General features: G+C 39.8%; 1 protein-coding gene and 2 non-coding genes across 4 annotated transcripts; 1 reads left to right on the forward strand and 2 right to left on the reverse strand.

Moving 5' to 3' along the window:
- Window positions 1–12,681: 12,681 nt before the first annotated feature.
- Window positions 12,682–12,754, reverse strand: trnaf-gaa (transfer RNA phenylalanine (anticodon GAA)). The gene has a single exon. It is a non-coding gene; the product is annotated as a tRNA-Phe (tRNA).
- A 13,708-nt stretch (window positions 12,755–26,462) lies between these two features.
- trnaf-gaa (transfer RNA phenylalanine (anticodon GAA)) lies at window positions 26,463–26,535 on the forward strand. The gene has a single exon. It is a non-coding gene; the product is annotated as a tRNA-Phe (tRNA).
- Window positions 26,536–31,578: 5,043 nt separating this feature from the next.
- Window positions 31,579–104,038, reverse strand: tmem164 (transmembrane protein 164). Of its 2 annotated transcripts, XM_076302400.1 has the most exons (6): window positions 103,010–104,036; window positions 92,310–92,359; window positions 91,446–91,512; window positions 65,759–65,837; window positions 60,833–60,933; window positions 31,579–32,525 (listed from the first exon to the last, which is right to left on the reverse strand). In XM_076302400.1, the coding sequence occupies exons 1-6, from the start codon at window positions 103,442–103,444 to the stop codon at window positions 32,319–32,321; spliced, it is 939 nt and encodes a 312-aa protein (XP_076158515.1). In that variant the 5' UTR covers window positions 103,445–104,036; the 3' UTR covers window positions 31,579–32,318. The 2 variants fall into 2 exon arrangements, with proteins under 2 accessions (XP_076158515.1, XP_076158516.1); XM_076302401.1 differs by lacking the exons at window positions 60,833–60,933; window positions 65,759–65,837 and having other exon boundaries at window positions 103,010–104,038.
- Between the last annotated feature and the right edge of the window lie 40,141 nt (window positions 104,039–144,179).

Consider the following 144,179-nt stretch of genomic DNA (forward strand, 5'->3'; position numbering starts at 1 on the left):
TTCCAGCTAACGAGTTTTGACTAAAAACGGTAACATCGAACTTTCTTAAAACACATCCGAATGACATGATTTGGATGTCAACTCAACGTATGTACTCCCAATCATCCGTAAATTGATCTAAGGTGCATTTTACTCCGGATAATTCCTTTAAGCCATACCCAAGTAGCCTAAATCGAGGTAATGTTTAATTATGCATGATTTATTTTGTTATTGAATTCGTAGACTGGGATTCCTCTCGGCAACAATTAGCCTATGTTTAACGGTAGCCTCCCACTGAGCAAAGAGACGTTGATACGACGTCTTTTCTAAGTCATTTTTGGACGTCACCTGGACGTGCAGACTGTTACTCCAGGCCACGTCTTTTTTCAACGTCTATTGAACGTCCATTTATGACGTCCACAGTACGTCCGTATAGGAGCTATTTCTAGTCCAAATGTGGTCTTCATGGACATTTTTTCGACGTCATTTTGTGGACGGTTTTTGACGTCATCTTTGTGGACGTCTTTTCGACGTCAAATTCAGACTCATTTTAGACATTGATTTTATACTGTACTGCTTATAGTTTCTATGCATAACTGTAGTCCTGTCACGGCCCTTTTACTACTGCAGATAAACGGTAATTCCCCAGACTCACAAAACACATGAGGCTCAAGAACAGTTTACGCTTTTATTGCACAGTTACTAAAATTTACATAGAGGACTCACAGCAGCCCAGCTATAAACATTGCAGTCCCGTCGCAAGCACCCCCAACTGGCAAGCAGAAACAGATTAATAATGCAGGTAAATAAGTTATCTAGGTGAATATACATTCAAAATACTGAGAGGGCACAGCAATTCATAATTAAACCCACACACAAAGATCAGATCACTGTCGGCGCCAGGTCATCCACAAGTCCAAATCAGGGCGGATCCTTCCCTGAATGTACTTTGGTTGTTCAGCAGACACAGTCAACGTAACATCCGGTGGTGTTCATTGGCACTTCCAGCATTCCCCCAGATTGCGTTGTTGCTCGGCTGATGTAAACCTGAGCTGCAACGGACAACAAACATTTATGAGCCACCAGCCACTTTGTCTACCAACTTACTGATGCATAGCAAGTAGGGCTACAGAAATATAACTTCCCTTAAAGGAACACGCCACCCAATGTCAGTAGTAATATATGTTCTTACCTTAACTTTCACGAGTTGAGTCATACCTCTCCCGTGTCCGTACGTGCACTCAAACGCTCTGGTGCGCGGCTGGACTGTGTTAGCATGTTGCTATGCTAGCGGGCTTTGACGGCAACTAAGCGTAGAAGTAATCAAAAACATCCACGTTTTACCGACTTAAATACAGTTGCACGAGTAGTTGATAGAAATGCTACGGCCACGCAACGTGAAACGTGGCGATTTTCCAAGCGAATAAACCGGAGAACTACAATGTGTGGCGCAATAGCACTTGGGAGTACTTCGACCTAGCGTAGTAGTATTGTTAACACCTAATTGTAGATCCTATCCACCACAGAGTTTAGAATCCATGCTGGATCGACCCTCAGCCTCTCCCTCCCCTCTGAGCGAGAGGCACACACACTAGAGATGCGCTGATGGGCTATTATTTCAACCATAACTGCATAGCAAAACTTATCATCCATCAGCCATCCATCAACACCAAAGTTTTTTGACCAATTTTCGAAACGGCACCCGCCGACCATCCGCTGGTTGTTTTAATGTAGGCTATATGGGTGATACAGCGCTGCTGACGTGAGGCTAGAAAGCCCTTGCCTGTTCTAGGAAGACTGATCCAATGCAGCAAATATATTAAAAGGCTAAAGTCGTACATTGGCTATGTTGTAGCCTATCCCCAGAATATCAGCAGCAAACTCAGTCTCTGTCTCGCAAAACAGTCTCCAAATAAAACGCACATCGGCCTGTTGCCTTTTCTGCCAGCTTGTGAAAATATATCGTCCAAAATGCTTGATTGCATTGCATTCTCCACATTTTTAGCTACATTTTCATGTACCACATCAGCATTTTTGTTCAGTGAATCTTTTGTAAATTGCTTTACAATTACCGTCGGGCCTATAGGCCTATTGCCTGGCTTGCCTCAGCTTCGGTCACGTCCTTTTACAATTTTATCATTGTAATAAAAAACGCAATTTGCCACATAATTTCAACATGCTCCTGGCCTACTAATTAATGCCTATTGTACTTTATTTTTTGCAAAAAGAAAGAAATCCTTGATAAAATAACAAGTCATTCACATTATAGGCTACTTTACACACTGTTATGTCAGGGTGACTGAAAGCCTGTTCTGAAGACTCCCATTCATTTTGACTGCACGAGCGCATCTTTTTCAGACAGACAGCGCAATTCATTTTAAAGCAATTTACAAAAGATTCACTGAACAAAAATGCTGATGTGGTACATGAAAATGTAGCTTAAAATGTGGAGAATGCAATGCAATCAAGCATTTTGGACGATATATTGTCACAAGCTGGCAGTATAGGCAACAGGCCGATGTGCGTTTTATTTGGAGACTGTTTTGCGAGACAGAGACTGAGTTTGCTGCTGATATTCTGGGGATAGGCTACAACATAGCCAATGTACGACTTTAGCCTTTTAATATATTTGCTGCATTGGATCAGTCTTCCTAGAACAGGCAAGGGCTTTCTAGCCTCACGTCAGCAGCGCTGTATCACCCATATAGCCTATATTAAAACAACCAGCGGATGGTCGGCGGGTGCCGTTTCGAAAATGGGTCAAAAAACTTTGGTGTTGATGGATGGCTGATGGATGATAAGTTTTGCTATGCAGTTATGGTTGAAATAATAGCCCATCAGCGCATCTCTAGTGTGTGTGCCTCTCTCTCGCTCAGAGGGGAGGGAGAGGCTGAGGGTCGATCCAGCATGGATTCTAAACTCTGTGGTGGATAGGATCTACAATTAGGTGTTAACAATACTACTATGCTAGGTCGAAGTACTCCCAAGTGCTATTGCGCCACACATTGTAGTTCTCCGGTTTATTCGCTTGGAAAATCGCCACGTTTCACGTTGCGTGGCCGTAGCATTTCTATCAACTACTTGTGCAACTGTATTTAAGTCGGTAAAACGTGGATGTTTTTGATTACTTCTACGCTTAGTTGCCGTCAAAGCCCGCTAGCATAGCAACATGCTAACACAGTCCAGCCGCGCACCAGAGCGTTTGAGTGCACGTACGGACACGGGAGAGGTATGACTCAACTCGTGAAAGTTAAGGTAAGAACATATATTACTACTGACATTGGGTGGCGTGTTCCTTTAACAGGGTACTTAGCTTGCGTTGATGGTGGGCTCTCTGCCGTTGTGCCAGTTGCTGTCGCATCTCCCTCTCAAGGCCCCCTCCTGCCAGTCACCTCGCAAGCTCATATAAAGCACCAGGCCAGGTGAAAGCAAGTGGTTAATCAACCATTGTGATTGAACCCCTCCCCCTTCACAGGTGCACAAAATCAGTCTATTACATATTACTATATTACTATACCCCATCAGTCCTCTCCAGGTGTCCCTAGTCAGTCCAATACACAGCCACTCAAGGAGTCCATTAACCCAAATGTTAAAATACACAGCAGGTAACGGCAAAAACAGTGCAACATGCATAGCAATAAGCTGCCCATACACCATGCATACACGACAGTCCCATTTCAGAAGGTGGCATGCTGTTCCAGTTAATTTTCCTATAGCTTTATTTGACTTTCTCACCAGCAGATGGTAACTGGAAATGCATACCAAGACATACATTTCCACTTCAAATCTGCTGCCGAGCCAAATGAAGCTTCAGTAAAATTAACTGGAACAGGTTCCTACCTTCTGGACACCTTACAGTCAGATTAACAATAAATCACAATCCAATCCCGACTGTTGTTTCCCCCATCTTTACTGCAAACATGACCAGATTATTGCAAACATGACCAGATTCACCTAATGAAAATAAAAACTAATTCTGGGCTCTTTTTTTTTACACATATGCACTCAGCGTTCTAAGGGCAGCAGTCCTCACATCATAACGCCTGCAAACAGAGGGAACAGAGGGAGACTAAAATTAATAAGTTGCAAAACACGCAAAACACAAAAACACCATCACTGAAGCACTACTACTGAGGCACAAGTCAGGTACATCAAACAAGGGGCAAATAAGGGCTATGAAATGAAGAACATGAAGCCAAACACTACTTCACAACTTAAAGTGTATCATACCCCCAATTCCCATGTATAATTGCCCCCATTCGCATCCACTACTACATTCATTTGTTTTACTGGTCCTCTTTTGTATTTAAATATCAACACTACATGCATATTAAATGTAAATAATGTTGTCTACCTAGTCCTATGTCTCATGGAAATTATCTAACGTTAACAACTCTCATCTGTGTCTGTAAGTTAGAAGCTAAGTTGATATTAGCCTGCATGGAGACACTTTAAATAACAGTTAACTTACTTGCGCCTGATATTTCATTCAAACTAAAACTACATTCACAATGACATCTTACACAGATGTATTTTTGGATATGATATTAACTACTATTCCAAATATCCAACATAATGGTGAAGTTAGCTATTGGAAAAGTTAACATTAACTCCGTCAACGTTAGCGATTCTTAGCTCGCTAACGTTAGCTAATTGCTAGCTAGTTCTAACATGACTTAGTTCGGTTTTGGTTAAAGGAGAATTCCGGTGTGATATTGACCTAAAGTGTGTTGAAACATGATACCGAGTGTGAACGTATGTCTCATAGCCCATCTCGGCTTGTCCCCTGCACTCCAAAATCTGGTGCTAGTTAGCCGATGCTACCAACAGCTTGTTCAATGGTGGTGCTTCGGCATCGGGCTAGCCGTGCAAATAAATCACTGTTTTACACCATTTACGAGGCTCAATGTATCTCCACACTTCATTGGTATACTACCGAAGGCCCTGACATTTAAAACGAGACATTGAGAACTTTGAAAAAGCACTGGTAGTTTACTTACAAGACGATTTATACAGACAGTATCTTCACAAAGTTTAGCGTTTGCAGCCATCTTGAATTTAGTCACGATAAGTCGAGCGACGAGTAAGAATGAACAGGTATGATAAGGGATCAGATTCCAAAAAGAATTCAGTGGAAATGCATGGATTCTAGTTGCTGCTACTGGAAGAAACTGGAATCCATGCATTTCCACTGAATTCTTTTTGGAATCTGATCCCTTATCATACCTGTTCATTCTTACTCGTCGCTCGACTTATCGTGACAAAATTCAAGATGGCTGCAAACGCTAAACTTCGTGAAGATACTATCTGTATAAATCGTCTTGTAAGTAAACTACCAGTGCTTTTTCAAAGTTCTCAATGTCTCGTTTTAAATGTCAGGGCCTTCGGTAGTATACCAATGAAGTGTGGAGATACATTGAGCCTCGTAAATGGTGTAAAACAGTGATTTATTTGCACGGCTAGCCCGATGCCGAAGCACCACCATTGAACAAGCTGTTGGTAGCATCGGCTAACTAGCACCAGATTTTGGAGTGCAGGGGACAAGCCGAGATGGGCTATGAGACATACGTTCACACTCGGTATCATGTTTCAACACACTTTAGGTCAATATCACACCGGAATTCTCCTTTAACATTACACTTTGAAACCAATATATTTATAATAAATTCGCGTTTTCAATTGGCATATGCAGAAGTACTGTAATTCTTACCTTTGATATGATGATGGCAGAGTTTGGACAGCTCACACAAGCAGAAAAGTAATAGTTGAAGTTACTGGATTTGAAAACTGAGGCAGGGGATGAACGTTAGAAATCGCCCCACAATGCTGTGCGGTTCAAGTGCAATTCAAATTGCTGTCAGAGGGTTAAAAGCAGAGCAAGACTGAGAGGCTAACATTTAACAACTTGTTGAAAGTGTCTTTTTTATCAGCAATCACCAAATGAAAGCTAGACAAAGCCAAAACGATTTCTTTGCAACTAGTAGACACAGGAGTTGCATAGCCTACACATGCTCATTCCTTATGGTATTTAACTCTCAAAGAATTTGTTGCAGTTCGCAATTTTCAGTAAAAAAGTGACTTAATGTGCCTGACATTTTTATTGTAGTCTACTCTTGAGATGTTGACCTTAAAATACTCAGTAAATTAACCCATTACTTAGGCTACCAGTGACCCAGACAGTGGGTAGAATACCATGTTGGAGATTGAGTTCCAAACCACCAACCCTGTGGCTGGATTATGGAAAATAACCCAGCATGGGCTAACATAACCCAATAAATGGTCAAACTGCCACAACCCAGTAATTGGGTGCAGAAATAACCCAGCATTTTTTAGAGTGTACAAGGCCTATTACTAACTACTAATAATAATAATGATCACATTCATCATGTTGGTAAGAACAATGTTGGTATTTTACATTTATTTTGTATTACTACTAGCCTACTGCTACTAGGCTACTACTACTAGCCTACTAATAATAATAAATTACTTTAAATCATGTTAATTCCCTGCACCTGTTTTAGACGTCCAAAAAAGTGACCTACACCGACGTCCAAATGGTCAACTACATATTGACGTACAAATGGGTTCATTATTAGACGTCCAAATAGTGGACCTAGTTTGCACGTCGTTCTAAAGTTCAGAATTGGTCATGGACCGACGGACGCAATATAGACATCATCTCAACGTCCATACGATGTCCAATGTTTAGTGGGCTCCTGCTTTTTCAGAAGGGGTGGTAGTCAGGCTACTGACAGAGCGATGTACAGTGGCAGAGCGACGCACAGTGGCTGAAAGTGGTACTAAAGTTTCACGCAGCTTCACGCCGCGTAATGCGCGACTGAAGTGGCCATTTGAAAGCGACGCTCACTGTAACTCAAAGCGTCGCCGAGATGTTGGTCCACTTCCTGTTTGGCGGCTTCGTCGCCATATTTGATTGTCACAGGCAAACAAACTTGAAATTGAAAAATCTGGCAAGTATCGTTTGTGCGGCTCGGTGTGAAGATCATCTCTACCAAGTTCCGTGGAAAGGAGGTCCAATATGGCGGAAAGTGACGTAATAGGGGTCATTGAACTCAAGTCAGTCCAGGTGCCAGATTTGTAAAAATCGGACGCACCGTTCAAAGGTCACATGCGTGAATGCAAGTCCAGTTTCGACCTATTGGTGGTGTTAGAGTGTTGGGCATAGAGTTCTGTAAATTGGTGAGAGTGATCATGGGACGGTCCTGAATCAGTGCGCCGAATTTCATAACTTTAGACCCAGCGGTTCAGTTTTCGGCCAAATTTTGACCCATTGGTGGCACTAACTAGACTGGGTTTAGAGGTCTGTAAATGAGTGTGAGTGGTCAGTAGTGTGTCCCGAAACTTTCTGCCAAAAATCAGCACTTTTTAGCCAGGCGTTCTATGGGTTGCCATAGACTCCAATGGCAGAATAATAATAGGAAAAACTAGTAAAACAATGGGTGCCTTCGCAGCTTCGCTGCTAGGCCCCCAATAATAGGAAAAGCTAGTAACTCAATGGGTGCCTGCAGCTTCGCTGCTAGACCCCCAATGATCACCATATGTGATCAGGCATAGCAAAACCAGGCTCAAGTCGCAGAGACGCAAGTCTAAAAAAACGACTTTGAAGTTTTTTTTTTCAAAATTAGTGATTTTCGTTTTTTTGCAGAATGTGCAAGTTGAATCCTAAAGAAGCAATTCCATGTTTCAGATAACAGCATTGGTTGCTTTAAAAGTGTATATTTTGTCTTTGAAAATGGTTAAATTTCAGCAAGTAAACCAGCGTTTGAATTGGGCGTGACTATTAGTGCTCTTTTGTTCTGTCGGCCAATCAGCTGTATGCTAGAAGTAACCTCATGGCTACTTACTGAACCAGCATGCTGTTTGTTTACAATTGGAATTGAGTGAGACATCATTGGATAGCTTTGAAACTACACTTTCAGAATCTGTGAATAACTCAAAATGTCTCTTGGGAGACATGTGCCTGGTTTTCCCATGCCTGGTCACATATGTCGTCAGAGGAAGGAAATATGATGAATTGAAGTAGTGGCTTATTATTATAGTAATGTTGTCAAATAAGCCACTACTTCAATTCATCGTGTTTCCTTACTCGCTGACAACATATGGTGATCATTTTTGGAATGGTTACATTTTATTTTCCATATATTTCCTACATACTGGTCTGAAGAACAATAGTGGGCTTGCTGGATCAAACTAGCCTGGCCTTACCTTCCTACGTACTTCCACTCGATTTTCATCTCCCTCCACGACTCCGTCTGGGATTCCGGCCATTGGCCTTGCTTGCAACGAACAATTCGACCCCGAGCCAATCAGCGAGCAGGAGGCGGGAGTTGTGAGAGACGACGTCGAGATTCTGCGCTGTGTTTGAATTGAAGTCCTCGAGGAGTTGGCAATGGCGGAAGTCAATGAAGCAATTCAGTCCGTACTGGCTACGCTTCCAAATATTCAGGAATTGAAGTCCGAACAAAAGGAGTGTTTAAGACATTTTATTTCGGGCAAAGATGTCGAGGCCCTAGGGCCTACTCCCTACGGGATTTGGGAAAAGTTTGATTTGTATCCCGCAGTAGCCTCGATATTAAATTACAGCATGTGCGGCAGACCCAGTAGCCTATGAACGAAGCGGCGTGTTTTTAATGATCACATCTAGCTTTGACAATTGTAATATTGTAGCGCCGAGGCTATTTGCCCCCGTGTTGGGCTTTCCTGTGTCTTCTGTTTTCCCGGCGTTTGCGCGCATGTGTTTGTGCCTCCCTCTCCCTCCTTGTACATAGAATGTGTCAATGAGTTCTGATGTGTTTTGATTGGGGGGAGGTGTCCGGGAGGGAATATTTAGGGGTTCAGATAGGTTAGCGATTGATAAGGGGAGGGAATAGAATAGGGGGTTCTAAGACGTCTAGTAAGTTTAGTCAGAGTAGAAGTGGATTACGTGCGAGTGAGTTGTGTTGCGTGTTGTTGGCCGATGAGTGTGAATGACGAGTGATTGAGACCGTGATTTATCAGCGATCAGTTTTGTTGTTTTGTAGTGGACACCTCCTGTTGCCCGTGCACTAGCCTGTACATCTATAGGAAATAAATTACTGGAGTTTTGGAACGATATATCAGCCTCCCCGTCTCCTAACTTCTTACAGCGTTAGGCCTACAATATGTTATCTTCAACCTTACTGTCGAATAGTAATCTGCTATTTGCTATTCTTCCACTAACTCTTAAATTTGTATCGCAAAGCCGGCATCGGTCATTTACATCCATCTTGTTCGCTCTGGTGGGGAATGGTTGTTGTATACAGCAGCGCACGGAATTTCTGGTGAGCGTTGTAGTGTAGCTTACTTCACGATCGAGCTGGCGCATAACATACGTCAAGGCCAAACGTTAGCGATTGGGTGAAATCAGATCCAATCGTTTTAAACTTCTACAGAGTCCACGCATCCAGCTTGCAAACGTTCGTCAATAGCCGAGATCCCAGACCCTTGTAGAAGCTTGCTGGATCAAACCCACTAATGAGAAAATTTAAGAAGAACAATAGTGGGCTTGCTCTGCAAGCCCGGCTTGCTGGATAAAACCCACTTATAAGAAGAAAACATACAAACACAATGGGGTCCTGCAGCTTCGCTGCTAGGCCCCCAATAAATAAATATATTTGCTAGGGACAATGAATGGGGTCCAATCACTTTTAGAGCATGGAGATACTGGGTGTTTGGGCATTGAGATTATAGAATTGTGGAAAAACTGAGGAAGAATTGAAATCGCAGAATGTACAAAGCCTACATATATAAATAGGTACCGGTAATGACTAAACTTTTTATTTGGCTTGGTAGATCTTGGGACACTGTCAACTTTAAAAGGAGATTTTGGGTCAAAAAAGGTTGGGTACCCCTGGACTATATCGTCCAGTACTTTTCAAGGAAACCAATATTGGGGAGATTGGGGTTTATAACTTTATGAGATATGATATATGACATAATAACAATGATTATGTTAGACTCATGGTATAAAATAACAACACATTACAGAAATAACAGTAATACAGTAATCAAAATAGCATCTAAAAAAAGTCAAGACATTAAGAATCTGTGTGGGTGAGTGCCCAGGTAACTTCAATGGGGACAATGCCTTTGTCCTAAGTCTCTAACTAATAGAATGTCATTAAACATATTAGTGCAGGGCGATATGTAGCAAAAAAAGGTGTTTGGAACATTTCATATAGATTTTTGCAAATTATGTTTTTTCACTTCTTCAGACCCTATAGTTGGCAAAACTACCTGTTTCCAATTTTTTCCTGGACTGCACAGGTCCAAAATCCAAGATGGCGGATATATCACCAAAAATGGCAAATAATCGCCTTTTTAAACATTTTAAATGGATATATATAGGTATTATCATTATATACATACATTTTCTAATAAAATTGAATGACTTAGGTAATAAATATGACCATGGGTGACATGAGATGTCATGATTATCAACCAGTGATGGGTGTAACCACCATTATTCTATTTATTGGCATACACAGAAAAACACATTGACTGATTAAAAGTTTCCTTCACATAACCTAATAATCATTTGAATTAAAGTAATGTTCTGCACTCACCCCATTAGATTAGATTAGAGTATATTAGATTCAACTTTATTGTCATTGTAGAGTATAAGTATGAAGACAACTAAATGTGGTTTGTGTCTAACCAGAAGTGCAAAAAAGGAGAAAAGTGCAATGTGATATACAAAGTATAGACAGGTGGTGCATAGACAGGTCAAGAAATATAGTGCAGTGTAGACAGTAGTATACAGTTGATTTATATAAGGTAGAGGTTTAGAGTAATATACATATGTGCAGTGTATTAGCAGTTACCTTATAAGAGCAGAATAAATATGGCTATGTAATGTGAACAATATATGAACAACATACATTGTGTGTGTGGGGGGGTCTGCCTCCTTGTTGTCCCTATCAAGGTTGCCATGGTCGTGGACACCTCAACAGGCACAGGCAAGGAGGCATTGGGCGGGGGTGGGGGCTGGGGGTCTTAGTTGGTTGGTTGTCACTGGGATGGAGAGCTAGACTTCAGCTGCAGGAAAGAAGCTTCCTCTGAACCTGCTGTGCGCCTTATGCAAGCATCACTTGCCATGGATGGCCTCAATGGAGGGGAGTGAGGAATGCGTTGGGCAGTTTTCACCATCCTCTGCAGTGCTTTACGGTCGTAGGCAGAGCAGTTGCCATACCAAACTGTGACACAGTTGGTAAGGATACGCTTGATGGTGCAGGGGTAGAAGTTCACCAGGATCTGAGGAGGCCGGTGGACCTTCTTTAGCCTCCTCAGATAGAAGAGATGCTGGTAAGCCTTCTTGATCAGGGTAGAGGTGTTGAGGGTCCAGGAGAGGTCCTCAGAGATGTGGACACCCAGAAATCTGAAGCTGGTGATACACTCCACTTCAGTCCCATTGATGAGAATGTGTGTGTGTGCTAGCTTTAGACTTCCTGAAGTCCACAATGAGCTCTTTGGTCTTCAATAATTCTGTTAACAGGGCTTGCAGGAAATTGTGGGAACATATGAATTTGTTGATTATATGCAAGCCTAATGCTGCCCACTACATGCCTTCATCCATGAATTGTGACTGGTTTCAGAAACAGCATCCTCTGAACAATCTACAGAGAGTAGCTCAGTGCAATTAACACAAACATTGGATAGCATCTTAATAGATGGCATGGCTGTTGTGGTTGTCAGGAAAAGTGACATAAACTGTTGCCAAGATCTGGCAGAATGCTTCTTTGAAAATGTTGAAAGTAAGGCACGAGGCTACAATGACATATACTTATTATTTAACAACTATGCCATCACAAACTCCATGAAAGACAGGACGAGACAGGTCCATACAATGGGAAAAGCACATGATAAGGGATACAAAATACAAGACTCTACACCAATCAAAGACTTTCAAGCTTTCCTGGGATCGAAGGAAACCGAAGCCAACCTCATCCTCTACCTTGCTCATAAAGCTGTGGAACTATGCAAACTTCACACACACAAAGGTGGCAGTAGCAGTAAGTAATTTTGGCAAAACCCCACATATCTACACGTCACACAGATGTCTTGGTGCTTGCCCTTCGCAGGGTACCAGACATCGACAAAGACAGTCTCATTATCATTGGCACTGGAGAAGGTCGACAAAAGATACATCTCAGCTTAGAAATCTTGACGCACCCTAGCGGCAGCAAATGTAATTTGCAGCCAGGGTAGTCTAGCAACTCTCAGTAGTCCTTATCCTGAACTATCTGTCAAAAATAAGCCCCGCCCCCTGAAACGTCATAAATCACGTGTTAGCCACGCCTCTTTTTATGCAAATTAGCCATGTGGTTTTCGCCACGTGTTGTTTGTTATTGTTATTGTTTTGTGAGTCATGTGGCAGTCATGTGACTGGTGTCATACCCCTGGGCGGCCATATTGGATGTAATGTCATGTGACAGTCATGTGTCTGGTGTCAAACAATGCCACGCCCCCCTTGGCATCCATATTGGATGTAGTGTCATGTGACAGTCATGTGACTGATGTCAAACCCCTGGGGGCCATATTGGCCCCCAAACCCCCATGTGTGTTTTGTGGATAATGGGTGGATCAGATAAACTTTGTAATAGTTGTATTATGTTTTGTGGTAAATGGGTATAAATACAAAAAAAAAAAAAAAGAAAATGGTGTTGCCGGAACCCGGATTCGAACCAGGGGCCTCTAGATCTTCAATCTAACGCTCTCCCAACTGAGCTATTTCGGCTGACGGGCTTCAATGGTATGCAATGTAATATAACCCTTATAAGCGAATTCATGGTGGTCGTAGGTGACCGGGATGTATGTCTATGACCCCCCCCCCCCCCCCCCCCCCTTAGGGGTGGTGTTTGCCTTAGGGGTGGTGTTTTGTCCGGGCTTGTCACTGAGTGTAATGTTTGTGAACCCTTTCATGCGGGGGGTCGGCCTACTACCTACGTACACTAGTGTTGATAACATTGTAAATGAGCTGTTTATGAGTAGTGACGTCTGTATGCAGACATCTGGCTATCTATAAACCCTTTTGTAGTGGGTGTGTTTTGCCCCGGCCTGTCTCTAGGATTGAGATTATAAAAGCTGTGTGCGATGTATAGCTATCATTGCTAGCAGTGGTTTTGAACAGAACTTACCATGGCAGACATGATTGAATCGGGAAAATCAAAAAGACGGATTACGCTCACGCCTGTTAGCGCCAAGCTATCGAATCCTGAAATGACTTATGCACCGCAGAGGAGGAGACCTGAAACTTTTGTTAATTTTCTGAGTAAACCTAATGATGGCGTGGAATACCAATGGTTGCTGAATGATGGTCGCATAGGAGGCTATGTTTTTGACAAGGAAGATCGCAGTGTGAAGCTATACGCTTTGGCATCTCCGGATTTGGTGTTTTCAGACGATATGTCACACATTTCATTTTGTGATGCCGATTGGGTGATGTTTAGGGACTCTTGGATGGATATTGTACAGCCTACTATGGACAGTCGGTACACAACAACCTGGAATAGTCCAGCCTATGTCAAGTCTTACCATGTGTGTGCTGACTGCCAGCAGGATCTCATTCGCCTGTCTAGCGGCGCATTCAGAAGACCCTCATACTATAACGAAGAAGAATTGCGTGAATGCGTATATACACCTAAAGTGGAGTATCTTTGGAGAGACCGACATGTTCTAAGTGATGTTTTCAGAAAGGTTGATAGATTGTTCAAATGGAGTGCAGGTTTGGATAGATACCAGGACGTCAAGGCGTGTCTTTTCCAGACGAACCAAGATGATCTGGAACTGGCCAACCAATGTAAAGAAGCAGCTCCGGAATCAGCGCCCCCTCGTTCATGAAGCTTAAAAAGAGGTGTTCATACAAAGGGTTCCTTTACTCTCAGAGCTGTTGTGAACATCATACAATGTCTCTATATGTGGATGAAGTTGAAATGGCGGAAGCGTATGTAGGGCCTGATGGTGCGGATCAAAGTTCAAGAAGTATGTTTTTTCAAGAGGACACAGTAATTTGCGATGCTAACTTTGGCGGATGATAAAGAGGATGTTAGAAAATGTGATCTTGAGGTTGATGACACACCTGTGGGTGTAACTCCTACCGGTAACAAAAACGGCTCTGAAGATAAAGGAGAAGTCCCACATGATTGGGTAGTGGAGAAGGCTCAGCCCTCCAGACTACACCCATTGAATGGTTAGTGTCTGTATACGATCACACCAACCCGGATCATCGAGACGTTCAGAACTGTCGTGATGCCTGCAACAGATGTTAAGATGACTGATACGTATGTATACCTTCAAAATACCTGTGGTGGGGTGGAAATGATGGATTGTTCAGAAGACTTAGAGATTGGTGTGTCATTAAACCCTGTATCATCAGCAGATGGAACCGGGACTTCTAAAGCTACTGGTGAAGACCTTGTTGGTTGTTTGGCAGAGCTACCTCTTGGACTTATCAAGGCCTGTGTGTGTATGACGCTACAACACCTCATCACCCAGAAGTTACAGGAGGACTGTTTTGGATGTCAAGTAAACCACCCCAGCCAGATTCAACATTCTTGCCTCTTTGAACCGGATGCGTACTATTTTCAAACAAATGTTGCGGATATAAAACGACGGCTATACAAAAGACCACTGCTACAAAGCGTGAATCATCTACTGGGACATTACGGCTATCAGACCCATCCTCAAAAAATTTGGGGGTCAGTAGAAGCCATCGTCTACGAATTAACAGGAGAGCCATACATCTGTGGGTATTTACACACTTTTAAGGAAAATCACATACAGGATTGTGATACAAACATTATTCTTGAAACTCTGACGTATTGGGACATTTAGCGGTAATGGGGAATTGGTGCTGTGGTTCAGGCCCACCAAAAGAGCGTGTGAAATATGAGCTAACAGCCTTACTGTGTAATGTCATAGCAGACGTATCTACATGTTATGCTACTGATATTGCTGTACCATACCATCATTTTAAAGCCTTAAAAAATCAAATGATGCTTGCTAGATCATTGTCTGAAGAATGGTCCGATCTGCTGAATATGGGATCCTCCATTAACAAGGCGTATCATGTAACAGTGCATGAAATTTTAGAGAACATGTGTATGATTCAGCAGGGATTTTTCAAGATCGGGCATATCATAGCTCTCTGTACATATGTAACTGATGTATGTGTCATCAAACAAAGCAAAAATGAGTCTGTGGATGTCTATGCGGTTGTGAATAGCCTAGTGGAATTTCTGGTTGCTAAGGACTTTGATGTGTGTGTTAAATTTTTAAACTACCTTGATTCTCTACCCATGTTGGATATGTAAGTCTGCTTGTGAAATAAAAGATTGTGAACGCACATCATGGTCTGTCATTAGTTGTATGGCAGGAGTCATGGAGGAGGTTCTAAATACAATCTACTACACACCTTCAAGCGAGGGTTCATATGGGGGTATAACTAGATTAAAAGAAGCGGCCTTTAAAAAAACAGGGGTACATCTGTCCGATAAGGACGTTGCTGAATGGTTATCAGGGGAGGATGCCTATACGCTTCATAAACCTGTGCGTGTCAACTACAAAAGGAATAGGGTGATTGTGTATGGTATCAACAGACAATTTCAAGCGGATCTGGTTGACATGTCCATATACTCCAGGGAGAATGACCATGCTAAATATATGTTGACGTGTATAGATGTCTTTAGCAAATACGCCTGGGTGCGTATTTTAAAAAACAAAACAGGGATGGCGGTTGCCGCTGCTTTTGAATCAATCATAGAAGAGGGTCGTATACCCCAAAAGTTGCAAACTGACCGTGGGAAAGAATTTTTTAATCAGCATTTCCAGAGGATTGTGAATAAAAACAACATTCATCATTTCGCCACCGGGAGTGAATGAAAAGCTAGCGTCGTGGAGCGATTCAACAGAACTATTAAATCAAGAATGTGGCGTTATCTAACAGCCGCCAACTCTAAACGCTACTGTGACATCTTACCTGATATGGTATCATCTTATAATAACAGCCATCATCGCAGTATCAAAATGAGACCTGTGGATGTGACAAAAGAAAATGAAAATGTGGTCTTTAAAAACCTGTATGGTGTAAAGACGGGAGCTGCCAAAAAATCTATGTTCAAATACAAAATAGGAGAGCTTGTTAGAGTATCTAAGGTCAGAGGCGCATTCACAAAGGGGTATGAGGAAAACTACACACGTGAGTTTTTCACCATAGCAGAATGTGTACATCGAAACCCTCCTGTTTACAGGTTGAAAGACTATGATGGAGACATGTTAGAAGGGTCCTTTTATGAAGTGGAGTTACAAAAAATACTTATAAACAGGGATAAGGCCTTCAAAGTGGAAAAGATTTTGGAAAGCAAAAGAGTGGGTAGGACGCGTATGGTATTGGTAAAATGGTTAGGTTGGCCATCAAAATTTAACTCATGGGTCCCCGCAAAAGATGTGGTTGATGCTTAAAAAATATCTTTTAAATCACAACACAACATACGTGTCCTTATTCACACCGGCGACATCATGGAGGACGAAGGGTTTTATGTGACTTTACCAAGCAATGCGTGCCGCGATATTTATCCCGACAATAGAATATCCAGCTACAGAACTAAGCTGGCAAAAACACTAACACTAAGGGGGGCTTGGGAGGTCGCTTTAATTGAGTTCATGTATCCCAAAACATGGGTTCCATTTCACAAAAAACATTCAAAATTCACAATTACCGATACAGCTACTAACATCCTTATTGTTGGTGAACTTCGTGAAGCTTTCTACAATAGCATTGCTGATATCATAGCAGAAATCAATAGTGTCGGGTCTCATATACAGTTTACCTATGATGAACTACTTCACAAAGTCCATGTGACATCATCCGAAAGTGATGTTTCGCTAACATTCCGAGGGAAGCTAGCCAGGATTCTAGGTTTTGAAGATATGACTCCATTCGCGGTACCCCCCGGGAGCGTCGGTAGATACGCCCCCCACATTGCTGATTTGTATGGCGGGGAATATACGTTGTTTGTCTATACAGACATTATAGACCACCAAGTTGTAGGTGACTATTATGTACCACTCCTGCGATGTGTAGAAATAACGGGTGAGTCCAAAAATATAGTCACAATTGGTTACGACAAACCACACTACGCACGTGTGTCTAAATCACACATCGACGACATTACCATAGAGGTGAAAAGTGATCAGAACTACAACGTGTCATTCAAGTACGGCAAAGTGATTACAAAACTGCATTTCAGACCAGTAAAACAACTTCCAAGAATTTAAAAATGAAAGAATTTAATCCCTACGTGGACCCACATCGTTATGTTACATATTATCAAAACCAGGCGGGTGGACATATTGACGGGTTCGCTGGGGGCCCTGTCATGTATGGAGGATTCGGCTTGGGGTCGCTCCTAAAAGGTCTGTACAGAATGGCTATGCCTCTATTGCGTAGAGGTATTGGAATCGCTAAACCGCATTTAAAAGCGGCTGCTAAAAATATTGTCGGTGATGTGGTGAGCAACGTCATGCAGGCCCACAACAGTCAAGAGGGGTCAGGGGTGTTAGTAATGCAGCGTAGACACACGAAACGTCCACCAGGTGTGAGAAGAGGAAGATACACAAAGAAAAACAATGTAAAGGCTAAGAAAAGATCAGTGTCGAAAAGGAAGGCGCAGAGTAAACAACGGGGGAGTAGACCTGCTAAAAAGAGGCGTAAATACATATTCTAACCATGGCTCTGATACACGGCATGTCGGCGGAGTGTGTCAAATCTGAGTTGGATCTTTTTACAGTGCCTATGACTCAAACGGCTATAGAGAAAAACACCTATGTTGAGATACCTCCCATATCAGCTCTGTCAGACACAGGACCCCTGGAGTTTTTTGTCGGTGGCAGCGGTCAGGATTACATCGATTTGAATAATTCCTTATTGTATACAAGGTTAAAAATCACCTTACCCAACGGAGCGGACCTACCAGCGGGGGCGCCTGTAGGTTTGATTAACTACCCTGGCGGCTCAATCTTCTCTCAGGTCGACATAACACTGGGGGATCGACTCATATCACAGAGCTCAAACACCTATCCATACCGCTGTATTATAGATTGTCTATTGAATTATGACCGTGAGGCCCTGGAGTCCATTTTCTCTGCGGGGCTGTTTTACAAAGATACAGCTGGTCATATGGATGTCGGGGATCCTGCAGGGGCCAACGAGGGGCTCACAAAGAGAGCTGCATTCTCTGAAGAGAGTAATGTTGTAGAATTGTTAGCTCCAATCCACAGTGAAATCTTTTTTCAAGAAAAATTGATGTTAAACGGAATTGATATCAAAATAAGATTAACAAGAGCAAAGGATGAATTCTGTTTAATGCGCAGCGACGCTATAGCATACAAAATCAACATTCTTTCAGCAAGTCTTTTTGTGAAGAAAGTTTCTGTATCTCCGGCTGTGAGACTGGGTCATGCGCAAGCATTGCAGTCCGCCACTGCTAAATACCCTATTGATAGAGTATGTCTAAAAAATTTCTCAATACCCGCTGGTACGCGGGTGGCTAATCAGGAAAACCTATTTCTGGGGACATTACCAAAATCCATCATATTAGCGATGTGCGATAATGATGCCCATACTGGATCATACAGTAAAAATCCTTATGCGTTTAAACATTATGATCTGGAATTCCTAGCCGTTTATGTAGATGGACAACAATACCCATCTAAGCCGCTACAGCCGAAATTTAATGAATCGTCTGCCGTACGTGAGTTTTACCAATTGGTGTTATCCACGGGAAGACATCTGAAAAACAAAGCAATGGTTATAAATCGTCATGATTTCTTGGCCGGTTACAGTATTTTTGCTTTTAATTTGACGCCTGACGAGGAGTGTGGTCAGCATCTGTCATTAATAAAGTCAGGCAATATCCGTTTGGAAGCACGGTTCAGACAACCGCTGCCGAATACTATAAATTTGATTGTGTATGCCGTATTTGACAGTATAATCGAGGTGTCTAACCGAAGACAGATTTTAATGGACTACTACTGAAAGATCATGAACACTGTTGAATTATCGACTATTATGGATAATATATCCAGGAATGCACATTTTCTAGGTGTATTGGCTTGTGATCAACTACCTATAACACCCGTGTATCATTTACCAGCCTCTGTGATAATTAATACACATAATTCAGACCAACCTGGTGAACACTGGCTGGCTACGTACATAACTGAAGAAGGTGATGTGTGTTTCTTCGACAGCTTCGGGAACCGTCCAGATAGTGATATATTTCCTCCAAGCATATGCACATTTCTGAAAAACATGGGTAAACGTCTGCTATATTCAAACCAGCAGGTGCAAGACTTTACGTCTATCACATGTGGTCAACATTGTGTTTTCTTTCTGTATCATATGTTGAGAGGGTTATGCTATGAAGATGTGATGCTTAAATATTCTGAAAATTTAAATAGAAATGATAATATGGTGTCATTAATTGTGAAAAAATTACAAGGGTGTAAATACCCATGTAATATATTCACATGTGTACAGCATGCACAGATCAATGATAAGTATCTAAAAAAGTGTTGAAATGACTTAATATCAAATAAACATGTCAAATGATATTTCAGACTTGGATGTTTTTTATTGAAAAACATTAGGTTAGAAACACGCACACACATTATAAGTCATAAATGTATTAAAAGTCATACAACATTATAAAACATTATAAACATAAGAAAAACGAAACAGGAAAAAAAGAAAATGACAATTTACAAATAATACAACATCTGTGTACATTAGACATAAGCAATGCATAGTAATCATTACAAGTTTTCTAAAATTGTAGCCAAGATGATGCATCTAATTGTGGCGTTGAAAAACCAGGGGATTCTGACGCCACATTTACTGGTTCTAAAGCTCTGACCGGTGTATGAGTAGGTCCACTATTTCCCTTCAGAGCTGTGATTGAATCTTTAACGAGTCTATTTGGAATTGTAGAAAGAGGGATGTTTAGTATAGCGATGGCCCTCAGAAATTCATGCCATCCTTGAGGTCGCCTTCTATGACTCGCAGCATGTGTCCCTGTGACACTTTTCACCAGATCAAACACATGAGTACCTGGAATAGTTGTGCCATTAAAAACAAAAGACCCAGAATCGTCCCATGATGCTATGCCTTGAGAGTTGTACATTTTTGCTAATATATACTCTGCATTCCTTTTGCTTCTCGGGGGTACATTTTTTAAAACCTCAGAGACTACCTGATTGTTCTCAAAAGTGGGGGGTGTATGCTGTACAGCTAAACTTTGCGGCACATCATCGGGTGACGACTGCTGTGGTAAACTCAGTGTCAGTGTGTTCGTCTCAAGGTTCCCCTGTTTAACCAGGGCCAAATATCTCTGTAATAATGACGTATAATGTTGGACCTTCTCATGAGGGGTCATATATGTTTTACTCAAAACATCTTTCATAGCTAGTTCCAACTCGTTTTCAACAGACTGGCGCAGCGGGGTAGGAGCGACATCATTTTTTAAACGGTCCAGTTGTCTTCGCGGTACCAGATACATTTTCTCAGCATACTCCATTATTTCTAACTATGTCTTGATGTAAACAGGCTGGTTATGAACGGCAGAGCAACACTCAAGAGGGGTAGCAGAAATCCGCCTTTCTGGTTAATAGTGAGCCTCTTTTTGCGTATGCCAATTTTCTTGTCAGCCAACAACTTTATCAAAATCTTATTTTTACGTAGTTTTCTATATTGTTATGGTTATGGTTATGGTTATGGATTTAGCAGACGCCTTTGTCCAAAGCGACATATAAATACAAAACAACATAATAATATTTAAAAATGAACAGGGAACAGATTAAAATCTAGGTCAAATATAGTAAGGAGAATAGTTGTAGTACACAATAATATCAATTCAATCAATAGCCTAATAAAAAAAGCAATGTAAAAAAGGGGAAAGGCAATAATAAAACAATAATGTCAATTCAATCAATAATATAAAAACAATAACATGCTAAGACTACATTAAGGAGAATCTCAATAATAAACAATAATGTCAAATTAATTAACAGCCCAATTAAAATAAAACAACATTATATAAACCATAACACATAAGCGCTTAAACAACTAAGTATATGTTGAATAGGAATGTCTTTAGACCCCTCTTAAACGACCCAAAACTACCACAGGAACGGAGAGCACTGGGCAGTTCATTCCACCAACATGGAACCACTGAAGAAAAGAGTCTGGAATTAGACCCAGTTTTTATGACTGGTCGACACAACATACGCTCACCAGAAGACCGCAGTGGGCGGTTGGGGATGTAAGGCTTGATTATTGAATTAAAATAACTAGGAGCAGATCTAGTTAGTGTCCTATAGGCCAAAGTGAGAGATTTAAATTTAATTCTGGCTACTATAGGGAGCCAATGGAGAGTAACTAGGAGAGGAGTTACATGTGTCCTCTTTGGCTGATTGAAGACCAGGCGTGCTCCAGCATTTTGAATCAGCTGTAATGATCTTGTTACACAAGCGGGTAAGCCCATATTGTATGGTTGTTAAGGGTATAGTCCCCCTAAGTATATTCAGTGTCACCTCACAGAGAGCTAAGATTAACTCATCTGACGCAGAATGTAAAATGATACGTCTCTGGGGCGGTTTAGCTTTAAGTAAACGTTTTAAAAGAGGTAAATTTCTACCGATTCTCTCAGACATTTCGGTGTCTCAGTTTGTTTTCTTTGGCACGTAGACAGCCTGATGCTCCAAAAGCAAATCTGTTCTGAGACGGTACAAATCTGGGGTTTTTGGTTTATAGTCAATCAACAGATATCCGTAGGGTTTCTCAGTGGCATTTTTAAAAGATTCAAGAAAGAATTTTGTATTACCGGGGTACATCTGTCTCGCTAATACACTGATTTGGTTGTTATCTCTAGGGTTTTTGAAAACAATTAGATAATTAGTGTTCAAACTGATTGTTCTGCTAGATTTCCCCTGAAAGAACAGATTCTGAACCATGTAAATGGCACTAAGATTACGGTGATGTACATACTGTGTGAACACCTTCTCTATTTCTGTATTATTGCTGGCATCTTTCATTACATCATCAATAATTAGCAGGTTAGTTTTTGATATGGGTAATAACTCATCATCATCTAGAGCGTTAGGTATTCCTTGAATAAATTTGACATCTCTCAGCTTTAACAATTCGTCATAAAGTGGCTGCCAACAATCATAAATATACACTATATTTTCAATTGCATCACTAATAAGGGTGTCGATATTGGCTATCAACTGTTTTACAAAAAATGTCTTGCCAGAATTAGAAGGCCCGCTTATCACACAAGAAAATGGATGCTGTAGTCTGAAATCGTATACAGGGGCCTCTTTTAAGCCGGTGTTATATTTATCCATGATAGACATATACCCCATTAGTATCCGTATGGCCTAGTTGTGTAGTCGGGTAGTAGCACCCTCTTGTTGTAAACAACCCTGAACCTCTTCTCACCAGTTTTGTTTTTTAGAATGAGATGTTTCTTGTTACGCACAATGTTATCAGTTCGAGCCCGTATGTGTCGTGTGCTATTTCTGTCAGTCACATAATGATCAACAAGGTCAATGAGGGTGTCCAATCTGATCAGTTTTGAATTCTCTGCATTAAGTGTGACGCCCTTCGCCTTCATACAGGTTTTACCATGGGCTGTGCGATAGCCATAAGTCTTCGGTCCGGCTGAGCAGAATTCTGTGATGTAGTCACCATCATCCAACTCATTTGTGAGATCCCCTAAATAGGGCCCCAGCGGCGGCTCCCAATCGCCATCCTTTGAGACATAAACAGCGCTATCAGTATCTGTGTACAATAAGCGGTCACCCAATTTGTCCATAAGCTCGTACAATTTAAGGCGAGCATGAGCGGTGGTGAATGCACCCACAAACACATTAATGTTTGAGGTCTGTACACAACTCCCCTCAACATGTCGCCATTGGACTAGGGCCACATCATCAGACACAAATGAAAAGTGTGTGACATCATATTCACAACCAAAAATGTATCGGGCAAACTGCTCTGGGTCTTTCACCATTTCGGTGGTGGGCAAATTCTCTCTCATAGAGAAGCGTCCCCAGAGACTGTTGAGCAGCAACTTGTTTATTTGCCTTACGGCAGGGTTCAAACAGATCTTATCAGGATCCAGCCTAATCCCCTCCTTCTCATAATAGTCCTCGATGTAGGCCTCTTTAGCCTCATCAGTCACTGCATGGGCAGGGTAGCCGCTAGCCTCCTGCTTGTATTGGAGAAATGTCTTCACATAGTCTGAAAACAATGTGTCAGATCTCTGAGAAAAATGCCAGACCTCATCAACCTTGGTAACAATGTAGCCCTTTTCAATAGCCTTCATCAGCTCAAGACTAACCCAACACCCCGAAATGGAGCGCTCATCATCACTGTGCTCACAGGGGCTGGTCTGATTCTCTTCTACAGCACAAGTCCTGCAAAGGGGGAACATCAATTTGCCATTGCAGCGGTATGGCAGCACAGGGTGTAGTAAGCCCCTAGGTGGAGAGACTGTAGCTTTGATCAACCCGTAATAATTTTCAAGTGGCTGAAAATCTCCCACTATGATCTGGGGGTTGTGGATGGGGTACTCACACTTGCTCTGACATGCCGGGTATAGGGATGTGAAATCAACGTAGTGAATTTTCTCACCCTCACCAGCTTTGCGGTAAAGATTGTAGGCATCTGTTCTTCCACCGTTAAGAGAATCACGAGGATTTAAACGATCAGGGTGTATGTATGTGGCCATGAATCTCTTAACATCAGGGTCACTCTGCTTAGCCTGGTTCCACTCGCATTCCCACATCACTTCGACCCTAAACCCTTTGGTCTTGGTAAGGTATGTCACCTTATCATCAAAATGACTCCTCACATCACCGTAAGGGATATTTAACAGGGGGTGTATATGGTCTGGATTGTAGCGGCAATCATGGCCGTGATGAAAACAGCCATTAAATTCGAGTGCATGTTTGACACCATCTTTTTCATAATAGCCGTCGAGGTAGTACTGACCTACTTGCACCTCGCCACCTTTCAAAGCATGTTGTACAACCAGATCTCTACTATCATTCACATATTCCAACCATTGGATAGAGGAGTTGGAGTATGCCTTATGTTGGTTAACATAGGCATTGTTGTGTGTGAGTGCTATTGTGTCTCTTTGCAGGAAGCGCGCCTTGTAGACGGCCATGCAGCAGGATGCTAATGTAGTCTGAGTGAAGGGGTCTACACCAGTACAGCCCATGAACGCCTCGCGGTATTTCATGCACGCGTCCCTCAGTAGCACAACATCGTGAGCCCCATAAGATCGTAACTCCTTCTGAAAATCAAATACGCCTTTGGATGCTTCGCTATACCATGTGTCAAAGTCAGCTCTGTCTTTATTGGACATGGTGTCGTACCCATAGTACTCACGGTCTGGATAGGGGCCCCTGTAGCAGTTGTTCACTGCTGTGTTAAATTTGTGTGGGAAGTACCCTTTATCACCGGTTTTCAGATTTAAGGCCGCAGTTGTCTTAGCCAAACGCATGGGGATGAACGAATAGCTGTCAATGAACCGCTGTTTAAAGATCTCATCATACATGAAAATCAATCTGCATCCAGTCATGATTATTTTGGGTGTAACCCCTAGCTTGGTGAAATGCTCCAGTATAATGATATTATCAAACCCTGATGCATTGTGGGCCATCCATGTGTAGCCCTTATATGTAGACCGTCTGAAGTGTCTCAACATCATAAACACACAACTACTACCCTCGGCCTCAAAAGACTGCCCATTGAAAGTCATGGCTGCAGCAAAATTAGCCTGGTGTTTACCATTTTCAAATCGTGTTTCTAAATCGAAAAAGATATACTTGGGCTCTGTCTCTTCCGGCTTGAAGGGTTGAATGAAACAGCCATGGCTATCACCAGGTACCAATTCGGCTTTACAGTGAGGACAACGCATGGCTGAGCATCTGTGGGGGTTTTTCTTATTCATGCTAACATGATATCGTCTGTTACACTTATTGCAGTACTTAGTGACTTCACATGGGGCCACCGTTCTACCTATAACCCCAGTGGGCGCGGGTTGTTTGTGTCTGGAATGGCAATAAGGTGATTTGCAGTACCGCATACAATCACGGCAGTATACTGATGGACCTTTATTTTTGTGGCAATTCACATCGTTGCATACATCACAGCTGTATTTACATGCGTGATCACGTATATTACTGTAGCCACGGTAGCAAAAACCACAAAAGTGACCTTCCCCCAGGAATGTATTGGGGCGCAAAATCCGGTGGTAATGATTGTCATGGAGGTACAGATAAACAGTTTTCTTAGGGTTGGGTGTCACCCTAGTCTGATACGTCAGCAGCTCATGTATGGGGGTTCGGTAAAAGACCACGATTTTAACATCGTACATGTCCTCAAACACGGCCACATCAGCAAAGCCTATTTGCTGCTGGGGTGTAAACCCCGCATGCTCATGCATGTCAGCCCCCAGCTCCAATAATCTATCGGCTGTGGCATCGGGGTTCAAAAAATGAGCCAGACAAATAGCTAAACAGGCATTGTTTGAGTCATTAACAGGTGTGAACAGACAAAATTTTTTCTTCCTGATGACCTCATCATGAGCCAAATCCTTGAGTTTTCTATAAGCACCACCATTTCCACTACGCACTATAGAGACAAAGAGATCCAGACTCTGATCGGCCAAGAGCATCGTGTTACTCTGTAACACTTTCTCAATAGCTTCAATCAACCTGTCCAAAGCATAACCATCTTCATTTGTCAATTTAGCCTGTACATCGGTAGTAAGACTTTCACCCCTTAACACAATGTTGATAACTGCATTTTCCCCACCTAATCTCCTTGAGATATCCACAATATCATTCAAGGTAGCGTAACAGTGTTCTATGTATGAAGCCATGTCAGTATCACGCAATCCCCTAAAATTTAACGGCCTACTTAGTTCCATACTGTTGAAACGGGGCCTGGCTATAACTCTGTAATCACCAACAACACCTCCTTCATTCGCTAAGCGTTCTATGGCATCACGGTCTAAATTGTAATCATGGGCCACGTCATGTCCAACATTGTCGCCTCCACAGGGCTGTACAACAGAACTGCCAGGAGTCACATCCACACACGCCGTGGGTTCGTCTTGTAAAATAGCTGTAGGAGCCCTATCATGCACATCACCACCAGTGCCTGATTGCACCCCAGACCCACCAGGTAACACATCCATGCTTACTGTAGGAGCCCTGTCATGCATATCACCACCAGTGCCTGTTTGCACCCCAGAACCTCCAGCTAACACATCCATGCTTACTGAGGGCTCACCTCGTGCGCTAACTGAACAGGGCGGCACATATGTATCGTTAGCTGCATGCATGTTAGGATTGTCAATGTTAATAGGGCTGAAATAGCTCAGTTGGGAGATCGTTAGATTGAAGATCTAGAGGCCCCTGGTTCGAATCCGGGTTCCGGCAACACCATTTTCTTTTTTTTTTTTTTTTTTTTTTTGTATTTATACCCATTTACCACAAAACATAATACAACTATTACAAAGTTTATCTGATCCACCCATTATCCACAAAACACACATGGGGGTTTGGGGGCCAATATGGCCCCCAGGGGTTTGACATCAGTCACATGACTGTCACATGACACTACATCCAATATGGATGCCAAGGGGGGCGTGGCATTGTTTGACACCAGACACATGACTGTCACATGACATTACATCCAATATGGCCGCCCAGGGGTATGACACCAGTCACATGACTGCCACATGACTCACAAAACAATAACAATAACAAACAACACGTGGCGAAAACCACATGGCTAATTTGCATAAAAAGAGGCGTGGCTAACACGTGATTTATGACGTTTCAGGGGGCGGGGCTTATTTTTGACAGATAGTTCAGGATAAGGACTACTACTCTCCGTTGGCTTGTGAGGTGGAAAAACCAAACTTCGGTCAGGCCAATCACATCATGTATAGAGTCTGTGGACCTATCGGGTATCCTATTGTATCCTATCCTATCAGGAAATTGAAAGTCAACCGTTTGTCCCGCCATTTACCGTTTATCCCGTGGGAAAGGAAAGGTTTCTGTTTCAAGTCAATGAAGTCATGATGGTGTCATTAACACACTTTGTAGGCTTGTAGTAGGTCCTTATCCATCTCCAGACGAAATTTGTGTGTCAGCTCCTCAAAACATGGTTTTCAAACAGCTAAAGCCCTTCGGTGGAACATGTTTAAAACTCTAAAACCCAACCAGGGAGTGGAAAAACTCGGGAACTAGGGAAATCCCATCCCTATGATTGCCCTACCATCGCCTATTGCTGTCCCCATGCTCGGATTCCTGCCCGCGCATCCTAGCGACCCACTATTTGCCCGATGACAACTCCTAATTCCTATGGACAATTCATCCCCTACACTGGACTATTTGAACTTAACACGGATTCATGCATTATCATACTGGTTATGTAACCATCCAACCCCTTTGTAACAATATACCTTAGGTGGCTCCATGTTCTATTCTCTGTATATAGACCTTACTGTCCTGTAACTGACCCCAGGCAGATGGGTCAGGCCCTTGAGTCGTGGATCTGCTTGAGGTTTCATCCTATATGTTTCTCCCATTCTTGGGAGTTTTTCCTCATCCCTGTTACTCATGGGCTCTGTCTGAATGTTAAACACTCTGTTAAGCGCCATGAGACATGTGTAATGTTTTGGCGATCTATAAGTGAAATCAAATTGAAATTCTGAGAGCACACAGGCAAGCAAATGTTTGGGCACAAGATACAGTGCCTGCTCCAAAGATTCTTGACTGACTATCACTGGGATGGAGACAAATTGTTGATGGGCAATGGGCAGGGTTGGGTAGTAACGGATTACATGTAATCTGGATTACGTAATCAGATTACAAAAATCAAGTAACTATAATCAGCCCAGATTACAATACAAAAATGGTGTAATCAGATTACAGTTACATTGTTGGGGATTACCTGATTACATTTTATTATGCAAGCAATGCAACTTTTTAATGATAGCCTACAGTAGTTATCTTTTAATTCGACAAGCTTCCGGCTTGCCGGTTCGATCCCCGACCAGTAGAAAAAATGTGGGCGGGGGAAGTGGTTGAGCACTGCTCTCCCATGCCCACATACGGCTGAAGTGCCCTTGAGTAAGGCACCTAACCCCTCATTGATCCCCGAGCGCCGTTGTAGCAGACAGCTCACTGCTCCGGGTATATGTGTGCTTCACCTCACTGTGTGCTCATTGTGTGCTTCACCTCACTGTGTGTTCACTGTGCTTCACTAATTCGCAGATTGGGAGACCAAATTTCCCTCACGGGATCAAAAGAGTATCTATACTTACTTACTAACTTATTTACTATTGGGGCAGGTCTCTCGGCACACTGCCTGATCTTTTCCTCCTAATCTTAATGTAGCCTCTTTTTTTAGTGTTACCGTTTACTTTGAGAAAGTCACCAGGTCCCCCTGGTTGAAAAACATCCCAAAGGAATAATTTTCTCACCCCCACAATTGAAATGGACATGGTGTCATTCAATCTCAGGCCATGTCCCTGGGTCAAAAAAATCCAGCAAAAGCTAAATTTATTGTCCAGGTGTGCCCTTATAAAGGTTAAGCTGAGTATTGCATGTTTGGAGAATAGTGATCCATGATCACATCCATGATGACTAAGTGATCAATTTTGGGATGGGGAAAATTTCAACCACCAAAATACCACCCCCAAAGTGGAGAATAGCTATAGAAATGTATTAGTTTTGGGTGTTTTTCAGACAATGGGACCTGGTGACCTCAAAGTAAATGGTAACACTAAAACAAGGGGCTACATTAAGATTTTTGGAAGAAAAGATCAGTTAATTCACACAGGAATGCTTTACTCAGAGCAAAGAGATTTCTTAGATGTAATGACTTAGATGTAATGAATAAACAGAAAAATAGAATGAGAATTCTTACCTCAATTCAGTGGTGGTGTCTTTTACTTAAGGGACATATTTATTGAAGTAATCTAAAAGTAATCCTAAAGTAATCAGATTACGTTACATGTTTTTGGTAATCCTGATTACGTTACTGATTACAAAAATTGCCATGTAATTTGTAGTGAGTAATGGATTACATTTCAAAGTAATCTGACCCAACCCTGGCAATTGGCTCCTGTTCTGTCAAAACTTCCACCAGCACCAGAGGCTGTTGTGGAACTTGTGAAGTGTGTTTGTCTTGCCAGCCAATGCAGTAGAAGGTGTTCTTGCAAGAGTAACAACTTACCATTCATGCAACTCTGCAGGTGTGAAGGCTTTGAGGAGATGTACACCAATATTAGAAAGACAGTGACAGTGGTGAGGATAAATACTAGGGATGTAACGGTATGAAAATTTAACCTCACGGTTATAGTGACCAAAATTATCACGGTTTTCGGTATTATCACGGTATTTTTAAAAGTGTGTTCAATATGTTCAGAAAGCACTGATAGGCCTACACAAGCTGAAATAGTTTCAAAAAGTGTCCCATTCAGTTTTTCGTGTTTAATTGGCTATGTGCTTATCGCTTAACTTACCCTACCATGACTTGGAGGTTGCTATTACTGTTATTTGGATCCAATGAGTGAGACCAGGCTTGGAATTTCACCATTCTGGGGGCAAGGCCACTTGGCCTTCAGTTGGGCATATTTGGTGGAGGGCACAAAGGCCACATAGGCTATAAAAAATATCAAAGTTGTATAGCCTATTCACTGCAGTAGACCTGCATCACTGTATGAAACATTACAAAAACATGAAACATGACATATTATATAGAACTGCAAATCATCTGAACATCTAATATTTACAGATATATAGGCTATATTTAACATTTATTTTATACTTGGCCTGTTATGAAATCATGTATTGAACAATTTAAGCACAGTTCAGCTTTAAGAAACTCAAATAGCCTAGATGCATGCTTAGCATTTTGTGATCTACTTTCACAAACTCTTCTGCTGTCCTCTGATTTACCGATATATAGGCGATATTTGTAACATTTATTTTGTATTTGGCCCGTTATGAAATCATGTGGAACAATTTAAACACATTGTAAAACTTCCATGCATGTCGAAATGTACTGCAAATTCAAAAGTGGATTACTCTGGAACGGCTAACTGTACAGGGGACTGCTTTACACCTTAATGTTCGGTAAGGTCTGCTGTTTATTCTGATATATGGTTTGTCTTGTGTTAAACGAAAGGTTCGTGAAGTATTGCACCGAGAGGAATGGGTAGGGAGATGGACGAAAACCTTCAGTAGAATTTATGATTAAATTATATTTTTTTCGTTTCTCGCGAACCGTTCACCACAGCAATTCGCGGCTAACATCGTTTAAAAGCTGAGAAAAAGCTCGTTCATGTGATAATTGTGATGTCTGTGTGATGAGTAGGCTACTTCGCGAGTAGTTCAACTGAGAAGAATAGGTGAATTTAGACGCACTTTCTTTCTTGCGCTGTCACTTTCTCCACTGCGTAAAAGAAATTAATTTGCGCTGTGAATGCTAAGATTATTTTTGACAGGCCATAGGCTAAATAAAATTCGCTATTAGTAGGATGCAAAGCAGAATATTGAAAGAAGGGCACCAAGGGCACCGTGGCCTGTAAACCTCTGATTTTCAAAGGGACATCACGGCCAACGCAAGGGGCAAAAACGTGGCCGCCGTGAAATTCCTACCCTGAGTGAGACCAAAGTAAGTGTTCGAAATAAAACTTTAGGCTACTGTGTTCTTCTGATAACGTGAGTGGAATGGATTTAATGTGCACACGAACATAAAAAGACGCAGAGTGCAAATGATACAGTGCAAGTTTTGCGGTGAAAATGTTCCGCCTTTTAAAATGAGGTGTAGCCTGATCCAATTCGCAGTTAAAACCATCAATTAGACAACAGAATCAGTAGGGTACCAATTTTGCTTCATTGTACCAGGCCTACTGTATGTCAAAAGCAGGCTCGGATGAAGCTGGGAAGGATTAAACACACGGTTTCAACACCGTGATAATCAACCGTGATAATTATGATATTTCAAAAGAAAACGGTAATTGTTATCGTCAACATTTTTATCACGGTTTATCATTATACCGGTAATCGTTACATCCCTAATAAATACTTGAGTGACAATGACAATGTTTTGTTGAACTCTTCAATAATGAAACAAGATGAATATTTTTTTTCTTTTTTTTCATTTTTTCCATTTTTTTGGCAAATGATGCAATACATCTTTTGAAAATAGTCTGTATCTCACTTGTTTACCTTATTAGGTGTATATTTATCAAAAAGTTGACCACTTAAAGCCTTTATATTATTTTCCGCATATATTGTCCGCCATCTTGAATTTTGGCACTGAAAATGAAGAAAAAAATTGGAAACAGGTTGTTTTGTATTCAATGGGGTCCTAGCATGTAAAAAAACACCAGTTGCAAAAATCTATATGAATCGTTCCTAAAATGACACAATTCCCCATACTATATAGAGAAAACCACCAAATTAAACTCTTTAAAAAAAACTTTATTTTTTTCACTGGCCATGGTTATGGTATCATGGTGATGATGGTAGGTGAGAATTTAATCAGCACTCTGATTACCTGATGTACCCAGCTGTAGGTAGTACAGTTCATGGTATAGGCTACTCCAGGTGAATATGCTTATGACATTCACAATAGCATCCAGGTCTCACTTCAAAGAACCCAGTAATCCATTTTTTCATGAATTAAAAAAATAACATTTGAAACTTACTTTTACCTTTACCACAATTTATGTAGGTGCTTGTTATCATGTGCAATGTAAAACAGATACAATTATTTGTTTTCAAAACATTGCTGAAAGTAACAACTGTACATTAGAAAAAAAAGAAAACTTACTTGTGGTTGTAGCCATGACCAGTGAACATAAGGAAGCCACTGGATAAACCTCTGATAGCTATACCATGACTACACTTAATGAACGCATCATTAGGATAAAAGAACAAGAGCCAACAGCGTTCAACAGCGTGAACAGCGTTCACCAAAGTCAAACTTCAGATGTATACATGAAAAAGTATGCATGAAAAAGACAATTTATTTGGCAAGTTTTGCATCATTACTGGTGCACACACACAAACATACAAGAATGAACTACCCATTAAAACTGATATGAGGACATCTAGGAATATATTCCGACTATGGATTAAACGATACATTACATGATTTGGGTACGATGAACATGTACTGATAACAAGAGAATCAGTGCTCAATCAACCTTCTTGCTTCGAAGGCAGGTACTATCCATGAAGTAGCGACACATTGGGATTGTATGTTGAGCAAACAATGTGAGCACTTTGCCGTGAGCCAAAGTTAGAAGGGTCTGATGGCCAGTGGCCCAAACTCTGTACCATTGGCCGTAGAAAGGATCTGACACAGCTGGACACAGCATGTTATTCAAGTTGACTTCCGTCATCTGTGAACAGGGGCAGGGGAAGGTGGTGGAAAAAGGCGAAAGAGATTGTAAAACTGAAATACTGAATAATTATAAAATAATAGTTATAACAATAGTTATTTACTTTTTAATTATTGTCATGGACGTTTAGCATTAAAACTGTAACAAAGGCAAAGGCAGGTGCACTTTGTTAAATGAGAACACACTGGCACTGTTTAAACAAAGAAGGCTGATTGTAGTGTGGATTGTAGTGTTTGTAATACACCTTGCGGTCTCAAGTTACAGCCCATGAGTTTCATTTAGTAGAGTGTTTGTTTAAACTACATTATGTTGTTGACTGTGCCATTAGCCCTATACCTGCCTGGGCTCAAGCCTGTGAACTTGCACCACCTCAGACTGGGAGGCGGGCGTGCTAGCTAGGAGCCTAAAACCCATGTGTGACGATTATCTGAATGCTCTCCTGATGGAGAACCGGACGACAGTGCAAGGTCAATCAGACTTTTTTTAAGGTCAATGTGCTTGCCTACAAATGATAAGTTTGTTGCTTAATCAATATGATTTCTGTAAAACTGTACATGCATCAAATCCATGTAATGTTGCCATATTAGATTAGATTAAACTTTATTATTGAATGTTGCCATATTTACCACTTCAAGTTGTTGCTTCCATTTGTAACTAGCTTGTAACTGTAAATGTCAACTTTGTAAGCAATGAAATATGAATTGAACTGAAATGAATTATGGAATTGTGTCTGGTGAGGATAATTTGTGGCCTACGGCCGATTTAGAGTAAGCATGGGGGAAATTGCAACGTCTATCCGATAGGGATAAACTGCCATTATTTTTTAGTAATTTCAAGCCAAGCGATGAGTAAACGGAAAGCTGCTGAAAAGAAAGATAAAAAGAGCAGGGTGGATGCGTTAACACAAAAAATGTCTAATCTTAAGGATGAGGTGAAATTGCTAAAGATGGTAAAGATTCAAAATGAAACAAAGGTTGCCATGTGAAACACCCAATCCACGAGATTTGGACACAAAGTGAGTGTTTGTGTCAATCAGATTTCACCCGAAGAAACACTGTATCCTTTCAATGAAATATGAGAAGCCGCTCTGAAATGTGTGAAGTGATAAATTCAGCAACAATGCTTATCCATGATGAATGCGAAAATGTTGATGAGAATGTAGATGAGTATGAAAATCTCAGACCTGTGACAACAAGGCAAGCTAATGGAAATGTTTATTTCTATAAAGTCGCTAAACCTCACAAAATCGATCAGTGGTCTAAGGACATGCAGCATTCTCGGAAAGCAGGCATCGAGGCCTGGTCTAAGATTAACCGCTTGCGCAACATCTACCAGTTGCATCCGTTTGATAGCGTGGCTATGTTTGCACTGTGCTGAATACTTCTGAAGCTAGCAGGGTGAGATGTGCTATTGAGACTGGTTTAGGTGAAAATCAAAATTTGTAATGGTTGGGTGGCCCTCCGTGAGTGGATTATGGGCATTACGAATGCAAGTACAAATTGGGCTAAAATATCCGATCGTTAGCAAAAAGTTAATGAAGTTATGGATGTTTTGCACAAAGATTTGTTTTTGAGACATTCTGGCGTGAGTGGTCTGACAACATTGGATGAAGTGGCAATGGCACGCTGAAGGCTAATCTTTTGCAAAACTTGCTTCCAGATTTTAAGCAAGCTGTTAAAATGACCATGCCCACTTGGGAGGACACAACATTCAATCTTAAAATGCTAATCAATGCAGCAAAGAAAGATTTGCAAAGATTTGGAAAAGATTTTTGAAAGACTAGAGTTTCAGATCCTCTCACATCTAAAGACAAGTAAAAGAGTTTTAAGTCACAGACTATGATTTTGCAATGACTAGGGATCTTGCAGGGTCACTATTTACAAGACTCTGCAACTAGATTCCTTTAAATTATTACCCATCGTGCAATAGATATCAACAGGAACTGAAATGACAGCCTACTAAACTCAGTCATATTTTCGTGTTTCTGCAGCATTGTTTCATGTGTGACATCCCTAACCGATATAGAGTTGTTCTGTCACGTGGAAGAGCCGACTAATGATGTATAAGAAACTAAATAACAAATTATCATATTCATGGGTTTCATCAGGTCCCTTGCCACAGCTGTCGCCTACTTTGCCCCTTCCTGTTTGGTGTTGGAGAGAGGTCACTATTGGTTTTTATATTGTTCACGTCACTATTTGCATGAGCCACAACTAGAAAGACTTGCGATAATATCAAACTCCGACTGACTTAAAAAATGTAAGATTGGCACCTTACATTTAACAATCAAGTTGACGGGAGCACGCCGCAATTCCAGTACAACTTTCATGATTTCTGTCCGACTTTGGAAATGTAGTCGCTGACTGTGAAAACAGACCAAAATCTGAGTGTAAGGCCGCCATTAGATGTTGATATATATGGGTCAGAAGATGAACAGGAGTGTTAATTGAGAAATCTAAATACTAATGATCCAGAGAAGGTGCCATCAAGAGAATGATCTATGATGAAACATGCTCCCAAAGAGAAGTCAAAAGACACATGTCACAAATGCAGAATACGAGGTCATTAGGCAAACCAATGCACACTTCGTGGTCATAGCAAGTGTGGGCCCCATAGTTCGAATTACCCCCAAAGAGACAGAAATATCAGTTGTGGGGGTCAGATAATTTTTCTGATATTGTGAAAAAATATCATTACCGTTACAATACAGGTCAACTCCTATTTTCACTGTAGTAACATTTTAATGTAAAGCGATTTCAGACACCCCTATTGTGGACCGTACCATTTTTAAACACTGTGGCGCTAGAAGCAACTGAGATGGAGAACGACTTTCTCAAGCAAGTGTCAAGTTCAACATTGAATGACAAAACGCTAGGTAAATTCCTCCAGTAGGCTAAATTCGGTTTGCTGCTGACGTGCATGGGTAAATGTAAGTTGCTAGCTGACATCTAGCTTGTTGAAAATGTGTTATTTTACAACCTTCATTTATAAACGTGTTTTGTTCTTTCATAGCTCATGTCACGTCTTCATACATTGAATTACTGGCTACTTACCTGCTACTTACCCACTAAGGCTAGTAAAGTGGACCTTGGTTAGTTAGTGCTACCAAGGTTAGTTAGCAAGATAGGCTAATTCTCTATTTAAATCAAGCTTTACATTGTGGTGAGGTAAAATCGATTGTCATTTCCAAGGAGATGAACTCCATAGGTGTCCATTCTCATTTTATCTTGAATACATTATTGTGCCCTTTTGAAATTAGTTTGGCACAGATCCTGTGTTTTTATATTACCGGTAGGCCTATGCACAAGAGGGTCTGATGTAGCTAAGCCTACATAACATCAGTGAAACCTGTGAAAACATAAAAAGACCCAAGTAGCTTAGACTAAATAGTATGTGCTAGTATTTGAATTTGTTTTTAATTGGTTGGTATTGTTTTTACATTCTATTATTTCATATGTTTAGTTTGATAAATGTAGTTTCATCTGAGAACCCTGATACTATCTTAATGAAACTAGGATTTTATTTTATTCAAAGAGACACTATGAGGAAAAGGAAATGGCACACATCAGGCACTTTTTTGGTGCTAAAAGAGTAAGCAGGAAATATTAACACTAAGATCTACAAACAATTACATTAAAAGTGTAGGTGCAGTTAGGTTTTATAGCCTACACTGTTCATATGTGTTAAGGAAAGGGGTGCTCAGCAGACAGGAGAGGCACAGGATGAAAGCCGTGAGCAGGCCGCAGGGAGACAACAGGATATATAAGAACGATGAGATATTCTGTAGCCTACTGTTTGTCGCATGTTTAGACCTTGTATGTGTGTTGCACAACACATGTTGCACTTGGCGATCATGGTGGGGATTGATATTGTAGTGCAGTGTTTTTCAACCTTTTTTGTGCCACGGCACACTTTTGACACTTAAAATGTCCCACGGCACACTAACATCCTGTGTGAAGAAAACATACCATAGCCTAAAATTTCAAATAATACACAGATATGGCCTTATTATGGCTTCTATGCAAGACCTGCTCAATAAAACAAGCGCCCTCTGTTTCATTTGTTGGTGACTATCTAATTTAATTGTTGTTATGAACTGGATATGTGATGATTCTGTGAATACTGGATATGGGGCCCCCGTTGTACAATGCTTGCATACCACAAATAGTGCAATCATACAATCAATGAGAGCATGTGGTTATAAATTCTTTGATGCAACAGTTGCTTTTCTGGACCAGGGAGTGACATTTGGGTAATTTTCTGCGGCACACCTGATGATCTCTCACGGCACACTAGTGTGCCCCGGCACAGTGGTTGAAAAACACTGTGGTAGTGGACCATGATGGTCATAGAAAAAGTGAAGGAGCAGTACCCCCCAATTATGGTGGGGTAATTCGCACTCTGGTGGGCCCCATTCAAATCAGAACACTTAGCACGATAGCGAGAGTGAAAGTATAAGTATAAGTATATATACTTTTGATCCTGTGAGGAAAATTTGGTCTCTGCATTTATCCCAATCCGTGAATTAGTGAAACACACTCAGCACACAGTGAACACACAGTGAGGTGAAGCACACACTAATCCCGGCGCAGTGAGCTGCCTGCAACAACAGCGGCGCTCGGGGAGCAGTGAGGGGTTAGGTGCCTTGCTCAAGGGCACTTCAGCCGTGCCTACTGGTCGGGGTTCAAACCGGCAACCCTCCGGTTACAAGTCCGAAGCGCTAACCAGTAGGCCACGGCTGCCCTAGCGGTGATAACGGTGAAGATAATGATAACCAAACTGACTTGGATACTTGTGCTGAATTGACTGAAACAGTCAAGACATGTCATCAGGTGACAGAGGCGTGTGGATTCACTTGACGAGGGACACTCCCTGGTGCCTGGCCAATGGCCGATGGTTAACGACCCACTCAGAGTAGCCTTTGAAGCTAATTGGGAAGGGCCATGCCAGGTGTCGATAGTCACTGATGCAGAATCATATGATTATGGATAAACGTGAGTCCTGCTGTTGACATTTCATAACTTATACAAATGTGACTCGCCATATGAAAACCAGCAGCAAGTCGGCCTAGACAAAATTGCGCAAAACACAATTTAAGTTTTTTTTCAAATTAGTGATTTTTGTTTTTTTGCAGAATGTGCAAGTTGAAGTCATGAAGAAGCCACTCCATGTTTCAGATAACAATATTGGTTGTCTTAAAAGTATACATTTTGTCGTTGAAATTGGGTATAGTTTTGGCAAATTTCTCTTTCTGCTGGGGCATTTTAGCTAATTTCCATACTGAACTGCAGTTGGGCATTTACGTGCTTTTGTTATTTTTCGGCCAATCCGCTGCACGTTACAAGCGATACACATGGCTACTTAATATACAGCAGAGGAACTGGAGCGTGAGATATCAGACGCTATCTCTACGGTAACATTTGAAGGGGAAAAAGACGAAATGGAGAAAATCCATAACTGTAGCGACAAACTTTCTCCAGAGCTTATGTACAAAATACGGAGTGATTCTATAGCTGCCGAAAGAGAGTGGCAGGACTTGCGAATCATTGGCCATCTTGAGGCAAACAGACAGACAGTAGTTACTTCGGAGATGACTACATCCACCAAAAAACCGCAGACGAAAAGAAAGTCCCCCCGGACCGCGTATTTCATCGGAGGCAATGAAGTCTGCAGGAATACTTTTCAGTTTCTCATGGCATAAGTAGTCCCTGTTACATTGCAATCCCTGCTACATTGCTTGCTAGCTAGCTACATTATTATTAGCTAGCTCAGTACTGTCGTTTAAAGTTATATGCACATCGAAACTAAGCTGTAATGGGAGGTTTTTGGCTAGTAATGTGAGCATCTGCTATTAATTTGAATAATGCTTGAATTGCTTGAATGGACTGATGCTAATGATTTAGCACCTAGCCTACTGGAGGACAGTTTGTATGAATACATCCAGAGTAAGGTGCAAAGGGGCCTGTTAGCATTGCCTGAATTGAATGTGACGCTAATGGTTATTCTAAGTCCAGTGAAGTGCCTAAGGAAATAACACTACATCAATATTAACAACACTACAATTCTTTCTGCCCTGCAGGCTAACAGATTCAGGTGTCACAGTGACACCTGTAGGGGGTAGGGCTACAGATAACAGATGTCACAGTGTGACATCTGTAGAGGAGGGCTTATCTCAATGAGATCCAAATGAGCACAATTGTCTTTCCTTTGACTCAGGTGAGGTGACAATTTGCAAATCTATCAGGCCAGTTTTCTCAGTAAAAGGTTTTCAGAGGGGTACAGAGGGAAAATACAGTGGGTATCGCTTTCAAATGGCCACTTCAGTCGCGCATTACGAGGCGTGAAGCTGCGTGAAGCTTTAGTACCACTTTCAGCCACTGTGCGTCGCTCTGCCACTGTACATCGCTCTGCCTGCCGAAAATCGAAATCGAAATTTGCTGTCTACATTATTGTCAGTGTTGGGGTAACGCAACTACGCAAATCAAAGCAGTGGTGTGATAATTGAGCCAGTAGAGAAATAACTGTTCAGAATTAATCTGTAGCCTTGGGTAGGCTTCTGCAACGTTTTTAACAGGCTACGCTATAGAGGCTTAGACAACTACAGTATGACCCACGTTTTGGTTTCGTAAATTAATTTGCCCTACTTCTTGACTGCAATGTAGTCAATTGACTGTTTGACATGTCATTTTTATTTTTCTGTACAATAAACAAATACATCTGCTTTATGCCGCAGAATTACATTCATATTTGGAACTTATATAGTCCAATGCATCGTTAAACTACGTTAGTGTTTCTTACTGTTTCTCTGTACAAGCCAATAAGGTAAAATTGTGTACCTGACAAGTTTCGGCTACCTTGCCTCTGTAGCCTTCATCAGAGGTGTCACGTGATGTAGGTGTGACGTCGTCTGAGCTGTGTTATATGGAGTTTTCCATCCCACCTGATGTGGTGGGATGGCCGTGTCTGGGGGGGGGGGGGGGGCGCCCTCTGCTGTCTGGTGGTTTTTCATACAGCCGGGGGCGGCCCTGCAGGACTGTGTCCCAGGTGTGGGATAGCTGGTAGACTCCTTCATCCCGGTTCACAGTCTTTGGGGCCCGCTTCCTGATTTCAACCGCCTCTTTGATCCATCGATGGAATTTGTTGCATTCCGTTCTGATGACCTTGGCTGCGTCCCAGTTCATACGATGGTTTTCCCTCTTACAGTGGTCTGAAATGGCAGATTTCAGATTTTCCTGTGTTGCTTTCATTCTTGTTGCACGGGTGAGCGTTCCAGATGTTTCCTTTTCACATTCTTTCTGATGTTCCTTTTTTCGTGTGCTGAATTGCCGGCCTGTCTCTCCTATATACGTTTTATTGCATGTTAGGCAAGGGATCTCGTATATCACATCACACTTTTTCTCAGGGGGAATCTGATCCTTAGGGTGTACTAGGATTTGGCGAAGCTTGATGTGTGGCTTCACTGGTGTGATGATGTGGTTTCCTCATCGCTCGCTGTACGCGTTCTGTGACCCCCCTGACGTATGGGAGGGTGACCATGCCTAGGTTCTCAGGCCTAGAACCTTTTTTCTTTTTCTCCTCCTTGTTATTTCTCTGGACCTCTCTCTTGCCTTTGTTTATGGCCCAGTTTGGGTAGTTGCAAGCTTTGAGTGCCTGTTTTATGTGGTTCTCCTCCTCCTCTCTGTCATGGTTGTCAGTGATGACCTTGGTACGGTCATATAGGGTGCGGACCACAGCTATCCCACACCTGGGACACAGTCCTGCAGGGCCGCCCCCGGCTGTATGAAAAACCACCAGACAGCAGAGGCCGCCCCCCCCGGAGCACCCCAGGGGACACGGAAAACTCCATATAACACAGCTCAGACGATGTCACACCAACATCACGTGACACCTCTGATGAAGGCTACAGAGGCAAAGTAGCCAAAACTTGTCAGGTACACAATTTTACCTTATTGGCTTGTACAGAGAAACAGTAAGAATTAGTAATACAGTAAGCCTAATGAACCTCTTCAATATATTACGTTAGTGTTTCCCAAAACCATAGTAGCAACGAACGTTCGCAACCACTATCGTAAAGTTGTGTAGTTACAACTACACCTCTTAACATGTGGTAGAATGCTAGTAGAAGCATAGTTCCAGGGATCTTCATGTCAAAGACGTCACTGACGCCAGTTATTTGTTTGCAAATTAATAATTATAAATATATTTAGGTTTCTAATTGATATTTACACTTCTAACCACCATACATCCATATTTTAAAATGCCCAAGGCAGAAAATACATAAATTAAAAGTAGGGCCGGGACTTTAACGCGTTAATTAAAATGAATTAATTACACAAAAATGAGCGCGTTAAAAAAAATGACGCATTTTAATCGTATTTATTTTTGCACCGCGGAACGTTTCTCACTGGATGAGTTTCAGATGGACCGATTGTACTGGAGCACCAACTAACGCGCATGAGTTCGGTTCAGACAACAACAAACCACAGTGGCACAGTGAACATGAACAAAGAAGCTGATGTGACCGCCGTTGGTTGGCCCCGTGGATGGGAATTTTTTTTACAAAAAACGAACGGATGGAAGCGTCGATAAGAGCATGGTTGTGTGCAAGCTATGCAACAAGAAATTTGCATATCACCATAGCACATCGAGCCTTAAGTATCACCTCAGTGCAAAACATAGAGCAGTTAGCGTGGACGCTAGTGTGGTAGCTAGCGTGGACTTCTCGCGACTTCTGTCCCTTGCGAAAGACTTTTCTCATTGGCAGGTAACATAGTTCAAAAGAAAAGGGCAGCCTTGAGCTCTGAAAATGTGAACAGGCTAGTTTGTCTTAGCGACTGGCTGAAAGAGAAGTAGAAGAAGTGGCCTAAGCCAAACAGAGAGATTTTATTTTTCATCAGGATATTGGAAGAATAGAAGGGATTGAGGTCAATCACTGGCACTTTTTTTAAAAATTATTTTAAATGGTACATTTTATGTTGAACTATGTTGTATTACCATGTTGTATTATGTTGTTGGTGCAACTGGCACTTTAGGTTGAACTCTTGTTTTGGCCAAGGTTATTGAGAGAGTTGCACTGAAATTAATTAAATGTTTTTAAACCAGCTGTTGGTAAATCAACAAAGTCTGTTATGGCTTGTGAAGCAACAGAGAGATGTTTTCTAATAGTCAGGGTTTCCAATGTTCTGAATGTACTTGAAAGTATTGTGTTTTACTTTTAAAAAAAACCCAAAGTATTATAGTTTACAGAAGGTCTACCTATCTATAGGCTACCTGAATTTCTGAAATGTACTATATTTCTAAATATGGTATTGCTACACTTAATGGCAAAAATTGCACTGGTCTGTTGGAATTGAACAAAAATAAACAATATTTTTGTTGCTTAAGCTTAAAATCCATGTGAAAAAAATGACTTCTCACTGTTCTCAGGTCAAATATTTATATGCGATTAAAATGTGATTAATTTCGATTAATTAATTACAAAGCCTCTAATTAATTAGATTATTTTTTTTAATCGAGTCCCAGCCCTACATTAAACATTGTTTGCTGGTAACCAGCCACAAATAGCCTACAGATTCTTGCGTGTGTACATTATCTATTCTCTCCAAAATGTGCCCGTTCTATAGGCTGGCCAAGTGCGTAATTCTGCGGCATAAAGCAGATGTATTTGTTTATTGTACAGAAACGTAAAAATAACCTGTCAAGCAGTCAATTGACTACATTGCAGTCAATAAGTAGGGAAAATTACGAAACCAAAACGTGGGTCATAGTTGTCTAAGCCTCTGCTGTGAGGCCAAACCCATGAACAAAGACGCATTGATATCTGCAATAGAGTTTATTTTGGCGAAACAAGCTCACAGCCGAACGAGTCATAGCACTGATGGGAGAGGCAACTGGCATGTGATCTCCCCACGGGCCAATGGATGTACAAGTTTTCTCCTGTGCCTACTATATTTAATCCAGTGTTTTGTCAAGTTGCAAAATGCTATTCGTTTTAATGAATTTTTATGATAGTATGAAGTACTTTTTGTATAGGGTACTATCTTAATTGCTTTATACTCAATACTTGACCAATGGCTATTGCATCTGTCTATTGAAAGTGAAAATGTGGCATGTGATCTACTGTGTAGGCTTCATAAAATAAAATAAACAGATTGCTAATGGCCTACAAGCTGATCTGGGGTGCGTTTCCCGTACAACTACGGAGGTTAGCTTTTTACTAACAGGATGCATCGTTTAACTAACCAACATGTAAGTTACGACTGTTTCCCAAAACTGTCGTACTTACATAGTTCTGTAAGTTTGGACCATGATAGTTTCCAAACTTCAGTAGTCTGGACTAAGGTAGTTAATGACGTTTAGTAGCACGTGAACGGGCACCTGCACATACTTCTGTGGTGCATTGCATTGAGGCCGGCAGATGACAGCCGCCGTTGCACAGCAGTTACCAGTCCCCTGTCCAAGAGTTCGAATCTGGGTTAAGATTTTGACAACAATATTGACATCGTTGTTTACCTAAGTTTATCTTTTGTGCAGATCATATTATCAAAATCTGAATTAAACTAGAATTGTCTAGTTTAATGCATTAACTCAAGACGTCAAACATTTTCTAAACAATACAAACAGAAAGGATGCAGCAGGCAGCAAATGTAGAAGAGTCATTTCCAGTGGAAGAACAAAATGCTGAATGAAGCCCAAAGATATGAAGGCATATCTGGCAAGTTGTTATTTTTTGAAGACGTAAATGGTTGGGCTATAGGCCTAGTTTGCAAGAAGGAGACATAAAACGTGAGCATGCCACACTATCCACAGCTGTGGTAGCGGGGGTAGGAGGATTACTGTTAGCGCAGGATTTATATAAAATTCTTCAACAGAAGGCCTGCCTCGAATGCAGGCTTGCCCAAAAAAAAGGCCTGTGGTTTGCGCAGCCTACAGTAAGTAGGTCTTAGTGAGTTAGGAGTCCTCTAGACTTCTTTTAAGCTGTCTCAGAGGTGGAAAGTTGCGTTTGTTGGGGGCAGGGCCGGATTAACAATTCATAGACCCTTGGGAACAAATGTCTGGTGGCCCCCCCTGCCCCCCAGCCAACGTGAATCGGGCGGTCAGTTAATAGGCCCATTTAAGGCACGAGCGCATCTGTGAGGCCAAGCCTCACCAAGTAGCCCGTTTGTTTACAACTAACATTACATTTAATTAAACTGCTTATAGGCTATGCCGAAATAGTTTCAACATTTTGAATATCAGTGTCGGGTGAATTAGGAAATGCCTTATGGCTGAAAGCTGCTTGGGATCCCCCCTGTCAAGCAATAACCATACAAAAAGTTAAAAACAGATGACATGATGCGCGTCACTGACATAATGCACAAATAATATAGCCTAGATATTCCAATATATTCGAATACATGTGTTTATTTTAGAGGGGATATTCGAACGTAATTTTTGAGCAATTTTGACAGCCCTAGTCCACTGTTCGCTACGCCAATCGTCATTTAACACCTTCCACCTAACCTCGGTGAGTGGGGGTCGCTATAATGCGTGTGAAATAGCACCATTGAGTAGCCTATGCGAAATAGCCTTAAAATCGTTCCGGTGTTGTGTGCCTTCTGGTTTCTCCACCTACTGGTTTCCTTGCGCGTGCATGCGCTGCAGCAGTTGTCAGACATTCACAAACAAGTTGTTTTAGGCAGTTTGAAGTCGCTTTACATACGCCATGAGCGCTCAGCTACATTTCAGCCACTCGGACACAAGACAAAAGACGCAAAAGCAACACACGCACGCTCTCTCCACTGCGCATGAAGCGGTCTGTGTGTTGTAGGCTAGATTTGCGTGAGTTCTTTCTATCTGCTTTACTTTTGTGAGTCGCGACCACCTAGGCTATGTTATAGACGTTCTATGAGGTACCAGTGTTTAGCTGTGTCACAAAACGATAAGCTTTGTCAGACTACTTTTAAAATGATATTCAGGGCTATATACATTTTAACCATTCGGGGCTGAAGACCCGACAAAGCCTTGCGTTAATTCTTCAGGTGGGAAGTGTCAGGAATTTTCATACGAGAGACGCTCTCATTGGTGGTTAGTATATGGAGTAGGGAATTGACAGCAACATATCCAATCACATTATGAGAGATGCTAAATTTAACATAAACTGCGATGTTTGATTTTAAATTAATGTAAATTTAGCCGGGACTGTAAGCTGGCACACGTGGGTGCTCGATGTTTTCAGTGGGGGCCCGAGAGATGGAGCACCCACAGTATCGGCGCCTATGACAAGCGTATCTCGCAGTTGCATCCATTACAAACAAACATGCAATGTGAACGTCTGGGATTGGGGAGAGCACTAAATGCTCTTCTGAATAAGCACAAAGTCAAGCCTTTAAATGAAAAACACTCTTTAATAATCAAAAAAATAAACGCTAATGAAGTAATGAAGTGACCATCAAAAATCGTTTATCGCCTGTAACTTCGTGATAACAGGACGTAACAGGAAGGCATTTGGCTGAGCAATGGAGGTTAATATGCTCTATATTTTGTCCAAATGATGTCTGTCTATCATCGTTGCACTCGGAGAAAACCAGAATGTTTAATTTGTCCTGAGTTTCTTCTACGGCTGCAAACGGGATTCACTCGCCGTTAACCAAATATTTCTTTATTGGGGCAGGGCAGGCATATTTCTGGCTATTAAATTATTTCTAAACCAGTCTGCTAAAGTCTGTAGTGAAGTCTGTGTAGGGTTTTCCAGCTCCATTTCTTTTTACGAGACACCCTGCTCACTTGAGACCTCTGCCGGTTGTTGCAGCGTCACTGGAAAAATACAAATTAACGTCGCGTGATCCCGCGAGGGAAGCTGGCCAAGTCGAAGCACTGCCCACTGTAAGTATTGAACACGTCAACATTTTTTTCAGTAAGTATACTTCCAGTGAGGCTATTTGCATGACATTTTCACCAGACATTAGTATTAACTTAGGTAATCTGCACATATAAAAAAATCCAAACATTAATGTCCATAACTAAAGTGAAATGCCACAGGAAAAAAGTATTGAACACGCCTACTGAAATTTTTTAAATACTTTGTGGAAAAGCCTTTATTTGTAATGAGAGCTTCAAGGCATTTCCTGTATGACGAAACTAATCAGTCGCATTATTCAGGTGTGATTTTGGCCCATTCTTTCAAACAGATAGTCTTTTAATATGGAAGATTCCAGGGGTCCCTCTTGTAAATCCTGATCTTTAGATAACTTCAAAAACTGTTCAATTGGATTTAAGTCAGGGCTTTGATTTCCTTTCTCTGAAACCAATTGAGAGTTTCCTTTGCTGAATGCTTTGGATCATTGTCCTGCTGGAAGGTCTAGCTATGTCTCATCCTCATCGTCCTGGTGGATGGCAAGATTTTCCCAGAAAAATGGCTCTATTCATCATTCCTTCAACTGTATGAAGTCTGCCAGTACCATTAGATGAAAAACAGCCCCCCACCGTGATGCCTCCACCTCCAAACCTCACTGTTGGTATGGTATTTTTAGGGTGATGCACAGTGCCATTTCTCAAAATGGGGACAGATTGAAACAGATATGGAAAACGTGGGAGAGTAGTCATCTTCACAGAATTGACACGACTGGCCAAAGACAAGTTGAGAAGAGACCAACGTTCAAAGTCCTCTTGAGTTTTAGATAGCAAAGGAGTAAAATTTGCCTTGAAAAGGTCTTTGAATTTGTGAGTGAAATGAATTCCAAGATATTTAAAGCTATGATGGACTACTTTGAAAGGCAGGTTGTGTAAAGGGAATGTCTGTATTGACAGGGAATATCTCGCTCTTAGTAAAATTTAATTTATAGCCAGATATTTAACCAAGGACTGAAGACAGACCAGGGCGGCAGGTATAGAAACAGAGAGGTTGGAAAAAAGAGGAGTACATCACCACCATACAGAGAAACCTTTAATTCAATACCGTTTCAGTATATTGGGTGACAATGAAGTGCCACGGCAAGGGGTTCAATGGCAATTGCAAATAGAAGAGGACTTAGAGGACAGTGGAGATGAAAGTACCCAGATTGAATGTTATTGGTTCTAACTGAGGCTTGTGGGGAGGAGTAAAGCAGTTTAATCCAGGATATATATTTCTCCCCAAAAACAAATTTTCCAAGAGTGTAGAACAGATCCACTCCACTCTATCAAAAGCTTTCTCAGCATCCATGGATATCAAAGCTTCTTCCATGTGAGAGATGGAGGGATTGTAAATGGTATTAAATACCTGTCTAAGATTGGAGAAAGAGTGTCTATTGCATATAACCCTGTTTGGTCAGGTGAGATGATAGTTGTGAGAATAGAGTCTAGACGAAGAAACAGAAGTTTAGACAGTATTTTATACTGTCAGTATAACATTTAGTAAACGTATAGGGCAAAAAGAGGCACAGGCTAAGGGGTCCTTGTCTTTTTTCAGAATGAGAGAAATAGATGCCTGATTGAGAGTCTGAGGAAGAAGGCCATTTTAAAATGATTATACATTTCTAATAGCAAGGGGGAAAGCTGGAGCCAAAACACCTTGTAGAACTCCACTTTGCAATGTCAGGAGCGCTGGATTGACCTCCTCTATGATGATAGGCTGATCTAATTTATCTACAGCAAATTCTCCAAAACATCCAAACCATTAAAAAAAGATTATTGAAATCGAGAGGCGGAAGTTTGTTCCGTTGCATAAAGTGACATGTAAAAGTCTCTGAAAGCATTATTGATCTCTAATGGGTCAGATGTCTTGCCCAGGTCTGTTTGTATCTGAGGGATTTGATGGGAAGAGGCTGCCCGTAGCAGTTGGTGTGCAAGTAATTTACTAGCTTTATCGCCATGTTCAAAATAGGTTGATCTGGTTCAGCGGAGCGTTGTGTCATAAGAATATCAAATTCGGCTTGTACAGCCTTTAACTCATTGAGTGCCAATGCGTTGAGTGCCAAAAACGTAATATTAAGTTTTTAGCTTTTTATGTAGTTGCATTACAGTGTGGTCACATAGGCCGAAATAAATGTACCCTCTCCCCACTGCCTTTCGGCGGCTGGCAGCAGCAAACCGATCAGACGAGCCCGAGATGATGATCAAGTTTATCGTTGCCTACGATAGGCCTAGTGAAACTTCCCTTCACCAAGTTCAGTCCGAAATAATTATTCACCAGAAAAATAGTTTGAACGTAAACCCGACGTACAGGAATGCCACTTGCGCCAAATTTATAGGAGTCATTGCAGATGAAAAGACGTCTTAAAATTGCGAACAATGCATACAAGGCCTTCCCGAACGACAGAGATACAGATATCACCGAAAAGGAGTGCGTCATTGACCGGAGTTACATGCAGGGAGTAACCCGGTTTTCAACAGCAATATTCGTTTTGCGCGCGAGTTGTGTAAACTCATTCTGATGGCATCAATCAATTTAATCCGGTATTTGGCGCAAACCGAATATCGCTGCTACATTTAAAGCCCGAATATTCCCTGCATGTAGCCTATAACTGTGGTCATTGTGTACAGTGAATTGAATGGACACATTTAGATCGAGCATGGCAAGTCATTGCAATAGCCTATAATAATAGGCCTACCATTTCGTTACTGCATTAACCATAGTGATATTCTTATTGAAAATTTTTGCATTGCATTGTGGGGCTGTCAAATGATTATTGCAATGATCATTGCAAAATCACATAAAAATCCCCCAGGCTACTTGGAACATCTCTTTAAATTGTGCTCAAATACATTTCTATGGAAGATGCTAGCATGGCGAGCTGGTTTAGCCAAGGCCTAAAGATCATGAAGGATAGTATGTAAGACATTGAGCCATGAGATGTGCAGTTTGAAGCCCTTAAAAGACGTGCACTGTCAATTTACTCACTGTTATTTTTATTTAATTCATCTTGAGATGTTTTAAGTTTAAATTTCAGCTCAGTGAAGCACTTAAAGCACCAACACTTCATTAAGTTACTTTTCTTGTAGAATTGTAAATCATAAGTCATAGGACAACCTATATAGGACAGTAATTAAGTGAACCTGCTGCGGTGTTAAATGCGATGTGGTTGAAAATTTGGGTGCACCTAACTTTTGTGCTGGTGCACCTAAGAAAAAAAGTTAGGCACACCAGTGCAACCAGTGCAAAAAGTTAGTCTGGAGCCCTGAATGCGTTGAAAGATCAGGAAGTTTTGAAAATAGATGTTTGAAAATACTATCATCATCCCAATTAGGTGCATAAACATTGGCCAAAATTATATTGCTGTTATACATCTGACCAGTAACAATGATGAATCTGCCATTTGGGTCAGAAATCACCTTTGAGTGTACAAATGGTATAGATTTATGAAGTAGGATAGCTGCTCCCCTTGATTTGCCCAGGAATGAAGAATAACACAGCAAACAAACAAGCAAAAAAGGACAAAAACAAAAATCACGCACACCCCTTCCACACAAAAACATCCATGGATAACCCCCCACCCGCTTAATCATGAGACAATACCAGGGATACACCAGTACAGTTATATAACCCCCCACCCCCATCTGCGATATAAGCCTCTCCCTAATGGAGATGCGCGCATACCCCTCCTATTAATAAACACAAGTAGAATGTCGTTTCGGACTTGAGTCAACGTAGAAACTTTAGCTTCAAGTTCCGTTAGCCTGTCACTGTGATCATTAGCAGCGCGTTCTAGCTCGCCAACAGTTTCACCCACTGAGCGGAGTTTTCTCTCAAAGGGCTCCAGAACCGCTGTTATCTCCCTTTTCACAGACTGAGACACGGCCGTGTCAAATTTACTAATAATGTCAGAACGCATTTCTTCCACCATTTCCCTGATGTCGACTAAGGGGTTACCATCTGAGGTCTCTTCCTTGGGAGATGCTCGAGGCTTGGTGTTGCAGCCCGTTTTGGAGCCCGAGTCTGGTTTCGGTGGTTTACCAGTCATCTTCGATGTTGCAAGCTGTACAGTCAGCGTAGCTTGAAGTTATCTTTTCTCAGCACACAAAATATATCGAATAGACGTTAAAGTTGATGAATTATATCATATAAATGCCACATTTCCAGGAGCCACTGTAAAACATGTCTCACATCGCCAATTGCTCAACAGCGCCCCTGATTTTGCAAAATATCTTCAGCTATGAGCAGGGGCGGAGCCAGACATTGTAAACATTCGGGGCTTAGCCCATTTTTTTTTTTTTAAATAACCCCTTAAATAATGACTTCTAGTGAATTTTGTGTAAACTAATGGACACATTGAGACTTAAAAAATGTGAAACTAACATTCAACAGATTCAAGGTATCTGACTGGCACTACACTGTGTAAAATTATAGTTTTGGGTCTTTCAAGAGGCAATATCTGTTCATATCTGTTTAGCATGTACTTACTAGTTAATTAAGCGTTTCTTATGGTTTGTATATTATAGTATTTGTTTATTTTCATTAGGCTATTGTTTGATATGACATTATTGTTTATTATTGCTATTCTCCTTCTTCCTCTTCCCTGATCTCATCTGTGTGACAAATATATAGAATATCTTATACTATAATATACATAATATTATGATATATTTTACAGTATGGCCAGTCATCATGATATAAGGGTATTTTAGAAGGAATGCATTATCATCTTGACATAGGCGTTTCTAAATTATATTAATTTTGTAATTTAGCAAGATTATTCATAGGTTTCATCAGGTCCCTTTACACAGGTGCATAAAATCAAGCACCTAGATTATGAATGCAGACTGCATGGTGCTTGATTAACACACTTATGGAAAGGGCCCTTTCCTCTCAATATATCATTGTAATGTTTTTTAGTTAATAATTAGTTAGACAGCCAAAACAACATAACATGACTTTTATATTTATGTGGACTCTTGGATTATAAGATCTGTGGTGGTGGATAGGATATCAACAAGGTTTTAAGGTAGGCTAACAGTTAACATTCTTTTGTGCAACATATGACACTGAAAAGTTGACATGGGCAGATAACTGTTAATGGGTTTTTCTGACATTTCAAAACAGTGTAGCCTAATTTATTAGCTACAAGACGAGGATCAACGACGAACGAGGACATTTAACGTTAACGTTAAGCATTTAGTGCTAGGGAGCTAGCCAAGTAGCCTAACGTTAGCCTGCCTAACTGACTGAAAGCTCTTAACGTGAAATCACCAACCTGAAACAACACTATCCGTCAGTTCACTGGGCGATGCTGTTGCTTGAACAGAGCTGGGTGGTCTTTTGAAAAACTTTCTAATATCCATAACGTTTCAACAACATGTACACAAAGGGCTGTATTTTCGGTCACCAGCGCATGGCGTAAAATTCATTATTCACCGGCGCGAAGTTGAATTCGTTATTTTGCACATTTATTTTTTAAGCATTGCGCCCAGGGGTGTGGCAATTAACAACCTAGGGAGGGACCTGGCGCATTGTCTAAAAATCGCTATCATACACCACCTAAACCTGGTCAGAAGTCAATGGCGAGTTGTTCATATGCTATTTTAAGAGCGCATGTCAACAGTCATATTAGCAGGTGCACTCACCATCCTTCTATCATTCATGAACGCACACCAGCGCACGTCCATGCAAAGCATTACAAACTGCACGATTACAATGGTAAACATAATTAGAATAAAGATATTACGAAATACTGTACTACATGATGAGTAGTTATTCACCATCATTTGCAAATTGGTAATGACGGTTAAAAGTGATTAGGGGAGAGGCGAGAGACAGGTATGGAGCACAGCTGAAGATGCACTGTCACGAGATATAAGCAACTCCTCTGCAGGATAAATGTTGTATTATTCAGTCATTTGAGCAACATTAGGGTAAGTGTTGCTTTTTCCAGCCTATGTTTTCGATGGTAACCCATTGTCAGTCAATAGTGAAAGTAACTGCATATAACTGTCTTGTCGTTGACTGACTCCTTGGTGAAGTTAGTTTCACTTTGCCAATGAGTTCAAATAATAGACGAGTGCAAATGCGTGAAGGCTATGCTAGGTTTTAGTAAAGCATGGTTTAAGAATGACTATTCCATACGGTCTCGCAAGCAGCCTCCTTCAAATGCGCCGTTGAATGCCAAAATACCGATGCATTTATTTGACATATCGCGCGTTGCGCCGTTAAAGGGAATGACAGATGTCATTCTCATTGGTTTAAAATGATGTTACGCCCCAAACACACCCATATGACTGATTAAAAGACCTAGGAACACCTTGTTACGCCATGCGCTCCACTTTTGAGAACGAAACCCCTCCCAATGTGAACTGGACATCCTACTAAATTTGAATAGACTTTTGACGAGTGACGATGCACTTTAGAATGTCATGATAGGGCCCAAAGTGTTTTATCACAGACTGTAAAAGTGACAGACTTCTGACAGAGGCTTTTTGGAACACCGAAGCCATGACGTAGCGTTGTCAAGGCAGCATTTTCACTGGATCTAAACAAATCAATCTAACCATTGAAATCACCATAGCGGATAGCCCAGAGACCTGGCATAGATCGTGTAGCAAGTCAAATTATTTTTCAATATTGGGCTTTGAAAATAAGGGATATATTTCCTCAGTAATAGAGCATTTTGTGACATTTATAGAGAAACCGAGGGGAAGTTATATTGGAAATAAGAATTGCCGGGAATTTAAAACACTAAAAAAAGATTCGGGGCTTTTGAAAAAAGATTCGGGGCTTAAGCCCCCTAAGCCACCCCCTAGCTCCGCCACTGGCTATGAGGTTAATACACGGGAGCAGTTAATGTAGTATTAATATGGTTTTGTTGTTTTAACTTGCATAAAACACGGTCCTGCGGCTTATACACAATGTGGCTAATACACAGGAAATTACTGTATTGTTTTTCTTCTATAATTCGCAAAATCAGAGGTTTGAGGATTCCCGCTTCTGCCGATGAGTTCAGGAACTTGGCATCCTATTTGTAAAAGACACTACATTATAGAACATCTTTTTGGTATTTTTAGATTCTTACATTTGATATTCACATTTTCTTGACCACTACACTATAGGAATGGTTTGATTCTTTACAATCTAAGCATAGTTTGAAAATTTAGATTTTTTTTGTGATAATTTATTTAGTTGGTTTATGATCAGATGGGGGATTGTACAACCCCAAAATAGAAAAAGTTGGGACGTTGTGTAAAATGTGAATTAAAAACAGAATGTAATAATCTCTTAAACATCTGCAAATCTCATATTTAGTTAAAAAAGGACACAGACAACATATCAAGTGCTGAATATGACAAATCTGTCTATTTCATGGAAAATATATGTTATTGTTGAATTTGATATAAGCAACATGTTTCAAAAGAAGTTGGGACGGGGGTAACAAAATGCTGGAAAAGTTGGGTAATAACTAATTAGGGTAACTGGCAAACACGATTGGGAATGAAAAAGAGCATTCCAGAGAGGCAGGGTCTCTTAGAAGTAAAGTTAGAAAACTAAAGTTAGACCAATTAAAATTTGCCATTATTTTTGGAAATCATGGACTCATCTGTGCTAAAGAGGAGAGGGCCTCTCCAAGTATCCAACCTATCCAACTTGTTTTAGTGTTCAGTTCCAAACCCAACATCGATGACTGTGTGGAGGAGCATTAGTGTCTCCCACATGGGAATTTTGCACCTTTGGCAAAGCACAATCAATTCTGAATGATATATACAGGTTTTGAGCAACATATACTGCCATCCAGGCAATGTCTATTCCAAAGAAGACCTTGACTTTTTTTATCTTCCATGAAATAGTCCAAATTTAAATTTTCAACATTTGATATATGTCTTTTTTGCTCCCAACTTTCTGTTTTGGGGTTGTAGAATATTGTTGTTTTTCTTTTAAATATATTCTTGTCTCTTTGTCTAAACCACAGAAATGACTGAGATAGAAAGTTTATTGTAAGCAGACAGAATGCCAAATGTTGTACCTATTGCACCTCACCTCACCCAGTGTTGTAATGTAACAGAGTACAAATACTTTGTTACTGTACTTAAGTAGAAATTTCACGTATCTGTACTTTACTTCGCCATTTCAATTTATGGCAACTTTCACTTTTACTCCACTACATTTCCTAGATAAAATGTATACTTTTACTCCATTATATTTCCACTAAGCATCTTCGTTACTCTTTACTAAAACATAAAATTAGAAGAAATGTGTGCGACTGCAATAAGGGAGGTTTGGCGACTCAATGCTCCTAGATTGCATTACGCACACTCAGCACGCTCTATTTCAGCGCGTGTTTGTTGCTAAAGGAGGAGGACGCACAACTGAAATCGCCATGGGCACGAGCATCTAGTGGAGGACCTCCCGTTATCATAGACGACCACCCCGACGATAGTGGTGAACAGGGTCGTGGTGAAGATAACGTCATACACCCGTGTCCGTATTTGCAAGAAATGTTTCTGTACATTGGCAGCTTCTGTGAAGCTGAACACCCCGCTACCTGCCTCAGCGGCCTGTGAAAGGCTATTTAGCATCGCAGGACTTGTCTTCAGTCCAAGAAGAGTAAGACTGAATCAGGCCCGGGGGAGTAATCGGGAGAATTCTCGGTGGGCCGCTTCACTTTTGGGCCGGTCAAGGAAAAAAATAGGACACGTTCCGCATTCTGTGCATGACACCAATGCAATGCCTCTGCATGGGTTGTAGCCTACGTGAGGGAGTTCTCCCCTCCCAAAAAGAGTTGGTTGGTTCCATATAGCCCGTCTTTTCCAAAAAGTTTTCTCAGATACGGGGACAAGTAGAGAGGATAAATTAAAGTTATTTAATATAAGAAAGAGCAATTACCCTACATGATAAACCTATATGCCTTGTTTGCTCAGAAGAGGGTGTAGTAAAGGAGTAGGCTAAATCACCAAACAACAATATAGCCTACCCATGCAAAAAACATGTAGCCTAAACACTAGTTCAATATGCCTCTTTGTGGAAGCGTGGGATAGGCTACATTTCAAAGGCTTTCTTTCTTTCTTTCTTTCTGTTTTTGTTAACTTGTAGAATAGTGGAACATTTTTTGTTAACTTCTCAGTTGAAGTGAATTATTATATAACCTTTACACATTTGTTGAACCATGGTACTAATAAAAACTACAGGATAGTAAGAGCTGAAATGTTGCTTCATTTATCCAATTTCCACCACTATGGAAAACGTGGGCCGGTCTTGGGCCTAAACTCCCGGGCACTGAATTCTGGCAACTTTGAAAACCAGCTTCTTTTGAAGATGAACAGACACCTTTTCAGTTTCAACTAATGACTGGCATATTAGTAGCTGCTGGACATAGGTGGCCTGTGTGTGTGTGTGAGAGTGAGATGGTGACCTGGGGAGTACGCCCTAGAAATGCTCATACCACATGACCAAAATGGTCTCCCATTTTTTTTTAAAGAAATAAGTTATTTATTTTTCATTTTTACCGGAAGTTCATACAAAAGTGAAATTTCTGTTTTTTTTTTTTTTTGATGTCAGTTCTAAAAATATGCTGTTTGTTCTTTGAACTTAAGAGAATTGTGCCTGAAAAGTCCTAGCAAAGAATGTGATTTTGGTTTGATGAGTGAGATTAAGAAGATATGGGAATATATATGAATATGCTTTATGCTTTACTATAAGAAAGCCAAAATAAAGTTCATAATAAAAGTTCAAAATAAAACCGCTTGCTTTTTACTTTTACTTCAAATACTTAAGTACATTAAATATCAGAAAATTACTTTTGATACTTAAGTACAGTATATATCAGATACTTTAAGACTTTTACTTAAGTAATATTCTAAAAGGTAACTTTCACTTCTACCAAAGTCTTTTTCTAGTACGATACTTGTACTTTTACTCAAGTATTGCTTTCTAGTACTTTATACAACACTGACCTGATGTGTTTTTGTATGGCTTGCCTCTGTCTTATTTGTTATATGTTATATGTTTGCTTCCCACTGGTCTCTGTAAAGCACTTTGGTTGATGCAAATCATGTTTAAATGTGCTATATAAATAAATCTGATTGATTGATTGATTGATTGATTGACCTCACCCCACAAGAGACATCTAAATCAAATCTGCCCAGGAAGGCCATATACCTACCTGTCCCCCGTCCAATCTAACCCCAGACAGGAATGTATATACTGTCATTACATATAATCATGACTGTTTTAGATCTGGTTTCATTGTTTTGGCTTCACTTTGCAACATTGTGCTTTGTTGTGCATGGAGCAGCACTACCATAACTCTGCTGTAACATCCAGAATAAAGAACTATTATTTCGCAAGCCAGCCTCAAGTTTTTACCTGCTCTAGCTACATTGGATTAACATTAGATCAACTCGGTCAACTTGGTGTCTCCATTTGGAATTAAGGAGACATTTTTAATAACATTCTTCACTTGTTATCGCTCATGAAAAATGTTTTGAATACACACTATTATGTTGAATGTAATGTACCCAAGTGCCTTATATTATTCCTTACCTTTATAACCACCAATGTAATCGATTGTGTAACCCATTACAAATGTATGCATACCACCGTATGTATTGGATTTTCCTGTATGCTCTGTATGACACGCCCTAAGGAATGTGTATGGGAAGGAACCCTGACTGAGCTAGTATAAAAGGGGTCCTGGCTATCTAATTTGGCTTCTTGGTCTCTTGCCATTTTTCTGACTGTTTGCTGTCAACGTGATTAACATTCTGCACTTTACAACAAAGAGGCTGTCTATGTTTGGGAAGAATGTGCCAGCACCACGAGTTTGCAGCTTGTCATCGAACTGAGGCCACGATACTTCTCCCCAATGCCTTCACCTGCCACCTGTCAACCGCAGGACAAGAGAGAGAGCCGGCTGAAAGACAATCGTGTCCACTTCAATTTTACTTTCCCCCATTTATTATGACCGCCGCGCAGCGAAGCGGCGGTCATATAGGTTTAGTCAGATTTATTTTCTTTTTTGCATGTCCAAATTTCCGTCAATGATTCCCGGAACACTGAAAGACCGGGGTAGACGAAACTTGGTGGGCATGTAACTCCACATGGATAGCATGGAACCACCATTTTTCGTTTTGATCGGTAGCACCCCCGCTGGACTGCACCCCCGAAAGGAGGGTAGGGAAGACACAGTTTTCTGTGAATATCTCGAGAACCGTAAGGTTTAGGAGGACCATTTTTTTTTGTATGTTGATCTCAAGGGGCCATGTCAACCCATTCCATAACCACTCATTTCATGTATAGCGCCACCTAGTTAAACACAAAAAAGTAAAAATGAGGTGTTGTAATCGCAGGTATCTGTGACCTAACATAGTCAAAACTGCACGAAATTCGAAGTGTAGGATCATTATGACACCCTCTGAATGCACGCCAAGTTTCGTGGAATTCCGTTCATGGGGGGCCACACAATAAATTCATTTATGTTACTATACACCAACTGGCCTGTAGGTGGCCGGAGACAGTTTTCTGTGAATATCTCGAGAACCGTAGGGCCTAGGAGGTCCACCTTTTTTATGTATGTTGGTCTTAAGGGGGCATGTCAACCCATCCCATTACCACTTATTTCATGTATAGCGCCACCTAGTTAAAAATTAAAAAGCAAAAAATGTGGTGTTTTCATCACAATATCTCTGGCTGACATGGTCAAAACTGCACGAAATTGAAAGTGTAGGATCATTATGACACCCTCCGAATGCATGCCAAGTTTTCTGAACTTTCGTCCATGGGGGGCCTTACAATAAAATAATTTATGTGTACATTTAGTGACCGTACACCAACAAGGATTCCCGGGACACTGAAAGACCAGGGTACACGAAACTTGGTGGGCATGTAACCCCACATGGATAGCATGGAACCATCGTTTTTCGTTTTGATCTGTAGCCCCCCCGCTCTCCTGGACCCCCTGAAAGGAGGGTAGGGCAGACACAGTTTTCTGTGAATATCTTGAGAACCGTAGGGCCTAGGATGACCAATGTTTTCCGTATGTTTGCCTCCAGGGGTCATGTTAACCCATTCCATGTGCACACATGTGCATAAACAGATACACACGCACACACATACATTCACAGTAATCATACGTATGACACATACTCACACAGTAGACATATGTACGCATGCATGCACATGCACAAACACACATACGCAGGCAAACACAAAAGCACGCACACACGCACACACACACACACACACACACACACACATAAACATAAACATAAACGTGTACACGCACACATACACACAATTCAAGAATTTCTCAGAATTATGAACAGGCAAGATGGGGGTGGAAATCTATCAACTAATCATGTTTTGGTACTTGTTGTCTAGCAGATACCAGTGAGAATTGAGTGTGGCTAATGCAATTTAGTGAGACAGTTAGAATCATATAGGCCTTTCAGCGTGATTTATTTTTGTGGAAAAAATGTGCTGGACTGGGCGGCGGTCATATTTTGTACCGCTCTGCGGTACATCTAGTTATTATTAGTTTTATTTCTATACCACATAGTATTACTCATGCTGACATTGTAATTACAGTGTATTCAAAGCAATGCACTGTACTATTACAGTATTGTACAGTACTGGCTTCTTATTATCATTACAGTGTGTGCAAATGCACTGTACCATCATCCTTGGGCTTCTTCTTGTTATTATTAGGGGCCAAGTAGTGAAGCTGCAAAGGCAGTAGTAAGGTAGTAGTAATTATTGTAGTGGTATGCTGTTAAATCTCATTCAAACTTGCCATACCCATAATTTAAAGTGATCTGTATGTAAACTTTGAATATTATTAAAATACAATCCAAGCGTCAAGTTTATATTGCTAAGTACTAATATAGTATTGTGCATACCAATTTTCAGCCTTCCAAACGCAATACCTCACCAGAAGTATCATTTTGAACACACCACTTCCAAAACTTAAACCCTTTAAACATGTTTAAGATGTAATATAACCTTCGATTTTGTCACAGAACATTTGATTACCTTCTAAACATCAGAATGCCAAGTTTCAGCCTCAAGTGGATGCCTATGTGGATTTATATATTGGCCCATTTTCTTCTTCAATTTAAGCCCTGAATGATCATTGTGCTGCATGTATAACTTGAGATAATGAGTGTTATAGTGTGTAGGTACAAATTGCTAAAAATTAGGCAGAAATCTCCCTCTGCAGTAACAGGTTAACGGCAGCACTGAGGAATTAACTTCCAAAATGATCTTAGAATGATCTTATTGGCCCTTTCAAAATCATGCAATCTAAACTTAAAGCTGAACCATGGTTCAATGGCGTTACTCTCGCATCCAGACAAGAATGTAGAAGAGCAGAAATAAAGTCGAAAAAGACAGATTGCAGGTATCCTGAGATGCTTAAAAACAGCTGGTGTATGCAGTGTTTCCCATACATTGACTAATTTGTGGCAGGGTGCCATGGAATCAAAACAGGCCGCCACACATTAATATTCTATGTTTAATTGAATTTAATTGAATTTAATTTATAAACATAAGATGAAATCCTTGCATTGTGCTGCGCTTTTTACGCACGCAGCCTTTCCTTGCCCCGCCCCGCTCTCTCTCGTAGCCCGCTGCCCCTCCTCTGCATGTGCATTTAAAGAAGCCCTATGCAACAATTTTAGCAAAATGACCTTAATTATGCAGGTTGAGAGTCGTTCTGACGGTTCTGATGTATGTGTTTAGCTTGGTAGCTTGGTTTCTTGATGGCTAGCTCGCTAGCTAGTGGGGGTTTAGCGTAGCAGTCACTTGCTACCGAAGCTGCAGGGGGAGCTAAGTCGTGAAAAATTCGAGCCCAAATCAGGTGAAAAAGCGAAGGAATAACCAGACCTGCATAGGGCTTCTTTAACAAAATATTCACGATTGTTGAAGGATTGTTGTTGCTACATAGAAGCATTGCATAGAAGACGTCTGGCTAAATTGCTATTAAATCCGCTTAGCATCGTGACCATGCTGCGCAAATTTGTTCAAAACTGCTACTTTGAAGTTAACTCTGCTAAGGTCTTATCACAACATAGTAGGCTACATTGAGGAGACTAAACTAAGTTAGGTTATGCAATCAAGCAGTATCTCAAAGCTAACGTTAGAATAGTGTTTCAATGTCGAATTTAGCATGCTTAGCCTACTTACAGCTGCTTGTCAATTTCGTTCAAGGGCTCATTTTATTGACTCTGACATTGAATGTTTGCAAAATCCCGATGTAAATGAAAAAGTGTTTTTCAAAATTCAAAAGTGCTTGTCCCGAGGAGAAGTACGAACCTTTATTTTAACTATGTAGAAAACGTTATGAATTGCATAACATATCAGCAGCCTTTTAACTGTGTTACAATTGCAAGGGTTCCCTCACGAACGTCTTAAAGTGACAGGCACTCAATTAGACCTATACACTACCAAGACGATTTTAATACCCCCCCCTCCCTTTCTGAACACTGGTACGTATCAGAAAATTGTAAAACAAGAAAAAACTACAAATTTTTCTGATACTGTTAAAACTGTTTTGCTGATAAAAACGGCAAAAATCCACGTGCACTCTTTAGTACTATTAACTCTTCAGATACATGAGATAAATTCCTACATTTCTTTGTTGACAAGATTACCACTATTTAGAGCTTCCATCTCAGCCCCTCCTATGACCCTTCTATGACTGCCATCTGCCCAGCTACCTTGAGTCAGTCTGAACCAGTCTCTTTCACTCTCCTAAAAAATACTATTAATGAAATTAAGTTTCCAGCATATCCATCAGAATTTGTCCTTCCCAAGCTTTTTAAAGACATTTTTCACAGATACTGGGCCTCATATCCTAAGTATCATTAATAGCAGCCTTATGACAGGTATTGTATTGCATGCTACAGTACAGCCTCTGATTAAAAAGCCTATTCTTGACACTACAGTCAAGCATGCTTTTGCTGCTGCTGATAAGACAGGTCCCTTCTCTAAACATTTTCAAATCCCATCTCAAAGCCTATTTCTACTCTATAGCTTTTGCCCCCACCCCCCCACACACCCCACCACTACCATATTTTATTACCTTGTATTTCATTTCTTTTTGTCCTTGATCCTGTTTGCTGATTTATTGTTGTTGTGACAACTGCTTCATTTATCACTATTATTTTAAATTAGGATCTACTTTGTATTGTTATTACTATTATTATTATTTTATTTTTTACTATTTATTGTATTGTTATTACTATTATTATTATTTATTTATTATTACTATTATTATTATTTTTCTACCGCACTTTAGTCAACTGTTTTTAAGTCGCTTTGCATAAAAAGTGTTTGATAAATTACTAATTTTAATATAATGGTCCAATGATTGTTCCTACATCTGTGCACAAAAGCAGTGAGCTTAAAGGGGTATAAGAGGATTCCATACCATTCCAAGGCCTTGTAGAAACACAAAGTGGTAAAGGAACAAGATGCCAGTTGATAAGAGAGCCCACCACATATCTCCAAGAGGTTCAGGTGTATACACACCTGTCATAGGAAAACATAATGAAAGAGGGAGTGAAACCATTTGGTAAGAAATTGTTGTGAAGTCATTGAAAATTGAAATGCAATCTCAAACATACAATATCCTTTGTTCGAAAATAGAAAAAAAAAAACTGTCTGATGACCAAGGCACTCCTTAATTAAGATGTCTTTATTACAAAACAACATGTCCTACTGGTCCATGTAGGACATGTCATTTTTGTGATAAAAAGCACCCAAAACAAAAGAACAAAAAAAGGAGTCTAAGGATTGAGCACACCATTGACCTTGCATCTGAACAATTAAATATCCTTTTCTTTGTTTATTCATATCATGCCTGTGTCTAGTAGCAGACATAATTAGGATCAGTAGTAATAGTAAAACTAGGTTTAATATACCAGTGGAACTCAAGGTGAGATTTTCAGTGGCAATAAAAAGCAAGTGAACCCTTAGGAATTACCTACATTAAGGGATTCTTTGGCTCTGTTCGAAACGGAAGGCAGCTGCCTGTTGCCTCCCTCCCTAAATAGAGAGCCGTCTCACTAGACACGACTTTGAATTGAACGCAAAATGAGCGTAGCACTCTAGAATCGTTAGTTAACACTACCGTATGACGTTAGCAAAAGCCAGAATGTTAAACTAAAGTAGCTTACATAAGCTAGCAGGCTAATGGTAGACATTAGTTTGACGGGCGGCACATATATCAGACCACACACTATCAATGGTTACAACAATGGTATAATCAGATAGTAAAGTGTTTATTTCTCACGTCAAATCTACAAATCTATGCAAAATAATGTCACACAAATCACATTTAAACAGATTACCATGTCATCCACCATCTTTGTTTACTTTTCACAGCTGTTTCAAACATTGCCACAAAGGATTATGGGTGATAGGGAGCATGAAGTGCGAACCGCACTTGCTGCATCGCTCCCCAGTTAGATATCTAAAAAGGCAGCAGTTTTTACCATTTCGAACAGAGCCTTTGTTTTAAAATATTAGCATTCACAATCTGTTTTCTCTGATAACACACAAATTATTTAATCTTGTTTATAGTTCAAACCTTCATAAAGTCAGTTGGAAGAAGTATGTGACCCCCAAGGCTAATGGCTTCAACAAAAGCCAGTGTTGGGAAGGATACTTTCAAAACGTATTCTGTTACAGAATACATGCCCAAAAATGTCATTTGTAACGTATTCCGTTACATTACTCAGTCTGAGTAACGTATTTTGAATGCTGGATTACTTCCACATTGAATTGCATTTTACAAGTGTAGGAATGTGGCCATCAAATCATGCTTACTAAACAGGCCTATTCTGGTGTGTTCTTCTGTTCCAACTGTCTGAATGTAGTCGCACGTCAACTAATCAGGTACCTTACCTGATACAACTATAAAATAGCAACGTGACCAGTAAAACTACAGCTGACGATTACCCTGGCTAATTAAAAAAAAACATACTTTAAGATGCTTCTTCAGGTTGGAGCAGGAGCATAGCTAGAAATTATAATTAAGGTGTGCTGGTGAGATTTTAGGTGGCCTCAACCCAGTAAAAGTGAGGGGCGCAGAGAAATGACAGGTGGGACACAATTACCTGGAAATGTAAACACTATAATGTATAGCCTATCAGTGCTCTCAAAATTAATGTGATCACATAGGCCTAATAATAATGAAAACCTGCATGTTAAAATATGCTACTCGCAAGAATAATTCACTTTCAGAGGCTGCACCATAATTTATTTTAAAACTTAAATGTAGATCTAATCAGAAAAAATATGCCATAAGCTATTTTAAGTCTACTATGTCTACAGTAGGTCTACTGTTCTTTTTAGTCATGTGGATTTGTTATTTTATCATCCTGTTTATGTTGTTGTGTGTGGTGTCTTAAGCTACTGGGACCTTGAATTTCAATACAACAATACATCAATACATCAATAAAGTATCTATCTATCTACAAATCAACACGTGAACTAGGCTTTGTTTATTGATTAGCAAAGACTGAATACCGATTGGCCGAAGTAAGCTATTAATGCTTGGGAAAATATCTTTTGACATGAAGAACTACAATCAGTGAGGAACAGGAGTTACCAGCACTTACTTCACTCTTAATTTGCTGTGTCATTTTTTTGTAATTTCAGGGTCTCCTATGGCACATTCATAATGCACACTGGCTGCGTTTTGACGGGTGCAATGTGAGGCTTGTGCAAGACGGCGGGGCTTGGATTTAAACATGGAAACAATTTCATCAAAGCTGGCTACTAGGATAAGCTATTATGGTTAGTTTGGCAGGTCAGAATGATAAGAACGAACGAAGTAATGGTAAGCGTGAAAGTATTTGGTGGGAAATATTTTAGGCCGACGATTGGGTGCTCCAGGCACACCGTGGCTACGCCACTGGGTTGGGGGTGGAGTCTTTGGACGCTGAAAGGAGGTTGGTTGCTGGCAAGCAGAGGTTGCACTACACAGTTATATTTCGTTCTCCCTTCTCTTTCTGTAATGTGAAATGCTGTTTGAATTTCCAAGATAGAAACGCATTCCTGCCCTGGCTCTGTTGTGCCTGTTCCAACTCCAGCTCTACCTGCTGCTTCTCTCTCGACTCTATTGTGACTGATCATGCAAATAGCTTTTTTTTTTTCGTTTTCATATTGGGGCTTTGAGAAATGCAGGGAGTTGCCTTAATTTATTTAGAGAATGGATAAACTTGTGAAACAGAAGTATCGTCATGTAATCCATTGATTTCAACAATGTAACTGTATTCTAAATACCAACTAAATTGTAACTGTAACGGAATACAGTTACTCATAATTTGTATTCTGAATACATAACGCCGGTACATGTATTCCATTACTCCCCAACACTGACAAAAGCTAATTTGAGTCAGATGTTAGAAAACCTAGAGTTCAAACAATAAAACAAGTTTTGCCATGTCTGTTAGAGCTACTTTTACTTAAGAAAATAAACAAAAAACATTTTGGCCTCTTGTCTGACAACGGAATCTCCCAGCAATAAGTGTATGCCATGTACAGTAGGGCTGTCTATCTTCCTCTATAATCCCATTCGAATTTCATTCATTATTATTTTAATAATCAATTTATATTTGTTATATGTATATTTAATGCTTACATTTGGCCTGTTATTAATATTTACTTTGTCTGTTAACAACCTATTGCGGTCAACCTGAAGCGTGTAGCCCATCTCGCGGTTATGAAAATATCATGCACTATGGATGATTCTGCCATTTTTATAGCTAGAACAGTAAGTGTTCCCATTTATATCATGTTTCTATAGTGCAAAATGTTATTTCACTATGTTTATACGTGGGTTAGGCCACTACACATCCAAATAAGTGTTTCAATCGTCCCGCCACAAACTTTTGCCAACTTAAAAAAAGCTTAACTCGTGTCACACTGTTCGCCAACAGCAACATCCATCTTCTTTGTTTTCAAGTAGCAGAGGATTCAAGCCAAACCGTTGCAACTCTGCCATCAATCATTTTGTTAAGCCCGCCTAACGACTCTATACACGATTTGATTGGCCTGATAGAAGTTACATTTTTCGAGCTCACAAGCCAACGGAGAGTTGCTAGACTAGCCCTGGCAGCAAATTTAATTTGCTGCCGCTAGGGTGCGTCTAGATTTCTAGGCTAGAAAAACACTTCTTAATAATCAAAAAATTCAACCACTAATGAAACTGACTTTTAACCATCAAAAACTGTTTATCGTCTGTAACTCTGTGGTAAAAGGATATAACACAAAGATATTCGACTGATAGGTGGATGTTGACATGCTCTATGTTTTGACCACTCTGAGAAAACTGGAATGTTTCATTTGTCCCGTGTTTCAATCGTCCTGGTTCTCCCCAAATTCTTGTCTGCTTTGTCTGCTGTGGACCTCTGACTGGTCACCTATCTTGCCAGGGTGTAGCATTACCAGCTGTGCCCTCAGGCTGCTCTTTGTCTAGTGATATTTAATTTGGGCCTTTACGACATCTTTACTCATAATAGTAATTTCAACATTCAATTAGTATTGACTTTATTATTCCATTTATATTCGACTACTGAAAATCGTTCCAACAGCCCTAGTGCAGTAGTGTCATGGCCATTGAAGGAGAGGGGTATGTGCCCCCTCTGATTTTTGATAGCTTATCTGGATTTTTTTTGTGTTTCATTTTATTACAAAATTGCATAATTATATTTAATTATGCAATTAATATCAAAACAGCCGTGGAAACAGTTGTAGTAATCAGAATGAGATTTTATGACCAATTCATGCCAGGTAACCACCTAATTCCAAAGGGTTCCCATACCTTTTCTTGCCACTGTATCAATTCTGTGTGATGAATCACATAGTTAAGTAACATTTTAATCTGGTACTGTTCAGGTGGAAAGCTAGAACTATATAATCAGAAAAACCTAGCAAACTGAAGAATTAAGGCTTGACAGTTGAACAAGTTGACACTAAAGAAAGAAGCAGCCTACTACAAACTAAAAACTGTTTTTAAACTGAACTAAACAGGTTCATGACCTTCAGGGTGTCCTGTTACATGAAATCAATGGATAATTGCCTCTGCCCTATCCAGTAGTGTGATTTCATATAACAGGACACTTCAGCGGTCGTTATTTCTTGGTACAAAGTTTGGGGTCCCAATATGATGAACAATGTCTGAAACAAATGAAAGAAACAGTGCCTAGGATCTTCAATTCAAGAGAGGTGAAGCATGTGCTTTCTGCCAGTTAACAATACAATCTAATGTACTAAAACAGGGTTGAACTTCCTACAAAAGATTATAAGGGTGAGATAGTAGAGTTAGGCAGATTCATGGTCAGCTCACCCCCTTTCCTGAAGAGATAAATGGGTACCAAGTAAAGCATGGAGTGCTGAATGTAGTAAATCTCCTTTTCAAAAGGTAACTGTAAGAGAAAAAAAAAACTACAGTCAGTGATGTCTTGACAAACTTTAATCGAAAGCATGACATTTTTTCTTTACAAAATGTCTTTCTAATGGTCAATAAAAAAATAGCTATATGTACTGTATGGAGAACAAATTGCAATACATTACTTTGTATTTTTTAATAGAGAGCAATTTCACAAGTTTATTTTCTTTAGTCAATTTATTTATATATATTTTCACAATATTTCAGCTTCAAAAACATGATTATTACTCCCATCTAGGTTATGAGTAGCCTGGCGAAACATGCTGCTCCATCTGGCATCCTGTTTTTGTTTGTTTTTTATAATTTTTGTGATTTTATGTAAAGTTTTGATACTTATTTGTGTTTACTTGTATTCTCTCTTTATTAATGTTGTTTTCGATAGTTTTTGTGTTATTCTTAGTCCTTTTTTTCTGCTTACAAGTTGGCTGATACCGTAACATTAACGTCAAGTTTTAATGTTATTCCACTGGGCTGAAGAGCTTGCCATAACTACCATCCATCCATCCGTGAACAACACTGCACTTACAATGTCTGATCAGAGAGATTGCTTAGGGCAGCCGTGAGCCTACTCTGTGAGAGATCTGCAGCTGCCACGACCACTGAGCTGCTGCCGACCTGAGAAGTGCCATGCTAGCTTCCTGGAGTCTGGATTGCGTAAAGTTAAGGAACTCTGATAACAACGATCTCACAAAACAACAAACTGTCGCTGTTAAAATCCACCGAGCTGCTGATCTGCAAGATCGCTCATGACTTCAGACTGTTCTGTGCTTCCAGTGCTCTCCAGACTGGCAGTAAATCCTCCGGGTGGGTCAGTTATAAAGACACAACCGGGGGCGGAGTGCAATCGGGAAAATCGGGAGTTTTCCCGGTTGGCCGGCCAATAAATTTGTGCGGCGCGGGCCGGCCCATAGATTGTTCAAAGCGGCCGTGAGACGTACGCGGCCAGCCTTATGTTCATTGAAATTAATGACTTTTCTTAAATTCTCCGCAAAAATCTCCAAGATCCCCAATATTTGAATAAAAGAGAAGTCCAACCGATATTTATACCACTCACTCACTCACTCTACATCTCAGTCATGGTTACCCTGTACACCCATCTCTCCCATTAACCTAATTTTTGTGTAGCCAATGGATCTGCTAATTTTTCCGATCCCCGATTTTGTCAATATCGGGGCCGATATCTGATCAAAATATCGGATCGGTGCACCCCTAGTTTATACTTTAATAATTCTCTACAAACCTTTTCAAAGTGCCTGGTTTTCCAATTATTTAATTACCTGTGTTATTAGGTTGGCATTGTTTATACTTCCTTTTCTAAATGTATACAGGCAACTATTGGAGTGCTATGATACCCAGATACATGTCCTTTAGCATGATGCTTGAAATTTCCATCCACCCACAAAGCTCTTTTTATATTGCACCTAAATATCTATAGTTCCTTACACAATTATTGAAAGTGCCTGATTTTTCAGTGGTTGTATTGCATTAGCACTATCCATACTTCCTTTCTCCAAATGTAGTCTATACAATTATTTTGATTTATACAAAAAACTTAATATTCAAAATGTCTATAGAGTTTTGGTCCCTAAACTCAGAATTTTCCCAGTGGATTTTAGTGCCCCACTCCGCCCCTGGACACAGCTGTGCGCGGTTTCGCGGAAGTAGTCATCATTGCCCTTGGACATTTTTCAGCCGGTTAGATGCAACCAACTGGACTAATTAAACATGGAATGTCCTTTTTTATTTCTTTCCCCCCCCTTTTTATTATTTGTTAAGGTGAGACACAGCAGGTGAAAACATTGTTTTTTTTATGCACTGTCAATTTCGAGATGTTGGGCTAGTTTGCTACCTTAGCATGTATTCTGTCACACTACTACAACAAAAAAAGTCCGATTTACACATTTAAGTGTTTATTTCATTACATTGTGTTTACTCACGCCTGTATATTTCTCCTAAATTCACCGAAAGTTAGCATTCTAGCCTTACATGTACTACCGCGACCGTGATCCAAAACATATCATGTGTAGTACCGTTGGAAAGCTCTGTTTTTCCTGCATCACACTATGTAATCCATATATATCCAAAAAAATGAGGAAATATCCAACCTTTAAGGACACCAATTTTCTTTGCGAATGAATAATGTATCATAAATAAATAAATGTTCTTCCTTAAAATACAGGGGTCATAAGTATTGGCACCCCTATGTTAAATTCCCATAGAGGCAGGTAGATTTTTATTTTTAAAAGGCCAGTTAATTCATGGATCCGGGATACTATGCATCCTGATAAAGTTCCCTTGGCCTTTGGAATTAAAAAAGTCCCACATCATCACATACCCTTCACCATACCTAGAGATTGGCATAGTTTTATTTCAGTTAGCCTATTAGCTGGTTTGATTTGCATTGAGCTCAATGAGCATACAAATAAAACCATGCTAATGTAATCTGCCTGTCAATGTTGCCATCACTGCAGCTCCGGCCAGCATCATGATTTTGTTTGTTAGATTTGTTAACAATATATGTCATCTTTATTTTAAATACTGAATTACCCTTGTTCAAACAAAATGTTGAGAAGAGTTGGAGAAGTACATTTTTTCATCCTTCATTCTAGGATGTCAAGAATAACACTAACATGTGTATGAGAACTTCTAGTTTAATTTGATACCCTGGTCACCATCCCAGCCTTAAAAATTCAAAACAGAGGATACAGCAGATTAATCTCAATTACGGAGTAACCGAGGCAATTGTGTTAATTTTATTTGTAACGCCAACACCTTAATTCTGCCTTACAACAAAAACAGTTTCTTCGCACTTTGTCACAGAATAGGACCTGCACTATGTCTAAATCACACATTCATGATCCGTTGTTTGACTCCTGAACACTCCCATTATCCAGACATATACCTAAAAACTAGGGGTGTATGAAAAAACTCGATATTTTATTTTGCAATACTGTATTGATTTTGATTTTTTTTTTTTTTAGTTTAGGCTCTGTGCATGTTTCTGTGCATATTCATGGGTAAGACCTTGTGGAATCATTGGAAGTGTGGAATCATTTTGGTTTCCAGAGTAAAGAGGGCACTACCGATATCGACAGGAACCATGCAGTTTATAAACCGTTTCCGGCAAAGATCAAGTACTCGGGTAATATCACAAATTTGAGGGCACATTTAGCAAGACACCATTCAGACACTCAGTTAAGCGAACAGCAAGTCAACCCTCACAACTCACCCATGCTTAAAGGAGAATTCCGGTGTGAAGTCGAGCGACGAGTACGAATGAACAGGTATGATAAGGGATCAGATTTCAAAAAATAATTCAGTGGAAATGCATGGATTCCAGTTGCTGCTACTGGAAGCAACTGAATCCATGCATTTCCACTGAATTATTTTTGGAATCATTAATTAAACCACAGTTTGAACTTCATATAGTCCAGGCCTACTGACTATTCTTTGCTATTCTCTGAAGTAGGCCTATCCCACTTGTTTTACCCCCTAATAGATGGATATCACGTCTTTCATGGCCAGTTAAACCTACACATTAGCCTAAATGCTATTTCCCTTGCCCCGCCTGATCTAGGTGGCATGGGTGCCAGACATGACAGTTAACCAAAACATGACATTCAGATTAATAACATTAGTGTTTCTTTGTTGCCATGCCTGTAAATCAGTGCACATATAGGCATGGGCTACTTCCACTATTATAGCAAGGTGTTACCATTTTAGACAATTGTTAAAATGGCTAAATTAAATGGCATGGCTATTAAATGACACATATTAGCCCCTCGGCTATTTAGGTTCATTGAGGAGAATAAGGAACCATAATCTTTACATTAAGCCTAACGTTACTGTGGCATTGTGTTGCCCCATCTGCTTTTTCCTTCACCTTGTTTAATATGCTACATGTTTATAACTTAACTTACCCATGAATTGGAGTTTGGTTCATGGTCTTTCTGTTATTTGGACTCATTTGAATGTTCTTCTTGTAGTCCAAATCCAGAGTGAAACAAAGTACGTGTTCAAAATAAAACTTCATCTTTATTTATATCCAAGATACAGAATAGGGTAGACTAGCCATATTTCTAAATAAACGCTACTTGTGTTCATATGTGCTTCGCGTTTGTGCTCTGCGCTTGTATGGGTGCAAGCATTCTGCCGGGAGATTGCAGTGATAACATGGCATGGATCGTCACTGATTTGGGCATTTTCCTAATAAAGTAAGTGGAATGGATTCAATATGGAAACGCACATAAAAGAGGCAGAGAATAGATTGATACAGTGATTTTGACATGGTAGAAGTGTGTGTGTGTGGGGGGGGGGGGGGGGTCCAAACTAATGATATTAAAAAGTGAGTGGATCCTGTCCCACCCTCATACAATGGCTCTGATGCCCAAGACATACAACAAACAAATTCACAAATAATGAAAAGCAAAAAATAACAGAAATGTTAAATTAGTCCTATTGGTTGCATCTAACCAGCTGAAAAATGTCCAAGGCCAATGATGACGTGCGTGAAACCGTGCACAGCTGTGTCTTTATAACTGACCAACCTGGAGGATTTACTGGCAGTTGGGAAAGCACTGGAAACACAGAACAGTCCAACTTGTAAGCAGAAACAAGGGACTAAGAATAACACCAAAACTATCAAAAACTGATACGTACAAAATATGACCGCCGCCCAGTCCAGCACATTTTTTCCACAAAAATAAATCACGCTGAAAGGCCTATATGATCCTAACTGTCTCACTAAATTGCATTATCCACACTCAATTCTCACTGCTAGACAACAAGTACCAAAACATGATTAGTTCATAGATTTCACCCCCATCTTGCCTGTTCATAATTCTGAGAAATTCTTGAATTGTGTGCATGTGTGCGTGTACATGTTTATGTTTATGTGTGTGGGTGTGTGTGTGTGTGTGTGTGTGTGTGCGTGCTTGTGTGTTTGCCTGCATATGTGTGTTTGTGCATGTGCATGCATGCGTACATATGTTTACTGTGTGAGTATGTGTCATACGTATGATTACTGTGAATGTATGTGTGTGCGTGTGTATCTGTTTATGCACATGTGTGCATATGGAATGGGTTTACATGACCCCTGGAGGCAAGCATACGCAAAAAATTGGTCATCCTAGGCCCTACGGTTCTCAAGATATTCACAGAAAACTGTGTCTGGCCTACCCTCCTTTAGGGGGGTCCAGTCCAGCGGGGGGGCTACAGATCAAAACGAAAAATGATGGTTCCATGCTATCCATGTCAGCCAGAGATATTGTGATGAAAACACCTAATTTTTTGCTTTTTAATTTTTAACTAGGTGGCGCTATACATGAAATAAGTGGTAATGGGATGGGTTGACATGCCCCCTTAAGACCAACATACAAAAAAAAGGTGGACCTCCTAGGCCCTACGGTTCTCGAGATATTCACAGAAAACTGTCTCCGGCCACCTAGAGGCCAGTTGGTGTATAGTAACATAAATTAATTTATTGTGTGGCCCCCCATGAACGGAATTCCATGAAACTTGGCATGCATTCAGAGGGTGTCATAATGATCCTACACTTCCAATTTTGTGCAGTTTTGACTATGTTAGGTCACAGATACCTGCGATTACAACACCTCATTTTTACTTTTTTGTGTTTAACTAGGTGGCGCTATACATGAAATAAGTGGTTATGGAATGGGTTGACATAGCCCCTTGAGATCAACATACAAAAAAAATGGTCCTCCTAAACCTTACGGTTCTCGAGATATTCACAGAAAACTGTGTCTGCCCTACCCTCCATTCGGGGGGGTGCAGTCCAGCGGGGGGGCTACAGATCAAAACGAAAAACGATGGTTCCATGCTATCCATATGGGGTTACATGCCCACCAAGTTTCGTCTACCCCGGTCTTTCAGTGTCTCGGGAATCCTTGACGGAAATTTGGACATTTGGACATGCTGCGCGGCGGTCATAATAATGTAAATAAAGAATGAATCTAGACAAATAAATGTAAAAAAATAGCACATTACATAAAATTATGAACATTATATAAAAACAAAAACAGGATGTCAGACGGAGCAGCGTGTTTCGCCTGCATACCCTTAACCTAGCAGCAAAGTGTACTCTAGCTACAGTGTTGGCATCTGGTAAAAACTAGCTATAGATGTAACTTTTTGAAAAGAAAAGGGCTCATGAAAGCAATAAGGACAAGACGAGGCTCGAGGAGGTTGAAAAGTTGTTTCTCCCATTCCATCCCATGTATTCAACTAGCCTTCACTCACTGTGATATTGGACCATGATGGGACAGCCTTACTTTGTAGAAATTGTTTCTCCGCAAAGCATATCTGTATTTTCTGATTTGGTAATAGAATCTGTTGGGCCCTGCCTGCTCTCCATCTTTAACAGTTCCTTGTGTAATGGTAGTGGTCCCTGATTATTTTAAAACGGTTTGAACCCTTTGTCAAAAAAATCTGGGCTTTTCCTCAAAACTACAGACCTATATTCAAATGACTTTTATATCTAGAATTCTTGAAAAAATAGTGTCCAATTAACTTCTTTCTGCTCTTGATAACAGCATTTTTGGGAAGTTTCAATCTGGCCTCTGAAAACATCATAGCACTGAAACAGCACTACTGAGAGTTACCAATGAACTTTTAAGAATAGCCGATGATGGCTTGGACTTTGTCCCGATACTTCTGGACCTTAGTGTGACTTTTGACACAATAGATCACTGCATACTGTTAGACGGACTGAGGCATTGGGTGGGATTATCTGCTACTCCATTGCAATTGTATACATCCTATTTGTCAAATAGAATGTTTTTTACACCGATACGAGTACGAGTATTTACAATTGTGTACTTGCCGATACCAAGTATCGATACCGATATTTCTACCACAAAAATAACTACCATAAAATTGCAAAGAATTTTCTTCTCTTGTTACAATAAGCCTAAAATAAATATAAATAATAATGAGTATCAAATAAAATATAGAATAGCATAAAAACGTATTCAGAGTACATAAAATATAATATAAAATATTACTAGATAATAAAAATACTTAAATCTAAGATAAATTATATAAATATACAAAAAAGGACAGAGCAGTTGCGACTGACAGCCACTTGGCAGCGCCGTTACTAGGCAACCAATAAACTACAGTAATAGTTTAGCTCACAGGTGAGATGTGGCCTATGATTAAGCTTTACATTTCAATTAATTGTAAATCATTTCTGTGTTGTGCCATTTAATTTTTGTTTCATCTCAATTTCTAATAATAATGTTAGTAATAACTACTAATAATCTAAATGAAAAAGGTGAAAGAAAAACATGAATAATCCTTTATAAGTTCAAGTACTGCATAAATTATGCTTTGTAAATTACATCTTTTTTTAGGGCTGTCAAAATAACATGTTAATTTCGATTAATTACTTACAGAAATAATAACGCGTTAAAAAATGTAACGCTGATTAATCACATTTCATAGTGACATTTGACTCAGTGCAGTCTGGCTATCGTGACTGAAGGAGGCAGACGAGAAAGCATTGCTGTGAATGAAACATTTAGCCCACGTTTTAAAAAGATCGCCCAGACCAATACTGTTGACAGGAGCATCAATCTACGATTTCTGCTGTAAGGAATTTCCGTTGCCTATCATAGGAGTTCATCAAGTCTGAAGTAGCATCTCGATGCAAAACAATCCGGAGGTAGGCCTTTGAGTTAGCACACCTCTTGATGATAATAATGCTAGCCGCCAGCCTTGTCAAAGTTAACTTAACGTCTTGCTGAGCCTGACCGACTAATTAACTGACAAACTCCCTTACTAAATTGACTACATTTGTTGCACACTTGTGTAGCAATGAAATACTTTGTCTATTATTTTATTTTTGTAGTGAATTTCATCAAATCAATGCACATTATTATTGATTGTATATATACATAGAAATTACTATTATTATTATCTTGTGCTAAGTGCTGCACGATGTTGCTAAGCAACCAGTGTTTACAGCATTCCTCAGTTGCAAAGTGGATGCTGTAAGGGGTAAGCCACTATTATTTTCCGCCGATAGAAACAGCATTAATTATTTATATAAAAGTATTGTTCTTGAATAGAAATCACCTGAAAACAATGTCAAGATCTTTTATAAGTATTATTTAATCACTTGTAACCTTGTTTTAGCGAATGTGTAAGAGAAATCAATAACTTTAGCGTTCATAGTGTCTTAATGCAGCGGTTCCCAAACTTTTCCCCCCGCGTACCACCGCCTACATTCCGACTCGGCTCGCGTACCCCCACCATCCGACACATAAACACATAAAAACGTAACGCCTTCTATAATATTTGAAGCTTTGAAAATAGTTGAAATAGTTTTTACCGTTATTAGCCTTTCATTGGTATTTGCCATTACTGTGTGTAGGGAATGGGAGCAAGACTGCTGTGCGTGTGCACATTCTAAAGTGCCCCTTTGTGCCCCATTCTGTGCCCAGGTATGAAATGTTGAAACGGTTCTCTTTTAATATAAAGTGGGTTCGGTAACCTATTTACATTGTTGTATATCGCCATTCGCCACTATGTATATTTATTATATTACATGATTAATTCTATGTATGACCTGTATTAAGCCAAAGCCTATGATAAAGGCATAGTATAAAGCTAAGGGGCCTACCCATATTATATGAGTTTGTTGTTTATCTTTATTTATCACATTGTAGGCCTATAACTTCTGTATTGTATCTTTGTCATTTATATCTAATTATTATCATAGGTATAATTTATTATTTATGATTACTGGTATGAGTTGCAAAGTGGATGCTGTAAGAGGGAATGGGAGCGAGACTGCTGTGCGTGTGCACATTCTAAAGTGCCCCTTTGTGCCCAGTAAACAGTTGCAGATATCCATCCTCCTGTGTGTGTGCTTCATTCTTCTTGCCCTGTGCATTCAACTGGTCCTAACCACTTGACATCTGCTACACTTGAAACAAAATGTCTTCAAAAGTATGTTGAATGTGGTTACATTTATTTCCATTCCAATAACTTCACACACTACATTTCCGTTCGCACTTGTCTTGTAGGCTATGCTGCGGTTCTTTGCCTCGTTTTCCTACTTTAATTTCTTGAACTGCTGTATTTGTTATCCTGGACTGCCACCTATTGGATAGAAAAGGCATCAACCTACAATTTTGTGAATACAAAAAGAAAAATCATGGGGGGTGTACCCAGGGACGTCTTAAAGCTGCAGTTGGCAAGATTTTTTTGATCACATTCACTGAAACCAACACTATGCTCCGACAGAACAACATAAATCATCCAGGTTTAGAAAAAAACCTGCACTTCTACATCCACCTAGAGCCTGTTATTTGTTTTGCAAAAATCCACAGCGCCCGGTTCTTCTGGTCCAATCAGAGCAGGCCTGTGTGAGATCTTACTGTCAATCACAGTATGGTGCAGTCTGTTGCACACTGACAAGCACAAACTCGATGAGAGGGTGCTCGGTGGTAGTGGGGGAGAGAAATGTAAACATTCAAAATATTGGGTAAACCCCCTCAATCTGTCAGACTTGCCAACGGCAGCTTTAATACCACCCTAGGCCACTGGGCTATGGAGGTTTCTGAGCACCCCCCCCCCTCCCTCCCCAAACTGTGAATATTAATTATGACAAAATGATACCTGACCCGCGATCCAAGCGCTTATTTACAAAATGTGTGCTTTAGTAGCCTAACATGCAGTGTAGCCTATCCTTATTGAGCCTATGTAAAACATTTACATAAACAGGAACATAAAGCCCTCCTTAATCATGTCAGCCTACCCATGACATCGCTTATCAAATAGACTATCGCACAAAGCGTTTAAATTTACAACACTGGCTGTAAAGACAGTTAATAGGTGGGCTACACATACAGTGGGCATCGCTTTCAAATGACCACTTCAGTCACGCATTACAAGGCGTGTGAAGCTTTAGTACCACTTTCAGCCACTGTGCGTCGCTCTGCCACTGTACATCGCTCTGCCTGCCGCCCCTTCTGAAAAAGCAGGAGGCTACCATTAACCCATTTACTCCTAATATGCCTGCTAAAAACACCTATAGAATCCTATGGCATTCTAGACTAAATAACCTTATTTCCTGAGGCGAGGCGCAAAGACATCACGCAGCCCACCATCGATGGCAGTATTTTATCCCACTCTGCACAGCACAAACACTCCATTTCAGTCGGCATGGGTTGGCACACTCCACACTCACACCACCAGTTCGTGTTTGCTCTCGTTCTCTCATCCGACTCGCCTTGACTAGTCGCAACGTCCTCTCTTCCCAGATCCAAAGCTCGCAACTCCTCTTCAGTGAACTCAGGTTCGAAAAGGTAGAGTCTTGGATCTTGGTAGTCGAAGTCATCATCTTCGTCTATCGTGTAATCTTCCATATTCATTGCCATTAGAACTCTTAGAGAAAGCCCACCTGTCAGTGTCAGCCTAGTAGCAGAGAACTTGGTAGTCACGCTGGTGTATTGCCGGAAGTTGAGGGTTTTATGCTGCGTGATGTCTTTGCGCCTGGCAGCGGTGCTTTGCCGGTGCTATGCCCGAAAATAGTTCCAAATCTAAATTGGTCTAGTAAATCCCTTCGTGTTAATTTGCATTGATATTTGTACTCGATGTGAATGTACAGGTTACGAGAAATAATTATAAAAAATCTTGAGTTATTCGATTCACTTTTGCAACGACATGCTAGCTGGAATCGCCGGATTACAGCGACTACGCTAAGCTAAAGCTAACCGGGCCGTTTCTAGATTAGGACAATGGCTGGGTCGGCTATAAAACGCTTTGGCTCACTCATCCAACTCTAGGGACTGCGAGGAGTGACCCAATTTCACCTAGGGGTGGCGTATTCCTTTAACACCTCCCACCTAACCCCGGTGAGTGGGGGTCGCTATAATGCGTGTGAAATAGCACCATTGAGTAGCCTATGCGAAATAGCCTTAAAATCGTTCCGGTGTTGTGTGCCTTCTGGTTTCTCCACCTACTGGTTTCCTTGCGCGTGCATGCGCTTCAGCAGTTGTCAGACATTCACAAACAAGTTGTTTTAGGCGGTTTGAAGTCGCTTTTCATACGCCATGAGCGCTCGGCATTACAGCCACTTGGACAAAAGACATGGAAAATGTTTTGAAATGTTTTCAAAATGTTTTGAAAACTAGCATTAAACTGGATTCGATCCCGCAAAAGCAACACACGCGTGACTCTCTCCAGCCTGATTCCCTACTCTTTGAGCCAACTAATATGTTACGCGATACAATTAACTATTGTAGGCTACCATCAATTAATAATGTAGGCAACACCCAGGTAACATGTTGTCCAGGCTATCTGAAACAAGTGGTTGCCCTTCATCTACAACAACTGGTTACCTTGGGCTGCTACAGCCGTCAGTGCACTGTGCACAGTAGTCCTATGCTACTCTTTGTGGTTGATAAACTAAAAATAAAAGATGTATTTGGTGATGACGTTATTGTAGGCCTAGTAGACCTAAATTCTGAGAAATTAAATGGTACGAGAAACGATCTACATAGCGCACCAGACTGCGATGTCTTTAAGGGTTGAATGAAGGGAGTTTGCAAAAATTAGCGTATTTTTCAAGTCAATAAACATTCTTAACAGACAAGGAGTTATAAGATAAAGGCAATGCCATTTGTGTCACCTAATGCAGTTCAGTGAATTAGCAAGATAACATCAGAAGCCAACAATCATAAAGCACCTGTGCGAGCGCGCTCTCTCCCCTGCGCATAAAGCTGTCTGCGTGTTGTAGGCTAGATTTGCGTGAGTTCTTTCTATCTGCTTTACTTTTGTTGCGACCACCTAGGCTATGTTATAGACGTTCTATGAGGTACCAGTGTTTAGCTGTGTCACAAAACAATAAGCTTTGTCAGACTACTTTTAAAATGATATTCAGGGCTATATACATTTTAAACATTCGGGGCTGAAGACCCGACAAAGCCTTGCGTTAATTCTTCTGGTGGGAAGTGTCAGGAATTTTCATACGAGAGATTGACAGCAACATAGCCAATCACATTATGAGAGATGCTGAATTTAACATTAGCTGCGATGTTTGATTTTAAATTAATGTAAATTTAGCCGGGACTGTAAGCTGGCACACGTGGGTGCTCAATGTTTTCCGTGGGTGCTCGAGCAACGGAGCACCCACGGTATCGGTGCCTACGCGTATCTCGCGGTTGCATCCATTACAAACAAACATGCAATGTGAACATCTGGGATTGGGTAGAGCACTAAATGCTCTACTGAATAAGCACGAAGTCAAGCCTTTAAATGAAAAACACTCTTTAATAATCAAAAAAATAAACGCTAATGAAGTAAACTTGTGACCATCAAAAATCGTTTATCGCCTGTAACTCCGTGATATCAGGACGTAACAGGAAGGCATTTGGCTGAGCAACGGAGGTTAATATGCTCTATATTTTGTCCAAATGATGTCTCATCGTTGCATTCGGAGAAAACCAGAATGTTTAATTTGTCCTGCGTTTCTTCTACGGCTGCAAACGGGATTCACTCGCAGTTAACCAAATATTTCTTTATTAGGGCAGGGCAGGCATATTTCTAGCTATTAAATTATTTCTAAACCAGTCTGCTAAAGTCTGTAGTGAAGTCTGTGTAGGGTTTTCCAGGCTCCATTTCTTTTTACGAGACACCCTGCTCACTTGAGACATCTGCCGGTTGTTTGGGATGTTGCAGCATCGTTGCAGCTTAACTGGAAAAATACAAATTAAAGTCGCATGATCCCGCGCGCGGACCGCGAGGGAAGCTGGCCCCAAGTCGAAGCACTGCCCACTGTAGGGGTGTTTAAGCTTTTGAAAAGTGTGTGTGTGTGTGTCGGGAAGTTTTTGAAATTCTAGCTGCTAAACTCACCATTTTAACATAGTTTGGGGGGGGGGGGGGCAGAAATAGGCTACCTTTAACCTACAGACCAAGCAGCTCTTGTGACACGAACATTGGCTACCTTATGCATTATCACTTCACTGCCCGACAAATACCCTATATAGAGACATCTCATGCCACCAATGTGCAAGTGGGTTAGCACAAACATAGCTTTTGGTGAACAGAGATGCAGATCACTAATTAATTTCTTTGCACAAAAGCCCCTGTTCTGCGTTCACTCCAGCAAGACGAGTGAAATAAATTTGTGTCATTATCATAGGGTATTTGTATCTTCAGAGTGGTTCAGTTTGTCAGTCAGTCTCAGCCTCTCCTCTAGCTCCTCTACACCAGTTTGGATTTATTAGGATATTGTTAAATTTTGTTACACTTTAGAAGAGAAGACAGAGGAGGGGCCTCGCTCCACCTGCATCGATGTCACCGTAGCAGTGCGATGTGCTCAATTATTTGCTAGCACCAGAGTAATGACACCGCAAATATGGACAAGGCCGTTTATTTTCATTATTGATTATTATTATTATTATTATTATTATTAACCCTTAGAACCCTAAGCTGTTTTTAGGGCATTTTCACTACCTTTATTCATAAGGATTTATTCTGGTCATTGTAAGTGCCACACACACATATTATATATTGTTTTTTTTTCAGCAGAGTCTAGGCTATCCAGATCTGCCATCATTTCATGTATTAGTACTAGCATTGATTTTATTTAGATTTTTAAAGAGTTAAAATATAAAAAGTGTATTACTAATTGCCATGTTGGAGGGATACTCTGGGGCTGAGCAATTTACAGAAATATGTGGTGTGTGATTTAGGGAAATAAATAACATTTTTTATTTAGTGATGAAAAATGACCTTTCTGTGCTCCATATCTGTGACACGAACTTATCTGACCTGACTTGACCCGAGGTTGCGTGTTAGCCTGCGTGTCTATAGTGTATGCACTCATAATGATTCTCAACTTTTTACTGCATTGCCATGAACAAAGTAAAGGCAAAAAAGGTGTTTCTTTGTTGAACAAATTGGGATGCAATGTGAGCCTTGAATTGGATGCCATGCAGGAATTTGCTACGATATCAAAACCGGATTATAAACATGCTTTGCCATAGAGAAACACAAAATAGCGTTGGATTATAAACATGCTTTGCCACAAAAACAGAGAAAAACGTGGGGTAAGTCCAACTATATGAAGTTATTATTTTGCTGTCATTCGTCTGTTTTATAACCCAGAAGGATGTACTTGGTATCAAATGATAGTGGCATGCGTGGCATATTTATCCGATCACGGGTCCGCGAGTAATTCAAACGAGAGTAATGGGTGTGCAGCGTTGGTTTGTGTACATGACGTTATTATTTTGCAGTCACTTTGTCTGTTTTTATAAGCCATAAGGATCGATATGCATGGTACCAATGGATAGCTTTGTGTCTCCTCTTTCATCTGATATGCTTGCCATATCTATGCGATCACGGGTTCGCGGGTAATTCAAACTAGAGTAATGGGTGCGCAGGTGAACGCAGAGAAGTATAGACTGTAAACATGATGCAATTTGATTTAATTTCATGATTTTTAAAAATGTTCATACTTGATCGTACAGACAAGTGATAACATAGAAACAATGAACAATAAAGTATATAATGTTGGTTTGGCCCTTCATTGATTCACTCATCTGCCAAACTTGTTTTTAAGATATGTTCATAGCAAAAATGGATGCAAGCGATTAATTTAGATTAATTAATCACAGAGTATGTAATTAATTAGAGGATTTTTTTTAATGGATTGACAGCCCTACTTTTTTTCACAGCAGATGCCTTGAATGTGTTGATGTCATATTTGTAACTCTCAATCTGTCAATTTTATTTCGACAAAATCCACCAGAAGTCATCATTTAAGGAGCAGGTGTTGTATGCCCCCTAGGCTCCTACGACTAAAGGCGCTGACACACAAACCCGATTATCGGCCGTCAGACAGTCTGTTCGGTGTGTCCCGTGACGTCTTCAGTCAGAGGAGCCGTCAGCGTTCATTTTGGCCGATTTGACTTGTCGAATCGGCCAGTGGCAGTCGGTCTCAATGACCAATCTGTTTGGTGGAGTGCTAGCCCTTGACTAAACATTATCTCGCATTATTATAACCATTTGACCTACAACCCCAAAACAGAAAAAGTTAGGACGTTGTGTAAAATGTGAATAAAAACAGAATCTAATAATCTGCAAATCTCTTAAACTCATATTTGGTTGCAAAAACGATACAGACAACATATCAAATATTGAAAATGACAAATTTTACTATTTCATGAAAAAGATATGTTAATTTTGAATTTGATACCAGCTACATCCCAAAAGTTGGGATGGGGTAACAAAATGCTGGAAAAGTTGTGTAATGATAAAGAACACAAAAGGAAGAATGTTTCACAACTAATTAGGGTAACTGGCAACTTGGGTATGAAAAAGAGCATCCTAGAGAGGCAGGGTCTCTTAGAAGTAAAGATGTAGGGGTATTCATCCCTCTGTGTAAAAATGTGTGCACAAATGATGAAACAATGTCATCTTAATGCTTCTTCACATGAAATTGTGACATGGGAGTTCATCATCTACAGGACATAATATTATTAAAACATTCAGAGAGTCCAGAGAAATCTTTGCAAACAAGGGAAAGAGCTGAAAAACAAATTGGATGTCTGTGATCTTTTGGACCTCAGATGACAACACCATCAACACCAGACCTGTTTCCAGACCGGTCATTGTATGGGCTCAGGAAAACCTCTGATAACCATTGTCTATGTGCCCAGTTTGATACTCAATTCAAAAACTACAGCCAAAATTGTAACAGCTAAAATTGTATAGAGACATGATACAGAAAATGCCACCCTCTTATTTGGGCCTGAGCTTGTTTAGAATGGACTGAGGTAACATGGAAAAAGGTCCTGTGGTTAGACCAATCAAAGTTTTCCATTCTTTTTGGAAATCATTGACTCACCTGGGCTAAAGTGGAGAGGGCCTATCCAAGTATTCAACCTATCCAACTTGTTTTAGCGCTCAGTTTGAAACCAAACCTCTATGACGGTGTGGAAGAGCATTAGTGCCTACAGCATGAGCATCTTGCACATTTGGCAAAGCACAATCAATCCTGAATAATGTATACAGGTTTTGAGCCACATATACTACCATCCAGGTAATGTCTTCTCCAGGGACGACCTTGAATATTTCAGGAAAACAATGCCAAAATGAATTCTGAACATATTTAAATAGTATTTCTCCATATAGTTAGGGAAAGTTGGGCTTTTTTTTCGCCAATCTGCAAAAACATTTCTTACCAATAGCTTTTTTTACTATGTGTTCCTATAGGTGTCTAGTAACACCTCCCAATTTTATCCACGGCCAAATCCTCGGGGAAACACCTGGAGAGCCCATCTAGTTTGGGGTGCCCAGGGACTGGGCGAAAAATTATGAAAACATTTTTTTTTACCAATATTAGCTTTCGAGATGTCTAACTAGGGGGTTGTAGGGGTGCTGAATCTATCCCAGCCATTAGTTTTGAGTAAAAATGACTCCAAGTCCATAAAAAATCCATAACAAGTGGTTTTATTGAACAATTACAAAACAAAACTTCCTTAATCAGTTTAAAAGTTAACAAACCTCATCCCTCAACTCCCCTGCACTCCCTCACTCCTGTTATCATCTGGCTGGTTGATGTTCTGGCAAGAGTTAGGATGACAGTTCCAACAAGCAGAAATACACTTGACTCCTTGCTTTGTACAGCAGCACCTGAGTGTCACAGACACCTGCACAGTTTTAGTTGACAAACTTCAGAAGGTAGTCTGGTGCAATGGGATCTGGTGTAGGGACTGGTGCGTAATTATGTTCTCCTTGTTTCTATCCACACTCAAGGACATCTAGTGATGGATTTTGTAGCAGTAGCCAATCTCTGGTCTGGAGATATGCCCGCAGAGTGCTGTGCTGCACCTCCTGTAGTCGGAGGTAGTTTCTAAGGCTTGATACTATGTGTTATGTTGTCCTCATGAGTTTTACATTTTGTTTTACATGTTGCTCACTGTCTACCCTCCACGTTGGACACTCTTTTTTCGCTCTCTCTCTCTCACACAGACACATTTATGCACATTGACTCTCTCACAAACACATTCACAACCACACACACATCTACAAACACATTCACACTGACACACACACACACACACCTATGCACATTGACTCTCACAAACACATTCACAACCACCCACACACACACAAACACATATGCACACACTTACAAATAAAGTTCACACCTTCACTGACACTGTCTCTCTCTGTCTGTCTCTCTCTCACACACACATACATACACGCACACACACACACATGCAAAATGTCCTTTCTCACACACACCATGTTGAGACAAAACTTTCTGTGATTATACTACCAGTGTGTTACAGTACACGCAAAGTGTGTGTGAGAGAGAAAGAGTCCAATGCGGAGGAGGGACAGTGATCAACAACATGTAAAACTCATGAGGACAAACTGAGTTTATATTTTTTTTTATATTTTTTATTTTTCTATATTGCCACTGGAATCCTCTTCCACTCATCATGGAGCTGGTGGATGTTAGAGACCTTGCACTCCTCTACCTTCCATTTGAGGATGCCCCACAGATGCTCAATAGGGTTTAGGTCTGAAGACATGCTTAGCCAGTCCATCACCTTTACCCTCAGCTTCTTTAGCAAGGCAGTGGTCGTCATGGAGGTGTGTTTGGGGTCGTTATCATTTTGGAATACTGCCCTGTGGCCCAGTTTCCGAATGCTCTGCTTCACTATGTGATATGTGTATGTCACAGTACATGTTGGCATTCATGGTTCCTTCAATGAACTGTAGCTCCCCAGTGCAGCACTCATGCAGCCCCAGACCATGACACTCCCACCACCATGCTTGACTGTAGGCAAGACACACTTGTCTTTGTACTCCTCACCTGGTTCCAGCCACACACGCTTGAAACCATCTGAACCAAATAAGTTTATCTTGGTCTCATCAGACCACATGGTTCCAGTTATCCATGTCTGCTCGTCTTCAGCAAACTGTTTGCGGGCTTTCTTGTTCGTCATCTTTAGAAGAGGCTTCCTTCTGGGACGACAGCCATGCAGACCAATTTGATGCAGTGTGCGGTGTATAATCTGAGCACTGACAGGCTGACCCCCCACCCCTTCAACCTCTGCAGCAATGCTGGCAGTACTCATACGTCTATTTTCCAAAGACAACATCTGGATATGACGCTGAGCATGTGCACTCAACTTCTTTGGTCGGCCATGGCGAGGCCTGTTCTGAGTGGAACCTGTCCTGTTAAACCGCTGTATGGTTTTTAGAAATATGATTAAAGTATATGAAGTATAAAACAAGTATGCTTACACTTTTTGTACTTTATGTAAAGTATGTTTAATGTGTACTTTCAGAAAGTATACTTCAAAGTAGATGTTATTAAGTTCAACTTCAGTGTACTAAAATGAAATATACTAATTCTGCAATATTCAAAGTGTTTTTGTAATGTACTTTTAAAAAGTGTACTTTGTTGTTAGTGTATTTTAAATGGTAAAGAAGTTTGTTTTGTTTAAGTGTATTAAATTGCTAATACTTAGAGTTGTAATATAGTGTACTTATGGGAAGTATATATTTTTTGGTAATACATTGTTTGTATAGTTTCATAGTCATCTAACTTTGAATAAAATACTAATGTGTGTAGCCTATAGGCCTGATATGTCAGCCACATGGATGGCAATGTGCAATAACCTAGCTTTAGAGACATACAGATCAGTTTTGGTCTCAAATCATCAAATAATATTTTTTCTTTTGTTGATTTTGTGTCTTAGTAAGTAGTTTGTGATGTAGTAGAGGTTGTGAGAGGATGAATGTGTCATTTTGTTAAATGTATAGGCAACACTGGGTGGCAGTCCAGTTGACCAATCACGATGGCTGTTTGAATTTGAAATGTAGTGGGCGGGTCTGTGCACCTTTCGAGCAAAACGTGGTGTGAGCAAACATTAACATTATTTTATACAGTCTATGCTTGTAACTTTATTTGCAAGACAGATGGACTGTAGAGACCAGAAAATGCATATGTTTACGGTCTGTATAAGGTTACAGGTTTGTCCAAATTAAAGATACCATAAATTCTAGTCATGCCAGAGACGTTGGTCCTACAAAGCCAGAAGGACTCGTCATATGAGATAACAAGGGCTGAAGCCAGTTAGATCTAAAGTGCCAAGTTATTCGTTATCAGGTGCATATTGCAAAGCATATTGTTAAATGATTCTGATGTAGCTTACTCTTTATGACCTTCGGTAGTCTTTGAAGAAGTGAAATTGATGGCTTAGCAATCTTTCAAGAGTTTGATTTTATCCTTGCTAGTGCTTGCTAGTGCTGACATTGCTACTTGCTAGCAATGTCAGATCATAAACGTCGACCCAGATCCCCATCAAGAAGAAAACTACATTAGCCTGCTTTGTGTTTGTGGGATTATTGACAAGCGTTGGCTAGCACTAGCGTTAGACAAACTATGATGGAAGAAAGTGTGTTTCTTTATTAAGCAACGTTTGCCTAAAGTGTACCAATGTTCTTTAATATTATGTGTGGTGTAGGCTACCTCACACTATGGAAAGGAGGATGGTGCTAGGCTAGTCAATATCCCCCAAAAGTATCACACTTCACATTCATTAGGCATGCTAATGACATTGTAGCTGTTTTTTTCTTTAATCGTGGAGACATCTTTTAAAATGAGTCTACAGGACAAATTCAGGGCTGTACATTAACTTTTTTTGCAAGTAGCACTGGTGCTACAGAGGTTAAAAGTTTTGTAGCACCAGCCACAAATTCTGTAGCATCGATATAAAATCTCTGAAAACAATCAGTTCATCACAGTTCATCAATTGTGGTTGGGATCTAGGCCTACTGCAACTGGATTGATAAAAGGTCATGTAGTTGTAAACATCTCACCTGGCTACACTGTGTTTGAGATGAACAAAAGCTATCAGAATGATATGTTATTTGGTTGTTGTGTTTTTGTAAAAACAAAAAAACAATCCATGACAGTTCCATGCAGTTAGACTTTTCAATGGGTATCAGGAAGACAGGTCATGCCATTGATTTTTTGTTAATTTTTCTTATTCATGCATTGGAAGTAAGTTCATTTATTTTTGAATAAGTAGAAGATATGCTGAAGATTTTATTCCACTAAGATTTAATTCAAGTTTAGTTCATATTTCTAAGTTTTTAGATTAGTGTAACCCTACATTCAACCTTATTGTCATTGCACGAGTGAAATACCGTAATTACATCTAACCAGTGGTGCAAATGAGTAGGCTAACTGACATGTCAAATGCATCCCTAGACTGTTCCATACACATAGGCTACAATAGGTAGCCTACTAAAGATAGCTGAAGGTCTGTGGCTAACGCAGTCGTAGCCTAGTATAGTATTAAAGTGTCGTGAAGATTTTTTCGGAACCGATCTTGTATAGGTTATTAAGCACTACTAAGCAAGACTGTTGCGCATGAAGTGGGCTCATATTTGACAGTTAGAAGCGAACGTCCCGGTGGACTTTTTTCTTCTAAGTTTTAGATCTGAATGGTGTTGTTTGGATAAGTTGTTCGTTTTAAACTGAACTAAAAATGCAAAGCAACAAGGCGATTGCCACAAACTTCTACCTCTGCTTGCCTAATCTAATCACCTCAGCCCGGCCCGGTCGGAAGATACTTTCGCTTTAGGCTAAACATAGCTATCAGTTGTTTGATTCGCGAGGATAATTTGCAAGGTGTTGTTTGATTTGGAGTTGGATTGTTTGGATACTATGTCTACAAACAAGTAGACATCGTTTTTAATCGCGTAGACTGCAACTAAGTTGAAATCAAAGTAGCCTACATCGATTCCCCTCTCACAGAAGTAGTCTATATATACGCACTGCAAACAAACAAACAAGCGTTTCACCGGGAGCCTACACCGTCGCATAACGAAGAGCTCCGTTCGCGACGCGCAAAAACAGAAGACGGGTCTATTTTTTTTTTTACGTAGCCCTACGCGCTGCCATCACATCTGGTGTAGCCAGTTGCACTGATCACAGTAGAAGGTAATTGATGTAGCCTCCCTGTCAGTCTCACACGCATGCATTGTATTGCCATAAGCAAAACTGTATACTGTAGCACCAGTGCTACGTTTGTAAATCATCCATCGCACAAACTAATTTTTTTTAGCATGTGCGACATATCTGTACAGCCCTGAAATTACATGCATTTTATAAAGTAGAACGTTTTTTTTTTCACCATTGATATTAGAGGGAGAATTAAACCTGGTGTTCTACTAGTGCTATGAAGCTTAGGCTACATGATTGATATTTATGCCTTGGTTTACATGTATGCGATAGATTTAGATTTTTTTAATTATTCGTGTTTGACAGAGCATTCAAGTTCATTTCATGTTAGTGTTTGTAATTTACCTTGTTTTAATCTGTAGCCTAACTATGTTTTTACAGGTGTTCCTGGACAGTTTTGAAACCGAGATGTCTGAACGCCTCAAATAATCAGCAGTAAAGGTAAATATTCTTCATCCAGGACCTTGCCCCATTACTCTTAAAGCATAACTCAAGCCAAAATGCAACCTAGGGTCTTTTTGTGAATGTACCCGAGTCAAACTTTAGTTTAAAAGCATAAGTCAGAAGCGCCACCATTAAGCTTGACTGTATTGTCGTTTCTGGGTCAAATGCCATTTTGAATGGGAGTCGTAGGGGCAGAACTATTTTGATACATGATGATTTTGATTCATGCATCAAAATAGTAGGCTAGTGCCCCTACGACTCCCATTTAAAATGCCATGACCCGAAAACGATAATATGGTTGTATTGGAAACAAAGGCATCTAAGGTAATCAAATGCAGAAAACAGGGTGGTTGCACTCATATCGGTGCCAAGGTGCACAACGCTTTAACGAAAGACTACCTGGCCAGGTCTACCCATACCAGGATGGCAAACAGATGGTGTCAAGTACCAATTTGACCCATAAAAAGCAAATGTCAAATAGGTACAGATAATCTGTATTAATCTTATCATTGCCAATGGATTTCTGTGTAAAATATTGTTTATCTTGTAAAATGTTGTCCATCTTCTTTCTGTTCACAGACAACAGAGACAAATTCTCTAATACCAAGGTCAATGCATTTGACTGCCATCCAGCCCCAGGTTGCCACCGAAAACTTTATGCATCTTGGACTGGAAGATGATGTGCTAGTAAGGAAGCTAGCTACCACAGCTTTTGCCACCTCATCTCAGTGTTGGGAGGGAAGTTCACTCACTGCAGAACTCTACCAGCTGTACCTTTCCTCCTCAGCCATGATCCGTAACCACCATGGTTTTCTTTCTGGGCCAGAAGACTTTGCAAACAAATAAGCAATAAATGATCATGCATCACAAATTTAGCCATGTTAGACTGTTAAGTTGTTGGCTTGTAGGCTGGGTGTCCAGTAAACAAATTTCAAGCTTAGAGGGCAAATTCAACCACCTAGGAGGGTAAACAACTTTTGTTTTTCATGAAATCTACATTTTGAATTGATGGTCTACCAATGAGGCTGTAGAGTATTGCGACACAATAGTGGCAAAAAGCACTTGCGCGATAAAACATGCATTCGAGTGTATTATATTATATATTATTTCACACACGTTTTAAAAAGTATATTTTTAATAGATTTTTTTTTCACCTGGGTTCTTTGCCATGAGGTGCCATGTTGAATTTCCAGTGACCAGTATGAGAGTGTGAGAGCGATAACACAACATTTAACACACCTGCTGCCTATTCACACCTGAAACCTTGTAACACTAACGAGTCACATGACACCAGGGAGGGAAAATTGGGCCCAATTTGGACATTTTCACTTTCACTTCAGGGGTGTACTCACAAGCGGTTTAGACATTAATCGCTGCTTGTTGTGTTATTTTGAGGGGACAGTAAATTTACACTGTTATACAAGCTGTACACTGACTACTTTACATTGTAGCAAAGAGTCATCTCTTCAGTGTTGTCCCATGAAAAGATATAATAAAATATTATACAAAAATGTGAGGGGTGTACTCAGTTTACAGGAGCTGCAGCACCGCACTCTCTGCGGGCATATCTCCAGACCAGAGATTGGCTACTGCTAAAGTCCATCACTGGATGCCCTTGAGTATGGATAGAAACAAGGACCGCATTGTTAAGCACCAGTCCCTACAACAGATCCCGGACTACCTTCTGAAGTTTGTCAGCTGCAACTGTGCAGGGGACTGTGACACTCTCAGGTGCTGCTGTTAAAAGCAAAGAGTCAAGTGTATTTCTGCTAGTTAGAAGAGTCATGGTAACTCTTGCCAGAACATCACCCAGCCAGAAGATAACAGGAGTGAGGGAGGGCAGGGGAGTTGGATGAGGTTTTTAAATTTTAAACCGATTAAGGAAGTTTTGTTTTGTAATTGTTCAATAAAACCACTTGTTATGGATTTTTTATGGATTTGGATTAATTTTTACTCAAAACTAATGGCTGGGATAGATTCAGCACCCCTAAAAACCCCTAGTTAGACATCTCAAAAGCTAATATTGGTAAACAAAATATTTTCATTATTTTCGCCCAGTCCCTCTGGGCACCCCAAACTTGATGGGCTCTCCAGGTGTTTCCCCGAGGATTTGGCCGTGGATAAATTGGGAGGTGTTACTAGACACCTATAGGAAGACATAGTAAAAAAAGCTATTGGTAAGAAATTTTTTTGCAGATTGGCGAAAAAAAGCCTAACTAATAGAGGAAGAGTCCAGGTGCTAAGATGGCCTGTCTGCAGTCCAGATTTGTCAAATTATGTGAATAATGGAATGAAAAACATGACTAAGAATACCCCATACTGTTGAGCAACTCAAATCCTATATCGGGGAGTAATGGGACAACATTTCATTCTCAAAACTGTAACAAATGGTCTCCTCAGTTCCTAAACATTTACAGAATTGTGTTAAATGAAGAAGTGAAGCAGTACAGTGGTAAACATACTCCTGTCCCAACTTTTTTTGAAACATGTTGCTGGCATCAAATTCAAAATTAACATATACTTTCCATGAAATAGTCCAAAGTTTCATTTTCAACATTTGATATGTTGTCTTTGTCCTTTTTGCTGCTAAATATGGGTTTATGAGACTTGTATATTGTGACATTCAGTTTTTATTTGCATTTTACACAACGTCCCAACTTTTTCTGTGTTGGGGTTGTACATTCAGCAATGTAAGATATGAACCGGTTTTCTACAAGCCACGTCTTTCTAACATTCCAACATTGAAATGGTATTCTCAAACTAAATAAAGAGAAAAATAACTTTGTACAAGAGCTTTGCTGAGACAGATCACGAACAATCACCTGTTCTCAAAGGCTCTAGACTTAAAGGCTCTAGACCCAAAGGCTCTAGACCCCTTAGCTGCTAGCTAGCTAGCGAACATCACTAGCCGTTCCCATTTACTTTCCGTTTAGCTAGCTAGATTGGTTAATGGGCAAAAATAAATTATTTATTCCGTGTCCGAAAGTTTCATCACACACAAGCAATGACAATAAAATATATTTATATTTTCTTATTGCTTAATCAGAGAAGTCCAAAACTAGTGCCATTTCGTTCCATTGGCGAATCCTTTTATGATTAATCTGATTAATCTCTAGTATGTGCTGTTATGGAGACGCATTACGTGTTGCGCACGCACAGAACGTACTCCCAAGTCGGCATCGCTTCGGTGTTTTCCAAGGCACTTTTTTGACTGACTCGGGGAAACGTGAGCCGACTGACCAGCCGACTGCCTTTTCTGCCGACGGTCGGCCGTCTGGTTGGTGTGTGAGAGCCTTAACAGCACCACTGCTGGAAAAAAGTCTAGGGGAAACACTGGTCTTATTTGTATTGTTTTTAGACATTTATTTTTTGTCCTGTTCATTCTTTTATATATGTAAAGCACTTTGTAACTTTGTTTTCGAAAAACACTCTATAAATGAAGATTATTATTACTATTATTATCATTATTACTGCATGGCTAAAACATTTCTATTTTTGATTATTTGGCCAAGAGGAAGGTATTAAAGAATCATAGAATGAGATGGCTCTTTAGAAAGGACTTTTCAAAGCTACAGCACAGCCTTCAATCATATGCAAAGCAGGCTCCCTAAATTGGCCCTTTTTTTTTTTTTTTTTTTTACTACTGTAATGAAAGCTACATGTGGTAAATACAATATTCCTGTCCAGACTGATTGCAGTCTGGCAATAACCCTGTACTGCAGGGTTGTGCAAAATTCTGAATTGAATTGAGAATGACTCCTAAATTCCAATGAATTCTTGAATTTGAATTGAGGTCAAAAACAAGACTTAGAATTACAATTGGAATTTAAATTAAAGGAAGTAGAATTCAATGAAATTCTAAGAAATTAATTTACATAATTTAAGTGTAGTGTTTAACAATGAAGCTTTACAGTATACGTTAGCTATAATTGCATTACATATCTATAAATACTATAATTTTGAATAAACGTGTACACATTACCTTCTATTAACAGGAAATGTTTTCCCCAAGCAATGAATGTTAAAAGCTCTAATAATAAGTCAAAATTCTGAATTTTGCACAAGCCTGCTGTACTGATAGGATTCTTTATATTAAGACAGCTTAATACTCACCAGCCTGGTGTTAACCACCGGAAAAAGAAGGGCCAGCAGGGCTCCATTTAGCATGTGGACCTGTAGTCTACATAGAGAGTAGAATCCGAACGAGATCTTACATCAATCCCAATGTCACGTCCACCAAGACGCAAAAATACACACACACTCCTCTAACTTTCGGCTGCAGCCAGTAAAAAATAAAAATAAATAAATAAATGAAAATCAACCGACCGAAATCGAAGCCCGTCTTGCTACTCTGGTGTGGAAGTATTTTGTCATTCATTCATGTCAATTAATACCAACTTACTCAACTTAACAAGTGAAAAGATTATCTAATTACAATCCAAATTACTTTAGGCTAAGGTAAAAAATGCACATTGATAAGTGCGTATAGCAGCATATTCCATGAACACTAACCTTGGGTCTCTTAGGAGTGTGCTGAAACAATGAAATTATCATTCTGTGTTGTTTCATTTCAGTTTCTATGTTCATGTTGTCTATGTTTAATGTTTGTTCTGTTTACAACCTTACAACTGTTTCAAAATAAAAAGCGGTTTCAAAATAAAAGCCCCCGAAACAGAATAGGAAAAAAGCCAAAAAAGAGCAAACGACATAAGGAATGCCATAATAGTAATATTAAAGAAAGATCGAAAATCTAATCGAATCGTGACTTCAAAAATCGAAAATTAAATCAAATCGAAGATTTGGAGAATCGTGACACCCCTACTACCTACCTAAGGAAACATTATACCATAGTCAACCAAACAACTGAAGAAAAGATGACAATTGTAAACATTAATTAGTGATTTACTCGGATTAGTAGTATTGAATTGCTTAAAGTTTTTTTTCTATTCCTCAACAAAAGAACATTATGATACTGACCTGAAAATGATCATAGCCGTTTTACAAGGTGGACAGGCTAGGAGGAAGATCTGGAAAAAAGATCAGGGAGAGTTATAAATACAAGAGAGACAAATAAATACAAATACAACTAGATGTACTGCAAAGCGGTACAAAATATGACCGCTGCTCAGTGCTGCATTATCTCCACAAAAAAAATAACGCTCGTCAATTTGTCTCCTACTCCATCCCCAACTTTAGCAACTTTTACATGTAAATGAGTGAGCATAGGGCGTGTTTGTTTTTGTGTATGTGTGCTTCTCTGTGGGTGTTCGCTTGTGAGTGTATGTGTGGGGGGGTATTGGGGTGTACGTGTGTGTGTTTGTGTATCCGCGTGTGCCTGCGTGCCTATGTGTGTGCGTGCCTACGTGTGTGAATGTGCGTACCTATGTGTGTGAATGTGCATGAGTGCGTATGCGTGCATGTGTACGTGTGTGTGTGAGTGAGAGAGAGAGAATGAGTGTGCGCTGATATGGCCCCCCATGAACGGAATTCCACAATATTTGGCATGCATTCATTGGGTGTCATAATGATCTTCAAATTGCATGCAGTTTTGAAGCTGTCAGCCAGATACCCGTGATTACAAGCAGGGTTCTAAATGAACACCCGCCAACCCGCCTAATAATTACTTGTTATTTCATTATTTGTTGATGAATGTGATACAAGCAAACAAATAACGCTTTGTTTTTCAGGCTTTTGATTTCATGGTCAGATCAAAAGTATAACATTTAAAGAACGGCCTCAGGGCCAAAACCGATTTTTATATATTTTTTTCCCGATTTCTGTGACCTGGCAGTCAATCCGAAGTCACTTTCACAGTGGTCAGTGTTGCCAATTTAGTGACTTTGTTGCTAGATTTAGTGACTAATTTTGGCCATCCCTAGAGACAGAAAATATTGTCTAACAACTAGCAAGAAATTGGGCAACTGGCGCAACGATGGCAAACTCGGTTTCGTTGTTGACTCGTCAGAAAATCATCTCCCTTCTCATGCCTGTTTCATTTATGAACATCGCGTTCGCCCAAAGCGTTGCCCTATGATTATAGAAGTAATAACTGGCCTATGTACTGTAGTATCAGAAGTCTCTTGCCACATGCACTTACCTGGGTCACTTGCCATAAAAAGACTTAGTGACCTTAAAGGGGTGGTTCAGCATTTTGGACATAGGACCTCATTTCCAAGTTAGCAAGTGTGATATTTATCAGTGGAGACCGTTTTCAACACGTTTCCTCCCGTCCTTCTAGTTGCAGAGTTCACAGGTGCTAAGCTAGTGCAAATCATCAGTATGTGTTAGCCTGCCACTAAAAACAGTCTTACCCACTCCACAGGAGTGTATGCATGTGTGTGTGTGTGTGTGTCTGTGTGTGCGTGTATGCGTGCGTGAATGTATGCATGTGTGTGTGTGTGCGCGTGTGTGAGTGTATGCGTGCGTGTGAGTGTATGCATGTGCATGCGTGTGTGTGAGTGTATGCATGTGCGTGCATGTGCGTGTGTATGCGCGTGTGTGTGTGTATGCATGTGCGTGTGTATGCATGTGCGTATGCGTGTGTGTGTGTGTGTGTGTGTGTGTGGGTGCATATGTGTGTGTCATACAATTCTATATATTATTTTTACATGGAGAAGGTTGGCCTCAGACAATGGAAACAGATACAGTGTGTGTGCGTGTGTGAGTGTATGCATTGTGCGTGTGTGAGTGTATGCATTGTGCGTGTGTGTGTGCGTGTGCGTGTATGCGTGCGTGTACACACACACGCACGCATACACTCACACGCACATGCATGTGCATGCGTGTGTGTGAGTGTTTGCATGTGTGTCTGTGTGTGCGTGTGTGTGTGTGTGTGTGTCATACAATTCTATATATTATTTTTACGTGGAAAAGGTTGGCCTCAGACAATGGAAACAGATACAGTGTGTGTGCATGTGTGTGTGTGAGTGAAACCAGAAATACTAGATGAAGTCCACTGTAGGTGCAAGAAAGACTACAGCACAAAGAGATGCACATGCAAAAAACATGGACTCCCTTGCACTGCCATTTGCAGAGAATGTCATGGTACAAACTCACAGTTGCCTGATTTATAGATGAATATGACCCAGAGCGGAAGAACTAAGCAAAGAACAAACTAGGAACTGATATAGGGAGCCACAGAGAAGGGGTCGAGGATCCACACTGGATTAAAAAAAAAAAAAACATAAAAAAAACTTTACAAATAAAAATGTAATACAAAAAAAAAAAACACACAAAAAAACCCTCCCCTATTGTTGCTACCTTGTCGTGGTGGGGAGGCGTGTATGCCTCTGTGACCCTGAAGACTATACCGGCGGGGGTTATACCCCTGGCAGGTACTACCAGGCCAGGCAGTTTTCAGGTTAGAGGCCAGTTTAAAAGCAGCATTGCCATAACGCATTGGCAGTAGGATGATTGGATGAAGATTGGGACAATGTATGCGTCATACATATGAATGGTGTTTCTGCCGATGCAAATTGTGGAGCTCATGCATATTCAAATTCATGCAGCTGAATAGCTGTGCATATTCAAAAGAAACTTGTACAAAAAAAAGTTCATTTTCATGTATACTTTTACTATGTCAAGTTTTATTGTGGTAGGAGTAAAGGAAAAAATTAAGCCTATTAAGCTTATTCGATTTGTGTATAGCTCATTTGCATATTAAAATGCACTTTTCATAGATATGTTCATTGTGTAAAGTTTCATTTTCATAGGAGTAAAGGGGAAAAAATAGCCCTATTGGGGTGCATTGTTGCCTGGCCTTATTGGCACACATCTCGAATTGATGAGAATTTAACATATTTCCTCAACTAGGATTTCTTAGGACTTTTAGTATGTTGTTCTGGACACCTAATACAAATGATCTATGCTGAAAAAAATATTTTACAATTAGTCTATCGTAAAACGCTACTTTGCCTTGACTACATTTGGAGAAGGAGGTGGTGTATTTCCTTAACATCTGCTGTACTGCTGCTTTGTCATCGTCAATGGCATCATATGACTGAACCTTGTCTGAGCAATTATTGTACCAAATTTGTGTACTAGGGTGGCCCTTATTTTTAAAGTCTCCAATTGTCATGCTCGTATCCCTTCAAATTGTTCCTTTATATAAAAAAATACAGCATGCCATTTTTATGGCTGTAACATAATAATTACTGGTAGCTCAATAGCTTTAAACCTTCTGAGTAACTGGCTAGTATAATTCCAAAATAATCTCCATAAAAGCATCTAATGCAACATATATTCCTAAATTTAGGAATAATTAACATAATAATATAATTGTATGTATTTTAGTTACATATTTTAGATACATATCTCAGTTTACGTATTGTAGAAACTAAATCCAAATTAATCCATCCATGAGCCGGTCTAGCAGATTTACCTTTCCTGGTGGAATCAATACATATTTCTATTGATGATCACCTTGGTTATTGTTTGGGGTTAGAGCACATTTTTTGGTCTTCATTAAAACATTCAAACAATTGTATCCATGGAACCCCAAATATGTGCCACAAAACTGCTGGAAAAGGCACCTTCACCATTACTTGCTCTGGGGGGTATTCCAAGTATGTGGTTTAGTGACAAACCTGGGTAAGTTAACTCAGAGTAAGTGCTAAACCTCCTACAACAAGAGCCCTATGGCATTGTTTTGTTGGAGAATGAAGCCATAAAGCTAATGTAGCCTATGCTGGCCTAGACATGTGCGACTTGACAACAAACAATTAGGCTACTTAAGCAACGTAACTGAGTCACTCACCAAGAGTGTGATAGACGCTACCGTCATTTTGTATGTGTTCATTACCTTTTTGCATGTTCCGGTTCGTAAGAAAAAATCCCTATGCACGATTGAATGGGGTTTCGGGAATCATAAAAAATGATGCCCCTAACTGCTCGCGAGTCCCCACGTGCATAGCCTATCCACTTAATAAAATCAGCGTGTAGGTTGTCTCCCTTAGGACTTTAGATCTGCTATGTCGCTAAATGCAAGCAACCATAAGTGTATTTAAATTAGCTAGGCTATGTACCAAAAATTACAGTCGAAGAGCTGTAACTTAAACAGTGTTGTAACTTAAATCTGTGTGTACAAAACCGCTTGGAGCTCCAGTGGAATTTTGATTTCACAACGAGAATTTTCGGTCTAGCCGTTGATGTGCCGACGGAAATAGGCATCAGCACCAACCTCTGATCACGGTAGACAAAATCTGACTCAGTGTCAGTCATGTTGAAAGTTTGTTGTGCTGCGAGGGAGAACGTGCACACGCAAGGGGCGCAGTTGAGCAGAGATGCGGCTGTCTGAATGGTCTGAACACAGAAGAGCAAGCGGCTTTGATAAAATGGCCCATTATTTGACATACCGGTAATACGATATTGTCTCAACTACATATCGTTTTCAAAAAAATATCGGTCGTAGTCGTAATACCGATATATCGCCCAGCCCTACTACAGACTAATTCATGTGTAGGCTGTAACTTAATGTTATATGTGCAATTGCAGGAGAACTTGATGGGTATGCTACTGGGACATAGAGGACAGGCTACCCATGCCTTCCGACGTTCATCACCCTTCCGATGGTGGAGCGCAAAGGTATAACTTGGCCCACAGCTGCAGAACCCGCGTTAAAATAGAAAATTACATTAATTGGGATTCTCAAGGAGTCTATGGCCCACTCAATCTGTGACAAGGTAGGCTAGTTTAAGAAAGCATCATTCAAAGCAGTCAATACAATATGTAATGTCCACTGAATTATTTAATTGTGCTTTTGACATTAAAACTCTTCGTTTCACCGATTTCACTCATGGTTTCGACTCTCAATAGATGATGCCTTTATAAATTCGCTGTGAACACGCACAACTCTAGGTTATCGAACACAGGGTTGATTGAACTAACTGGTAGCCAGTGTTTTGGAACCGACAGCTCGGGTTTAGTCGCCACAGGTTCAGACAACCCAGAGGTTAAGTTTTATCTCAGTGTTTGTTAAACCTCCTTTCTGGAATACCCCCAAGGTTTGTCACAAAACCACGTACTTGGAATACCCCCCAGCTTTGCTTGCAGTTGTGTTGTGTACCAAGAGCAAAATCATGGCAAAAACAAGAAGTGAAGTATATTTGATTGGTTCCACCATACCAGAATTAGTTGGATCAAAACTGCCATCTATTAGAATGGAAGATCACTGACGGATCTATCCAGACTGCAAAGTCAACACTGGCTGCTGAGCATCAGAAATGAGGGATTGTTGAAAACTTTGTGCTTTTTCTGAGATTGACGTCATGTCAGTGTTGCTCTGATTTCAATAAAATGTAGTTCATTTGCAGCAACTTTTAATATTACTTGCATATCACAATAAAGCCGCACAAGTTTACATAGGCAATCTTCCACATGATTGAGCTACCTCTAAATATATATATATTTTTTTTGCATATTTCTATGACACTAACATTTTGCAAAAAAAAAAAAAAAATTGGACTTGATAAGGACCACCCTATTGTGTACTTATGTAATATTTATTCTGAATTGTGGATACAAATAAAGAAGTAAACCGTGTGTGAGAGTATGTGTAGCTGATATGGCCCATGAACGGAATTCCACAAAATTTGGCATGCATTCGGGGATCTAGTTGCAGTCTTGTATAGTGATAATACAAGATTCCTAGTCATTGCAAAATCATTGTCTGTGTACTCTGACTTTAAAGGTGCCATGTGTAATGTCCGCCAAAAAATCAATTCATACTCCACATTCCATAAAATATGGGGGCAGTATACCTCCAGAAAGTTGGTCTACTCTAGAGTAATAACCGAGACATGTGTATTGCGGTTCGGCTGGCGGTTATGTTGCCCACATACCGCCTCCCATGGCATGCTAATTCAGGTTGATATCTCTGCAGCACTATACCTTGTCATTTTTTTAATGACATCATCACCATTATTTCTTCTCATTCTTTTGATGCGTGTAGCTCATTTCTTGGATATTTTTACCTCAATTCTTACACATGGCACCTTTAAAATCGGTGACTTTGTCTTTAGATGTGGGAGTGTGTGATAGCCTACTGTAGTGTGCACTTTCAAAAATATTTTCAAAGTCTTCTAATATATGGGTATTAGGGCTGTAACGATATGCGACACACATCTCCCAAGTGTCGAACACACTCTTTCAAGTGTTTTACGCAGTGCTTTGCAGCTTACGCGGCCGCATGAGCAACACACATCTCCCGCTTTACTTACCGCTAGCCTACGTTGTCCAAAAATAAATAAATAAATCATATTTTCATACCGCTCGTTGCTTTCATTGTAGACTATGTGTTCAACTTTACCAAACAGTATAGAAGTAAACCCCTCTCCTTTCCCCGCTCTCCCTCTCCCTCCCTCTCTCGTGCAATGGACACGCACAACTCGGCCAGCACAATCCAAGTAAAACATTCACAATCATGAAAGCAAGGACGCATAGAAGACGACTAGCTAAATTGCTATTAAATCCGCTTATCATTATTAGCATGGTGCACACATCTCAATACCAATGTTTCCCAAAAGGGCCTGTCCCATGGAGAACAAGTATTACCTTGAAACTTACACACATGGGGAAACTGAACAGTCCAATCAGTATACTATGATAAACTAGCCAACTATGCTACTTCATTTACAATATTTCCAGGCTTCAGCCAGACCGCTAATTAAAGAGGTAGAGTTATAATAGAAATAGTAGGCCTAGGCTATAGGCTAATCTGCATAAAGTGTGCCGTCATAAATATCAGACATTCAGTATTCTCTCTTTTTATATCAGGATATAAAATAATACAGATATCTTGAATTTCCCCTTGGGGATCAATAAAGTATCTATTTATCTATATTACATTATATTGTAATCCTCTGGTGTTCTAAGGTAGGCTATTGAAATGTTATTTAAAAAAATATTTTTTTTTTAAATAGCACCCCCCCACACACACACCGTGAGGTTGGTGTATCGTTACAGCTTGCCTTTTTTCTTGTTGTACTTTCACCCCAAGGAGAATATAAGAATATATCAAATCAAAACAGGGAAAATCAAAACAAAATAAAGTCTAAACTTGTTTTGGATAATTTCTTATATTAAGTATTTCATTAGTAGTTTGTTTTTACATAAGGAAAAATTGTTAAAATTGTAAATCGGGATTGGTGTGAAAGCCTAGCCTTACATGACTATAAAATAAAAAATTAAATTGAATTGAGGACTTTGAGAATCGTGACACCCCTAGTAACGTTATATCTGAACGGTGTGCCAGAATGTGAAAATTCCACACCGGTGCTAACTCGGCTCAGGAAGACCGGTATACCGCCTAGCACTAGTTATACTTGCCCTGAATGAGTAGCTAGTGATATTGACAAGCAGCTGTAATATTATATAACACGCCATCCTCAACAACCTAACAGCATTCTAATGTGGGAGATATGGGGTCATTCCAAGTGAAAACAGCCAAAATCGTGGAATCATGTACATGGTACCTCTCAGATTTTGCTGAAAAGTGGTGAAAATATGCCTTATGTTACCAAACGAGGGAATCTGAAGTTTCAGGTCAATATCTCAAACGGTTTGCCCGTGGCGTCCATTTGAATTGGAATTTCACATTTCATCTTTTGCCATTTTTGGAAGCCCATAACGTCTGTTCTAATAGTGGTAGAAGGCTGGAAACTGGTGTGGTAGTTCATTGTAGCCTGTACTACACAAATACTGAAACAACATCCTCACATGGCCATCGGACCAAAGACAGATCCCCTGTTGGGTGCCATTCCAACATATCATTTGTTGTGTCAGTGTGCCAGACATCTATGGATGCAGTGCCCGCCAATTCAAACTTGACCAAAAGGACCATGACAAAATTATGCCACTGCTTCAACAATTTCTTGGATAATAGTTAAAGACACTATTCAATTCAATTTTCAATTCAATTTTAGTTCTTTAAAAGTTTGATGGCGGGTCTCTTTCATGGGGGATAAGGGGTTAATCCGTGACAGTCTCAGTATTTAATTGTTTGCCATCACTGAGCATAATACTAAGTTATTTCCACTATTTGCATGCTTTATCATCACTAAATTCTCCCTGATCTACATTCCAGACTTCTGGAAACAATGTCCAAAATGGTGCATTATGAAGAATAAAATTCATATTATGGAGCTTCATAGTCAAAAATGTTATTTCATTAAAAGAAAGAACAAATATGTATCTTTATCTGGTATAAATCCCATTAGGATCATCAAGTGCCCACATGGTCATTTGGGGGTCCAAATATGGGGTTCCAAAAGAGTCTCCTCTGCCGGAGAGGGTTTTTGGACCCCCATAAAACCCCCGCCAGTGGTACCATACCCTTCAAATTCATTTTGGCAAGAGCAAGGTTCCCACATATAACAAATAATCCTGTTTAGAATAAATATGATCATTAATTGTGGTGCTAAGGCCACCCAAAAAGTGAAAAATCACACATGCCGTCAACATTTTTTAGGACTTTGGTGACCCACCTCTCACCCAAACAGTAAGAAATGTTGATTCTGCCTCCAGAATTGTGTAGTACAGGCTACAATGAACTACCACACCAGTTTCCAGCCTTCTACCACTATTAGAACAGACGTTATGGGCTTCCAAAAATGGCAAAAGATGAAATGTGAAATTTCAATGTGTCAATTACGGCCGTGGCACCCGAAATTCAAATGGACGCCACGGGCAAACCGTTCGAGATATTGACCTGAAACTTCAGATTCCCTCGTTTGGTAACATAAGGCATATTTTCACTGCTTTTCAGCAAAATCTGAGAGGTGTCATGTACATGGGTGGCTGAGTTGGCGTGGAATGACAGCATTATGCCAGCATACAACTTAATTGAAGAGTTTGGTCTCCAAAATTGACTACGTTGTGATTAAAAAAAGTCAACATGAATGCAAAAACTTTGAAAAAATTTGCACAGCATCCTAATGACGCTAACCAGATCTGATTCTGACATTATCGCTCATCTTTAGTTTACTTAATCTTGATAATGATTGATAATGATAATGATATAACTTGTAAGGCCTCAACAGTTTGTGTACTACTACTTACTCAACAAGCCTTCAAACACTTCATCTAGCCAACTATTTGCACTTCTTGTTTGATGTAAAACTGCATTTCATTGTGCAAGTGGTTTGCTTGTGCAGTGACAAAATTGAATCTAATCTAATCTAGTAGCCCTAGGTGGTCTTTTTAAGATAATATGTCAATAATATGTCAGATAAAGATTAGATAAGCTCAAGTAAATAGTTCAATTTATGTTCATTAAGTGATAGCTGATTGCATTTTAGGTTTAAAAAACAATAAATAACACATTTTACACAATTTCCATGAATAACCTGACAGTAATAACCGGACAATATGGTAGCTTACAGCAGTGGTTCTCAAAGTGTGCTGCGGGGACCGTGGTCTGCAAGCTATCCTAATTGGTCCACGTGCAGACATGGTAAAATATAATAGTTGTTTGCAATGTTGAACCAACTTATATGTAAATCCAAACACAGGGTTCCTACACATTTTCCATTTGGGTCATTCCACGTCAATTCAACCAGGGCCCACGCTCCAGGTGTACCTGTTATCCAGGAGACACACTGTAAAATGACTTATGTAAAATCAATACTTTCCAAGATACAGACAGTTTTACAGGGAGAGGGGGGTGTTGATCCCTTGTTTTTAAAAACTTGTTTTCCATGATCCCTTCTTTTTAAAAACATTGATCTCAATGGTACATTTTGCCCATGTTCAGGGTGGAAAGTGTTTATAAAAAGATTTATAAAAAGAAAGGATCATGGAGAACAAAGAAAAAAATATTTAAAAAATCTTTGCATATTCCCACAAGGTGTTTGGGTGCTCTGAAAATTAGAACCAAAATAATTTTTCAGACTTGTAAGGTCTGCTGTTCAGACCCTGAAGGAATTTATTTTCTGTTCATTGTTTTTTGTGAGAGTGTTTCTACTTATCTCAGTAAGGAAAATATAACAGTTTATCAGATAATGCAGTATCCATGTCTTGGTAACTTTTACAAAATCTAAAAAGTCTACCAGTGTTTTAGCCAAAAATAGCAGAGCTAGGTATAGGGCACGTGCATAGAACTGGGGTTTTCGATTTGGTTTTGGTACCAGGGTCCCCTTGTGGGAGATTCTTTTTTCTGAGGACCCCCATTCAATTGTATCTTGATGATGTGGACTGACATCGCTACACAACAGTAGTACTAGTTTATTATGACCTGAGTGAAGTCATTAGTACTGTAGTCTGGAAACACAAATATTTCTCCATACCCTTGTTTCTTTTTTCCATACTTATCCAGACCTGGAAATTACTAAAACCAAATTCCATACTTTTCCAGGTTTTCCATACTGCGTAGGAACCTTGCAAACAGTTCTGCAACACTGCCTATGTAAGCTACGCAAATCATATTTGATAAATGAATCATATTTAAATTATATGAATCCTCTGACACAAAAAGCAAGGTGCAAAGACAATAGGTGGTTCAATGAGTAGGCCTATTGTGTAATATTGTTAAAGTAGGTCTACTGTTTTTTAGCTAGGTGGTCTGTGAGTTTTTTCTATGTAGTGGTACTTGGTCTAGAAAAGTTTGAGAAACACTGGCCTACAGTATCAAACTGAGATGTGCATTATTATGATTTTAGGTCAAAAACAAATAGTTCTCTCACCTGCACCATGGTGACAACGTGGCAAGGATTTAGTAGGTATATGACCGTCTTGGTTGCAAACTTAAATCCGACTTCCACTCCAAACGTCATACAAAGTGCTACCAAGAGAAGGTTCTTGCCCAGGCTGTCTTCCTTATTGTTTCGCCCATATTTGATTTCATTGTGTTCTTTAGCAAAGTTAATTTTTTTGAGAGCCAAAACAACCTCTGCAATAGATAAAATAACTATGACCATGCTCTCATTAAAACGTTGTTGACGCGTGATGAAAGCTGCACACTCTGGGCCTCCATTCCCTTCAAATTTAGGGTCCACGCCGCCGTACACCCAATCCAGTAGACTATAAATATTGTACCGAGACATATTCCTCTTCTCGTATTGGAAAAGGTCAGAACACGACGGAATGAAAGCCAATACGCCAACTTCTTGTCGAAACATGAACTGCTATTTAGTTGTGGCTTCACAACGTGCTGTAACATTTGCTAGTTGTCTGAGACAATCCGAACGAAACAAAAAATATGCACAGAGTTGAGATCATGCTGACCATCAGCGTACAATACGCTACATAGCAGAGAGGTGCGAAGTGATTGATAAACTAGACACACAATTAAACAGGTAATCGGAAAGGGATCTCCCTCTCCCTAGAAGCTACCTCGCCCAGTCATTAGGCTACATAGCAAACTAAGCTAGCGAGTCGACCTAGCTATAATATCGGCAATTGAAAGCGCCGTTTGTCATCAAATTGTAATCTACAGACGGTTATAGTTAGGACTTAAAATCAAAATGCGTGAGGCGTTTTAAAAACAGTCATAAAACATAGGGCATGAGTTAACGTTACGTGGCTGGCTAACTCTTAGACCCGGCAGTCCGACATATTTGTTCACTGGCAAGACGGTTATGTTGCACAGGAAGCAGTTGCCTTTGAGGTTTCCTGTACATCTCATCGGTCATGGTTGATTTGAAGTCACAACCCCTTCATGTCTTGTTTATTTGGATTTGGCGATGTAGACTCAGTAGCCTCAGGGCCAGGGTTAAAAAAACTTACAATGATATTGGCCCCGCCCCCTTTAAATTTAACTCTTTCATTGGTAGAATATGTCACTGCCAAATTCGAAACTACAGACTAGCTCTACAAACTAGAAAATTCCGAAGACTAAAGCTAGTTAAGAGATTTGAGGTTTCATAAATGATTTAAATTTCTGTTAGCCATTTTGTGGAAATGTACAGATATCATTTGGCTGACGCTTTAACCAATTTGACTTAGCCTACCAACCCATGGGCCCAGACCAAAAAAAAAATCATGCTAACATGAGGTGGCAGTCTTGTGGCTGGTAACTTTCTAAAGTTACCATTTTCCACTAGCCATGTTTTGTCCGGTGAAAATAAGAGAAATTATGAGTGCCACTGAATGCATTTGATCATGTAGGCTATTAACATTGTTGGCATGAACACATCCAACAAAATATACACAGAAAGTGCAAACACCCCTGCCTCTTTCCTTTTCTCGCCCCCAGAAGTCTGTCCCAACCACCGCTGCATTAAGTGTAATTTTAACTTTTTTACCGTTTTTCTCAGTCGCTTTGGTGCTTTTCTCAGATCAGAATGAAAATTCTCATAACTATTAGTTCAACCTATATTGTGAACATCCCAAGCAGCTGTAGAAGCTCTGAATTTGGTGAAGCCTTATTTTATTTCTGGCTTTTTTCTGTCTCTGCAGCAAGTAGGCTAGCCTATTTGTTTATCTTGCACAGATGCACTGTAAAACTGAGCAAGACATGTCATCTCATGCTACTAGGCTATCAGCGTAATATACGTGACTTACAGTGGCTCAAACGAAAAGTGCATTCTCTGTTGGGATAGTGATGACAGACAAACTGAGAGGGATAAAGGACAGCAGCAAAGTTTCCCTTTATCTCATACAAATCGTGAATTTTTCATTCAGTCTAACTTATAATACTGATCTGTCATGGATTTGCACGAGTTGATTCTCAATAATACGGAACAAAATGCGTTCCGTATCAGTTCAATACGGAACACATATTTTCCTTGCAAATACAGTACGATTCCGTATTTTACGGAGCGGTTGGCAACCCTAAGTCGAGCGACGAGTAAGAATGAACAGGTATGATAAGGGATCAGATTCCAAAAATAATTCAGTGGAAATGCATGGATTCCAGTTGCTGCTACTGGAAGAAACTGGAATCCATGCATTTCCACTGAATTATTTTTGGAATCTGATCCCTTATGATACCTGTTCATTCTTAAAGAGAGGAAACAGTTGGCAGGAGTCATAGTTGATGACAACTGACAGTTTGAATGGCTGACCAGTTAAACAGTTGGATTGTTTAAATTGTGAAATTATTTAATAGTTTGTAGTGAGGACTTTTATTTTGAAACAGTTTTAGGCAGAGAAAACATTTGGTGGGAGCCATAGTTGATGAAAACTGACAGTTGGAATGGAGTAGTTTAAATGGTTAAATTATTTAATAGTGAATTTATAGATGTGCATAGGTAGATAGTTTAATGGATGTTGATAGACAGATAGTTTAATGGATGAAGTGAAGAAAAAGAAGTGAAAGAAAGTGGGGAAGAGAGAATTGAGCTATCCAGTTCAATGGAGAGAGACACAGAGAAGATAGATGATAGATAGATAAATACTTTATTGATCCCCAAGGGGAAATTCAGGGGGTCTCAGTAGCATACAGACATCACACACAACATGCACTTACAGCAAATGGTAAATATAAGTATAAGTATAAACATATAACCAAACACCACTGTACAATAGAGACAGTAGGAGATAAGAAAAGCTAACAAAACTAAAAATACTATATAAATTAAATGTAAAAGAAACAGTGTGCTTAAGGGTGGTCAAGTATGAGACGCTTGTAATGACAGGGCCTGTAGTTCTGTGTGCAAAGTGAGGTGCTCAAGAGAGTGAGTATCCTGGTGAAGGTGCAAAGTAGTCCAACAGTAGTTCTGTGTGTATGGTAAGGTGCTCAAGAGAGTGAGAGTGAAGGTGCCAAAAAAGTAGTCCAACAGGAGTAGTCCCTTAGTTATGTGTGCATGGTAAGGTGCTCAAGAGAGTAAGTGTCCTGGTGAAGGTGCAAAAAGTAGTCCAACAATAGTCCTTAAGTTAAGTGTGCACGGTAAGGTGCTCGGAGAGTGAGTGTCATGGTGAAGGTGCAACAAGTAGTCCAGCATTAGTCCAACAGTGCAATAATAAGGTCTAGAGACCAGCATAAATAATATGGACAAATAGGAGAGCAAAGTATAATATAATGTAGACAAGGTAATATAAAAAACTATAAAAACTACGTCAGTGCAGAAACAGGTTGAGGTAATAGGGTTACAGCCATTCAGTATTATTGTAGCAGAAGCCATTGATCATGTGTGCTAATGTAGCATGAAAAACATGAAAAACAGTGTAGCAGGAAAGCGGTAGTAAAAACATTAGGCTGTGGTAAAACAGTAGTAAAGCAGTAGTGGGTAGTCAGTACTCAAACATGGAGAGGGTGGAGAGGCAGACAGACTAAGCAGAGAAGTCTATCTCTCCTCTTCCCTTTAGTGATGCATTGAACAGTTCAATGGCCCTGGGGACAAATGACTTCCTCAGTCTGTCTGTTGCGCAAGTCAGTGAGCGAAATCTCCAGCTGATCAAGCTCTTTTGCTTTTTAATAGTGCTGTAGAGTGGGTGGCATTCATTGTCCAAGATGTTGATCAGTTTGTTCAGGGTCCTTTTGTCAGATATTGAAGTGATGCACTCCAGTTCAGCTCCCACTACAGAGCCAGCCTTCCTTAACAGCCTGTCAAGTCGCCCAGCATCCTTCTTCTTTGTACTTCCTCCCCAGCATACCACTGCATAGAAGAGGACGCTGGCTCCAGAAGAGGTTCCATTGAAGTTGCTGCAGTCAATGAGAGAGCACAGGTGCAGTTAATTGACCTTTATGATGTCATAAAGCTAATGCAAAGTCTATTGGGAAAAACAAGCTTATTTTTTGTTAATATCTCAAAAAGTATAAAGTTTACAAAAACAAAAACATATATTGCTCAAGTGTCCTTTTCAAAACCTATGTTACAAAGTTTGAACGAAGTTTGTACGTTAAACGGTTGTTAAATTATTTAATAGGGAATTATTGTAGTGATCGCTGTCGGTACCCGATCCATGCTGCCTGCACGATCCAGTCTGCGCATGCGCGTGACGATTTCTTACCCGATTTTTATCACGCATGCGTTGAAACACTTGAAGGTAAGCGACACAACTGGAGGCATATTTTTGCAGGCTACATTTGATGTCATTTGTAACGCAATTCACGGCAAGTCTGTTTTATAAGTAAGGGATAATGTAGAAAGCCGGTCATTACTGGGAAAATAAGTCCTGACAGGGCGAACCCGACGCGCAGTGGAGGGGTCTTGTTCCGCCCTGAAGGGACTTATTTTCCCAGTAATGACGGCGTTCTATACATTATCCTGCTTATTACACGGCTACTTGCCAAAACGAAATAATAAACTCCCCACGATATGACTTTAGCCTACATAGCCTAGCCTATTTGTTACCGTTCATCGTGGCATTTGCTGAGAAACAAATAGTTCGCATCAACACACGCTGAATTTGAATCAAACGTTCTTTAGAACACAGCTGATCAACCATAGACCTCTGAAGTTCGCCTACAAAAAAGATCCAAAACGGCCATCTTTGCCCATATAAGGAGATCCGGTTGTTAATTGAAGCTAACTACCTATGGCAAATTGCATTGCAAGTTAGCTCTGGAGTAGCAAAAATCTAAGTGTGCCGCCTTCACTTACTGGAGATCACAGTATCCACTCGAAGGCAGAGGACAAAAGTGTGTTCAGGAAAACGTCTGCATTTCAGACTTTTTCATCCCCACGAGACTTTAACAGGTGCGATTATTCAAAATCCCCATGTTATTTTCCCATAGGAAAAATCGCCAGATACCGGATGTCAAAGATGGCACCTTTTTTGTAGGCGAACTTCAGAGGTCTATTCTGCTTTCACTTTTGAAAGAAGTTCCAGTCCTTGTGTAGTGATATGAAAGACGTATCAGAAGCACAAAACCCGTTGCCATTGACAGCGGTAATTATATGTTTGCAGCGGTAATTACATGAATATATTTTATCGTAGAACTTTGGGAAATCCCATTCAAGCCAATGGAGCGTTCTACTTGTCTTGTGAAGAGCGTGTAATTAAGATATATAAATTAAGTAGGCATCTTGTCATTGATCTAAAACCGCCGTCTGTGTAGGCTACTAACATTGTTATTTTTGTGACATGTAGTATGGGGATATGATGTTTTTAAAAGTAGCTTACGCTATGCTAGGATATGCATTGTGAAGTGTTTACGTCAGTGTTTTTCAACCACTGTGCCGTGAGAGATCATCAGGTGTGCCGCAGAAAATTACCCTAATGTCACTCACTGGTCCAGAAAAGCAACTGTTGCATCAAAGAATTTATAACCACATGCTCTCATTGATTGTATGATTGCACTATTTGTGGTATGCAGGCATTGTACAACGGGGGCCCCATATCCACAGGGTATCTGCACATTTTCCAAGTGCAAATTTAAAGACTTTTAAGACCTTTTCAAGACATCTTAATGGAAAAATTAGAACTATACCACGGCAAAAAGATACATACGACAACTTAAAATTGTTTTATGCAACAGTTTTTTTTTCTACTAATTTTAACCCCCACCCAATTTTGGATGTCTACAGAAAATTGTGTGAATTACCTTCACAGCTATAAATGCCCAATTTTACGGTCTGGGCTGCTTGCTTTTGAAGCTGGCTGTACATATCTGGTTGTGCTTACTGGCTGAGACTGACTGTTCTTCACCTGTATCTGTAGTACCTATATTACTTGCCGAAGACATGTGCACTGGACTGGATTCCCTTCAATATTTTTTTTCAAAGTTAGACTAAGCTATTTCAATATTTTAATAGGCCTACTTTATATAATTTACTATGTGCATCTATTCCCATGTGCATCATATGTCCCATATACAGCACAGCAAATTACAGTTAACCCCCTACTTTACATTTTGAATACCAGTTGTATCTAAACAAACCAAAGCTTGACTGAAACATTGTAAAACCATTGTTTTGTTTTAAATTAATTAAGAGAGAGGTCCTCCTCGGATCCTGCTAAAAACTGCTGGTTTCATCCAGGCCCGGGGTGGGTAATCGGGAGAATCGGGAGAATTCCCGGTGGGCCGCTTCACTTTTGGGCCGGTCGAGGGAAAAAAATATTGACATTTGTCACGTTAGTCTATCTTCTCTTAAAGTAGGCTATACACGTTCCGCATTCTGTGCATGACACCGTTGCCTCTGTATGGGTTGTAGCCTACCATGTGAGGGAGTTCTCCCCTCCCAAAAAGAGTTGGTTGGGTCCATATCGCCCGTCTTTTCCAAAAAGTTTTCTCTGATAGCCTACGGATAGCCGGGCCGGCCCTACAGTAGCCATAAGCGTCAGGAAGGATGGATGTAGAAAGAGGCCAGGAGGGATGAAACGGCCAGGTAAAATGCTGCTAAATGTGCCAAGCTTCAGATTACAGACAAAAGTGGCAACTGTAAAGAGAGATAGCCTATAGGCAATGATTAGCCTATTGACAATGTAATTATTGGGCTAATATTGGACGTTTGTCAAGCTATTCGCAAGCAACATATTAAATTACTTTAAAATTAGCCTTTTGTATCCGATTCATAGACTTTGCAGTATGCAAATATTGATAACAATACTGAAGCATGATCTGTGTAGGCCTATGCAATAAAAATTGTAGCCTCTGAGCAGCAGATCAACCAGTCGACCACTGAAAATGATGAGCCCGAAATTAGTGACGAGGAGGCCATGACTACAGGGACAAGTATAGAGGATAATTTATATGTTATATGTTATTTAATGTAAGAAAGAGCAATTATGCTACATGATAAACATATATGCCTTGTTTGCTCAGAAGAGGGTGTAGTAAAAGAGTAGGCTAAATCACCTAACAACATTATAGCCTACCCATGCAAAAACATAGCCTAAACATTAGTTCAATATGCCTCTTTGTGGGAAGCGTGGGATAGGCTACATTTCAAAGGCTTTCTTTCTTTCTTTCTTTCTTTCTTTTCTTTCTGTTTTTGTTAACTTGTGGAATAGTGGAATATTTTTTGTTAACTTCTCAGTTGAAGTGAATTATAACCTTTACACATTTGTTGAACCATGGTAGTAATAAAAACTACAGGATAGTAAAAGCTGAAATGTTGCTTCATTTATCCAATTTCCACCACTATGGAAAACATGGGGCGGTCTTGGGCCTGAGACTCCCGGGATGAAAAGTGGCCCCACTCCGGCCCTGGTTTCATCTCAAGCACGCACGTATTATGAACGCAATTTTTTTTTTTTTTATGTAGCAGTCGCCAACAATCAAAACGAATATGCGGTTATATTTCACAACTTTTGCGAAGTAGGCCTACTGGGAAAGGCTGGCAAGCAAGCTGCTGACAGATATTACAGGTATAACTTAGACAGATATTTTCTTCCCTAGGCTAGGCCAGCAACACACGCTGGAAAGATGCAAACAGATCAACTTAACATGTATTCCTTCTGATTGCGAAAATGCAAGTCAGTCCGTGGTTCCTTCATAAATTGCGCAGCAAATGATCAGACGAGTGACAGAAGCACTGAGCATAATTTGACCAGCAGTCTTCGCGTCCATAGTTTGTGAAACCATGCTGCATCCGAGCAAAGATTCTAGATGCCCAGCGCAACTCCAAAAAGGAGGACAAATGAGCGTCCGGGTTGAGGCTGCTCTTAAGGGCAGCTTGTATGGGGTGCCGTTTGTAAATTAAGGCATATTGTTTTATCCAGCACAGTTTCAGCACATTTAGCATAAAAACATGTAAAAAAAGAGTGCCACAATTTTAAATGATCTCTTTTTCACACATTTACAGACAAATTGGTGTAAAAATTACAATATATTTTTCTAGGATAAGATTTTGTACAAGGGAAAAATATGAAGTGAAATATTAAATATAAATGTTAAATATAAATATAAATGTTAAATATAAATGCTAAATATAAATATCAAATTTAAATGTAAATGTTAGCACACATATAAATATATATATATATATACACACTGACATTTATATATATATATATATATATATATATATATATATATATATATATAGTCTGACATTTATATTTAAATATAAATATAAATATAAATGTTGGACTTAAATGTCGAAATGGATCATTAACCACGCCTCCAGTAGCCTACGACTACACAACGTTCTCCTCGCGCGAAGCCTGTAGCAAAGATTCTAGCTTTATCAACCGTCTCTGCCTGTAGTGAAGTGAACCAGCGGATAAAATGGCGATTGTATCAGAGGATATAGCAGGAGCCATCGAGCGAGCTGTCGCAGCAGGGGTGAGGGCGGCTCTTCAGTCCACAACACCGGCAGTGAACTCCTCAATTCACTCATTGGTAAGTTCTGATTTCCCCTTCCCTTCATGTTAACGTTAATCAACAGGTAGGAACAAGTAATAGCGAGAGGGCGAAGCCGATCTTTCTATGGATACGCTATCCTCGTTAGCCGTTGACGTTACCTAAGTAGCTAGTGCTATAGGCATAGAGACACAGAGACGTTACCCATTGTAATGTTAACCTTATTCTTAGTTTCTTTCGGTTAGTGTTGCTTTTGCATTTGAGTTTCACTGGTGATGAAACGGGATAATGATACTTAACTGTCTAACTATCAGCAATTAACATTACTCGGTAGTTATACGTGTCTTAAGCTACTTAAACATTAGTTGGTGGAATTAGCAAGACCCACGTTTGCCAAACTAACGTTAACGTTAAAGGCCGTGTTGCAGGGTTCATTTTCCAACAAATTTGCACAATTTGCTTGTTGATAATAAACAATTAAACTGTTATCCATTTGAGAGACATTTTTAAAAATGATATACATATATTGAGTGCTTTATGTACCCATTAATCAACAGTGGTGGTTAACCTGCAACACAGGCTTTAAAGATGAACTGAACTGGAATTTGAAGTAAAGGTGATATAACAGATGTATTTTATTTCTTCTCATTGGTACAATGATTAAAATGGCTGAATTTATTAAAAGGGATAAAATTGTACGTTGAAAGTGGTGTTGTTGTTACACGGGCGCCGCCATGTTGGATTTCAACAATCGGCTACGTCACTGGCATGGTAAGCTACTCTGCACTAGCACTAGCAGCCATAGCAGATAATGAGTCTGAGGCTAGCTGACATGGCTGAGGAAACTAACATTAGGCCTAGCTGAGTTACATATTGGCCATAAGCCATTTATCATAGGCTAGCCTACATCACAAAATCTCATACAAAATGAAACCAAACTAGTGAAACAAAGGCGAACACTTTAACAGGGGAAATTAATTTGGCATGAATCATACTGAACGCTATTTTGTCAATGAGCAGAAACACACACGACATTCAAACTATTGATAAGATGTGCACTATGGAAACTGGTCTGTAACTTTGGACGAATAAATGCCATTGACTTGCCATATCCTGACTTAAAAAACCCTTTTCTTGCTTACTTTATCGCAAACTCGGTGGAACAGCTTGTAGTCTTTTTCAATTCATAGAAAGGCGAGCCCACAGTCTATGTGCCATGGAGCCTAAGTTTCAACTTCGGCTTCGTTCATTCAATGCAGTCACTGGTCGCAATTACAAAGTCTGGGAAGGTTCGTTCAATCGTTTAAAGTTTTAAGTGCAGTAGCCTATCTGTCTCCTTTGGAATAATATCTCAAAGTAGCCTCAGGTGAGGTCCAGTGTTAGATAGGCTACCATACGATCCAACCTAGGAAAGGGCTAGCAGCTAACACCTTGGAAACACTCTTATGTCAAACTCCACAAGCTAGCACTCCGACCATAGAGAGTAAACCATGACTCCGACGATATCACAGATCGATAATAATGCTTTTACTAGCTGGTAACTAAACCACAGCGGGTCTGTAAACAGAATCCAATGTCCCTTTCTACTCACCCTGAAGCCAGTTGTTCACCGTCTCAGGACAGATTGTTGATGCGAGGGAGTTTAACTCGCAGTACTGCTATCCAAGAGACTCGTGCAATATCAACATCCACAAGGTAAAAATCTGCAAACTCTCCACTAACGTTAGCCTAAAATAAACGGCAAACTCGTGTATCCTCCGTGTATCTGGGGTCAACTTGGGGTAACGAAGTTTTTAACAGTTTCAAGGGAGGGAGAGAGAGAGCCCGTGTGAGTTGCTGTTACTAGTGCCAGTAGTCCATACTGCGTTAGCCTACATTGACGTGACAATGCGTGTTATATAGCTTATTTGTATATGCACGTAGCCTTCGCATAGGCCTAATGTAGTGGTGGTGAGTGAGTATGCAGTTGTGTGGAGGATGTACAGTAGGCAATGTATGTGTGTGAGGGATGGAGGGAGACAGAGAGACAGCGTGCGTGTTGCTGTCTCAAGCGCCCCTCGTCCAGTTTTCTACATGACCTAGGCTAGGTCTACAGTAGCCTATGTTGTGCCGCACAAAATGTATCTATGTTGTACATTGCACAAAATGTATACCCCCCGAAATAAACACATACATAAATAAACACATTTTTCCCGTCACTTTGGCTTCCTTGAACATTTTCCCTACGTTTCGCCACTGCTTTGCAACAGATAGATTCCAGTGTCCATGCTCCGGCAGCGCCCACACAGTCATTTTCACCCAAATGATCCTACTGAAGGTTGAGCTGGAGCCTGAAACCCATCTAGTGGTAGTCAAGACACTACAGGCCTGTCCCTCACAGGCTCAAATTTGTAACCCATGCCATTAAAATTACAAATTTTCGTGTATACATAATATGCTGCAGCTGTTGCCTATAGAACTTCTCAGGTCCTACCATGCCAGTGACGTCATTGAACCTGGCAGCGTTCTAATACTAACAAACGCAATTTTGGTGTTGCTTAAAAAAGGCTACGTATTGATTTTTTTAAATTATTTTTTTAGTGTCATTTATTTTTAATTGTCATAATCAACACATTATCAATGTTGATTCTTTCAGTTCAGTTCATCTTTAACCAGAGACGGTTGATAAAGCGAGACGATTCACAGAAGGGTTCTTCCTGTTCCCCTATGACGTAGGGTTCACTAGCGCCACGCCTTTTTAGGAGACTAGCGAGAGATTCTTTACACTGTGGCCCTATGGAAGAAATCATTTTTCCTCGGATTATGCCCCAGCCCTTAATTATACAGTTCGAGATCGGACATTTTAATGCATTTTCTGTAATTCACATGTGTTCCTTACATTCTGACACCGACATAGCGTTTTTCAAATAAACAGTTAATGAGAAAAACGACTTTGTTTGCCACTTGTCTGTCTGTTTCTGTAACCCACTGGCACGCGATCTACTAGGTAGCCGAATGTTCTTATAAGAATATTCAAAGATCCAAATACATAGGTTACCGTTGCTCATTTACCGTTGCTTACCACTTCGATATTGATCACTCAATCCCGAAAATGCCAAAACTTTGTGCTGCAATTGGCTGCAATAACAGACACCTTTCGGTCTTCTCCTTCCCTCCGGACGTAGATAGGTATGTAGTGTAGTAGCATAATAACAGCAGTTTGTTTCCAGATTATAAGGACATATCAAATAGCCAATAACTGACGGCCATACACCATGAAATAGGCTAACATAGGGTAGGCTAGTGTGTTATTTATATTTATGTTTAACGAGTAGGCCATATCACATCATCTGGACAGCTAATTTCCACACTTAACCAAACGACGTGTTTTCTCACTCAACCTTACCACTGATGTTTAATTAGGTAGCGCCAATCGATGTATCCCACAGCGCCACCACACGGCCATTATATTTAGGCCTACCAACCATGCACATTACAATAGAAATACAATAAGCCTACTCAACCACAATACTTACATCTCGATGAAAAAGCTTAAAATATGATTCACACTGACATTTATCTTTTCTAAACCATATTATTGAACTTCTAGAAGAAAGAGGTGGCTTGTTAATATAAGGAGAGCCGACCTGTCCATCCGCTCCAAGCAGGAAAACCTGAGAAAAGGAGGGTTTGGAGTGTGTGAGGCTCACTTTGAAACTAGCATGATTGTCCATATGGTATGTTTTTATTTTGAAAATCACATTTTTAGCAAATCCCACAATTAAACACCTGCATACATATCCACATTCTACAGTCTCCCTGGAGGAATAAGGAATAGCACAATAATGATAATGTATTTTACAGCAAAAAAGAAAGCGTCTTACAGACGATGCTATTCCCACTAAGATCAACTGTCCTAATCCCCCTCCATCAAATGGCAGTAGACGTGTCTTGCAGAGACATGGAAATATGGGTAGGTGTTGACCCTATACATAGATTACAGTTAAGCATTTACAAAACTAAATACTGCAAACCTATGCGATGTGGAGGGTGGGAAACCCCCTTGACCCCACCTGAGGATGAGGATTGATGGAGATCACCAGCAGATACACGATGTACACACGAATATACCCCCACCCCCAAACACACAGACATGAATATACCCACACACAACCCCCCCCCCCCCCCAAACACACAGACATGAATATACCCACGAATATACCCCCACCCCCAAACACACAGACATGAATATACCCACACACAACCCCCCCCCCCCCCCCAAACACACAGACATGAATATACCCACACACACACCCCCCCCACCCCCAAACACACAGACATGAATATACCCACACACACACCCCCCACACACTCACACACACACGATTGAAGCCAACCAAGCTTGCAAATGAAGTGACTGGACACACACACACACACACAGGAACAGCATGGCATTGCTGAACACACACAATCTAGCCAGAAGTTCTAATGGATTGCCAGGTAATGACATTAAGTTAGTGTTACTCATTAATGTGTTTTCATATAATTGTCACTATTTTTTTTTCTCTTATAGACAATAGTTCTCAATAACATTCAATGCATGTTACATTCATGTACGTTTTATTCATGCAATACAGTACAGTGTGATCAAATAATTAAAGTCATAAACTGAATTGCTTGCTTCTGTGGCTAATTTCAATCATACTAATTACAATATATTACAATATTTACACAGTGAATATTTACACAATTAATCCAACTTCTAATAGCAAAAGCTTTCGATCATACTAATTACAATATATTACATTATTACAATAATTACAATATTTACAGTGAATATTTACACAGTTAACCCAACTTTACTATTATTACTCAGGGAACTGCTGGTTTGCAAGTTTGCGGAAAACAAACTGCTGCACTCTGTGAAACAAAGTTTTTCCATTGTTATGGTCATTTTCCATCGGGTTTACTGCTAAGCAAAGTTCCTGAAAATCTACATCATGTAATGGGCAAAATGATTCCTGTCTATGCACATTGGCTGGGGCTGAAGGCTGTGTCATCTCTAATGCATTTGGGTTGTGTAGGTAGAGTAAATGCCGGTCCAGAGTGAAAAGTTGCAATGGGGTTCGGTTTCCCTCAGAGGATATTGAGTGATGGTTAAATGCAGCCCTGAATTCCTCTAATGTGCGATTAATTCTGGGTATGTACACATAGTGAAGTGAAAAAATGTCTGTCTGATTGTCCACATCCAGTGCATTCACTGACTCAAGTTCATAGAAAATTGGTGCATAAACATGACTGCAGTTTCTATTCAAGTCTCTGTTAAAGCGCTCAATGCGCTGGTTGTGCACAGAGCTTCCCGTGAAGACCGAGTTTTCACCTCTGTTTTCCTGCATATCTTCCCAAACCAGAACATTCTCCCCACCCAGATCAGTTCTAACGTGCAGAGGTCTGCTGAAGTCACAGACGGCTGTTAGAAAGAGCTGTTTGACAGTTTCAGCCCGATTATTATTGGAGCATTTGAGGAACATTAGCATTCGACTGTAACCATCCATGGCAGCATGTACAACCAGTTTCCACCTAATTAGTTTGTGGTTACCGTCTATATGCCAGATGTAATTAGGACAGGGCACAGAATATACCCGTCTGGACACTGTTGCCGTTCTCCTGGACTCAATACCACTAGAATCGATCCTCCTCAGACTCTCTCAACCGCCTTCTTGGAATGATGATGTTGTTTGCACGCAGGTGAGAATTAACATATACTTCTCCTACGTGAGGATGTTTTTTTTTTATTTCACTGAGTATTGAATCCAATTCATTATCACTTATTGGCACAAATTTACTTCTGCAAATGTTGAAGTCTCTCATGATCTTGTAGAGTGTTGGTCTTGACACCTGAAGTCGTGCAGCCACTTCTGTCAAAGTGATGTTTAATGACAATAAATCTTGAATTTCCTCTCTGGTGATTCCTGTCTGTCCATGGTTGCCATCCTAGAAAAGTGACAAGTGAAAGAATTGATTTAGAAGACTGCAAAAGTAACGGCAGACATACATGAATACATTGATAAATGTGGCGCTGTTATGCATAATTATCCCAGTTTGACAGAACACCAAATTGCATGGGGAATACAAGGTTGTATGCTACGTAACATCAGACCATGGTTTTATTTACACATGTCCTCAGAGAAGCACTTTAATATTTTAAAATTATCCAATTTACGCCCGGAATTGAGCTAATTTTCACTTAGCTTAGCATACGAAGCTAGCTAGCTAGCATTTAGTGGTAAATCCCCCCTCCAATACACTAAGTTTAGCTTAGTGCTTGTCCTGTATTTCTGTTGATATCAGGCAGTTCATCAACCATAAAACACTCCAAAATGAACATAAGCTCTTTTTCCATCATATTTGTATTTATAATACCCTTTCCACGGGTAAAGAGACAGGAATCAGAACTTACCAATGAAGAAATTCAGGAGTTTGCGGCAAATTGAAATTAATGTTAACATTGCAAACCCTCTGCCACTTTGCTTATTGGCTAACTAGGATAACGTTAGCATTCATGGGTTTCATCAGGTCCCTTTCCACAGGTGTATTAATCAAGCACCATGCAGTCTGCATTCATAATCATGGTGCTTAATGTTATACACCTGTGGAAAGGGACCTGGTGAAACCCATGAATAGATGCACATACTCACACAGATGGTAACGTCAACGGCTAACGAGGATAGCGTATCCATAGAAAGATCGGCTTCGCCCTCTCGCTATTACTTGTTCCTACCTGTTGATTAACGTTAACATGAAGGGAAGGGGAAATCAGAACTTACCAATGAGAGAATTGAGGAGTTCACTGCCGGTGTTGTGGACTGAAGAGCCGCCCTCACCCCTGCTGCGACAGCTCGCTCGATGGCTCCTGCTATATCCTCTGATACAATCGCCATTTTATCCGCTGGTTCACTTCACTACAGGCAGAGACGGTTGATAAAGCTAGAATCTTTGCTACAGGCTTCGCGCGAGGAGAACGTCGTGTAGTCGTAGGCTACTGGAGGCGTGGTTAATGATCCATTTCGACATTTAAGTCCAACATTTATATTTATATTTAAATATAAATGTCAGACTATATATATATATATATATATATAAATGTCAGTATATATATATATTTATGTGTGCTAACATTTACATTTAAATTTGATATTTATATTTAGCATTTATATTTATATTTAACATTTATATTTAATATTTCACTTCATATTTTTCCCTTGTACAAAATCTTATCCTAGAAAAATATATTGTAATTTTTACACCAATTTGTCTGTAAATGTGTGAAAAAGAGATCATTTAAAATTGTGGCACTCTTTTTTTACATGTTTTTATGCTAAATGTGCTGAAACTGTGCTGGATAAAACAATATGCCTTAATTTACAAACGGCACCCCATAAGCTTGAGGGCTTTTAAAATCCATATGTCCGGCCTAAATTCGAACGTATGGCCACCCTATCGCTAACTGGCTTATCAACTTTCTCCCGCTCACGTAGGCTACCTGCGTATCTCTCAGGCCTCGGCTACACCACGAAAACGTCAGGCATATTTGTACATATTATTACCGTTTTTACACCTTTAACCAAACCGTGAAAATCATCTTCACTCTGCAACCACTACACTTCCTCCCGTAGCCTTATATAGTCACTTATAATTGCGTTCGGATGGATGGAGACATTTCACTCGCTGGCGGTCCCATACGCAAATGTAATACCTCCCTTGCGAAAATTCAAGACATCCCCGACAATTTAAGACTTTTTTAGGCCTTAAAAACCGAAAGTTGTATTTAAGACTTTTTAAGACGTTTTAAGGATCCGCGGGAACCCTGTATACAGTATTCACAGAATCATCACATATCCAGTTCATAACAACAATTAAAGGAGAACTTGGCAACTATTTCAACGTAATAAACCCGTTTAGAAATCATTTGGATGGTTAAATGACCTGTTCCGGTGAAAATGGTGACTTTCCCCGCTGCGCCTAGCGTCCCCAACCTTGCAACATTGAGACTTACCGTCCCGGAAAGAGAAGTGAGAAACAAGAAACAAAATGTTTACCTTGTAACATCCACATAGTTCTGCCAAACTTAGGCTAACCGTTCGCTAGCTTGTAAACAAATCCATGTGCTTTATCATTACCTTTTCCCACAGTTTGAAATAGCATAATGCACAATTTCTCCAGCAGAGGGGGAAATCCTGCCAAGTTTCCCGTTTAAGTTCAACCCTCTGCTGAAACTGCAAGCGTAGATTGCTTGCTTATAAACTCACACTGCGCAGAAGCAAAACTTAATGTAGCCTAACTTTTTTAACCGTGCAGAAACCAAATACAATCATTCATATGCATACAATCCCCAATATGCGTGAATTAGGCCGTTAAGAAGAAGACCATCTTACGAGCCTTTCGTTGTGCAAAATCATCAACGATGTTCCCAATATTTAATGCTCTGGCTCTCGTATTTTCAATGGACAGGATAGCTAACCCACTGAGCCTCTCCTGCCCCATGCTGCTCGTTAGGTGGGTCTTGAGTTTGGAAAAAGATCGCTCAGCTGTTGCCACAGTCAGGCAATGTCAGAAACAACATGAGAGCAGTACACACTTCCAGGGTTCTCAAGTCTCACGCAATGGGCTTGAGACACACGCAATTCAACAAGTTCACACGCTCACACGCCACACCTTGCATTTCTCACGCAAAAATATTACTAGGGATGTCAAGGTACAACTGTTGCACAGTAGGCTACTACCATTGTGCAGTGATGAACGGCAAAGTTTTCACAACAGAAAAATATGGAACCATGCAAAAACACAATAGCTATACAGTTGAACTGAAAAACGGAAGCATTGGGAAAATACTTTCTATCATCAGCTTAGAAAGTAATGTGCCTGTGTTGGTTATTCAACTTTTTCATTCTGAAAATGCAATTTTTGCATCAGAGACGCAAAGGGCATTTGAAATTGATTCGTGCAACCTCCGTTAAAGTTGCAGTGAAATATAGTGACATAGTCAGAAAGGTTGTATTTATGAAATTTGAGAAAATGATGTATGTATCACTTCAGCCAAATGGTATTGAAATAGATTAATCTTTTGCAATGAACTCCCCTTTCATGCATACCTTTTTTCCCTCTCTCTTGCTGCTGTACAGGCCAATGGCTTTTGTTGTATGTCTTCACAAATGATAAAAAGTCTGATTAATGAAGACTTGTACTTTCAGTTCATCTTTGCATCATATAGCCATGATCAGTTGTTTCAATAAAAAGTTATAAGAGTTATAATAGTTAAGTAAGTAAGAGGCTAAAATCCTGGAAAGTATAGGCCAAACAAATAAACCCATTGGGAAAAAAAATCCTATTGGAAAGTCATGAGGAAAATCCTATTGGAAAGTCCAAATCCCATAGAACCACCATCCAGTCCTTTAGAATCCTATGGGACTTTAACAATCACAATACACACTCTATTGGAATCCTGTTGGTATGACAATACGTCCTTTAGGATTTCCACTATCCAATAGGATTGTAATGGAAAAAAACAAAATCCAATAGGACTTTCTGATAAGGGATTCAATCGGTTTAGCTTTCTTATGTAGTTGATTATTTCAAATGGAGTAAAATGTGTGGTGTATTCTGACACCCTAAACCTACTCTCATCAGTCTCTGTGAAATTCTCGCCATTCATTTTTTCGTTGATCAGTTCCCTGCCAAAATGGCGGCGTAAACAAATGACGTAACCGATAGAACGTAACTACTGGAACTGAATTTTTTGATGCGTAAGAATGATGTCGAAATTAACATTTTTAAACAATAATGGGGTGTTTTCAGATTATTTAGTTTGTGGTAGAATTGTTGTATAAAAGCAATATAGCACTCGTGATCGTGGGATTGGTCATGGATATGCCCATGGCTGTTGTTGCCTGCGCCACTCGGCCTCCGTGGCTACGGCCGAACAACACCCGTGGGAATATCCATGACCCCACTCTCACGAGTGCTATATTGCTTAATTTCATTATGACCACGAGTTCATACACACAAGTCTAACGTGACTACCTGTAAACTCCGCTAGCAACTTTCCATGCTTCAGTGTAGTTTAGCTTAGTGCTCATGGAAAGTGCAATTCAGTCTAGCAGGAAATGAATGTACATTTAGTTTAGCATTATGTTTAGTCAAGTCAAGTCAAGTCAAATTTATTTATATAGCACATTTCAAAGCAATAGCATTGCACCAAAGTGCTTTACATAAAATAATAATAATAATAATAATAATAAATATAACCGCAAGCGGTGATTTACGGGGTCCGAGCAAAACGAACATGATGGCATAGCTTTTTAGTTTTACATATGCTTTGATTGTTTGGGCACAATTGTTCAAAAGAAACGTGATCGGATTTCGGTTATCGGATTTCAGTTACCGGATTTCAGCTGTCGGATTGGATCAAATCTTGAAAATGGGTTGTTCAAAGGGAAACAAGGATCCTGAAATTGGATTAGATCACATAATCTATTCTTGGTTTTGATCTGGATAAAACCTTCACTTTGTGTCGTTCAAAACTTTTGAGTTGGATTGGAATAAATTTGATGCATAAAATTAGGATTACCCTGTGCTGTAACATTATAGTGTGCTAACCTTCACAACCCAACAGTATTCTAACAATACTTGATTCTACAGGACTATTTATTTGTTGTGGATAAGATGAAGGGTTTGATAATGGAAGGCAGTGTTTCCCACAGAATTGAATTGTATTTGTGGTGGTGGGTTCTGTGTCGGAGTCAATAAGATAAACAGCGTATAATTATACAGTTATACTTGCCTTGCACTACAAGTCCATATTGACAAGTAGCTGTAATGCTGTAATGTTATAGTGTGCTAACCTCCACAACCCAACAGCATTCTATTCTAGTATGCTAACCTCCACAACCCAACAGTATTTTAACACTAATGCTTCAGGTGGGATTTGAACACTCAACATAAGGATGACCAGCACTAGACATTATCCCACTAAGCCACTGTCAATCCTACATCTTTGCCAGTCACATTCACATGGTGAAAATGTGTGTTGGTAAACACACAAGAAAAACTCCAAGTATACATTTGACAATAAAATGAAGGGCTTTCCTGAAAGAGTACACCTGAAAACTTTTGGATATTCTGGGGCAATTAGACATTTATAGAGAAGAACAGTAATGGATGAAATATAAATATGATAGACTTAATGATGAAGGAAAAATAGTAAACAAAGAAGTTCCCCTATATGTCATAGAGTGTGTCGGCATTCTGATTCTTGGCAACTAATGAGTGTGAATGTTAATTGTCTGATGTCATTCAGGTGCTGTTCAATAGTGTGAATCTTCAATAACCAATAGCATGTGCATCTTGAGCCTAAAGCTCTAGCAGGATTCGAACTCTCAACCTAACAAACACCAGCACTAGGCATTATCCCACTCAGCCACTGACAATCATATACATTGAGCAGTCACATTCAAATGGTGAAAATGTGTGTTGGCAAACACACAACATCAAGAAAATTCCTAGCATACATTTGACAATAGAATTAAGGGCTTTATAAAAAAGAGTACATATCTGAAAATGTGCACTGTTAATGGTATCCACCTAATGATGGTTGTATGGTTGTTATCCAAGAAAAAAAATTTACTCATATAGGAATATAGGTGATATAGGAGAAATGGGCTGAGTGGTCGAACTTTATTGGCCTATATCTCTGAAATGGAACAACGTATCCAAATTCTTTTGATAACTTTTGTGAGGCTTTGTCTAAACATTGTCTGTGAGAATTTTGGTGAAGATTTGATAATTTTTGAAGCCTGTGAAACTTTTTATGATGTTTGGCTTTTCTCTGAAATTGTGGCAAAAGTAAACATTTTTAGAGCATAAGACCAGGGTGAAAAAGATGCATCTGAATGTAGAGATTAATATGATGAAAGAATTTTGAGTCTAGGTGAATCTGGTAAGGAGAAATAAGCGTTTTTGACAAGAGCGCCACCTTTGGGTGCAGTACCCCAAATTTGGGTTATGGGTAGTGGGGGGTACTGGTAACAATACTTGAAAATGTCAAGTTTCTAGGACTTACGGTTTATAGGAATATAGGTGATCTAGGAAAAAAGGCCTAAGTGGTCTAACTTTATTGGCCTATATCTCTGAAATGGAACAAAATATCAAAATTCTGAGCGATAACTTTTGTGAGGCTTGGTCTAAACATTGTCTGTGAGAATTTTGGTGAACATTCGATTATTTTTGAAGAGTGTGAAACTTTTTATAATGTTTGGCTTTTCCATGAAATTGTGGAAAAAGTAAACATTTGTACACCATAAGACCAGGGCCAAAAAGATGCATCTGAGTTTAGAGATTAATATTCTGAAAGAATTTTGAATCTAGGTGAATCTGGTAAGGAGAAATAAGCATAATTAACTTTTTTTTTCAATAGCGCCACCTTTGGGTGCAGTACCCCAAATTTTGGGTTATGGGTAGAGGGGGGTACTGGTAACCATACCTGAAAATTTCAAGAGTTTTGGAGTTACGGTTTAGGCTGCAGTATGACTTTTACAGAATTTTGGCCAAAAAATGAACGGTACAGAAACAATAGGGTTCCTGCAGCTACGCTGCTCGGACCCCTAAATATAACCGCAAGCGGTGATTTACGGGGTCCGAGCAAAACGAACATGAGGTAGCATAGCTTTTTAGTTTTACATATGCTTTGATTGTTTGGGCACAATTGTTCAAAAGAAATGTGATCGGATTTCGGTTATCGGATTTCAGTTACCGGATTTCGGCTATCGGATTGGATCAAATCTTGAAAATGGGTTGTTCAAAAGGAAACAAGGATCCTGAAATTGGATTAGATCACATAATCTATTCTTGGTTTTGATCTGGATAAAACCTTTGTGTTGTTCAAAACTTTTGAGTTAGATTGGAATAAATTTGATCCATAAAATTAGGATTACCCTGTGCTGTAACGTTGTAGTGTGCTAACCTCCACAACCCAACAGTATTCTAACAATACTTGATTCTACAGGACTATTTATTTGTTGTGGATAAGATGAAGGGTTTGATAATGGAAGGCAGTGTTTCCCACAGAATTGAATTGCATTTGTGGTGGTGGGTTCTGTGTCGGAGTCAATAAGATAAACAGCCTATAATTATACAGTTATACTTGCCTTGCACTACAAGTCCATATTGACAAGTAGCTGTAATGCTGTAATGTTATAGTGTGCTAACCTCCACAACCCAACAGCATTCTATTCTAGTATGCTAACCTCCACAACCCAACAGTATTTTAACACTAATGCTTCAGGTGGGATTTGAACACTCAACATAAGGATGACCAGCACTAGACATTATCCCACTAAGCCACTGTCAATCCTACATCTTTGCCAGTCACATTCACATGGTGAAAATGTGTGTTGGTAAACACACAAGAAAAACTCCAAGTATACATTTGACAATAAAATGAAGGGCTTTCCTGAAAGAGTACACCTGAAAACTTTTGGATATTCTGGGGCAATTAGACATTTATAGAGAAGAACAGTAATGGATGAAATATAAATATGATAGACTTAATGATGAAGGAAAAATAGTAAACAAAGAAGTTCCCCTATATGTCATAGAGTGTGTCGGCATTCTGATTCTTGGCAACTAATGAGTGTGAATGTTAATTGTCTGATGTCATTCAGGTGCTGTTCAATAGTGTGAATCTTCAATAACCAATAGCATGTGCATCTTGAGCCTAAAGCTCTAGCAGGATTCGAACTCTCAACCTAACAAACACCAGCACTAGGCATTATCCCACTCAGCCACTGACAATCATATACATTGAGCAGTCACATTCAAATGGTGAAAATGTGTGTTGGCAAACACACAACATCAAGAAAATTCCTAGCATACATTTGACAATAGAATTAAGGGCTTTATAAAAAAGAGTACATATCTGAAAATGTGCACTGTTAATGGTATCCACCTAATGATGGTTGTATGGTTGTTATCCAAGAAAAAAAATTTACTCATATAGGAATATAGGTGATATAGGAGAAATGGGCTGAGTGGTCGAACTTTATTGGCCTATATCTCTGAAATGGAACAACGTATCCAAATTCTTTTGATAACTTTTGTGAGGCTTTGTCTAAACATTGTCTGTGAGAATTTTGGTGAAGATTTGATAATTTTTGAAGCCTGTGAAACTTTTTATGATGTTTGGCTTTTCTCTGAAATTGTGGCAAAAGTAAACATTTTTAGAGCATAAGACCAGGGTGAAAAAGATGCATCTGAATGTAGAGATTAATATGATGAAAGAATTTTGAGTCTAGGTGAATCTGGTAAGGAGAAATAAGCGTTTTTGACAAGAGCGCCACCTTTGGGTGCAGTACCCCAAATTTGGGTTATGGGTAGTGGGGGGTACTGGTAACAATACTTGAAAATGTCAAGTTTCTAGGACTTACGGTTTATAGGAATATAGGTGATCTAGGAAAAAAGGCCTAAGTGGTCTAACTTTATTGGCCTATATCTCTGAAATGGAACAAAATATCAAAATTCTGAGCGATAACTTTTGTGAGGCTTGGTCTAAACATTGTCTGTGAGAATTTTGGTGAACATTCGATTATTTTTGAAGAGTGTGAAACTTTTTATAATGTTTGGCTTTTCCATGAAATTGTGGAAAAAGTAAACATTTGTACACCATAAGACCAGGGCCAAAAAGATGCATCTGAGTTTAGAGATTAATATTCTGAAAGAATTTTGAATCTAGGTGAATCTGGTAAGGAGAAATAAGCATAATTAACTTTTTTTTTCAATAGCGCCACCTTTGGGTGCAGTACCCCAAATTTTGGGTTATGGGTAGAGGGGGGTACTGGTAACCATACCTGAAAATTTCAAGAGTTTTGGAGTTACGGTTTAGGCTGCAGTATGACTTTTACAGAATTTTGGCCAAAAAATGAACGGTACAGAAACAATAGGGTTCCTGCAGCTACGCTGCTCGGACCCCTAAATATAACCGCAAGCGGTGATTTACGGGGTCCGAGCAAAACGAACATGAGGTAGCATAGCTTTTTAGTTTTACATATGCTTTGATTGTTTGGGCACAATTGTTCAAAAGAAATGTGATCGGATTTCGGTTATCGGATTTCAGTTACCGGATTTCGGCTATCGGATTGGATCAAATCTTGAAAATGGGTTGTTCAAAAGGAAACAAGGATCCTGAAATTGGATTAGATCACATAATCTATTCTTGGTTTTGATCTGGATAAAACCTTTGTGTTGTTCAAAACTTTTGAGTTAGATTGGAATAAATTTGATCCATAAAATTAGGATTACCCTGTGCTGTAACGTTGTAGTGTGCTAACCTCCACAACCCAACAGTATTCTAACAATACTTGATTCTACAGGACTATTTATTTGTTGTGGATAAGATGAAGGGTTTGATAATGGAAGGCAGTGTTTCCCACAGAATTGAATTGCATTTGTGGTGGTGGGTTCTGTGTTGGAGTCAATAAGATAAACAGCCTATAATTATACAGTTATACTTGCCTTGCACTACAAGTCCATATTGACAAGTAGCTGTAATGCTGTAATGTTATAGTGTGCTAACCTCCACAACATTCTATTCTAGTATGCGAACCTCCACAACCCAACAGTATTTGAACACTAATGCTTCAGGTGGGATTTGAACTCTCAACCTAAGGATGACCAGTACAAGGCATTATCCCACTAAGCCACCGTCAATCCTACATCTTTGCCAGTCACATGGTGAAAATGTGTATTGGTAAACACACAAGAAAAACTCCAAGTATACATTTGACAATAAAATGAAGGGCTTTCCTGAAAGAGAACACCTGAAAACGTTTGGAAATTCTGGGGCAATTAGACATTTGTAGAGAAGAAGAGTAATGGATGAAATATAAATACGATAGACTTAATGATGAAGGAAAAATAGTAAACAAAGAAGTTCCCCTATATGTCATAGAGTGTGTCGGCATTCTGATTCTTGGCAACTAATGAGTGTGAATGTTGATTGCCTGATGTCATTCAGGTGCTGTTCAATGGTGTCAATCTTCAATAACCAATAGCATGTGCATCTTGAGCCTCAACCTCTAGCAGGATTCGAACTCTCAACCTAACAAACACCAGCACTAGGCATTATCCCACTCAGCCACTGACAATCATACACATTGAGCAGTCACATTCAAATGGTGAAAATGTGTGCTGGTAAACACACAAGAAAAACTCAAAGTATACATTTGACAATAAAATGAAGGGCTTTCCTGAAAGAGTACACCTGAAATCTTTTTGAAATTCTGGGGCAATTAGACATTTGTAGAGAAGAACACTAATGGATGAAATATAAATATGATAGACTTAATGATGAAGGAAAAATAGTAAACAAAGAAGTTCCCCTAAATGTCAGAGTGTCTCGGCATTCTGATTCTTGGCAACTAATGACTGTGTATGTTGATTGCCTGATGTCATTCAGGTGCTGTTCAATGGTGTGAATCTTCAATAACCAATAGTATTCGAGCTAGAGCCTAAAGCATTACCGGGGATTCGAACTCTCAACCTAACAAACACCAGCACTAGGCATTACACCACTGAGCCACTGACAATCCTAAATAATAAGCAGTCACATTCACATGGTGAAAATGTGTGTTGGTAAACACACAAGAAAAACTTCAAGCATACATTTGACAATAAAATGAAGGGCTTTCTTGAAAGTACACCTGAAAACTTTTTGAAATTACATTTGTAAAGAAGAACACTAATGGATGACATATAAATATGATAGACTTAATGATGAAGGAAAAATCGCAAACAAAGAAGTTCCCCACAATGTCAGAGTGTCTTAGCATTCTGATTCTTGGCAACTAATGACTGTGTATGTTGATTGCCTGATGTCATTCAGGTGCTGTTCAATGGTGTGACTCTTCAATAACCAATAGTTTTCGAGCTAGAGCCTAAAGCACTACCAGGGATTCGAACTCTCAACCTAACAAACATCAGCACTAGGCATTATCCCACTGAGCCACTGCCAATCATAAATAATGGGTAGTCACATTCACATGGTGAAAATGTGTGTTGGCAAACACACATCATCAAGTAAATTCCTAGCATACATTTGACAATAGAATTAAGGGCTTTATAAAAAAGAGTAAAGATCTGAAAATGTGCACTGTTAATGGTATCCACCTAATGATGGTTGTATGTTTGTTATCCAAGAAAAAAAAATACTCATATAGGAATATAGGTGATATAGGAAAAATGGGCTGAGTGCTCGAACTTTATTGGCCTATATCTCTGAAATGGAACAACATATCAAAATTATTTTGATAACTTGTGTGAGGCTTGGTCTAAACATTGTCTGTGAGAATTTTGGTGAAGATTTGATAATTTTTGAAGACTGTGAAACTTTTTATGATGTTTGGCTTTTCTCTGAAATTGTGGCAAAACTAAACATTTTTAGAGCATAAGACCAGGGTGAAAAAGATGCATCTGAATGTAGAGATTAATATGATGAAAGAATTTTGAGTCTAGGTGAATCTGGTAAGGAGAAATAAGCGTTTTTGACAAGAGCGCCACCTTTGGGTGCAGTACCCCAAATTTGGGTTATGGGTAGTTGGGGGTACTGGTAACAATACTTGAAAATGTCAAGTTTCTAGGACTTACGGTTTATAGGAATATAGGTGATCTAGGAAAAAAGGCCTAAGTGGTCCAACTTTATTGGCCTATATCTCTGAAATGGAACAAAATATCAAAATTCTGAGCGATAACTTTTGTGAGGCTTGGTCTAAACATTGTCTGTGAGAATTTTGGTGAAGATTTGATTATTTTTGAAGAGTGTGAAACTTTTTATAATGTTTGGCTTTTCCATGAAATTGTGGAAAAAGTAAACATTTGTAGACCATAAGACCAGGGCCAAAAATATGCATCTGAGTTTAGAGATTAATATTCTGAAAGAATTTTGAGTCTAGGTGAATCTGGTAAGGAGAAATAAGCATAATTAACTTTTTTTTTCAATAGCGCCACCTTTGGGTGCAGTACCCCAAATGTTGGGTTATGGGTAGAAGGGGGTACTGGTAACCATACCTGAAAATTTCAAGAGTTTTGGAGTTACGGTTTAGGCTGCAATATGACTTTTACAGAATTTTGGCAAAAAAATGAACGGTACAGAAACAATAGGGTTCCTGCAGCTACGCTGCTCGGACCCCTAAATATAACCGCAAGCGGTGATTTACGGGGTCCGAGCAAAACGAACATGATGGCATAGCTTTTTAGTTTTACATATGCTTTGATTGTTTGGGCACAATTGTTTAAAAGAAACGTGATCGGATTTCAGTTATCGGATTTCAGTTACCGGATTTCAGCTATCGGATTGGATCAAATCTTGAAAATGGGTTGTTCAAAGGGAAACAAGGATCCTGAAATTGGATTAGATCACATAATCTATTCTTGGTTTTGATCTGGATAAAACCTTCACTTTGTGTTGTTCAAAACTTTTGAGTTGGATTGGAATAAATTTGATGCATAAAATTAGGATTACCCTGTGCTGTAACATTATAGTGTGCTAACCTCCACAACCCAACAGTATTCTAACAATACTTGATTCTACAGGACTATTTATTTGTTGTGGATAAGATGAAGGGTTTGATAATGGAAGGCAGTGTTTCCCACAGAATTGAATTGTATTTGTGGTGGTGGGTTCTGTGTCGGAGTCAATAAGATAAACAGCGTATAATTATACAGTTATACTTGCCTTGCACTACAAGTCCATATTGACAAGTAGCTGTAATGCTGTAATGTTATAGTGTGCTAACCTCCACAACCCAACAGCATTCTATTCTAGTATGCTAACCTCCACAACCCAACAGTATTTTAACACTAATGCTTCAGGTGGGATTTGAACACTCAACATAAGGATGACCAGTACAAGGCATTATCCCACTAAGCCACTGTCAATCCTACATCTTTGCCAGTCACATTCACATGGTGAAAATGTGTATTGGTAAACACACAAGAAAAACTCCAAGTATACATTTGACAATAAAATGAAGGGCTTTCCTGAAAGAGAACACCTTAAAACGTTTGGAAATTCTGGGACAATTAGACATTTGTAGAGAAGAACAGTAATGGATGAAATATAAATATGATAGACTTAATGATGAAGGAAAAATAGTAAACAAAGAAGTTCCCCTATATGTCTTCGAGTGTGTCGGCATTCTGATTCTTGGCAACTAATGAGTGTGAATGTTGATTGCCTGATGTCATTCAGGTGCTGTTCAATGGTGTGACTCTTCAATAACCAATAGCATGTGCATCTTGAGCCTAAAGCTCTAGCAGGATTCAAACTCTCAACCTAACAAACACCAGCACTAGGCATTATCCCTCTGAGCCACTAACAATCCGACATATTAGGCAGTCACATTCACATGGTGAAAATGTGTGTTGGTAAACACACAAGAAAAACTCCAAGTATACATTTGACAATAAAATGAAGGGCTTTCCTGAAAGAGTACACCTGAAAACTTTTGGATATTCTGGGGCAATTAGACATTTATAGAGAAGAACAGTAATGGATGAAATATAAATATGACAGACTTAATGATGAAGGAAAAATAGTAAACAAAGAAGTTCCCCTATATGTCATAGAGTGTGTCGGCATTCTGATTCTTGGCAACTAATGAGTGTGAATGTTAATTGCCTGATGTCATTCAGGTGCTGTTCAATGGTGTCAATCTTCAATAACCAATAGCATGTGCATCTTGAGCTTCAAGCTCTAGCAGGATTCGAACTCTCAACCTAACAAACACCAGCAGTGTGTAATGAGTGTGAATGTTAATTGCCTGATGTCATTCAGGTGCTGTTCAATGGTGTGACTCAGAAGGCTCAATGGTATGGAGTGATGACACGGAGATGGCAGGTTTCGGTGCAACACAAGTTAACTTTATTTGAGTTTCAATTCATCTGTTCTTTTGTTCTTTACTTGTATGTGTGCTGTATCAAAGAGGAAACAAACAGAAAATGGAGTAATCAGTGAAATGGGGTAAATCAGTACAGATCCCAACTCACAAACAAACCAATTGACATTTGAACAATAAACTGAAATCATATGGCTATATAAGGTACAACTAAACAATACTTGACATCCCAAGTCAACCAACATCACCTAATCATCTCTCACATGGGACTCCAACACACCAAACCAACAAACAAAGACCTTAACTTTACACATGATGGCAGAGCTACTCTACAAACTGATAAACATCACAAAAGTCATAGTGAGGGTGATTAATAGTGATGTTACCCGTGAACCCCCTGCTTCGAAGCGTGTATCGAAGATATGAACCAATTTGGAGTGAAGCTTTGTATCGGAGCTTGATTCGTTTTGTGATAATCACGTGATCAGTGACGTCCGAAGCTTCGTTTCACACACACCCACGTGACTGCTTCGAAATGTAATTCAAAGCATTAAAGTTGCGCGACACGGGGGGCGCCGTTGTGGGTTGTTGAAGAAGGAGAGCCAACAGAGTCAATAATGCTGCTAACACGAAAGCTTATAGGCTGGGCTTTTAGCTCAATTATCAGCACGCTCGACTCCCGTTCTAAGGTGCGTCTGTTTCGCGGGTTCGAGTCCAGGCGTGTGCAGGACTGAATCGCACAGTTACAACACAACCCAGTTTACAATTGGTCTACGTACTCAATCATAGTCTATGTACTCAACGTAATCACAGAAATGTGTGTGCAATGTGCATGCCCATTCTTTATTCATCTCCCTTCTAAATTGATGTATTTTGTTTACAAATACAAGAAATGTTCACAGCCAAAATACTACCTTTATTGATTTTGTAGAGAAGGCAATTACATTTGTATTTATGCAGGGTACAAAATAGGCTTAGTTAGGCCTATTTATTACATTATTTATTTATCCATTAATTCATGCTCAACATTTATTCATCTTCGACTCAAAGACATTCATGGCTAATGTCTGAAACACTTCGTGACACAATGCTATCCTTAACTTTCACCAGCAGAGGTCCTCATAGAGTTCTGAAGCTTCGAGTACTGAACCTTTTTTCGATACAATTGGATTGGAAGCTTCACTGGTTCAGAAAGCTTCAGTTCGCCATCACTAGTGATTAAAGTGATGACTTACGTTAACTCAAAGACGCACACAGAGCAGGACACACTGGAGTGCTGGGTTGAGATGAACAAAAGAGCGAACTGAGGGCGAGCAAACAATTTATCCTGGTCTGAGCCCCTGCTCCGGAGCTACAGGGTTTCCCAGCGGGTAAACTTTGGAAAGATTTGCAAAGATTTGGAAAAGATTTTTGAAAGACTACAGTCTCAGACCCTCTCACATCTAAAGACAAGTAGTAGAGTTTTAAGTCACAGACTATGATTTTGCAATGACTAGGGATCTTGCAGGGTCACTATTTACAAGACTGCAACATGATTCCTTTAAATTATTACCCATTGTGCAATAGATAAACAGGAACTGAAAATTATAGCCTACTAAACTCAAAGTCGTATTTTCATGTTTCTGCAGTATTGTTTCATGCGTGACATCCTTAACCGATATAGAGTTGTTCTGTCAAGTGGAAGAGCCGACTAAATATGTATAAGAAATGACAAATATTATAAGAATAACAAATAATTATAGGCTACAGCTTACAATTATACAGTAATACTTGCCTTGCACTACAAGTCCATATTGACAAGTAGCTGTAATGTTATAGTGTGTTATCCTCCACAACCCAACAGCATTCTATTGTAGTATGCTAACATCCACAACTCACTAATGCTTCAAGTGGGATTTGAACTCTCAACCTAAGGATCACCAGTACAAGGCATTATCCCACTGAGCCACTGTCAATCCTACATGTTGGCGAGTCACATTCACATGGTGAAAATGTGTATTGGTAAACACACAAGAAAAACTCCAAGCATGGAGGGGCGATTAGACATTTGTAGAGATGAACACTAATAGATTAAATATAAATATGATAGACTTAATGATGAAGGAAAAATAGTAAACAAAGAAGTTCCCCTGAATGTCATAGAGTTTCTCGGCATTCTGATTCTTGGCAACTGATGAGTGTGAATGTTGATTGCCTGATGTCATTCAGGTGCTGTTCAATGGTGTGAATCTTCAATAACCAATAGTATTCGAGCTAGAGCCTAAAGCACTACCGGAGACTCGAACCCTCAACCTAACAAACACCAGCACTAGGCATTATCCCACTGAGCCACTGACAATCCTACATATTGGGTAGTCACATTCACATGGTGAAAATGTGTGTTGGTAAACACACAAGAAAAACTCCAAGTATATATTTGACAATAAAATGAAGGGCTTTCCTGAAAAAATACACCTGAAAACTTTTGGATATTCTGGGGCAATTAGACATTTATAGAGAAGAACAGTAATGGATGAAATATAAATATGATAGACTTAATGATGAAGGAAAAATAGTAAACAAAGAAGTTCCCCTATATGTCATAGAGTGTGTCGGCATTCTGATTCTTGGCAACTAATGAGTGTGAATGTTAATTGTCTGATGTCATTCAGGTGCTGTTCAATAGTGTGAATCTTCAATAACCAATAGCATGTGCATCTTGAGCCTAAAGCTCTAGCAGGATTCAAACTCTCAACCTAACAAACACCAGCACTAGGCATTATCCCACTCTGCCACTGACAATCATACACATTCAGCAGTCACATTCAAATGGTGAAAATGTGTGTTGGTAAACACACAAGAAAAACTCCAAGTATACATTTGACAATAAAATGAAGGGCTTTCCTGAAAGAGTACACCTGAAAACTTTTGGATATTCTGGGGAAATTAGACATTTATAGAGAAGAACAGTAATGGATGAAATATAAATATGATAGACTTAATGATGAAGGGAAAATAGTAAACAAAGAAGTTCCCCTATATGTCATAGAGTGTGTCGGCATTCTGATTCTTGGCAACTAATGAGTGTGAATGTTAATTGTCTGATGTCATTCAGGTGCTGTTCAATAGTGTGAATCTTCAATAACCAATAGCATGTGCATCTTGAGCCTAAAGCTCTAGCAGGATTCAAACTCTCAACCTAACAAACACCAGCACTAGGCATTATCCCACTCAGCCACTGACAATCATATACATTGACAGGGCTCTACAGTGCGCCCATTTCACTCGCATATGCGAGTAAAAATGATGACGTGCGAGTGCAAAAAAATATTTAGGCGCACTGGTGCGAATGACTTCTAACCATGTCAATGTTTGTCTACAAAATACACCGCAACATCGAGAAACAGTACTGGTGCAAACCATAGAATCACGTCGCGAATGCAGCATAAAACTACACCTCCCATCAACGTTAGCAGTTTCGCGTTGGGACTCGATAGTAGTAGTCGCTTCTATGAAATCCATGAGCGCGCAGAGAAAGCGGAAAGTTAGACTAGCCAGCCAAGATGAAAAGATTGAAGAAATTAGTTCTTCCGCCTTCTATCCACCGAATTAATCGGATATAGGAGGAACAGGATAAGATTCTGAGAATGCAGTGAGAGAAGGAAAGGTAACCTAACATGCTTTTTAGCCCAGTTGACGTATTGGCTGCAATATGGTAAATATAGCTGTAGCGAACAGGCATAAAAGTAGCTTCCCGTAATACTCCCATTTTATTCAAAGGTAGAACGCTACTGACAACTCCAGGCTTCCACGCATGCTTGTTTGTTTACACCGAATACAAGCTTAAGTGCAAAACGAGTGTAGGCCTAACGTTTGGCTACTGCCCCCATCAATGCAGATATTTCAAATAAAAAAATAAAAGTATAAAAATATATATATATCCTTGATTAGACTATGTTTTGTGGAAGAGAAAATTGACTGTTTTAGTAGTAGTATTAGGCAGTATGCAGTCAGATAGGTCACATGGGCATATTTGGATTAGCTACAGGTGGATTCACAAATAAATAAATTAGCCTACATTTGGCAGGATACTTGATATACAGGCTAAATGCAAATATGGCAATGTATTATATTATTTTACATTAACAAAATGTAGGAAAATAAAACAGACTGAAAATAAAGTAGGCACTGATCTTTAAAATCCTGTTTCCTGTAGCCTAAATGTTGTCAGTCATTCTTAATATTCGCAATTGGTGCACTGGCATGTTTAACTGTTAGCTGCAGTGTAATGTTAGATTATGTCTAAGTTAAGTACAGAACTGACTGTGCTCCCAAATTTTTGTCTGTGCTCCTAAATTTTTTAACTTGGGGGCACAAGTGCTCCTGTAAAAAAATGTTAGTGTAGAGCCCTGATTGAGCAGTCACATTCAAATGGTGAAAATGTGTGTTGGCAAACACACAACATCAAGACAATTCCTAGCATACATTTGACAATAGAATTAAGGGCTTTATAAAAAAGAGTACATATCTGAAAATGTGCACTGTTAATGGTATCCACCTAATGATGGTTGTATGGTTGTTATCCAAGAAAAAAAAATTACTCATATAGGAATATAGGTGATATAGGAGAAATGGGCTGAGTGGTCGAACTTTATTGGCCTATATCTCTGAAATGGAACAACGTATCCAAATTCTTTTGATAACTTTTGTGAGGCTTTGTCTAAACATTGTCTGTGAGAATTTTGGTGAAGATTTGATAATTTTTGAAGCCTGTGAAACTTTTTATGATGTTTGGCTTTTCTCTGAAATTGTGGCAAAAGTAAACATTTTTAGAGCATAAGACCAGGGTGAAAAAGATGCATCTGAATGTAGAGATTAATATGATGAAAGAATTTTGAGTCTAGGTGAATCTGGTAAGGAGAAATAAGCGTTTTTGACAAGAGCGCCACCTTTGGGTGCAGTACCCCAAATTTGGGTTATGGGTAGTGGGGGGTACTGGTAACAATACTTGAAAATGTCAAGTTTCTAGGACTTACGGTTTATAGGAATATAGGTGATCTAGGAAAAAAGGCCTAAGTGGTCTAACTTTATTGGCCTATATCTCTGAAATGGAACAAAATATCAAAATTCTGAGCGATAACTTTTGTGAGGCTTGGTCTAAACATTGTCTGTGAGAATTTTGGTGAACATTCGATTATTTTTGAAGAGTGTGAAACTTTTTATAATGTTTGGCTTTTCCATGAAATTGTGGAAAAAGTAAACATTTGTAGACCATAAGACCAGGGCCAAAAAGATGCATCTGAGTTTAGAGATTAATATTCTGAAAGAATTTTGAGTCTAGGTGAATCTGGTAAGGAGAAATAAGCATAATTAACTTTTTTTTTCAATAGCGCCACCTTTGGGTGCAGTACCCCAAATTTTGGGTTATGGGTAGAGGGGGGTACTGGTAACCATACCTGAAGTTGGAGTTACGGTTTAGGCTGCAGTATGACTTTTACAGAATTTTGGCCAAAAAATGAACGGTACAGAAACAATAGGGTTCCTGCAGCTACGCTGCTCGGACCCCTAATAATACATATACATACATATAAACATATAAAAAAAGGGAGAGGTGAGGGAGTCAGGGAGTGTTAAAAGCTAGGGAGAAGAGGTAGGTCTTTAGGTTGGATTTAAAACTACTAATAGTGGGGCAGGATTTCATCAGGAAGGCTATTCCAAAGCTGGGGAGCATAGACAGAGAAAGCTCTGTCACCTTTGGATTTAAGAGAGGCAGAAGGAACACAAAGAAGACACTGGGAAGATGATCGAAGAGGTCTAGGAGGACAGTAAGGAATTAAAAGATCACATAAATACTGAGGTGCTAAACCATGTAAAGCTTTGAAAACAAAAAGAAGAATTTTTAAATTAATTCTTTGTTCCACAGGAAGCCAGTGCAGTTTAGCCAACACAGGTGAAATGTGGTCACGTTTCTTAGATCCAGTCAGTAATCTGGCTGCAGCATTTTGGACCAGCTGGAGTCTGTTTAGAGTAGATTTAGTTACACCTACATACAGTGAGTTGCAATAATCAAGCCTAGAGGAAATAAAGGCATGTATAAGGATTTCTAAATCACTGTAGGAGAGAGAAGACTTGAGCTTTGCTATTGTCCTAAGTTGGTAAAAACTTCCCTTGACAACGCTGTTGACTTGCTTATTAAAAGTCAGAGAAGAGTCTAGGAAAACACCTAGGTTCTTGACCACACTGTGATGGTTAACAGACAGAGGGCCAAGAGACTTGCTTACATTGTTGACAGAATTTGGTGGTCCAAAAATGATTACTTCAGTTTTGCTGTCATTTAGCTGTAAAAAGTTGTTAGCCATCCAATTCTTAATGTCATTAAGACAAAGAAAAAGGTTTGTCAATGAGCAGGAATTTTCAGGGGCCACCGGTATATAAAATTGGGTATCATTGGTAGTGGTAACGAATATTGAATTGACTGAAAATGGAGCCATGGGGAAGCATGTATAAAGAAAATAATAGAGGCCCTAAAATAGAACCCTGGGGGACACCACACTTAATGGGAGCAGATGACGAAGAAGCATTGCCTAAATGCACTGAAAAAGATCTATCAGTTAAGTAAGATCTGAACCAATTTAATACAGTGCCTTGCAGACCAACTTCAACACCCAGGCGTTTTAAAAGGATCTTGTGGTCAATGGTGTCAAAAGCAGCACTAAGATCTAACAGGACCAATAGGGCACAAGAGCCAGAGTCAACAGAGAGCAATAGATTATTATGGACCTTAAGTAAGGCAGACTCTGTACTATGAAGTGGTCTAAAACCAGATTGAAACTTGTCAAGGATATTAGAGGTGTTTAAATAGGAAGAGACTTGTGACAGAACAACTTTTTCTAAGATCTTAGAGAGAAAGGGCAGTTTAGAAATGGGCCTATAATTTTTCAAATCAATGGGATCAAGGGAAGGTTTTTTCAGGAGAGGTTGCACAATAGCGTGTTTAAAGCCAGAGGGTACTACTCCATTAGCCAGGGAGCTATTAATGATGCTCAAGATAAAAGGGCAAATAGCCGCAAAAGCTTCGTTGAAAAGGTGAGATGGAAGAATATCAGAGTGGCAAGAAGAGGGCTTCATATGAGAGACCACGTCTGACAACTGTGAGGAAGAGACTGGTTGGAATTGTTGGAGGCGGCAAACTACAGACTGATACAAAGCAGGATCAGAAATTGAGGTGTGATATGAGACTTTATGTTGTCAATTTTGTCAATAAAGAAATTGAGAAACATCTCACAGGTTTCTGTTGTAGCAGGAAGAGAGGACATTGTAGTAGGAGGATTTATGATTTTATTAATTGTGTTAAACAACACTTTTGGTCTGTGATCATTTTTGTGAATAAGCTCAGCATAGAAAGCTGCCTTTGCTGTTTTGACAGTGATTTGATAAGCCTTAAGAGAATCTCTAAATATATCATAGGAGACTTGTAGTTTATCTTTTTTCCATTTTCGCTCTGCTTTCCTACAAGCCTTTCTGAGCGAACAGGTAGTGGAATTTAGCCAAGGAGTAGTTGACCTATTGGATTTACACCGCTTTTGTTTTAAAGGAGCTACAGAATCAAGAGTGGCAAGGCAAGATGTATTAAAAAGAGTAAGTAGATCCTCAGTGTCTGTGCAGGTGGAAAGATAATCTAAGACAGCCGGTGAAAGAGAGAGCATAAAAGTATTAGTGAACTGTGAGGCTGTGGTGGAATTAATAGCCCTGACAAGGGAGTAGGATGAGGGGGGTGGAGGACAAAACAGTGAAGATTCAAATAAAATCATAAAATGGTCAGGCACACCAGTATCAACTATTTTAACATTGGAAACTGAGAAACCAGAAGACAACACTAGGTCTAGTGTGTGACCCTTCTGATGTGTTGGGGCCATAACTGACTGCACAAGGTTAAAAGAGTCCACAAGGCCTAAAAACTCATTGACCAAAGTTTTAGATGGGCAGCATATGTGGATGTTAAAGTCCCCCAAGATTAATAACTTATCAGCACGAGAGGCCATAAAAGATAGAAGTTCAGCAAATTCTTGAATGAAATTACAATAAATTTTTGGTGGACGGTAGACTAAGGCACAAAGTACAGATGCATTGATCTTAAACAGCTGTAGTTCAAAAGTAGAAAACAGATCAGTTGGTACAATTCTACATTTAAAACTGTTATTAAACACTGTAATTAGACCACCACCACGACCAGAGAACCTAGGTGAGTTTAAAAAACTACAGTGAGCAGGGCAAAGGTCACCAAGTGCAATGATGTCATCACCAGAGAGCTAAGACTCGGAGATAAACAGAAAGTCTAGATGGTGGGACGTAAAACGGTCATTCAGAATAAATGCTTTGTTGGAAACAGAGCGAGCATTTAAGACAGCAAACTTAACCAAAGAAGAGTCCTGTTCATGACGTTCTTGGAAGGGGCCGCAGTTAGAGAGATTTACCTGGCAGAGATTAGCCTCTCCACCAGAGCCCGCACAGGTGGAATCAGTGGCAGCAGTGACGGGAGCTGTAGCAACAGCAGCAGCAGCAGCGGTAACAGGCATAGTCCGTATGGTGATGAGGTGTTGATGGAAGACTTTCTTGCGGGGAGCAGAGTTGCCTACAGGAGTGGACCACACAGGAGAGCCACACCGGGACTGCAGAGTCGGGATAGCATCCTCCATTGCTTGATGATAGATGGTAAAGGAGCGACGCGACCCTCTGTGCATGTAGCGCTTCCTCCGAAGGATCCCCGTAGCCTGGCAAAGGTGGAGCACAGCTTCATCGATAGAAGTGCTGGCATTTGAGGAGGCAAGTTCTTGGAGCTGCTCGGCGGTGTAGAGAAATCCCATGTAGGCTAGTACAAATGTCCAAGACACAGACACTGTAGGTCTTGTATGTGGAGGCGCAGCAGCTAAGGCAACACAGCACAAAGCCTCAATCTCCCTGGAAGGTCTAGTCAACCGACGAAATCCGCCGACAGGATGGGATGGAGAGGGAGAGAGACACCATGTAGCCAAAGTCCCAAAAACAGCCTCAAGCTCAACAGCAGACAGTGGAACACAGTGCAACCAGCGCAACGATTGCCCAGTCAGTCCAGGTCAGGTGTTAGTCCTCCAAAAAACAAAACCCACAATGCTGTAAAATTCAAGAAAATTATAACATTAGATAGCCGAAACGTAGTTTAAGCGTGTGACAAACGTCAGAAAAAATAAATTAAATTAAGTTGCGAAAAATTGAAAAACTCAAACAAAAACAAGCCAGACGGAGCGGCGTCAGTCTCGCCAGCGTCCCCGTAACCTAGCAACCTGATAAATAATGTTTATGCATTACCTCCGTATGGTCTACGTCTGTGAGTGTTTAGTGAGTCTCAGAATATTAATAAACTCGTTCTGTGCACCTGAAAATTCCATGTCGCACCGCACGTCTCCCTTGCTAGTAGGGCTGACAGTGATGGTAGCCTTTAGGAATCATGCATGTAATATAGCCCATTCAACTACTTCTTTTTATTTTGCTTGTGCAGATGCTGTTTTATGTATGCCAGTGTCTGAAGGCATGTTTTGTTTGAACTTTTCCTAAAGGAATAAAAGTGATAAGCTAGTTTTGGTCTCAGTCCCTTCACTGTCTGACTAATAGTTATATATTACTAATATATTAATAAAGCTTAACCAACTTTATTATAAGGGTCCCCCATACTGATAGTTATATATTACTAATATATTAATTAAGCTTAACCAACTTTACCGACAAGAGTGGCGGCATGTCAAGGTAGCTCCGTGTTTTTTTCTTGAATTTCCCCTTCGGGATCAATAAAGTATCTATCTGTCTATCTATTGTAAGGGTCCTATGTGGAGTGGTTCATATTGGGATAGGCAGAAGCACAGTTTAATATCAATTCGTTAAATAATAATAAGTCATTAACTTTTCTATTAATATATAGTTTGTAAATAAACATTTAACATTTAAATGATGTAAGACAGTGTTTCCCAAAGTCTGGGTCGCGACCCACGGGTGGGTCGCAGGAGATTTTATTTGGGTCGCCAGCACAATTTATGTTGTGTTATAGGCCTAACCAGAGGTGGGACCAAGTCACTGTTTGGCAAGTCACAAGTAAGTCCCAAGTCTTAGCAATCAAGTCCAAGTCAAGTCCCAAGTAAATACAGAGAAGGGCAAGTCGAGTCCAAGTCCAAGTCACTTCAAAGCCAAGTCGAGTCCAAGTCCAAGTCCCAATCTTTTTCAAGTCCTAAACAAGTCATCAGGTACTCTTCACTTAATAATGCCATTATTAGACTATCAATCATAATTTTAGCTTTTACATATAATCCACAGTATTTTTTTTATAAATACAGATTCAAATATGTTCAATGTTTCTGTCTTGCAATCTTTTACGACATATGCATGTGCATACCTGTGTAATATACACATGTGCATACCTGAGTAATCTGTACAAAACGGATAGCTACATGACACTCAGCACAGCTGCAAATATATATATTGTTTTTCCAAATTGCGGAGCCCACTGTAAGGATGAGTAATAATTTGACTAATGACATTTCACTGCGCTAGGCCACAGATTTGCCTGCAAACAACTTTTTAGGCTGTCTGCCAGTGGCGACTCATAAGGGAAGCCAAGGTCAACACTTTAAAAGATTTATTTAAAAGATAATAATGACAGTAATTTTGTTTTAAAGTATTAATTTCTTAAGAAATACTACACATTTGATGCTGTTTATCTCATTTGTAAATGGTCCACTGTCACTTTAAGCCCATTGTGTGCCACTGTCCGCACGTTCTCATAATGATCTTTTTTTACCAGCTCTATTCAGCCTATGGCTAGTCCACAAACTCAAAAATTGTTTGTGCCACATGTATAGCACACTATTAACAATGATAAACATGATATTAAGTTGGCACAAACAGCTTTCATTCCTTTGGAAAGAGAAGCATCTATGACATGATGCTTGCTTGACATTTTCTGTTTGCAATTAAAAGTGAATTATGAGCCTGGTAACCAGTAGCCACCTAGCTACAGTAGCTGAGTGGAATGCGTTTTAATCGGCATATCATGTGCTTCATGTAAATAAATTATAGAATACTTCAAGACTCACCAGTTCCATTACACAAAGGCAAAGACAACTCTTCATTTTCTTGTCCACTTTCCAAATCACAGTGAGTGCAGCTAGTATGTCATAGTGACCTGGATCTCCTAGTTTATAACAAAGGCTAGTGAGAACCGGATAAATTCGCAATCTCCTCTAATCTCGTATTTGTTGCCTTCACGATTTCCTTTTATACGTTTCTTATTTAAAATAAGATATCTATCATCATCAACAATGACAAGCCAGCTGGAACCTACTCGTTTTCTCTCCCTCTCGTGCATGCTTAGATGCGTTCTCAAATTTTTTTTAGTCGCGGAGGGAAAGCGTCTCTGGGGTGACTTGTCCACGATCAGGAAATTTAGTTTTTGATTCGAGACATGTCAAGTCATCACAAGTCAAAGAGGCAAAGTCCAAGTCAAGTCTCGAGTGAATAGTATTCAAGTCCAAGTCGAGTCGCAAGTCATGCAGAATTTTATCAAGTCAAGTCTGAAGTCGAGTCCAAGTCATGTGACTCGAGTCCACATGTCTGGGCCTAACTGATACCATTTGTCATTTGATACCAGGAAAGCTAACAGTTTTCTATTAGGATGTAGATTGTTAACTACAACAGTCACGGTTTTGTCATAAAACCTCATGAAACTGGCGCATGAAACTGGGGGACGAACGCATTGCAGAGGGGGTGCCAGCAATCTACCTCTCAAAATGAAACCGTTCTATGGGGCGCCTGCCATGTACCTCGCAGTTGCAAACTGCAAGGGACATGAATCCGCCTATTTGCACGAACATTAATAGATACCAGTTCCTCAACTTTACCGATTAAAATCTAGTGACCGTGCTGTCAACTAAAGCAGACATCCATAGACCGGACATAAGGCCATTCAATTTGCATACAGTTTCGATTGCAGATGCAATCTTTAAAGTTAATAGCAACCTCCTCACATTCTTATTTCTGATTTAAAATGCACAACAGTGCATTATATTAGTCTACAATTTAAATGGGCATTTTAAACACTATTCCTCTCGTTTTCTACCTCGCTAACTCCAAAGTAAAGGTAAAGGTGCATTCTTCCGGCTATTGCGCAAACGCCTCTTGTTCTGATATAACGACTATACAATATAATATAATACAACAATACAACTACTAACGACTTGAGTTATTTGCTGTTTACATTGGAATTGACGTCCGTCCACAGTGTTATGGACCCATTTGTCTGCAACGCAACGTAGCCTACAACATTTTTTTTTTAGAAATACAGGAACAGCTTACTATGCTGACGAATGACGACTGCGGAACATGCGAGAATTTGCCCTACTCTCGGATGCGCATTAAAACGTATCTTTTCAGTAGTCATTTCCAACTTTTCACGCTGATGGTGCTCAAAATGCAACACAACCGTGCTCAAAGCAGGGATCCTATAGCAATGTATGGTTGGGGGAGGCATAGAAAAGTTGGAGAACCTGTGGCCTAAAACAATATTGGTGGTTGCAGGGTAGATTTGAAGTGAAATGGGTCGCGATGGTCTGTCATTTTTAAAAAGTGGGTCGCCAGAAAAAAAGTTTGGGAAACACTGATGTAAGAAATACATTTAGTTAACTATTAACACATATTAATACAATATTAGTTAATGGATTTGCTAAAACATTAACATACAGATTTTATGCAAACAACAAATATTTAATTGATGAGGAAAAAACTATTAACTTGTGC

This window comes from Alosa pseudoharengus, unplaced genomic scaffold (assembly GCF_046254945.1).
Source record: "Alosa pseudoharengus isolate Yale_2024_CS ecotype anadromous, Long Island Sound unplaced genomic scaffold, YU_APseudo_1.1 YU_APseudo_1.1_scf_23, whole genome shotgun sequence".
Lineage (NCBI taxonomy): Eukaryota > Metazoa > Chordata > Actinopteri > Clupeiformes > Clupeidae > Alosa > Alosa pseudoharengus.

Bases quoted from the DNA above. Each gene is read 5' to 3' on its own strand.
- tmem164 (XM_076302400.1), bottom strand. From the start codon at position 103,444: ATGTTTCGACAAGAAGTTGGCGTATTGGCTTTCATTCCGTCGTGTTCT. The intron at 92,360-103,009 runs GTGAGAGAACTA...TCTTTTTTCCAG, and splicing joins ACGTTGTCACCATGGTGCAG to ATCTTCCTCCTAGCCTGTCC. The intron at 32,526-60,832 runs GTATGGAATCCT...CCCTGTTCACAG, and splicing joins TTCTACAAGGCCTTGGAATG to ATGACGGAAGTCAACTTGAA.